The sequence below is a fragment of the Papio anubis genome, chromosome 14, assembly GCF_008728515.1.
Source record: "Papio anubis isolate 15944 chromosome 14, Panubis1.0, whole genome shotgun sequence".
Classification (NCBI taxonomy): Eukaryota; Metazoa; Chordata; class Mammalia; order Primates; family Cercopithecidae; genus Papio; species Papio anubis.
In genome coordinates this window covers 67,413,834-67,558,012 of record NC_044989.1, presented here as the reverse complement: position 1 = coordinate 67,558,012, position 144,179 = coordinate 67,413,834, and the positions used below count along the sequence as shown (strand labels likewise).

The following is a 144,179-nucleotide window of genomic DNA, read 5'->3' as shown; positions in this document are numbered from 1 at the left end:
AAAAACAAAGTAAACAGGAAGAAGCATAAGGAAAGAATCAATAAAAGAAAGAACAGAAATTAATGAAGTAGAACATAGTAAAACTGTAGATCAATTTAATAAACCAAAGTCCTGTTTCTTTGAGAAAAAGTATTTAAAATACACACACAAGCCACAATTTAATCAAGAAATAAGGAGAGAAAGCACAAATATACAAAATAAGAAATTACAAAGAATAAATAACTATTGATTCAGAGTAAATGTTTTTTTTAAAGTATAAGAAATTACTTTGCACTCCTCCACACAAGTAATTTGAAAATCTAGATGAAATGTATGATTTCCAAGCAAAATAGAGTTCACCAAAATAAACCCACTGAGAGATCTTTTACAAGTAAGAAGTTGACAGGGAACCACTCTACAAAAATGACTATCCCCAAATAGTTCATAATTATTTCAAGTACTTAGTAATTAGTTCAAATGCTATATAAAATGTTGGAAGCATAAAAATAAACATTGAAATTCTTTATATGAAGCTAGTACAACATTAATACATAGACTTGATGTTAATAGAAAAAAAGAAAATTACAAGCCAATACCACTCATCAACATTAACACAAAGATTCTAAATAAATATTAACAAATAGAAAAGTATCCAAAAAAAATAGGTCATGACAAAGTGTTATTTGTATCAAGAATGTAAATTTTGATAATAGAAAATCTGAATATCAAGCACCATTTTACTAAGTCTAAGGAAAAAAATTGTCTGTTTTCATAGAAGCTGAAAAAGCATTTGACAAATTCAACACCAATTCTTAATTTAAAAAGCCCTTAAGAAAGGATAAATGGCTACCTGATAAAAACATATGCTTCCATTATGAAGCCAGCATGTTACTTAACAGGAAAGCAGAAGAATTTCCACTGAGATCGGGAATAAGCCAATATGTCCACTCTGCCCACTACATTTAATGTTATCCTGAAATTGTTAGCCGTTGTAATTAGACAAGACTAAACAATTAGAGACACACAAATTGCTAAAAAAGTGAAACAGTCTTTATTTGCTGATGAAGTGATAGTATATATGCCTGCTGGAAAACCCTAAATAATCAATGGTGAAACTAACTTAAACAATAAAGTAATTCATCACTGTAGCAGGCCATAAATTAACAGGCAAAAATCATTAGTCTTCATATATACCAATTGGTGTGGTTTGGCTCTGTGTCCCCACCCAAATCCCATCTCGAATTGTAATTCCTACATGTGGAGGGAGTGCCTGGTGGGAGGTGATTTGATCATGGGGGAGGTTTCTCCCATGCTGTTCTTGCGATAGTAAAGGAGTTCTCACAAGATCTGATGGTTTAAATGTGGCAGTTTACCCTGAACTCTCTCTCTTCCTCTCTCTCTCTCTCTCACCACCTTGTGAAGAGGGTACTTGTTTCTCCTTCCGCCATGAGAGTAAGTTTCCTGAGGCCTCCCTGGCCATGCAGAACTGTGAGTCAATTAAACCTCTTTTCTTGATAAATTACTCAGTCTCAGGCAGTTCCTCATAGCAGTGTGAAAATTGACTAATACACTAATAATAACTAGTTTTAGAAGATACCATGGAAGAATAAAAACCTATTACGTTGTCAGCAACAATAAAAATGCTAAAGTATAAACTTAACAAAATAATGTGAAAAACATGAAGAAAATTATAAAACACACCTGAAAGACAGAAAAGTACACATTGCAAATGGAAAGAACGTCTCAACATCAGTAATATGTCACTTTCTCCCAATATATGAATCGAATGTGTTCTCAAACAAACAAGCTTTACTTCTAGAGCTAGAAAAATTGATGCTAAAGATTTTATGAAAAAGTGATGATACAAAAATATTGAGGAAAATAATAAAAATGAAAAGCTTTTTGAGGAAAGGGTAGGTGCTAGTCCTGACAAACATTAAAATGCATTACACAACCTCTATAATTGAAGCAGTGTGGTACTGATACCTGAATAGACAGATCAACAGACTAGAAGAGAACAACCAGAGATAGACCTAAGTTCATATGGAAATTTCATATATGATAAAGTGGTATCTCAAATCAGAAACAAAACTGCACTTTTTTCTTTATCTTTTATTCATAGGCATTAATGACGACACTATTATTTGGAAAGCATTTATTTTATCATGAAGGAAATGGGAATATCTGTATCAACATTTTAACTCTATCACTAATTTAATACAAGACAAAAGATCCTTGCAAACCATCAGAGATTGCTCTAACGAGGCCAGGTACTTCCTGAATACAAATAAGTGTTGTATTGAAACCAAGAATTTATTTAGAGAATAGGGATAAAATTATTAATAATTAACTACTTAAGACTTTCTCTTCTAGGGCAGCTATTGGGCCCAGTCTTTTGTTTCCTGGTTGGGATGTAGCAGAGAAAGCCTGATGAAAGTCTAGGTTGGTTAACACATTTTGAATGTCAAACTCATTTTTTTTTTCCATTAAGAAGGCCCATTTTATTAAAAATAAGAAAACAAAAACTGGACATTTTGATAAATGATTTTGGGACAACTAGATATTCACTTGGAAAAAATTAAAAGTAATAAACTAACTCCTGAAACCACAGAAAACAACAAACTCCAAATGGTTCAGAAATTTATATGTAAAAATGCATAAATATTAGATTAAAGCATCAGTAAGTGTCTTTATAACTTAGATTTAGGGTAAAGCTTTTGAACTATCATTCAAAAATGAGAAGCAATAAAAGACTGACACATTTTGCCACATAAAAATAATCAAACCATTTGTAAGTATTGGCCTAAAAACAAATGGCAAATTCAGAAACAGTATTCACAAGGTATCTTAAAGGGCTAATGTTTTAACAGGGAGGGAACTTTTTAATATGAAGGAAAAAAGGCTATGTTCAAAATGAGCAAAGTACCTAAACAGATAATATTTTTTAAATGTTAAAATGACCCTAAAATTTATTAAAAGTTGTTCATTTATAAAAGAGAAATTCAAGTTTAAGTGTACTGAATACTATTAAATTTAAATTTACATTAAAATATACTAAATATTAGGTCTCCCTGGTTAGATAGGCAAAAACGCAAAAGGTTAACAATATACTGTTGACACACCTGTTGGAAATGGACATTGTCTTTCACTGTTGGTGACAATCCAAAACGTGACTCTTTTAAAAGGGAATCTGACAATATCGAACAAAACTACAAACTCATTTGGCCCATAAATTCCACTTCTCGCAATTTAGCCTAAAGATACACCTCTAACAAGTATCACTTGTAATTAGAAACTATTGGCAATTACTAAATTTCCTAAGCAAGGAAGATTGAATAAATTATGGAACATACACATGGTAAAGTACTATGTAACTGTAAAGAGGAATGAGGAAAATTTCTATGAACTGATAGAAACTGATTTTCGATACATATTATTAAGGGGAGAAGACCAAAGTGCAAAGAAGTATGTACAGCATGCTACCCTTTTTGGGAGAAAGGAGAAATAAGAAAACATGGTTATTTTTATATAAAAAAGGATAAATCAGAAACTACTAAAACTAATTTTTTATGGAAAGGAGTTCATGGTGGAATTTATAGGGGAGAGCATAATTTTTTTCTAAGTACAGTGTTTTTGCGTAATTTTGACTTTTGTAATTACATAAATATTCTGCAGATTCAAAAAATAAAATAAAACTGACAAGGCTAGGGGTGGGGGGGAATCTAAAACTCAATGCAAAGATAAGCAAAAGAATTCAACTTATTTCAAACAGAATAGCTACACTTAAAGGAAAAAAATACAAGTGACTTGAATGCAGTTTTGACTACGTATCCTTGGTCTTCAAAAAAAGAAAAAAACAACTGCAGACAAATCTTTACCTCTTGGTAACAGGGATGTTTGTTGCAGTGGTATCTTAACCAAGGGATCAAAATTAACATCATTAGTAAAGGGCACACAGACATCATGTTCCTTCTGATATAATAATCAGGTATGAAAGCATTGCTTATGTAGTATTTCTGCTAAAATGCATAACCTGAACATAATAAGGAAACAGCAAAAAAAAAACACCCCAAATTATGATATTTCTTATAAAACATCAGCCTGTGTTTCTTTAATGATTTCAAAGATGTGAAATACAAAGTAAGTTGGATGAACTGTTCCAGATTAAAGGATACTAAAGAGATCCTAGATTGCATCTTGTACTGGGGGAATATTTTTATAAAGGATATTACTACAACAATTTATTTGAAATATACAGTGTAGAGTAGATAATAGCATTAAATCAGTGTTAAATATTCTGAATTTAAAACTTGTTTCTAGGAATAAACACTGAAGTGTTAGGGGTTAGAAGATAATATTGTATGCAGCTACTCCTGGGCAGTTCTGAAAAAAATATACAAATATCTATAGAAAGAATGATAAAGCCATGTTGTAAAGTGTTAACTTGGAATCTGGGTAAAGAATTTTCAGAAATTTCTTCTACTGTTCTTACAATTTTTCTGTGAGTTTGAAGTTATTTTGGAAAAATAGTTCAAAAAATGGAGCATAGAAAATTGTGTTTAGTAACACCTTCTGAGGAAATACTTTTTATTGTATCATTACAAGTGGTTAATATTAATACTGACTGGATGGAGAGAAGTATAAACTTTTCATGATCATCAAGAAAAAATGCCTCTCCTGCAATACAGGTGTTTTAAAACAATGGATTTCTACATGATCCTTTATCCTCTTTCCAGCTTAGTACTGTTTCCTGTGAAATGGAATTGTGCATAGTTCACCTATCAGTTATGCCGAGGTATTCTTTTGTAAATTTCCACATGTATAACATTAAGTTGTTAAATAATTTGAAAGGTATATTAAAAATTATGTATCTAGAAATCTCTCCACTTGCAATTTAAAACGCAAAAGATATTCTCTTAGAAAACCTTGAAAATATAGAAAAATATATAAAAAGGAAAGGAAAAATTATTGTGATAATCTAATGAAGGAGAAGAGAGTTAAAAGGTTTTGAGCTTTCTTGGATGAAGGATCAAAATCATTTGCAAAAAAAAAAAAAAATGGAAGGGAGGACAAGAGTAGATGAAAATGTTGATTTATTGATGAAAATAAATCCACTGCATTCTCAAAATAGTAAATTTGCATTGGAATTCACTACATTTTCCTTCCAGAAAGTGATCTCTCTTATAAAGAATGAAAAACAATTTGCTGATATTCAGTGTCATTAGGTAGATAAATCAATAACTACATAAAGCCTGAGTAGCTTGTTGGCACAAACTTGCATGACCTTATTTTCACTTAAATGTATCAAGATTTGTCCTGGCATTTAAAAAGAAACACTTTTAAGTTGTCAACAAAAAATCTATACAAACAAGTGAATAATTGAATTATTCACTTCTTATGCATACAGTGGTAGAAGGGTGGGGGAGAAAAGAAAAAAGATGGAAGAAAATAGACTAGAATTTTCCAGGGAACCTTCAAAGCTGAAGAAGAATGCGACTGAGAAAAAAACACAGCACTATGTAAAGATCTAAAATGTGCCTCATCTTAAATCAGGCCTCCAGCCAATTGTGGATTTAAGTGTGGGACAGCCGGGACACTTTCTCGTGAGTTCCTTTCCTGTCAGAATTTCTCCCTAGTGTTCATGCTTTTACTGCCATGAGCAGAATTGGAGGGGGACAGGCCTTCCCTGCCCAGGGCCTCCTAAGTGGTACATCTGTCACGGATCATGTTATAGAACAGGAATGTTTGTTTTTGCTCCTATTCATTTCAACTGGCAGGCAGTTATTATTAGAATGAAAAATTAAGCCATTACGCCACAGAAGTCTTGCTGGCTCTATCAAATTTATGGAGTTAATACAGTAAAATTATCTTTTATAGCTGATAAAAACAGCTGTATGTAGACTGCTGGCCTGTTCTTATATAGGAGAAACACAAAATGGCAGCCAACGTGGGATGCCCCACGCCAAGATGGAGGCATCAGTGGCCATTGCTGTCGGAGCAACACGTGGACACAGATGTCATAAGCAATAGTGGTCTATTCTGAGAGAGGGTTTTATTTTTGTTAGTCTTCCTGTAGGAAGGAAACAAAATTGTACCTTCAAGTTTTCTAAAAATAACTCTATACTCCTTAAGTAGCATTATTATTTATAGTCTTGCCTTTTTTCTGTTTTTTAGTGAATGTTTCAATTAACATTTTCGAGATAAAAATATTCATGTAGCAATTACAGCTCTTCAGAAACCAATGAATTGCAACTATGGCCACTTCCTATTTATAAACCACTCTTCTAATATCTTTAGGAGCTGCTCATCTCTTGTAAAAGATTTGAATCATAAAAAATGCAAAGCACAATAAGTACTGATGTGGTGCTTTTCATTCCAAGAGCATTGTAGTGATAACTCATTCAGGCCACCTCTGTAAAGGTCACATTAATGGTGGTACCCACTAGACCAGAACAGTATTGCATCCCTGGGGTGGTGGGGGGAAGGTTAGGTCTCCAGGGCATGCTTGACTGAACTAGGGCATTAACACCTGGGCATTTTTCAAACCAAATTCTTGAATCTTTTCTTACCACTTGTAATAATACCCAAAATGTCAACAAGAGTAATATTTTAATCCTATCCTAAAGACTTATGTTAAAAGTGTCACAGATTGTAATACCCATGTGTGTTTATACATACATACACATATATATATGAATATGTATATATACACACACACATATGAATGATTTTTATTATTTGTTGTGTTTATTGATTTTTTGGGATGTTTTATTTCCTTTCTAGGATCCAAAAGAATGATCTTATTTTAACATAGCTTCCTTTGTTTGACAGAAACTTGCTCAGCTTTTGGAGAGAGGATCTAATTTCTAATTTTGTCAAGTTGATGTATATAAATGGCAATTTTTGATCTTACTATTGATGTTAGAATTAAAGGGTAGATACATTAATGCAATTACTAAGACTAGATCCTGATGTAATATCTAACTGGTCTACCATTTTTTCTTCTTAAAGATATAGTAGGTTTGTCAAAAAATAACATTCCTGAGGTACAGACTCATGGGGAAGTGTAGAAGTTGTTTTGTTTTGCTTTTTTTTTTTTTCTTCAAAGATAAAACTTACCAGAGGAAATGAAGCAAATGCACTGGTATTAGTGGCAGCGAAAAGACCTTTTAATATGAGTAATAGCTATCAGTTATGAATGTTTCTTATGTGGCATGCTCCATTCTTCACATTCCACCCATACTGATTTATTTCATGCCCATTTCACAGATAAGGAAACTAAGGCATTTGTTAAATGAATTGCTTGAGGTCTTACAAATATTAAGTGACCAATGAAAATTCACATTCAAGCAGTCTGGCTCCAGAGACCTCATCCCTACACACTACATGAAATTGCTCTCCCACCACTAGAGAATGTTTGCAATTACAAACAACTTCTCCATTCGGTGTGGAAACACATTGTGGAATAAGTAGAAATTGGGGAGTCATTTATATGATTTCTGAAATTTTTACTTGGCCCAGAAAATTTCAATTAAGTGTTGTAATTTTGGTTTTAAAAAGTTGATATTTTTAAAACTGACATAACATTACTCATAAATAGGTAATTATTTTATTTCAAAGGAGGCATTATTTGATTTAATCTAACCTCTTTTTCATTGAGTATTGATTACCATGAATGAGAAAAATATGTCTCAACAAGATATTTGTATAAAATGAGAATGGCATGTTCACACTACATGATGATAGTAATAAATAGTAGATCTATTAATCTGTTTTTAAGTAAAATATAGAAGCAGTTAAAATGAAAGTGGCATAACTGTATTTAACTAACATTGTATGTGCTCCTGAAATGTGCTCATGCTAAAAACAATGAAAATATATAATCTGGAATAGACATGGTTTGTGTTTTCTAAGCAACTAATATGTAAATTCATAGATATGAGACTGCACGTCAATATAAATTGAAAATTAGATCAATACCCAAAATAACAACAACAAATTCAAGAACTTAGATTTATATAAAAATAGGTTGGAAGACCTAGAGAATGGGAGAAAACTGTTGCAATCTACTTATCTAACAAAGGGCTAATATCCAGAATCTACAAGGAACTTAAACAAATTTACAAGAAAAAAACAACCTCATCAAAAAGTGGGCAAAGTATATGAACAGACACTTCTGAAAAGAAGACATTTATGCAGCCAACAAACATATGAAAAAAAGCTCATCATCACTGGTCATTAGAGAAATGCAAATCAAAACCACAGTGAGATGCCATCTCACACCAGTTAGAATAGTGATCATTAAAAGTTAGGAAACAAAAGATGCTGAAAAGGATGTGGAGAAATAGGAATGCTTTTACACTGTTTGTGGAAGTATAAATTAGTTCAACCATTGTGGAAGACAGTGTGCTGATTACTCAAGGATCTAACACCAGAAATACCATTTGACCCAGCAATCCCATTACTAGGTATATACCCAAAGGATTATAAATTATTGTACTACAAAGACACATGCACATGTATGCTTATTGTGGCACTATTTACAATAGCAAAGACTTGGAACCAACCCAGATGCCCATCAATGATAGACTAGATAAAGAAAATGTGGCACATATACACTGTGGAATACTATGCAGCCATAAGAAAAGAAGGAGTTCATGTGCTTTGCAGGGACTTGGATGAAGCTGGAAATCATCATTCTCAGCAAACTAACACAGGAACAGAAAACCAAACACCACATGTTCTCACTCATAAGTAGGAGTTGAACAATGAGAACACATGGACCCAGGGAGGGGAACATCACACAGCAGGGCCTTTTGGGGGGTGGGGGGAAAGGGGAGGGAGAGCATTAGGACAAATGCCTAATGCATGCGGGGTTTAAAAATCTAAATGACGGGTTGATAGGTGCAGCAAAACACCATGACAGATGTATAGCTGTGTAACAAACCTGCATGTTCAGCACATGTATCCCAGAACTTAAAGTAAAATTAACAAAATAAATAAATAAAAGGGAAGGCTTACTCTCAGATACACACACACAAAATACGTTGGAAGAAGTGCCAAAACTTAAGCACTAAAAGGTGTATTGTACAAAATGGTTCTGTCTTCAAACACAAAAATCAACTCTCTGAATTTAGTTTGAAAGCCAATTCAATTTAGTTTAAAAAGCCAAACTTTTATTATTTATATGCTTCCAAGACTGAGACTTGGTGTGACCAAATTTTCTACTTGCGAATCTTATTTTACATTTATTCTGTATATATTCACAAGTATATATGTGTGTATATATACATATATATATGTATATATGTGTATATATATATGCATATCTGTGTATAGGCATGTGTACACAGAGCCACTGTTGTGGTCTGGACATTCATACCATCCAGTAATCTTTGCTAATACCCAGTATTAACAGAAAGTGATTTAAGCAAATGGGGGCTAATTTGAGAAAAGATCGTGCTTATAGGGAAATTTTAACACAGCTCTTTAGTTGCATTATGGAAATGCGTGGCTTTGTTTCCATGCGGACTGTACTGAAAGATCCCATATTGTCAGCAGCACTTGTATATACTTTGGAAGTTTTGTCCAAGTTTCATAAATCTTGTCATATATCAAGTTATTCTAAATATGGCCAAAGTAAATAATCTGCAGCCAGAAGAGTGAAAGGTCATTTGTGCCCTAATTGCAGAACAATGTCCTCTCTCAGTCAATGCCACAGCTCTCTTTTCATTAATCAGGCCTTTGGTGAGTAACATCTATTCATGTTAGAGTTTTCCCTGAACAAGTTTCAGAATATAAACCAGTCTGGAATTGAGATATTTAATTGTTTGGGTGATAGTCAAAATAACTCTCATGTAACTTTTTTTTTCTTTTTTAATAATTATAATATTGAGAAACAAGATAAACTTATGAGGAATGTCAATCTTAGCAATTTGGAAACCCTCATAAATCCTCTCACCCCTGTTACCCCTGGCTAAACATGATTCAGCTTCATTCTCTAGTTCGATGTTCTCCCCCACTCTCCATTTTCAGCTATTAATCTCATTGAGCTTCTCTGTCTTGACATAAAACTACTCAAAATTTAACAAAACATTAGTCAGACTCAAGAGACACGGATTCTTCATGTTTTTGTGTGAAAGTTGCTTTTATCTAGACATTTCCTTTACAAGCATGTAAAATCAAGATAGAATTGTGCCCTCCTGTTGGACAGCTTTAGGGGTCTGATGTTCAGCAATTCTTGTAGGGCCTCCACCCAAACACTGGTTTGGCGTTTCAACTTTACCTCCTTCTTGTGCCTGAGATATAATTAGTGTTACCTACAACCCAGGTAGGGCACTTGCCTTTTTCTCTGATGGCAGCAACCTTCTTATTACCCCCATCCAGAAATTTGTCTGAGGCCAGAACCTGTGTCTCCTTTTGCTATTTTCTGTTTCATTAATTCCCAAGGAGAGCTTGTGTGTTCCATATGGACCGTCTTACTGTATTTAAAAAAAATTCACTTAACTGATAAGTTACTGAGAATGAAGAAGACTGACGCAAAGCGTTGTCCTACTCTTGGCAAAGCAAACAAACAGATAAGCAGAAAACTAGACCTGAGGTTCTATACGTATCCATCCATCTATCCATCCATCCATCCATCCATCCATCCATCCATCCATCCATCCATCCGTCCGTCCATCTACCCAATAGGTATTGGGTGCCTACCATGCATCAGTACTGATATAGTGATGATTAGGACAGAATCCCTGTTTTCCTAGGGCTTACGTTCCAGTGGGGAATGACAGGTAGTACATATATACAAGTAACATAGTTTCTAATACTGAGAACCACAGACAAACTGGCAAGAGCATTGCCATTGAGAGAAAGGGTCTGGAGAGTAGCAGTTTAATATTAAATAGAATGCTTGGGAAGACCACCCTGAGAACATGATATTTGAGTTGAATCATAAGAAAGAGCTAGCTGTAGGAGGGCATGGGGACATTGTAGTCAGAGTGGGCATCTGGTGCAAAGACATGGAATCAGGAAATTGTTTGGAGTATCAGAGAAAATGGTCTAAAAGCCATATGCTCTTTGGAATGGCCAGTTTGGGCTTTTTATTAGTTGGGACCTTTGGAGGGGAACCTGTGGGCCTATCTGTGTTTTGAAAGAGACACCTGCATCCTTTGACCTCTAGCTCTGAATCTTAGGGTGGTCATGGCTCAGTGGAGTCAGGCGCCTGCACACTGAATTTTTCTGATTATTTCCCCTGCACCTCACTCAGGAACTGATCATCAAGAAAACTAAAATCAAAATTGAACATCTCCAAGATACAATCTAATCTGTGAGTTAGAGGTAAATGGCTCATTCATCTCACAGAGCGAAAGACCAATATAAATGATGGGGAGAAAGGCACCTGGTTTTCTGGTAACTCTTTTTGTTCCAGTCTTTTCCATTCCATTCCATTCCATTCCATCCTATCCCATCCTTTCCCCCAGTTCTCCGCCCTTGAATAATGTCTTTTTGTCGCAACCTGCTGCCTTATTTCTGATTAAATACTGCTTTTTATTTTAAACAGTTTCTACTTATATAAAATGGTTGAATTCATAAAATTATTATTTTCTGTTGGGGTCTCTGACACACCTAGATTTGTTCCTTAATTTGGGAATACATGCACTACTCCTATTGACTCAATCTTTGATAGAAATTGATGAAACATTGTGAGTTTTAAAAAATTATCATTGCTTTCTTCATCCTCTTGTTGGGGTGGTCTCCAGAATGTTGGATCCTAGGTTACACAGAGAGGAGTGAACACAGTGTGATCCCACTTTCGCAGCTCCCACAGTTTACGGGGGACAAAAACACAGATAGTAGCAGAAGGAGGCAGAAATGAAGTCCTAGGGTAACCAAAAGTCAATTCATTTGCTCTGGAAAAAGGGCAAGGCAAGTTAGGAAGAAGTTGGAGAGTGGCTCGAGTTAGGCCTATAGTCTCCAGCTCCCCTGACATTGCCAGTTCAGCACACTACGAGGAGGGCAACCGCAGATCCAATCTCACCTTTCCAGCTTCTGGGAAGAAGACACTACACTCTCAGGTATTTACCTTAAATCTTAATCAGTCACATAATTGCTGCTCCAGCTTTCTTGAACCATTGAGTGAGCTATGGCTGCAGTTGCTGAATTATTATTTTCAACAGAACCAGTCACAATGCTTTATAATTTCATTGTCCTTCAACATGAAGCCTAGCTCCAGATTATGACGCAAATTGATATTGCAAGTTTTATTATCTTTGCTTTCTCACTAATCAGTGAAGGTTAGGTGAGGAAAGATTCTCAAGATTTAGTTGATGTCTGTGATGGCAACTGAAACATAGGTGCTGGAAAATGAAGAGGCAATTACAGACAAGGTTTCTACAAGCCCAAGGTGTAGAAAATGCCAGGAATTTATACTTAAATCTTTCTCACTCAATCCTGTTTTCACCTGAAGGATGAGAGAAGATTTCATCTGGTTAATGTAGGCCGTGGTAATAATCTAAATATCACAGTGTTAATACTTCTGAACCAAGAGAATGAAGATAATGATATCAACACATTTGGGGTCTGTAGCTTTGTCACCTCCCCACACTTCACACACAAACAGATGAAAAAATATTATTTTTAAAGTGTTTTTCTTCCCAAATATTTTATTACATTCAATATATTAGTAGCTAGTACAAGTAGTCAATAACAAAAGCTGGGTTTTTTTTTTTTTTTGACAGAATTTCACTCTTGTCGCCCAGGCTGGAGTGTGATGATGCAATCTCGGCTCACTGGAACCTCGGTCTCCCGGGATTCAACTGATTCTCCTGCCTCAGCCTCCCAAGTACCTGGGATTACAGGTTTGCACCACCACACCCAGCTAATTTTGTATTTTTTAGTAGAGATGGGGTTTAGGCTGGAGTGCAATGGTGCAGTCTTGGCTCACTGCAACCTCTGGCTCCCGGGATTCAAATGATTCTCCTGCCTCAGCCTCCCAAGTACCTGGGGATTATAGGTGTGCACCACCACACCCAGCTAATTTTGTACTTTTAGTAGAGATGGGGTTTCACCATGCTGGTCAGGTTGGTCTTGAACACCTGATCTCAAGTGAAACACCCACCTTGGCCTCCCAAAGTGCCGGGATTACAGACGTGAGTCACTGCGCCCGGCCAGCCAAACCTGTTTTGTTGTATAGATGCAGCCACAGCAAGTAAACATCGTGGAATATTTGTAAATAAAATAGTAGACTAAAAAATATATTTGCAGTACATGTCTTTTTACTCAGGCATTCTAGTGAGCTACAAGAATGTACCCCTTAGCAAGGGGAATTGAGAGTATGTAGAATAGATTTAGCTATAAGTGCACTTATAGAAACACTATCAACAATAGGAAAAAATGAAAATCTAAATGATCAGTAAAAGGGGATTGGCTAATTAATTTCCATACAGCCACAAAATGGAAAATTATGAAATAATTGTAATAATTTAGAAAGATATTCATGATCTATATTGAAAGAAAAACCAAGCAGACTGAGGAAAAGCATGTATAGATTGAACTATATACAATTGTCTTTATAGGTCAAAAATGATTATCTGTAATTTATTACCAAACTAAGGTATCATCTCATTTTTGTAAATCATAAAAACAAAACACCTGTGTGAATATATGTGCTTGTGTGTACAATCTCTGAAAATATATTTGCTGAGGTTTGCAGTGGTTGTCTTCAAGATAATAGGCTTAAGAAGCCTATTAAGAAGTTTATTAATAATAGCAGTTGTTATTTTCATTATTATTATAATCTTTTACTCATCCATCTTTTCAGGCTTTTCTTTAAGAAGAATATAATCTTTTATAATGTGGAATACAAAATACACTTCATTTTGTAAAAAAGAAATGAGCAATTTGATCCACAAACTTGTGTGGATGCTATTTTCATTCAGTGGTGAAAGCTCCTTTGGCTGTTGTCCCTTATTCAGCCTTGATTCCTTTTTATTTTTTTGCTGTAGCGAAAGACCATTTCTCTCACCCTAGAATAGACATTCTAAAGAATAGCCAGCAACATATGAGCAAAAAAGAAAAGAGTGCATGGTTTTCCCCCCATTAACTGACTGACATCTTCAACTAAACAGAGCATTCTCTGTTCCCATGCAAAAGATGTCTACATCAGGAATTTGGTGAACACACACACACACACACACACACACACACACTCGCACCTACGTACATCAGTTAAGTTCATGTTTCGAGTCATTTTTAGGTAGTTGCTGCCTGGTATGGTGCACAGAAGTACACTCTCTGTTAGGAACAACAAACTGAAGACAAAAGATAATCTATTTCTATTTCAAATTAGTGCAGAACTGAGCTCAGTGGCCATGTGCCATAGTGCTCCTTGCTCTCATCTTCTTCTTCATTTTTTTCCATCTTCTTTTTTTCAGGTTAGTTCCATGACTTGACTAAATGGGGGCTTGGGTATCTTGACAGAGTCTCATTCCAGCCCTGTTCACATCCTCTGTGGTTGTGGAAATACAGACTCCAAGTAATTCAACACTTTTAGCACCTTCCTGAGACCATTTACTCTCTGCGAGTACTGTAGACATCAATACATATTTAGCCCAATCTCCTACTGTATTTACACCTACTGTTATCATCACTGACAAATGTAAAATGATGATCATCACAATTATGGCCTAGAGAAAGTGCAAGATCTTCAATCAGCAAAGAAAAATTAGATTATCTGCCCTTGACTGTTCTTCCTAACAAAATAATAAATTCATATTACAGAAAATTTTTCTTAAGCAACACATGAACTAAAATTGTCTTAGTGTAATTTAGATGACAATTCTCTTTCAATCACGTGGGCCATTTCGGCCTTGCATAAATTAGTCAGCAGAACTCAATTATTTTGCTGATTTCCATGAGAAATCCTTTCCCATCTAGCATTTCAAAACTAGAGTTGTCTTTACTGAAGATATATTCACATTGTACCAGTGTACCTCCCTATTTTCCCTGAATCCCACCTGACATCTCTGTTTTCCCTCTTCCAGTGGTTCTCAAGTTTTTGTGTATATTGCCTGTGACATCCATTACACTCAGATCAGGAAGCTTCATGTCTTGAGATTTTGATCTAATAGGTATGGGAGGAGGCTGAAGAACCTGGATTTTTATCAGGTACCCCAGAGATTTTGATGTATTGTCACACTAGGAAAATAATGCTTACAGTCATTTCTTTACCAAATGGCCAAATGGGTTTTTTCTTCCATCTTTTCCTCATCCTCCACCAAATGCCCAGCATTTCTGAGTCTTTTGAAACACCAGCTATCCCTCCACATACCTGATATTAAATTATTTATCATTTTATTATAAAGGGCAATTTCATGATCAACCCTGGTTATCTCAGAGTTTCCTTGGAACCTTAATCACTATTCCAAAAACTTTAAATCATAAACCCCTGCCCAAGAGAACAATTGAGCTTCTTATACAAAGATGAAACCTCAGTCAGAATATTAACAAATGCTCCAGTTCAATGAGTAATTAATGTATTTGGATTTTTTTAACCTCAAGAACTAATTTTAATGAGGTCCACTAATAACTGTGACTAGATCTAAGCCTTAGAGACCAGAGATTATTTTCAGTGTATACTTGTGTGTATCTATCTATGTATCTATCTATCTATCCACACATCAGTATTTAGTCCAAGAGACGAAAAGGTAATATCAGAAAGCTAAACTCACTAAGATTTTAAAAATGCAATTCAGGATATAATAGTTGTATCAATTTTTCTCCCTGAAACTACTGCTTAAAGAAGAATTTTGTTCTATGGGTACAAATGCAGAAAATGGAGTCTACCTGCTTCCACCTCAGAGATAAAGAACCTTCTCTTTGATCAAGCTGAGTTCCAGAGTTCCAAGTTTCCCAGGATTCAGAGATCCCTGGCCCAGCTGTGATATGCAGTCTCAAAACACAAAACATCTGGAGAGATGATATGAACAATTCATCTTTCCTTATTTATATTTGAAGGCTAAGGCAATGTTTATGGAATAAAGAATTTGTTTAAATGAATGTCTGAACATTATGAATTCCTTGTTACACTTTATCTGGCTTCACAATTGATGTAGTGAACCAAGATCTCTCTATTCATATACTCACATGCATACATATACACATAGGCATATAGTCATAAAGCTATATAGTCATATAGACATATATCTATATATCAAAAAAGAGATTGCTATTTTTCTTTATGCACCTAGGGAAATCTCTGAACCTATTAAGGCCACTATATTCATTTCTCTAAAGCCTAAAGGCAGACTGGAAGGACTGAATATGAGTATAACACAAAAGTAGTATTTTTCACTAAATCATGGCTATTAAGAACCTTATAGTCTTTGAGTGGAGTGTACAATTTGAAATTAAAGTTTCATAACCGAGTATCCTTCTTTTATAAAGAAAAATGTTCTCATAAATCTGTTATCCAAAATGGTTTTGAAAGAAAATTTACCATTTTCTTCAACTTTAAAATCATAATTGCAAGGGAAGCTCTGTGGAGAGACGTTTGGCATAAATATGAATGACAATATTTAAAAACTATTACAACATTACTAAAAAATGTTGGGCAGCTTTGACTTGATTTTTGCTTGAACTTTCTCAATCTGATTCGTCAAGTGAAGACAAGTAAAAGTTTTTTTACAAATTCTATCCTTAGCCTCTCAATTAATCTCAAGTATTTGTTCAGAGAAATAATTTAAAATTCTGACTGTATTCTGACTGAAATGTGGATCACTGGAGGCCTCAGAGCTTCAGTGTGTTTAGTTCCCTATGGTTTTTGATGCACATGCCCTATGTGAACCTTTTGGAGGACAGAAAAATTCATAACTGACTAGCAGTTGGCTAACTTAAGTTAAAAAGTGAAACACGTACTCTAGTGGTGCAAAAGATGTCTACAAAGGGCAAAATCTTTGGCTTTCAAAGGAATTCAGCAATGTCAATAGACTGGCACTTGAGAGTGACCTAAAATTTATTTGTATTACTTTTCACCCAATTTTAAAGAAGAATATTTCTAAGATAAAAACTTCTTAAAACTTTAATTAAAAACAACAACAACAACAACAACAACAACAACAACTAAACTCAGTACTCCTAAGCCTTCATAGATATATACTTCGGTATCATGCACGGCATCAAAAGCTCTAATAACCAAATTCTTTCCTGACTCCTAATCATGTGTCCTTGTTCCTCTGCTTAATTCTAAAGTAACATTTTGTCTATTTGTGTATATGCATGTGTACACATTTGTGTGAGTTCACAAATGATTACTATGATGGATGGTAATTTATATCAATCTAACCAAAATAAAATTGGAAAAATCTCATTTCGTTTTTTCATTTAAAGTTTTATTTTTAATATTAATATGAATATGTTTGTGCATTAACTTATTATAGGTTTGTGTTTAATTTTGTTTCAGTGATTTTTGCCACCTAAGGGCCTAGAACAACATTGTAGGCACTCAACATATTCATGTAATATAAATTAATTAGTATGAAAAAGTGAAGGCTACACTTTATAAAAATATTTTTATTTTACAAGTTTTGGTTTTGTTCTAGGAAACTGAATTAGGGTAACAATTTGATGTTTTAATGACTCTATTTATATCTACAAGTAAAAAAGTTTGTCTTGACAACAGAAGCGCAAATACTTTTACAAATATGTTACTGCTATGCTTTGTTAAGCACTTAAGTGGCTGTTAACATTATTAGATAACACTGCATTATTATATATTTACCCCAATTAATTATGACTTCTTAAGTTAAGCACTTAAAAATCTATGTTAATAATGACCAAATCTTACGTCTCTCACATTGCTTCATATAAGGCCTTACACACAATTGTCACTAAAGGAATATCTGTCGAGTTATTCCAATTAGGGCTAGAAAGATTACTCAGTGTCTTGGAGAATGTGTCAAGAATTCAAAAATGATAAGGTATAAAGATAAGACATTTACTACACAGCAGGAATTTTGCTCTCAGAATCATGGCCAGAAACAGAAGTCTCAAATCAGGTTTCCTCCTCAGCCACAGAAAACTCAGAGATTGACTTTCTCTTGGCTATTAGCAAGTCCATCCTGCCATGGTATCTCTCTGATGCCCTCAATGAGATATTTTTAGTACTTTTTCCCAGCATTTCCATTCTTCTACATGAGTTTTATAACTAGTCTATGATAGAGTAGCAGAGATTGGATCTACCTATCCCTCCAGAGCAATAAAACATGGTCAAAATAAATAGAATAGTTTCAAGATGTTGGATATCAGGAAAAAAGATCAATCACCCCCGAGTGATGAGAAACATACAAGGTGAGCCCTATAATTGCCCATCTAAATGCCTTGAGAGAGTTTCCAAGCTGTGATGCAGAAAAAAGAAACTGAGGCAGAACCTTATCACTGAGTTAAGGAGATAGAGCTGAGAGTCCAGGGAGAGGAGCTACAGTTCACAGAAGAAAATCCTGGGAAGGGGGAATCTATGAATAAAGAGAACTCCAGAGAGCTGCAAAGGACCCTCCTCAAGTATTCAGTTGAGTAATTATCAGCACATGTGTGAGGAAGCCCCCTAAGGCTGGCAAAAGAATATCTGGAAAGGGTTAAAATAACCAGTGCCTAACCTGGCACTGTTATTTTCACACACACAGGGCCAGGATTAGTAATTCTTCCCACCAGTAAGACTGGAAAAATTCATGGGTCGTTTGGAAGAGTGCTGAGAAAGGTCTTGTCTCAGTAGAGAAAAATAATTGTCTCTGTAACGATCACTGTCCTGTTTGTGCCTAACAAATCCTACATACAAATACTAAAAGGATCAAACTGTTTCTAAGTAACTTAAGTGTGCCCCAGAATAGAGCTCAAGAATATTTTTAAAGGTTCAAAATTATCCAACACCCAACAAGGCTTATACAATGGCTGGCATCCAATCAAAACTTTCCAGGCATAGAAAAAAGCAGGGAAATCCAACCTAATAAATGCGTAAATTAGAATAGAAAAAAAGGTCTGAAATCAATAGTCTCAATTTTAAAAAAAAGAAAGAAAGAAAAAAAACACAGAAAAACAAGGTCAAGCTCAACCCAACATAAGCAGGAAATGGGAACAGGAAATAGTAAAGGTTAGAGCAGGAGTCAATGAAATAGAAAACAGGAAAACAGATGGGAAAATTAATGAAACCCAAAGCTGGCTCTTTGAGAACATCAATAATATTGATAAATCTCTAGTCAGACTGATCAGGAGATAAGTTATAAATTAACAACATCCAGAATGAGAGAGGTGAGGTGACATCACTGCAAATATTACAGATACTGAAAGGGTAACAAGGACATGTTTTGAACAACTTTATGCCAATAAATGTGACATATAGATGAAATTGGAAAATTCTTTAAGGCCACAAACAATCAAAGATTTTCTAAGAAAAATAAATTGCCTTATTAATATATATCGTTAAAGAAATTGAATTTATAATATAAAACCTTCCCACAAAGAAAGTTTCAATTTCAGGTGGTTTCACAGGTGAAATCTACCAAATATTTAAGGAAGATATAATACCAATTCTTCATACATTCTTCCACAAAGTTAAAAAAATGAAATACTTTTCAACTCATTATAGGAGGCTACTTTTATCTTAGTATCACAGCTGTGAAAATACATTACAATTAAAAAAAAAACAGATATCACTTATGAACACAGATGCAAATATTCCAAACAAAATTATAGCAAATGAAATCCAATGATATACAAAATTATTATTTTTCTTTGTTTTCTTTAGAAAATTATTATTTTAGGTTCAATGGTACACGTGCAGTTTTGTTAGGTAGATAAACTCGTGTCTTAGAGGTTTATTGTACAGATTATTTTGTCACACAGGTACTAAACTTAGTACCCAATAGTTATTTTCTCTGCTACTCTCCCTCCTCCCACCTTCCATCCTCAAGTAAGCTTTAGTGTCTATTGTTCCCTCCTTTGTGTCCATGTGTACTCAATGTTTAGCTCCCACTTGTGAGTGAGAACATGTGGTATTTGGTTTTATGGTCCTGCATTAGTTCACCTATGGCCTCCAGCTCCTTCCATGCTGCTGCAAAGGACATGATCTCATTCTTTTTTATGACTGTGTAGTATTTCAGGGTGTATATGTGCCACGTTTTCTTTATCCAGTCTACCATTGATGGGCATTTAGGCTAATTCTGTGTCTTTGCTATTGTGAATAGTGCTGTGATGAACATATACATGCATGCATCTTTATGGTAGAAAAATTTATAGTTCTTTTGATATACACCCATTAATGAGATTGCTGGGTTCAATGATAGATCTGTTTTAACATCCTTGAGAAATTGCCAAACTGATTTCCATAATGGTTCAGCTAATTTACATTCCCACTAGCAGTGTATAGGCATTCCCTTTTCTCTGCAACTTTACCGGCATCTGCTATTTTTTGACATTTTAATAATAGCCATTCTGACTGGTGTGATACGGTACCTCATTGTGGTTTTGATTTGAATTTCTCTAATAATCAGTGATATTGAGTTTTTTTCCAAATGCTTATTGACTGCATGCATGTCTTCTTTTGAAAGGTGTCTTTTCATGTCCTTTGCTCACTTTTTAATGAGGTTGTTTGTTTTTTCTTGTTAATATGTTTAAGTTCCTTATGGATGTGGGATATTAGACCTTTGTCAGATGTAGAGTTTGGAAAAATTTTCTCCCATTCTGTAGATTGTCTGTTTACTCTGTTGATAGTTTCTTTGGCAGTTTTCTTTAGTTTAATTAGATTGCATTTGTCAATTTTGCTTTTGTTGCAATTGTTTTTGATGTCTCTGTCAGGAAATCTTCGCCAGTTCCTATGTCCAGAATGATACTGCCTAGGTTGTCTTCCAGGGTTTTTGTAGTTTTGGGTTTTACATTTAAGTCCTTAATTCATCTTGAGTTGATTTTTGTATGTGGTATAAGGAAAGGGTCCAGTTTCAATCTTCTTTATATGGCTAGCCAGTTATCCCAGCACCATTTATTGAATAGAGAGTAGTTTCCCCATTGTTTATTTCTGTCAACTTTGTTGAAGATCAGATGGCTGTAGGTATGCAGCATTATTTCTGAGTTCTTTAACTTGTTTCATTAGTCTGTGTGTCTGTTTTTGTACCAGTACCACGGTGTTTGGGTTACTGTAGTCCCTGAAGTATAGTTTGAAGTCTGGTAGCGTGATATTCTGCTTTGTTCTTTTTGCTTAGGACCACCTTTGCTGTTCAAGCTATTTTTTGGTTCCATATGAATTTTAAAATGGTTTTTCTAGTTCTGTGAAGAATGTCATTGGTAGTTTGATAGGAATAGAATTGCATCTATATATTGCTTTGGGCAGTATGGCCATTTTAATGACATTGATTCTATGAGCATGGAACGTTTTTCCATTTGAGTTATCTCTGATTTCTTTGAGCAGTGTTTTGTAGTTCTTTTTGTAGAGATCTTTCACCTCCCTGGTTAGCTATATTCCTAGGTATTGCATTCTTTCGGTGGCAATTGCGAATGGGATTGTGTTCCTGATTTAGCTCTCAGCCTGGCTGTTACTGGTGTATAGGAATGTTAATGATTACTGTACTATGATTTTGTATCCCAAAACTTTGTTGAAGTTATTTATCACCTGAAGGAGCTTTGAGGCCAAGATTATGGGGGTTTTCTAGATATGGAATCATGTAAGGGATAGTTTGACTTCCTCTCTTCCTATTTGGTTGCATTTTATATCTTTCTCTTGCTTCATTGCCCTGGCCAGGACTTCCAAAACTATGTTGAAGAGAAGTGGTGAGAGAGGGAATCCTTATCTTGTGCCAGCTTTCCAGGGGAATGCTTCCAGCTCCTGGTTATTCAGTATGATTTTGGCTGTGGGTTTGTCATAGATGGCTCTTATTATTTTGAGGTATGTTCCTAGTTGAGAATGTGTAATGTGAAGGGATGTTGAATTTCATCAAAACTCTTTTCTAATATACAAAATTATAATACATTATGACCAAGTATAATTTATTCTAGCATTTGAGAGTGGTTGTATATTGAAAACTTAGTCAATATAATTAAACAAACTAACAAAGTAAAATACAGGAATCAGCCATATACTTATCTCATTAGACAAAAAATAAATAAAACCATTGACAAAAAAACTAACATCCATTTCTGATAAAATTTCTTAGCAAAATAGAGATGAAATGAAACTTTCTTAACTTGATAAAAGATATCGCAATAAAAAGGCTATAGCAAACATCATCATGTGTAATAATTAAAAAACCTAAGTATTTTTGCCCTAATATTAAAAACAAGAGAACTACCATTGTCACCCCTATTGTTCAATATTGCACTAGAGTATTTGGCTTTTTTTTCGTATCTTAACAGTATTTTGAAAATATTCATTTCTTTAGTTCAGTTTATCAATTTGCTTTTTGTAGGTTGCAATTTATATGCCATGCCTTTAAAATTTTGCCTAAATCAAAGTCAGTATTTTCTTATTTTTCCCCAAAGCTATATAGTTTTAGTTTTTATATTTAAAAATATATGTCTATAATCCATTTTCAGTTCAATTTTGTTTGTAGTAAGAAGCAGGGATTGAGGTTAATTTTTCTTGCAAATATATATGCAATTGTCCTATCATAATCTGTTGAAAAGACTATCATATCACCATTTTGCACCTTTTAAAAATATGTGTGACTATGCTTCTAGACTTTATCCTGTTTCATTGTTGTCTATCTTGATGTCGATACTATGATTATCACGTAACTTCATAAATGAGTCTGTAAAATCGACTATTTCTTCTTTTTTTCAACATTTCTTTGGCTATTTTATCTCCTTTGCATTTCCACATGAATTTTAGAATCTACTTGTGAATTTTTCAAAACCCATGCTGAGAACTTGACTGAGATTGCATTGAAGATTTATTCAGAAATACTTGATATCACAATACTGAGTCTTTGTAACCATGAACATGGTATATCTCTACTGTTATTTAAGTCTTAAATAATTTCTGTCAGCAATATTTTATGGTTTTCAGTGTTCAGCTATTTCATACCTTTTATCAGTTGTATGCTTAAATATTTCATATTTTTATGCTGTTGTAGATGGCATTGTTTTTAATTTCAATTTCTGATTGTTTATTGGCAGTGCATAGAAATATAAGATAAACATACTTTTGTATACTGATCTTGTATTGTACAATGTGGGTAAACTCACTTATTTGTTCTGTTAGTCTTTTATTATATTTCATCAAGTTTTCCACATAAATGTTGTCTGCAAAGAAAATTTTATTTCTTCCTATCCAGTATGGATGTCCTTTATTTCTTCTCCTTGCCTTTCTACACTGTCTAGACTCTTCAGCTCTCCAGTACAACATTGAATAGAAGTGGCGAGCATTGATATCCTTGTGTTGTTCCTAATGTTAGAAGAAAAGTATTCAGTCTTTCACCACTAAATATGACATTAGCTAAAAGTCTTTCAAAGATTCATTTCTCAAGTTGAGGAAGTTCTCTTTTATTTCTATATATTGCAGATTTTTATCATGAAAGACATTGGATTTTGTCAAATGTTCTTCCTGCATCTATTGAGATGGTAATCTGGTTTTTTTCTTCTTTAGTTTTTTCTTTGTTTGTTTGTTTGAATCTGATAAATTCTAGTCAATGACTTTTGAATATTAGACAACCTTACATTCCTGAGATAAACTGTGTTTGGTCATGTTTGACAGTTTCTTAAAAAGTTAAACAAACAACTACCATACAATCTAGTGACTCCACTTTTCCATCTTTACCCAAGTGAAATGAATGTATATGTCAATACAAATCTTATTTCTGACAACAGACTTGTATCTAAACTATAATCAAAACTGCCAAATTCAATGGTAACAAAACAAACACCACCGAAAAACTAAGTAAAATATCTGAGTAGACACTTCACTGAAGAAGGTAAATAGATGGCAATAAAGTATGTGAAAAGATTCTTAACCATTAAGAAAGTGCAAATTAAAACCACAACAAGATTTTATTTGTATTAGTCCATTTTCACATTGCTGATAAAGACATACCTGAGGCTGGGAAGAAAAAGAGGTTTAATTGGACTTATAGTTCCACATGGCTGAGGAGACTTCAGAATCATGGCAGGAGGTGAAAGGCACTTCTTACATGGTGGTGGCAAGAGAAAATGAGGAAGAAGCAAAAGTGGAAACCCCTGGTAAACCCATCAGATCTTGTGAGACTTAAGCACTATCATGAGAATAGCATGGGAAATACCAGTCCCCATGATTCAATTACCTCTCCCTGGGTCCCTCACACAACATGTGGGAATTCTGGGAGATACAATTCAAGTTGGGATTTGGGTGGGGACACAACAAAACCATATCATTACTACACATTATTAGAATGGCAAAAAAAAAAAAAAAAGAGAGAGAAAGGAAAACATGCAATACCAAATGCTGAGGAGGATGTGAAGCCACAGAATATTTCATGCCTCACTGGTGGAAATATAAAATGTACAATCAGTAGGAAAAATAATCTGGCAAATTTTTAACAAAGTTATACCTACATTTATCATATTTCCTATTCATAATTATTTACCCAGGAGAAAAAATAACTTATATTCATGAAAACCTGAATGTGAATGCTTAGCAGTAATTGCCCCAAACTGAAAACAACTCATATATCTTTCAACTGGTGAACAAAGACACAGTATATCCATCCAATGGGATACTAACTACTCAGCAATACAGAAGAACAAAATGTTGTTTCACACAACTCTATGAATGTATTTCAAATTCATGCTGCTTAGTGAAATAACTGAAAACCAAAATGTTACATATTGTATAATGTAATTTATATGACATTCTGAAAAAGGCGATACTATTGTGAAATTACAGAGCAGTGGTGGCAGCAATTGGGTGTTGGAGGAGATGTTGATTTTAAAGGAGAAGCTGGAGAAATTCTGGGGGTGGCGGTGACAGAACGTTCTATATCATTGTGGTGGATACAACTTTATACATTTATCAAGCCTATAGGGTTGTCATGCCCGTTTCCAAATGGCTGCACCATTTTACGTTCCCACCAGCAGTGTGCGAGGCTTCCATTTTTCCACATCTTCACCAAGACTTCTTATCTTCTTTCTTGTTAATGAAGCATATTGCAGTTTATCAGTTATCAGTGCAATGTGCTTCAGCACATGTATTTGCGTGTCAAATGTATCATTTTAATATTTCCTTTCACATGCAACATACATGTCCTCACAAACTGTTGAGGCTGCCCCCATGCATTTCTACTATTTCTCTTTTCCTTTGTTTCTTCTCTGCTTCATCTACAGTGCTTTTATCTTCATATGCACTCTTCAATTTGACTGTAAAGAAGACTCTGTAAAGGGAGGGCAGTGTGCTGCACATTAGCTCTTGTACCTTCACAATGCTTGGCACATAACTTGTTATTATCTGACTTCTTGATCATCACCATCTTAGTGGGTGTGAAGTAATAGCTCATTGTAATTTTTATTTGCACTTTCTTGATGACTAATAACATTGAGAATCTTTCTATGTGCTTATTGGCCATTAGTACATAATGAGAGGTGTGTGTTCTTGAGTAACTAATAATAAAACTTACTCTTCTTTTTATAAATGTACTGTAACAACTCCCTATCATGGCATTAAGGTTCTAGTAAGAACACTAAATATTCCCTCTGATGGCCATGCTCTTTCAAAAAGTTATTGGGAGACATTCAAGATGAATGAATATATGGGGGAAATGATACATAAAAACTACAAATCACACCAACTTGGAAAAAGACTTCAAGTGACAGTATAGGGGATGGAGAAAACAAGATCCTTAGCATTCAGGACTTGTTATGTTAATAACCTGGGAAGGATTTCTTATTGAAGACACTTTATTCAAATGCTGATTATACCTCCTTGGAATAGTACTTACTTGCTTTATCAGTGTATATGCAATAGCTGGGCTCTCAATTTCTGCTGAGGTGTGAAGAGAATTATTATGCAGATAAAAGTTCACAGAAATGTGCTTTATTTTGACTAAAAGCTTATTTGCATGTCATGCATTTTCTAATAGTGTCTCCTCTTGAAGGTAGGTTTTACCTCAAGGCAGTATTTAGAAGCTATATCTTCAGCTTTTAATAGAGAGAAGAAATCAATAAGCCATTCAAATCATTTAATATTCTCAGACTTATCAATGCAGACCAAAAGACGGGAGGAAAATAACACTGACAATGTTTATGATCAACTTTTTTCACCTGAATGTAAACATAAAGTCTGAGACACATGGGGGGAAGTTCTAATATGGAGGTTCTAATATGCACAGGTTATGATATGTCTAATGTTATGACATGATTTTATCATTCAAATTTAAATACACTTTTAAATGTTATTATTTATTCTCAAACCCATACATTAGAAGTTCTTAATTTCCAAACATATGGGAATTTCAAGCTATCTATTTTATTTTATTATTACTATTTTTTCATGGAGAAGAGGTCTCACTATGTTGCCCAGGCTGGTCTCAAATTCCTGTGCTCAAGTGATTGTCCTGCCTTGGCCTCCCAAAGTGCTGGGATTACAGGCATAAGCCACTATGCTTGGCTTCAAGTTGTCTTTTTATTAATGATTTCTAGCATTATACCATATGTGGTGTCAAACCTCCGAAATGTATTAATTTTTACTTTATGGCGTAGTGTATGGTCTATTTTTGCAAATGTTTTATATGTACTTAAAAAGAATGTTTATTCCTCAGTTGTTGAGGGGAGTGGTTTTCTATATATCAATGTTTCTTAAACTATCTGCAGTAAAGGACCAGATATTTTTTAATTTTAAATTTATCATAGACAAAACATTTGTAAAATACAATGAAAATAAATTAATAAATAGAATGGAAAAAGTCATATAGGCTTAGATTTCTTATTAGATCCGAAAACATAGAATTGCTCTCATTAAATGTCTATTAAGGTTTCTTTGTGGATCCGCGCTAATCTGGTGTGTGAACAGCCCTTTGAACAGCATTACTCTGCATTTCTGTTCAGTCTGATTCGGTAATTGTGTTGTTCATATCAACTAGCTTCTCATTAATATTTTGTCATATTCTGTCAATTCCTGAAAGAGGTGTTTTAAAATCTTCTAATCCGATCAAGGGTATGTTTATAAACTCCTTTCATTCTGTACGATTGTGTATCATATAAGTTCCAGCTGTTCTTAGGTACATAAATATTTAGAATTGCTTCTATTTCTGATAAATTAAAATTTATCTTTACATAGTGAACCCTTTGTCTATAATAATGCTATTTCCTTTAAATCTACTTTGCCTGTTATTAATATATCTAGAGTAGCATTCTTTTGGTTAGCCTTTTATATATACATATATTTATATATATTATATAGTCTTACAACAAATACATATATATACCTATATATATAATGTGTGTGTGTTTCCCTTATGTTTTAGAAGTAAATTTTCTTAACTGCAAAAACCTATTTTTAATACAATGGAATCTATTACTCTATACTTTAACTTCAGCGTGTACTCCTCCTATGTCTAACATATGATGTGTTTTCTATTTGTCCTGCCATGTTTCTTTTTTCTCCTTTATTTCTTCCTTTGGATAAATTTTTATCTCCTTGTTTCCTCCTATTTATTTTCAAATCATATACTGTTTTAGTATTCTTTTAGTGGTTATCCCAGAAATTACATTGTGCATTAATAACATTAAACTCATTCCAGTCTAATTTTAATCAGTAAATTTACCCTTTTCCCAGACCAGGCAAAGAATTTAGAATAACGTAAGTTGCCACTTCTGCTAATATGATTATGCATTTTAATTATCTGTCTGTAACTCTTTTTCTCTCGGTAACTAGCTATCACAAGATACTGTTTGTGATATAGTTTGGCTCTGTGTCTCCAAGCAAATCTCATCTCGAACTGTAACCCCCACTTGTTGAGGGAGGGACCTGGTGGGAGGTGATGGGTTCATGGGGCAGTTTCCTCCATAGGGATCCATGACAGTGAGAGAGTTCTCACCAGATGGTTCAAAAGTTTGGCACTTCAAGTTTCCAGAAGCATCCCCAGCCATGTGGAACTGTGAGTTAATTAAAACTCTCTTCTTTATAAATTACCCAGTCTCAGGCAGTTCTTTACGGCAGTGTGAAAATGGACTAATACAGTTTGTAAAGTCAAAATAAGTTTTTTTGACTTTACTTATTTCATTTTCTCCTCATTCATGTCTGTATTTATGACCTTCCTTCTATTTCTCTCTAGCACAATTTTCCTTTTACTTGAAGAACACCCATTGGAATTTATTAATTGTAGGTCAGCAATAGTGAACTCAATTATTTGTGTGTGTTGGTGTGTGTGTGTGTCTGTATTTCATCTTCATGCTTGAAGACTAATACAAGTGTGCTTATTTTTTCCTTAACATATTGAAGATGATATTCTGCTGTTGTCATTTGACTTTTATTGCTGATGTTAAATTATCCATTGTTAATTTGGTTGGTGAACTTTTACAGATATATTTTTCTCCTCCTACTTGCTTTTAACATTTTCACTTTGGTTCTACTATTTTACTATGATGTATTTTTCTGTAAATTTTTTCTATTTGCCTTGAGATCCATTGGGATTCTTGAACTGTGAATTGATTTTTTTATAATCAGTTCTGGAAAGTTCTTAACCACGCTTTTTTCAATAGCCTTCTCTTTCATTCTCTTTTATGGTCTTATGGGAATTGGATCATACTTCACTGATCTTCTGTATTTTCCATTTATCTGTGTCTCTGTATTTTCATCTTGATATTTTATTTTCACCTCTTTAGTTCTATTTTTTTATTTAATAGCTTCTAATCTATTGAGGTTTTTAAGGTTTAATATTTATCTATGTTCCTTTTAAAAATACACTGTGTTGGCCGGGTTAGGTGGCTCATGCCTGTAATCCCAGCACTTTGGGAGGCCAAGGCAGGCAGATCACGAGGTCAGAAGTTTGAAACCAGCCTGACCAAAGTGGTGAAACCCCATCTATACTAAAAATACAAAAATTAGTCGGGTGTGGAGGCGTGCACCTATAATCCCAGCTATGCGTGAGGCTGAGGCAGGAGAATTGCTCGAACCCGGGAGGCGGCGGTTGCAGTGAGCCTAGATTGTGCCACTGCACTCCAGCCTGGGTGACAGGGCGAGACTCCATTTCAAAAACAAACACACAAACAAACAAAATACACTTCAGTAATTTCTGTTTTCAACACACACTTGTGGTAGAGCCAAGGCTAAAAATATTGGCCCTAAGTAGCTTTTTCTATTTCGCTTTATGTCTGAATCTTTGTTTCTGTCTCTGTGCCTGTGTGTATGTCTTTCTTTCCTTTTTTGCCCTTTTTTACAGTATTTATCATTTTTTTCCTTACTCAATTAAAAGCTAAGGCTTGGCTATTTCTTATTAATAAGAACTAAATAATTACTATGCACCCCTCCTCCCAGCTCAAACATTTGTGACAGCATACTGAGTCCTACGTAATACATTTCTTTTCTGCTGTCATTGTTTCTTTCTAACTTTCCTTATTTCTTTTCTTCCTTCCCTCCTTCATTAGAATTGTATTAGGCAGGCTCAAGATAGAAGAGAAGACAGCATGATGGCAACCAAGGTGCACAAGAGGAGGCCATTAAAGCTAGAAAGCACTCAGTACAATCAGAAGTTTGCCACATGACATCAAATATACTAGAAGTCAGGGTTCTCACTCAGAGATGAGAAATACAAAAATAAAAATGGGGAAAGCTACAATAAATCCTGTAGTTTCATAATAAAATTGAACAAGTTAGTATAAATATATAGGCTATATATGTATATTACATATAATTTATATATTAGTGTAATGTATATACATAGTATATATTTTAACTTCTTAGTTTTATGCTGGTCTCTCTATATATAATATTCATATATAATATATTATAAATTATATAAATACATAATTTATATATAAATATATATTTATCATATATATAATATGTATATTCGTTACTGTCCACTAAGAGAGAGTAAGAGCAGTGACATCCCAGTAGCAATAAACATGTGTATCATCCAGCTATTGGTTTCTATTTGATATTCTCCACTAAAGGAACCAGGGCTGCTTGGAAAATGGCAGATTTCAGGGCATCAGTGGGGAAAAACAAGATGGACTAAAATAATTTCCTGTGCCAGAAGGTAAGAAAGTGCTTAAAAAAATGAGCTTGTAGGACAAATCTGAGACAATTTGATAATTAAAAGAAATATTTATAGTAACATATTTGTAGTAACAGATTATAACCATGTTAATAAAATAGGAATCCACAAGTTTATACTCATATAAATGAATATATAATTCTACTTTAAAATAAAAAGTCAATTAATAAATGAGATCAATAGTATTATTTTAATTTTACAGCTGAGGAAACTGAAGCAAAATGAGGCTTGGAGAGGTTAATCGATTTTCCCACTGTCACAGAACTAGTAAGTGGTATATTCAGGACATCAACCCAAATCTACCTGACTGTAGAGTCCAAGTTCTTAACCACTACATTTAGTTCCTCATTTCTGATCTTCTGACTTTTAGACCAAGTCTAGACCTCCTGGCCTTATTATTATTATTATTATTATTATTATTATTATTATTATTATTTAAGGCAGAGTCTCTCTCTGTCGCCCAGGCTGGAGTGCAATGGCGTGATCTCGGCTCACTGCAACCTCCTTCTCCCAGGTTCAAGCGGTTCTCCTGCCTCAGCCTTCTGAGTAGCTGGGATTACAAGTGCCCACCACCAAGCCCAGCTAATTTTTGTATTTTTGGTAGAGACAGAGTTTCACCATGCTGGTCAGGCTGGTCTCAAACTCCTGACCTTGTGATTCACCTGCCTCAGCCTCCCAAAGTGTTGGGATTACAGGCGTGAGCCACTGTGACCGGCCCTCCTGGCCTTATTGTTGGCTTTCTTTGAGGGTTGGCAACCAGCCCAGTAGTTAAAATTACATAATGGAACTGTGAGTCCAGTGGCTATTATCATAAACGAATCTACCTTTCATCTTTTCCTTAAACCTTCCTTAGCATCCTACTCTGCCCCAGCTTCCCCGCTTCTAACAGAAATGCTGTAGATGAACATTCATACTCACAACTTTTCCCTGGTTTGGGTTTTGTTTTTGGGAATTGGAATTACTACTGATGTGATTTTGTTTTAAAGAGCTCAGCTAAACAAAACCTTCTTGTGAGAGGACCCAGTTAGCAGAAAGGAAATCCCTGTGCAACTCTCCCTTGGCTCTGAAAGAGTAAAACCAGCCAGCAGTTCAGACAACAGAGCATGTTTTGCAATAAACCCTAAGCTAGCTGTATATAGGACACCAGATGCCAGCCAAACTCAGCCTCTTCCCAGATCTCCCATGCTAGAACTTTCCTTTCTAATTACAGTAAAAGGTTTGCAGGCACAGTAAAATTCAAAATAAAATCAGACTTGTTCAAAAGAGGTTAGCTCTTGAAATAGGGCAAATTAGATATAGTCTGAATTTTTAATACCATTTGACCGACTGGCTAAGACTTGGCTTCCAAAGAGCATAATAGCCCTGAGATTTAAGAAAAGGGCATTTCAATTTGACCACACAATCCTTATAACCACCAATTGACACATGGCCACATGTCCTTCTTCATGCCACAACTTGGCAATAGTCTGTGTTTTATGCCCTGAAATACTGAAATTCTAAGTCAAATTCATGAGAGAATTAGTCATGGACTTTGCTTCGTTTTGACTTCACATGGCAAAGGTAAATCTGTGAATGTTTATAATCACAATTATGGGTTTGGCGTATAACATTAATGATGCAGTATCTTATGCCTAGTTTCATAACATTACCAGGTAGAGTTAGCCAACAGCCACTAGGACTAGATTAAGGACCTGTGGGGTACTGGGGCACGTAGTAATTTATCAACTTTCCCTTCCATTCCCCTGACATAATAGATTATCCTTGAGGAAAAAAAAATATTATTCATTGTGAAATCAAACATAACTACAATTCAAGTGTAAACCACAAATCAAATGTATGCTTCAAAGTCCAATTTGAACATGAGAGATAAATAAATTAGAATGTGGAGTTTCCTTATGGAGTAAATATAAGCCTTTTACTTTTAATCTGGACTTGAATATTAGAAAGTGGCTACTTTAAAGAAGTGTGATTGGTAAATTAAGGTGATATTCTTTCTTCAGTCCTGATGGGCAGGTTGCAGATAAGAGACCCAGATAATGATTTCTATCTCTTTTGTGTATGTTTATCTCCTGAGAGGATGCTATCATATACCAAGTAGGAATCCTTACTCTGCAAGTGTTTCTTATCTGTAACAACAGCAATGCTCTTCCTTAATTAGGTGTTTTAGCCCCACTTTCATCACAGCTGCCACCACGATCATCTTCATCATTATCATCAATTAATAGAGTGTTCATTGAATTTGATAAATACTAGGTTAAACAAAGGATACCACATGTGGAGGAAAGTCCAGCAAAAATTCAAACGTAATCTCAGAGAATCAGAATCAGAAAACTATGAGCTTTCAAGACCCTTCCTTTTCCCAAAACACCCTTTATGAAACCTGCGACCTAAATCTTTCTTGTTACAATTTGCTCGTGTCTTCATCTAGACCTCATTGGAAGTCTGACATTCCCCTGCCAATATATCTGAGGATTCTTAATGGAGGTCTGTACAAAGAAGGAATGCTTCCCCTTACCCTCTGAAGATTCCCTGAAAATGAACTAACAAAAGGTGGATTAATAGGAGAAGAAGGCATACAAATTTATTTTAATATGCATAGAACAGGGGAGTCCCAGAAGAATGGTTAACCTGTAACCCAGTGGGGTACTGATACTGATGTACCCTTCTTCACAGGCAGGAAAGGAGATGGGGGAAATGTGGTAACTTGAAAAATTGTAAACGATTTTTTTGGGGGAAATAAATGGGCCTAATGCTTAGACAATGGTTAGTAAATAATTTTCTTTAACAATTGAATAGGACAAAAAGCAGACAATGGTTTGGGACAAAGTCTGTCTGAGCTCTAGGTGTGGTGTATATTTTTCAGTCTCTTCATCTGTGATAAGCTTTAATCTTCTCTGGATAATGGAATTTCAGGGACGGCAATTATGTTCCTCTTTTGGAGGTGTAGTTTCTAAGCAGGTAAGTGAGCTTTATAGAATAGTTTCATCCTGTGCTTTGGGGGAGATAGAAGATTGAGAGAAGGGATATGGGGAAGGTCAGAGAGACCTTGGGGCTTCAAATGTCAAAGTGAAAATTTCAGGGTAATGTTTTCTGAGCACCAACAGGACTTATGTCTCCTAGTCATTTCTGGCTTGGATCCTTCTCACCTCCTGTGTACTGTCCCTTGTGTTGTATCGCATTGCACCTTGGTAGACCCTGCTCCAAGTTTAGATCTTTATTTCCTCCAAAATTCCTCAAGATCAAAACAGATTTTTATCAAGGGTAGAAGTTAGGTGAGCAGGGATGGGGAGTTAAGGAGATATTCAGCAATCAAAACAGAAAGTAACAAAAACTTAAAATTGAATATGATGAGACTTTCAAATCCTTAAAAGTCTCTTGACAATATCTTCCACAAGGAATGTCTTGTGTACCCTCTCTTCTCAGGTCCCAGTCCCCTGTATCTTCTGGTTTCCTACTCCTCTCTTAGCTCCCCTTATCTGACTTCTAACCCTTCCTTCTAACTGCCCCTTCCATCTCTGGCTGCCAAACATTCAAATTTTATATTGCCTCATACAAGTAAGTTATTTGTTATTCTCCTACACGTTCTGGACTATATGTTTTGGCATATTTTAAATAACCAGAAGACCAAGAGATGATGATTCTTCTAAGCAACAAAAGCTATTTGCACTAAGAGATAATTTTAATATGAGATTCTAATCATTGAATATAAATTTGTATGCACATCTACATAAACATACACACACACTTTCCCCAGCATGTGCACGTGCATGCACACACACATTTTCATTCCAAATGCAATAGGACCTCTTTAGATTGACCTGGCTCTCACTTAAAAACAACTGCTAAGTTTTACAAACCTCCCAAAAGACAGAAGAATCCATTATGCAAATCATGTATTTAAATACACATTTAAAAAATATAGAGAGAGTTTAAAGGATAGATGGAGGGGGTGGTTTGTATTTCATATCCAACACCAAACTTCCCCTCAGATTGTTTAAATAGTTTCCTCTCTCCCCAGCATCTTAATTCCTATGGCAGCTACCACTTCCTCTCTCTTTTGTCCTCGCAGCCTCTTCTGTCTTATTTCCCTTCAGGTTTCTTCTCCTTTCTATATCTGCTCTTCTTTTCTTCCCTTATCTAGGATCTTCTTTTCTAAGTCTTTCCATCCTTTTTATGCTGATCAGTAGAAAGTTTCTTCAATCTGATTCACCACAAATCACCTTGCTCAGCATAACAAAAGACCTGTATTTTTTTAAGCTACTGGCAAGGGGTTATACATTCTGGCAATACTTTTTAGATTTTACATTTATAATAACAATGCATTATAATTTCAAATGTTCATGCTATTTGATCTAGTATTTACTCTTAGTAATTTATCCTTAAATATACTTCACACAAGATGTTTGTGTAAAGTGATGTAATCACCCAGTGGATTCATTTTGCCCACTGCCCAGGTAGGGCTAATTGATCAAAACTGGGGAATTGCAATAGAGAAAGACTTTACTACAAGTACAGCCAGCTAAACAGGAGATCAAAGTTTTATTATTACTCAAATCAGCCTTCTCCAAAATACAGAAGCTAGGATTTTTCGAGGATAGTTTGGTGGGCAGGGGCTAGGGAAAGGGTGCTGCTGAGTGGTTGGGGCTATAATCATAGGGATGTGGAAATGATGCACTGAGTCCACTTCTGGGTGGAGGTCACAGAAGAGTTGCTGGTCTGGGTGGGACCATCTAATTGCCAGAAAGGCAAAAGCCTGAAAAGACATCTCAAAAGGCAAATCTTAGGTTCTGACAATTAGGGAAGTTGCAAATCTTGTGACCTCTGGAGTAATAGCTGGTGATCATTTAACTACACCTACATCTTAGCAGAATTCAGGCCCCTCTTATCCTCCTAGTGGTGGTCTTTCATTAATCTGACAAAGGCAGTTTAGTTTTGGAAAGGGATATTAGCAATTAAATTATGAACTAAGTTTCTCCCAAGGTTAGCTTGACCCCACCCAGGAATGACCAAGGGCAGTTTGGAGGTAAAGGCAAGATGCAGTTGGATAGGACATATCTCTTTCACTGTCATAATTTTCTCACTGTTGTAATTTTTGCAAAGATGGTTTTGGTTATTTATTATAGCATTATTTCTAGCAGATAAAGACGGGGGGGGAAACATGAAAGCCCATTAATAAGGGGCAGTTTAAATAAATAATGCAGAGTAAATAAAACATATTCTGGATGCCATGCAGATGTCATAAAAGTTTCAGGAAAAAAATTAGGCAAAAAATTTGGTATATAAATGAAAAGGTTTCCAAGGTATACCATTAAATAAGAAATCTAAGCACAAGAGAGTTTAAATAGCATACTGCCACTGAAAATGTATATATTAATTTTTTTCTTTATATACAAAAAATTTTTCTGGAAGAGTAAGCAAGAAATTACTAACAATTGGTTAATGATGTAAGTTTATTGGAACCTGTTTGGGGGGATCTAATTCGTATGTATTAAACTCCATGCCCTAAAAACAGAGAAAATACCTTTTAGTTTCCTCCATGGAAAAAATGGACTATAGGATAGCATTTGAGAATAGTAAAAATTAATACCTCTATACTATTTTTATGAAGCAAACATATCACATTAAAGCCTTAAAATGCATGAAAAGAACAGTGCAGATCAACCTCTCTTGGAAATATTAAAATAAATCCCAAGTAATATATAATTAGAAAGACTAACAGTTCATGCAGAGAATTCATCTTCTTGACCAAGTAGAGTTTATTCCAGTGATGCAACAATAGTGTTCCATATTAATAGATTAAAAGGGAAAATATCATCAAATCTCTGTAGGTGCTGACAAGGCAAAATTTTATATCAAGTCTTGATTTAGAAAATAAAATGAGATAAAAAAGAAATATACAAACGTCTTATATAAAATAGGAAAGATTAACATTTTGTAACAAAATGGAAATTGGTGTACATGTATTTCAATGAAGGTCAAGGCCATGTCATATTAGATGTATTACCAGTAAAATCCAGAACACCACCAAGATGTTAAATATCATCACCATTATTTATGACCATTCTGGAGGCACTAGCCATAGTAATAAAGCAGGAAAAAAATAGGTAAACATTATTCAAATGGGGAAATACAAGATAGAATTACCATTATTTTTAGATGTTATGATTGTTCACATGGAAAACCACAAAGACTTAACAGAATGATATATTCCAAACAATGAGATAATACAGAAATGTGGATGAGTAAAAAAAAAAAAAAAAAAAAAAAAAAATTCCAAATCTACCACCTTCCCATAGAGAAAAAACAAGAAATTACAAGATATGGAAGAAAACATATCCAAATCACAAAAAAAAGCCATAAAATTTTTAAGGAAATAACAAGACAAACAGAATTTATAATCTATAACAGAAAAATTTAAAATCATACTGTGGAGCAAAAGGAAGACTTGAACAAAAGGAACAAATACAATCTTTGGGAAGAGAAAGACAAATATCATAAAGACACAATTTCTCCTTAAACTAAAATTACACCTGTGATAAAATAAAAATAACTGATATTTAGAAGTAAATGCACTGAGTTTATTATCCATTTGGAAAAAGAAACAAGAATGAATAACCAAGAAATTTCAAAATTAAAAGGAATTAAGAGAACTAGCTCTAACAGATACATCATATTACAAATGCACACACACACACATACATATTTAAAAGAACAAATGTCCAACTAATAGAGGGACAGATTAATGGAATAGAATAGAGAGTGCAGACACAGACCTAGTACATGTTAAAATTAAGTATATATAAAAAAAGTTGTCATTAGTAGATCAGCAGAGAAAAGATGGATTTATTTAATAATTTATGTTAATGCCGCTGATAAGCCATATGGTAAAATTGGATCTCTAACTTATACCATATTCCAAAATAAATGCCAAATGGATCAAAGATTTTATCATGAAAATGAACAGAGAGCTAAACAAAAGAAATATGGAAGGTTTAAACATTTTTTCAAAGTGGAAAATGCCTTTAAAACTATGCCACAAAACCCAGAAACTACCAAAGGAAACCTAAGAAAATATACTTTCAAAATCTTATCTAAAAAAAGACACCATAATTAAGATCAAAAATCAAATGAAACTGGGAAAGTGCATTTAAAATACATGTCACAGAGAATATGATAAATTCTTATCAGTGTAAAGAGCTCCTATGATTCAGTTTTTAAAAACCAATAGAGAAACTAGGCAAGGAACATGAACAGATAGTTCTTAACAAAAGAGAAACAATTTTCAAAAATATGTAAAGAAAGTTCCTTCATAAACAGTGAAACATAAAATTTAAGCCCTCAGATGGCATTTATTTTTCACCCACAAGTTTGACAAAGATCAAACAAGCTGATTATACACTGTACCTATTTGGTGAAAGTGGTGTTCTCATACAAACTTGGTAGAAGTATATATTGGTACAATATCTATAGAAGACAATCTATCAGTATCTATCAAAATCAAAATCAAAAGTGTTTATTTGCTTGACCCTGTAATTTTACTTCTGGGAATTTACCCTGAAGATGCACACATATATAGGTACGATAATGTATGGATAAGAATGACTGGTGTTGCATTGTCATTGACAAAAATACAAAAAACAAAAAGTAAAAGAAACAATCAAAATCTCCACTAATAAAGGATTATCCATTAATAAAATTCGATTCGTAAAAGATTAATTAAGGTTATATACATTATGGCAAATTCATATGATACAAAACTCTTCAAGTACAAAATGGCATGAGTCAATTACATGCACTAAAATGAACAGATTTTCTTGAGAAACGAATAAGTGAAAAAAGGTACAAAAACTGAGTATGTTTATAAAATACAAAGCATGTTATATAAAAGTGTATATTTATACATTGAGAATGTGTGTGGAAATACATGAGAATCATTGGTAAGAGTTATGCCCCTGGAATGGAGAACCAGGAAACTCACTTTTCACTATTTTGGGTTCTTGGAATTACTTATCATTTGCATGTTTTACCTATCTTTAAGTACAATTAAAAAAATTACCAGATGGAAAAGTGAGTCAGCTGTGGCCTGACTAGGTTGTTGTAAAAGCAATCTACTCATGCCATTGTTGCCTCAGTTGAGTTATTTTGTATTTGGGAACATTTCATCCTTGTTTTAAATATATTTTTAAAATATTACATTACAATCTGACATTATACAATTTTACATATTATGATTATATACACAAACAAAAATTAGGCATAACTCAGTTATGATAATTAAAACTGTTAAAACTTGTAAAATCCTTTGAAGACCTCTAGAATATTCTAAAGTAGAGATTTTGGTGTCATTGATATAAATTTCATGAAGGACACTTGTGTAAGAACTCAGCAACTATTTGCCAAAAGCTTTTGCCTGATAATTCAAGCAAAGCTATTTATTTAACTTTCAGCATAAAACCAGAGTAGTTTTCAATATGCCTTGAAATCCCACTGAGTCAAAGGTGCTAAAGAGGTCAAGACTTCCAGGCTTTCACCCATGCCACATGCAGACACTGCTCACTGAAAGTGATGTTAAAGGTTATGAGGATTTATAATCCTTTGGGTATATACCCAGTAATGGGATGGCTGGGTCATATGGTACTTCTAGTTCTAGATCCTTGAGGAATTGCCATACTGTTTTCCCTAATGGTTGAAGTAGTTTACAATCCCACCAACAGTGTAAAAGTGTTCCTATTTCTCCACATCCTCTCCAGCACCTGTTGTTTCCTGACTTTTTAATGATTGCCATTCTAACTGGTGTGAGATGGTATCTCATTGTGGTTTTTGATTTGCATTTCTCTGATGGCCAGTGATGATGAGCATCTTTTCATGTATCTGTTGGCTGTATGAATGTCTTCTTTGGAGAACTGTCTGTTCATATCCTTTGCCCACTTTTTGATGGGGTTGTTTGTCTTTTTCTTGTAAATTTGTTTGAGTTCTTTGTAGGTTCTGGATTATAAATCATGCTGCTATAAAGACACATGCACACATGTGTTTATTGTGGCACTATTCACAATAGCAAAGACTTGAAATCAACCCAAATGTCCATCAGTGACAGACTGGATTAAGAAAATGTGGCACATATACACCATGGAATACTATGCAGCCATAAAAAAGGATGAGTTTGTGTCCTTTGTAGGGACATGGATGCAGCTGGAAACCATCATTCTCAGCAAACTATCGCAAGAACAGAAAACCAAACACCACATGTTCTCACTCATAGGTGGGAACTGAACAATGAGATCACTTGGACTCGGGAAGGGGAACATCACACACCGGGGCCTATCATGGGGAGGGGGGAGGGGGGAGGGATTGCATTGGGAGTTATACCTGATGTAAATGACGAGTTGATGGGTGCTGACGAGTTGATGGGTGCAGCACGCCAACATGGCACAAGTATACTTATGTAACAAACCTGCACGTTATCCACATGTACCCTAGAACTTAAAGTATAATTAAAAAAAAAAAAAAAAGATTATGAGGAAAAGTTAGACTCCAATTGAAACCATACTACTGAAGAATTGGTAATTAATTATTTGGAAAATATTTGCTATTGTGGGGTAAGTGTGTGACAGGGTTTGGATCCATGCTCCCACCCAAATCTCAGGTTGAATTATAATCCCAAATGTTGGAAGTGGGGCATGGTGGGAAGTGATTGAATCATTGAGGTGGTTTCTCATGAATAGTTTAGTACCATCCCCACTTGGTACTACATAGTGATAGAGTTCTCACAAGATCTGGTTGTTTAAAAGTGTATAGCACCTCCTCCCTCTGTCTCTTGTTGCTCTGGCCATGTGACCTGACTGCTTCCCCTTTGCCTTCTACCATGATTGATGGTTTCCTGAGGCCTCCCCAGAAGCTGAGCAGATGGGAGCATCATGTTTCCTGTACAGCCTGTGGAACTGTGAACCAAGTAAACCTCTTTTCTTTATTAATTACTCAGTCTCAGGTATTTCTTTATAGCAATGCAAAAACTGACTAATACCTCATTTGTTCAGGGTAGCTTTTATTGTACACTACACAAAAGTGTATTAGTGTGTTTTTTCTTCCAAATGTAGCTATTAATGATGTATCATGTATACATTTATTTCCAAGATTTAGTCTTTTCACAATGTATAAAAACTTCAAACCATCAGGTTGCCCATGGGAAATACACATAATCTTATCTGCGAATTTTTCACTCCCCAAAAGCCTGCACAAAGAAGGCAGTGCTCTCCCATGGGTAACTCCTGATCCACTTGTAAGTCTTTTTCTTCCGCTGAATGCAGGTTGCTGGGTTGCTATGCACCCCCTGTATCTTTGGGGAAGGACCATGATCTCTCTAATTCTCTGAGCAGACACTGGCCTTATCCACTTCATCATTGAATGAATCCTTTCTCTTCCTCCTTGCATTTTCTTATCACCTCCTGGACTCACCCCATCCTCTGACCCACACCCACTGCTCTCATGTCGCCTCAGAGGTGGAGAATAGACCTCAAAACCTTAATAAGTCAAATCTTCAGAAAACCAGAGTACACGCTCCAACGTTGTGAATAAAATGAAAAGGTGTTAGTGAGAGCGGTGCTACAGATGCAGTCAGACCAAGACGGTGCCAACCAGGAGCAAAAGTGAATATGAAGAGGACGAGAAATTGTGAAATACCTACACACATAGAGAAGGATTTCCCCTGTTTGTTTCTTTACTCAATAATAATGTACTATTGGGTATTATCTGCTATTTAACTCTTCTAGGAGTCCCGAAACTCATTCCCACTTCTAACAGAAACTTCTGGGAAAAGGATGTCAACTTAGATCAATTTTCCTTTATTTAGTTTCTGAATTTCTCCATTAAGTTCAACTACATTAAAAAAAAGTCAAGCATTTTTGCTTTGATTGATGCCAGAGGCCTCAAATTCCCTGTAACAGTAACTTCCTTTTTAATGGTGTTCAGTGTCCTAAGATAACAAATCCCTTTTTAAGTAAATACTTAATGCAAAGGTGTCCCATGTTACCAGGAATTAAGAATCTTTTAAAATATGTAATATTTATCTTCATTGAGACCTAACGATCATTTATTTCCAGTTTACAACGCCAAAGAAGAGAAATTTATAAGCCTAGACATTTCTCAATATCTCAATATTTGATATGATATAGACTAGCATAAAAACATTTGTCTAATGCGGTTTTAATTTGATTTTTGGACCCCATCTTTTTATGAAGATGCCCTAAGTGGTCCCTTGAAGGTAGACACAATTGATATGGTTAGTTACCTTTTCCACTCTAGAGTGGTTAAAGTCCGCAAAAGTGAAAACTGGAACGTCTCTCCTGAACTCCAGACCTGGCTATCCTTTTGTCTACAAGGTACTTCCACCTGGTTGTGCCCCCGGGACTGTGACTCCCCAGGCCTTCCTCTGAAGCAAGCTTCTTCTGTCACCTCCATTGCAAGATGTAGCAACCATCTTGTTACTTAGACCAGAAACTCTGGTCTCATTTTTGACTCTTTCCTCTCTTTTCTATTAAATAATAAAAAAAATCAGTCTTGTTTAAAACATTACAACATACACACATACAAACGTACACACACAAACACACACACATACACACACAACCCTCTGTCTCTTCCCAATGAGATGTTCATGATCAGATCATCAACTCTCAGCCCAATTAGCCATTTAGTTGCTCTCTCAAACTCTGGTCTTATCTTCTATAAATTATTTTTGTGTTTAATAGTTATCTTTCTTTTTGAATTCATGCTGGCAAATAAAATAAAATAAAATAATAACTTTTCTACATCCCGAATCAGATCATGTAATTTCCTCTCTCAAAATCTCTAATGCAACACGTTGGCTTCTAGAGCTAAGTCAAAATAATAGCAGGCTGAAGTCAAATGCTTCTATCTTCAGTCTCACATTTTATGCCTCTGAGTTCCAGTCACATTTTACTACTTTAAGTTCCTGAAATATTCCCAACGTTCTCCCCTGCCTCTGACGCTTTGCATATGCAGTTATTCATGTTTAACTGTTTGTTACTCAATGTTCAGGTCTTACCATCTCAGCATCAGGATCCCATGTCTTCCAAAAGGCTTTGCCAGCTCCTCTCCATTACCACACCTCTGAGAATACTGGGTCAATGGGGCAATGCTGTACTGATAGACTCCTGTAACCACCTATGTCACATGAAGTATCACCTGTACTTCAAATTTCCTCTTTCTTACTCTGAACCCCTCAGTAAATGAACAATTTGAACAGAGAATATAGCTCTGAACCCAACAGAATTCCCACCACAAAGTAGCTATACCATAAGTATTTGTTAGATGATTAAGTGAATAAGTGAATGAATGAATCTCAATGTCTCATAACCTCTAGTTGAAATCAATATCCTAAAACAAGCTCATGTCCCAGTCAAGGACCTGAATGCCCCAGCCAGTTAGAAGCCCAGAGGAATTACAACCTCCTTCTCAATGACAGCACCAATCTTGGCAGTCACCATACTGAGGAAAATATTTGTTCCCTGCTGCAAAGGAGTACATGGACAGTAAAAGCCAAGGACTAGAAAACTCCATAATGGAATCTTCCCCTAATATCTCTGGAAATGCAGTGCCACAAGTTTGTGTGCAGTGATGAAAAAGTGATAAGGACATTTCCCTACCAGAAGGACTGTTTGCAACAAAAGACATGAATGGATGAACGGGAATTCCTCCCTTCTTCCCTCCCTTCCTCCCTTCCTGGCTCAAACACACACATATAAACTCACAAACACACACTTACACATGACCATGTGCAGCCTCTGGTTATAGAGGAGTAGGACAAACACACAAACAGGCAATATTTACAAATACCTAAGGTGAGCTCTCAGTTCCATTAAATATTTATCAGCCGGTGCCTGTCCACTGAGTACTTTGCCATACTTATTTTTTTGTGTTATTATTATTATTTTTTTTTGTCTGGAGTTAAGCTGATGACCTTAGCCAAAGATAAAAAGGATTTATAATGCAGATATGTACCACACAGCGTCCTGGAAACACCTATCTTCAATTCACCCTACTGATGTCAGATTAGAAAGGTGCTGCTAGGCTCAGACACATTCTGAGTATCTGTCCGGTTCACTTGGCATCGCAGAAAAAAAGAAAAAGATAGGAATGGAAGATTTGGCAACTGTGATATAAATTATTTGGTCTTAAGGGCTGATTCACCCTTAAAGAGAAAAGGAATTAGCCCCAGGCCAGGCTGACTGGGGGAAGATCAAGTTTACTGACACTGCTCATTGGAGGAAGGACTGGGAAGGACATGGAGGGTGTGTGGCTCCTCGTTTTCTTAGGGCAGCTAACGCTCCTAAATGTGGCACTGATAATAAGATGATATATTGTCAATGATGTGTGTGGCTTTCCTTTCCCCAGTTATTAAAGCTGTATTCAGTTGGAGACACATAGTAATTTTTTGAAAATCATGATTTGCTAAGAAACTCTCACAAAACCCCAGGAGCCCATTATATTAGTAGAAGTGACAAGAAAATAAATGTTTTTGACAAGGGAGTGTTCCTATCTAGAAAAGATGGTTGCAACGTCGACGATTATTCAGGGAATCAAACTTATTTAAACACACTGTCTCTGATACTTAATAAATGTTATCGAGTGGCTTTTTGTGGCTAATAAAACTTGGTTTACATTCCACCCTGTGCCCACTCTGATTCACCTCCCTGGGCTCACTTAAAGTGCATTAAGAAGCAGCAAGCCAGATCAGGACGATTTGCTGCAAAACTTTTAAATAATTCATTTATGCACCACTGCTTTCAGACTGTGTTTTTACAAATGCTGTAATGAGACAAGCTGTGGACTGTTTTACATGGGGAAAAAGGCAGCAAAGTCACTGTAAGGCACTTCCCATGCCTCATTTCCCTGAGGTTCAAGACTAAACAACAGAAACCTTTGTGCTATTTATCTAGTCCCCATACATATGGCATCAACGAGGTCCCATTTATGCTTCCTCGTTAACTAGAACTAAAGGCATGCCATATTGGAGAGACTTAATTCCTGAGTTAATTTATAAAATTGATAGAAATCCAATCCAATTCCCAAAAAGCTATTTTGGGAGAGGAACTTCATAAAGTTATTTAAAAATTTCTCTGAATAAACAACTGAACAAAAATATCCACCAAATGTAAAATTTTTAAATGATGTGCACTTGAACTGTAAGATAATGAAGCATATTATAAAGCAATGACATTTAAGAGTGTGGCACTAACCACAGAACACATAGGCAATCAGTGAAACAGCCTGAAAAGTCTAGAAACAGGTGAAGAATATTTACATCTTCAAAACACAATAGAAGCGGAAGTGCAAACCAGTGAGGAAGAAATTTTTTTTTTAAAGATGATTCAACATTTGGTTACTTATCTGATAAAGAAATTGTATTCACAGAATTTGTCAATTTAAATTCAAAAGAGAGGCAGGGTGCAGTGGTTCACATCTGTAATCCCAGCACTTTGGGAGGCTGAGGCAGGCTATCACTTGAGGTCAGGAGTTCGAGACCAGCCTGAACAACATGGTGAAACCCCACCTCTACTAAAAATACAGAAATTAGCTAGATGTGGTGGCATGTACCTGTGGTCCCAGCTACTCAGGAGGCTGAGGCAGGAGAATCACTTGAACTGGGGAGGTAGAGGTTGCAGTGAGCCTAGATTATGCCACTGTACTCCAGCCTGGGCAACAGAGTGAGACTCATCTCAAAAAATAAATAAAAGAAATAAGTGAGTAAATAAATTCCAAACAGAGGAATGCCTTATGTCGTAAGCAAAATCATAAATGTTCTAAAAAAATTAAGTGAACATTCATGTAATCTTGGAGAGGGGAAGGTCATTCTAAGCGTAACAACAAAGAGATAAACCACAAATAAAGAGATTATTAAGAAATATAAAAACAAATACCTGTACATAAAAACAGTATCAACAAAATTAAAAGGTAAATAACAAGTTATTTATTATTAAAGGGTAAATAATTTTTAAAATATTTTGAAATTATAGAACAGGGTGTCTCATGGATTTCTTACACATCAAAAATAACATTTTTCTGAAATGAGTACAAGATATAATTAAGACAAGACAGAAAATTTCCCATATATAAAATGCCAAGATACTCTATTTTGTTTATTTGTTTAATTTTGCCTGTCCCAATAGCAAGGATAAAAAAAACTATATACTGCTAATATTGAGTAGGATGTGGAGAAAAAAATCACCTTCTTATACATTTTTGGTTTGTGAGACAGGGTCTCGCTATGTCACCCACGCTGGAGTGCTGTGGTGCAATTATGGCTCACTTCAGCCTTGACCTCCTGAGCTCAAGCAATCCTCCCACCTCAGATCCCTGGTAGCACGCCCAGCTAATGTGTCTTTTAGTTTTAAGTAGAGACAAGGCCTTACTACGTTGCTCAGGCTACCTTCTTACACTTCTGATGAAAGTATTAGCTTTTCTTTTTTTCTATAGGGAATATTCTCAAATGACTGTGTGCTCTAAATATTTTTTTAAATATTTAAATGGGAAAGTTTTATTCTATAAATTTATATAAGGAAGCAATCTGAGGAATTTGTAAATATGTATAAATAAAAAAGTTTATCATGTTATTCATAATAGTAAAAACTTAAGGAAAACAAACTTATCTGAAAGCTGGGTACATACATGGAATGGTATACTATATAGCTATTAATTTTTGGAAACATATTAATAAATGGAAATATTTGTGACATTTTAAAAATAAAAGGCTACACAATAGCATGTAAAATATGCTACTAATTTCATATAGATATATATGATATGCACACACATAAGAAACTGAGACACATTGAGTATATAAGGGCACAAAAAGGATGAAAGTACAATGTGGGGAAAATTATGCTAGAAAACTGGTAAGAAAAATGAATCTAATATAGTTATAATGTCAGACAAATTAGTCTTTAAAGGAAAAGCATCACTAGAGATTTAAAAAAAGAGTTACTACATCTTTCTTCTTTTTTTAGCCTTTATTCTGAAATACTTCTAAACTCACAGAAAACAGACAAGAATACTAAAAAGAATTTGAGGATACTCTTCACTCAGATTCACCCACTGATATCATTTGACCACATTTGCTTTATCATTATTTTTCTATAAATATGCATTAGTATTTTTTCTGAACCACCTGACAGTAAGTTACACACAAAATGCCCCCTTAACCTTAAACCCATCAACGTGAATTTCCTAACAACAAAAACATTCTTTCACATAACACAGTGCAATGATTAAAATCAGAAAACTTAGACTGAGGTAACATTATGATATAATCTATGGTGCATATTAAAGTTTTGCCAATTGCCTCATAATGTCCTTTGTAACTTTTTTTTTCCTTGGCCTAAGATCTAATCCAGGATCATGTATTGCATTTAGTTGTCAAGTCTTTTTAATTTCTTTTAATATGGGTACAGTTCCTTAGACTTACTTTGCCTTTTGTTATACTGACATTTTAAAAGAATACAGGCAGTTATTCTGTAGACTATTCTTAAATGTGGGTATGTCTGATGTGTATGCATTTTTGGCAGGAATATCACATAAGTGATGTTGTCTTCTTCTCAATGAAACACATCAGGAAGCCCATGAGCCAACATCGCTCATAATAGTGGCCCAGTATTCCACTCTTTGGTGAACCATTTAAACCAATTTCCTACTATAGTACATTTAGGTGGATCTCAACTTTTAAACATATGATAAACTATGCTGCAGTAAATATTATTGAACACACATATTTGCATGACTAATTTCCTTTGGGTAAACTCTACAGGTGAAACCACTGAGACAAAGGGTAAAGGGTAGACTTTTTTTTTTTTTTTTTTTTTTTCCTGACGGGCTATTCATCACCTTAAGCATTTATCACTTCTTTGTGTTACAAACTTTACAACTATAAAATTTTATTTTTAAATGTACAATAAATTATTATAGGCTATAATCACTCTATTGTGCTATGAAATAATAGCTCTCATTCATTCTAACTATATTTTTGTACCCATTTGCCCACTCCATCCCTACCCCTACCCCACTACCCTTCCCAGCTTCTGGTGACCATCATTCTATTCTCTATCTCCATGAGTTCAATTGTTTTTATTTTTAGCTCCCACAAATGAGTGAGAACATGCAAAGTTGATCTTTCTGTGCCTGACTTCTTTCATTTAACATAATGTCCTCCAGTTTCATCCATGTTGTTACAAGACAGGAGCTCAATCTTTCTATGGCTGATTAGTACTCCGTTGTGCATATGTACCATATTTTCTTTATCCATTCATCAGCGGCTGGACACTTCAGTTGCAATCTTGGCTATTGTGAATAGTGCTGCAATAAACATGATAGTACAGATACTTCTTTTATATACTGATTTCCTTTCTTTTGGATATATACCTAGCAGGGAGGTTGCTGGATCATATGATAGTTCTATTTTTAGTTTTTTGAGGAACTTCCATACTGTTCTTCATAGTGGTTATACTAATTTACACTCCCACCAACAGTGTACAAGGGTTCCCTTTATTCCATATCCCTGGCAGCATTTGTTATTACCTGACTTTTGGATACAAGCTATTTTAACTGGGTGAGAAGAAATCTGCCCAATGTCCTGGAGAGCTTCCCCGATATTTTATTGTAGTAGTTTCATGGTTTGGGATCTTAGATTTAAGTCTTTAATCCATTTTGATTTGATTTTTGTATATGGTGAGAAATAGAGATGTCTGTTTTTTTCCTTCTGCCTATGGATATCCAGTTTTCCCAGCATCATTTATCAAAGAGACTGTCCTTTCCCCAATGTATGTTCTCAGCACCTTTCTCGAAAATGAATTCATTGTAGATAATGGATTTGTTTCTCCACTCTTTCATTGGTCTGTGTGTCTGTTTTTATGCTAGTATCATGTTGTTTTGGTTACTATTGCTCTGTAATATAATTTGAAGTCAGGTAATGTGATTCCTCCAGTTTTGTTCTTGTTGCTCAGGATGGCTTTGGCTATTACGGTTCTTTTGTAGTTTTATATGTATTGTAGAATTATTTTTTCTATTTCTGTGAAGAAAGTTTTTGGTATTTTGATAGAGGTTGCATTGAATTTGTAGATTGCTTTGGATAATATGAACGTTTTAAACAATATTGATTCTAAAACGTATTACTACATCTTGATAATATCCAAGTGAGCAGGAAGCTAACAATTCTCAACTTGTTTTCCCTTAACACAACTTCAAAACAAATAAAAGAAAAATCAACAACACAAAGAGAAATTATAACTAAATTACTTGGTAAAATAAGATATATCAAAGAAGACAAAAAACAAACTCACAAAATATTTTAAAAGTATAATTAATAATCTTAATCTAATAGACACAAGTAAAAATATTCCCCTTCTCTCAACTACCGCTACTGGAGAATAATATAAATTCCAAGCATACTGTGACATTTATAAAAATTAAACACTTTATTGTCTTCAAAGCATGTCTAAATAATTTTTCAAGGACCGGTATCAGAAAAAACCCATTCCGTATCTGCAAATAGTGTAGTTTAGTCATTACCAATGAAAATATCTCTTTGGAATAACTATATACTTGCAAACTAAGAAAAAACCCTTTCACTGACTTTATCAGTAAAAGCCAAATTATAGAGGGAATCGAAAGTACTCATGATCAAATAATAAGAAAGTGCTCCTTATCGAAACCAATAGAATGAAGCTAAAACAATACTTAGAGGAAAATGTATAACATTAAATCAATGCATTGGAAAATAAGAAAGGCTTGGGAATATGGGAGCTAAATACTCAACTTAAAAAGCGAAAACCAAATAGAATTGACCCAAAGGAAATACAAAAGGGACAAACTATGAAGGCAGAAATGAATAAATTAGAAAACGAATTTATAATAGAAGAGTTAAATAAAGGTTTTTTAAAAAGACAAACCTCAAGAATGACTAAAAAAGATATAATAGAGATTTCAAAAGATAGTAAAGGCAATGGTAGAAACAACTATACATCAGTAAAATTTTACATGTAGTTAAATAAATTGGAAGAAAAATACCAATTATTAAAGCTATTAGTAAAGCAAGAAAAAATAACCTAAATTATCCTATAACCTCTAAAGGAACTGGTTCAATAGCTAAAAATCATCCCACGAATAAAACAGTGGATGTAGAGGGATTTTTAGGAACAGATAGTAGCGAATATTTGTTTTTATAAAGTCCTTCAGAAAACAAGGAAATGCTCCCCAACAACTTATATGAGGTTACTGTAACAAGCCTCAAATATCAGAATTATAGGCCAATTTCACTCATGACCACAAATGCAAAAATTCTAAATATTTTCAAACTCAATCTAGGAATGTGTAAAAACCATCAAGTTGGTTTAGCTCAGTTGTGCTAAAAAAAGGTGGGTTTGAAATTTAAAAGATCAATAGTATAATTAGCACATTCACAGATTAAAGGAGAAAATCCATATAATCAACTCAATATGAAGCAGGAATAGTGTTTTATAAAATACAACATTAATTCATGATTTTTAAAAACTCTCGAAAAATTAGAAATAGATAAGAATTTCTCTATCCTAATGAAAGATAGCTATAGAAGAAAAAGCATAGAAAACATCATTTTAGCGGTGAAAAATTAAAAGAGAACATCACACACCGGGGCCTATCATGGGGAGAGGGGAGAGGGGAGGGATTGCATTGGGAGTTATACCTGATGTAAATGACGAGTTGATGGGTGCTGACGAGTTGATGGGTGCAGCACACCAACATGGCACAAGTATACATATGTAACAAACCTGCACGTTATGCACGTGTACCCTAGAACTTAAAGTATAATAATAAATAAATAAATAAATAAATAAATAAATAAAGCAATTTTTAAAAAATCAGAAATACACAAAGAATACATACTATCATCACCTTTTTAGTTACCATCTTACGCAGGACAGTAAGACAAGGAAAAAACAAAATTATAATGATTGCAAAGAAAGAAAACTATCAATATTTGTAGGCAATAGGGTTCCTTATATGAAATCCCAAAAGAATGTATAGGAAAACTATTAGAAATAATAATGAAACACATCTATTAGGTAAAGATACAGAAGTCAATGGACTCATCAACTCAAATGTCCAACAACAGTAAAATAGACAAATTCTGTTATGTCGATATATAAAGAAGCACCATGCTCGGTCACTCCTCTACTGAACTGCATCTCCCATCAGTTGAGGATTTCCCCAGGGAGTATAAGCTTCCTTCCCCCACAGTATTGGGTTTTTTGGCCTGTGCTTGAGCCTTGGCCAAGCGTGTGGCTTCAGAGAAGACTGGGGTAGAAAGACAAGTGGTGCCTTCTGGTAAGGGATGTAGCCTATTTCAGGTAATACCTCCTGCTGAAATCAGAGTTGACCTGAAGGAATGAGATACTGGGCCTCAAAGGTGCCAGATACACTCATACTAAAGAACTTGAACTTTTCTTTTTTAGGCAATATACTCTATTAAAAAGTTTAATGAGTGAGTGTCTGCTTTGTATACCAACAAGAATTCTTGGTAAGAAATAGTTAAGGTAAAGAAGGTTGAGGGAAACAGATATGGGGTTTAGTTTGTAGCATTGTGATTTGAGTTTCTGTGAGACAACATCAAACTGCAGATTTTCATTTAGAAGTTTAAAATACTGTGTGCAACTCAGGGAAAGGCCCGGATCAAGAGGACTCCCAGGGGCGGCAGAAACTGTGGAAGAAAAGATCACCTGCGGAAGCATGTGAAACAAAAAGAGAAGGCCACAGAGCTCCCCAGAGCTCTAAAGTTTAAAGGGTGAGCAGAGGAAGAAGAACCAACAGAAGAGATGGGAAGAAATAATAAGGTAGAAAAATAACTGGGGAAAATAGGTCCGAGATCTGGGAGTAGACACTTTGATGAAAAGAGCAGACAACAACATCAAATGCTGAAGGGAGCCATGATAATGAGGTCTGAGAAGAATTAATTAGATTTCATATATAAGGGATAACAGGTGACTGTGATAACAATAATTTCAGGAGAAAGCTTAGGATAAAAGCCAATGGGAACTCAAGTGCAATATAAGTCTAAGTAGGGAAGCACTAGTCATAGTTGCATTGAGGCTGGGAGATAACTAGAAGGTTGTGGGGTATCCAGGCAATACATTAAGAAAACTTGGGCTAAGGCAGTGGCAGTGATGGTGAGAGAGCATGAACTGCAAGTTTTGAGGTATATATGTGAAGTATTTGGTGACTGAGTAGACTGTAGGGCATAGGGCTGAACACAGCCAAGAAGAGAGACATGTTGAAGGTGTCCTGGAGAATTCTATCTAGCTTGAGAGATTGAGGGATAGATGAGTCATTAAACATTCTTAGAGTACATGAGATGGAACAATTTGGGGGAAAACATGATTTCCATTTTGGACATGGGATGTGTGAGATGGCTAACACGTGATAGTCTATTAGAAATATCTAGAAAACTCTTGGACTTATGAAGCTTAAACTTAGAAGAATAGAGATGAAAACACAGATTTGTAATTTATCTACATATGGAAAGATAAAGTTACACAAATTAAATAGTATATATGGCTTTCCACACAGGGAAGACCTTAGAAGTAAAACAGAAGGGACTGTCCTACAAAGACTGAAGAATTCAGGCAAGAAACATGATGGCAAAGGACCTGGGAGAAGAAATATAACAGAAAAAATTACCCAATTCTTTACCAAAGAGATTCTTCTGTTTTTACATGGGTAAAGACCTGAAAGATTTCTGTCTTCTTTTAAACTAGGTGGAAAGATTTGCAAGAAAAATAGAAAAAGCCTGCCTTGAAAATTCTCCTACAGTTCCCAAATCTGTAGCTATAAATGAACTGCAAGAGAGGGCAGACTTCATTCTGTAAACAACAAATAGTTTGCAGACAAAAAAGACTTGCATTTGGCTCTAAAATGAACATTTATGGGGCTTGATAAATTACTTTTTTTTCTCCTTACTCCAAAGTATCTGGCTTTCTCTGCTTTTATACGTTGCCTCTGATTAGGGCTTTACATTAAATGTCTTTTATACCCCACCTCACCCATGCTACCTTTCTTGAGCTATTAGGTCGACTCTCTCTGTTTTTCATGAAGACAACTTGGAATGTGATTTTCTGCTTCTCTTCCTTCAAAGGAAGAAATGTAGATTTGATTAGTCTGTTTGAAGCAGATCCTAGATACATATTGATGGGTTTGTATTCATCTCCTCGGGCTACCAAAACGAAATACCATAGACTTAAACAACAGAAATTAATTTTCTCACAGTTCTGGAGGCTAGGAGTCCATGATCAAGGTCTGGCAGGGCTGGTCTCTGGTAAGGGCTGCCTTTCTGGCTTGTAGACTGTGGCCTTCTTGCTGAGACCTCACATGGCCTTTCCTCTGTGGCTCTCAGAGGGAGACAGAAAAGGAGAGGGAGACGGGAAGAGGGGAGGGGAGAGGGGGAGAGAAAGTCTCCTCTGGTGTTTCCTATAACAGACTAATTCTATTGGCTCAGGATCCCACCCTCGTGACTGCATTTAACCTTGATTACCTCTTAAAGGTCCTACCTCCAATACAGTTACATTGAGGGTTAAAGCTTCAACATATTAATTTTGGGTGAGCACAGTTCAGCCAAGGTGAGCAAGAGCTCGTCTTGCTGAGATAATTCAAGAGGCAGAAGAACCCAGCACCAAATGGCTGTGGGTCTTGAGTACCTGTTTAAGCTCTTAAGAGGATTTTGGAGAGTCTCCTAAGAACTTAAAAAGCTGCTCGTTGACTTTATTCTTTTTTTTTTTAACTTTATTCTTTTTTTTTTTTTTAAATAACACTTTAAAGTTACAACAATACCCCATTTTTTAAAGTTAATGTGAAAAAACATTTATTATTTACCACCATAAATAATTAATTTGTACTGTAACTTTATGCAGGGCTGAATGTCTCTCAATCACAGTGAACCCTCAAGAATAACATGGAACATCTGTAAGGAGTATTTACATTGAAAGGATGCAAGAACATCAGCTTAAACTATAAAATCATTGAAAACTCAGCACGTAAGAGGACAAAGAACTTTTTGAAAAGACTCTTCGAGCTTATGGCTACTTCCAGGGAAGAGTCCTGCAAACCATATAAGCACTCTCTGGACACCCTGTCTGGTGGGAAGATGGAGGCCATTGGACCCTAGTGGGAAGCTCAAATAAGAGGGCTGATATTGGCCACAGCTGTAACCCTGGGCTTGACCCTTGAATTCTGTCCCAGTGCAGCTCTTCAGCATTTGTGATTCACCCCAAGAAGAGGAGGAAAGCACAAAAAGCTGAAAGATGGAAACAATTAAAGGAGTGCTGGAAGAGTCTGAAAGCACACAGCTCTCTCATTTGTGCTTTAACAATAAAGAATAAAGCCGGTGGGAAGAGAATCCTCTCCTCACCTTCACGCAGCAGCTGCTGGAGCAGACCCAGCGAGATTATACCAGTGTGACTGAGGTCATGAGAGAAAAACGGGAATGTAGCTGCAGCCACTAGCATCAGGCAGTGGTGGAGGTCAGGAGTAATGAGAAGAGAGGAAAGCCCCAGGAAGCAGCTAAGGGAGTTCTGAAGAGGTCTTTGAGAGTACTTGGGAGAGATCCCAGAAACCCTTGGAGAAGCAGAACTGAAATGGTCAGAGGCATCAATATTTCCCCCAGTGGGCTATATGCCTGAGAGTGCTAGAGTTGTGGCACAGTGTGTTCAAGTTTCTTCCTTTGAGTGGTAAGGGCAGGGCTCTAAGGTGTGCAGTTGCTTGTAGGTTTTTAGAATGTCTGATTGCAATGTTGGTGCTAGTTCTAGAGCACGAATCTCAAGGAGGCAGGCCACATCCATTTAACTGTCTGTCTACTGTGCCTGAAAAGTGCACTACATAGGCACAACAGGATAATCACTGAAGATAATCTTTTTATAGCCCAAGCTAATCAATGCCAGCCAGGTTGCAACTCTTGAAGACCACAGAAGCTGAGAAGGATGTGATTCAACAGCTGGAGCATGAAGGATCTTGCTATTCATATGAATGCAATGGTCTCTTGCACACACACACACACACACAGAAGCGTGCACAAAGGTAAAGGTTCACTCTTCATTCCTGAACTGCATCTCCCTCCTACCCATTCCCCAACCCCCAACATACACACAAGCTGTGCTTTAGAGCATCTGTTCTTTTAAGCTTAACTTTTATTTTCACTTTAACCTTAGTTCACTTGGATGAAGATGTTGGGATAAGGAGAGATCCTTATATATATTGGGGAATGGTCAAGGAAGGAGCAGGTTGCGTCACAGTATGATGTGTCCCAGTCCCAACACCTCACTGCCCCCCACCCCCGGTCCCATCCCAGCAGAAGAATATGTCTTCATGCAGATAAAACATGGGCTAAACTTTCCAAGTCAGGATTCAGTTTGGTTTCCAGTGTGGGAAAGTATCCACAGTTAACCCCAGTGGATTTTTCCTGAGCAGGAGAGGGAAAATACAATAGAAAATAAATATATAGACATCTCTTAGTGCACTAGTCTAAAAATGACCGTGATTGGAGCCCAGCCTGCAAGCTGCATCAGCTGCTTTACCTCAACTTTTTGCCCTTTCCCAACATGCACATATTTATAACCTGGGCTTCCCAAACAGATTACTCTGTATTTCCGCCATCTGGTTTATGGGTTTTTTTTTTTTGTTTTTTTTTTTTGTTTTTTTTCTTTTTACATACTACAGGCAGCCAAACAGTAAAGCTAGTAGGATTTCTGTTTGAGCAAAAGCAACTCTGGCAGAGTGTTGTAAAATAACAGCACATTAGCTACTTGGAAGCAGTAGCACAGCTCCAGAGACTTCAAGAATGCTGGAAGACTTTAAGAGGGGTTAATTAGGGGATGAGACTGGACTCCATTGTAAGCTTTGGCAGAATGTTGAAAAACATTATGAAGACAAGAGTCTTCATAAGTATGGGGAGAATTTTACCAAAAGAAAAAGGCGAAATGCTTCAATTTTGCTTTCATTTTATGACTGCCTCCATTGAAGAGAAATGGCCGGGTTTCATTTGTGTACAGACCTAGTTATTGTATCTTTGTTGCTTCCATTTCTATCAGCAAATAGAATCAAGACAACATTAAAACAGGTGTCCCTCGTTTAGTGGAAGGTCCTGTTAAAGCTCATGTTGCAGCAACACTTTTGTTAAGGGAATCCTATGACACTGTTCCATTCCACTGTAAATGTCAGAGATTCAGTCTGTAGGAAGAGCATCTGGCCCTGAATAGAATGAAATCATAGGTCAGAATATTGAAAACATCCTCAAAACACTTACAGAAAAGAATAAATTATATCTGCCACAGAACATATTATTATTCAGTATATGATTAAAAGTATTCTACACTCAGATTATGATATACAAAATAGAAATACAGGCAGTGGGAAACTCTGGAAGCAGTCTCATCTTCCTCATCCTGAGATACAGGTTCAACTAATGCTAAGAAATCAGTTTCTAATGATCAGAATTCTTGGTTAGAATGTTTCAGTTTTTTCTAAACAGTTTCCAATTAACTTGGAGTTTCTTACCTGATATTCTAGGTAATTTTATAGGGTTTATGGGGATGAGGTACAGTGCACTTTTTCTAGACTTTTATGGTAATCCATCTGGATTTTTTTTTTTTTTTGTATCCTTATACTAGAGGATCAAAGAGGACAGTGTACAAAGCAATATTTAAAGCATGCATTCTCTCTTTCACTGGGGAGTTTGACTCTGGTGTTTGTAGAAACAACTGTCATTCAACAAATGGTTTTGAAGCATGGTTTGAGCAATGGATTATACATTTTGTGACTTTTCTTATCTTAACTCAAAGTTTGCTTCATTTAGCTGATAGTGTCTGTCTGCCTTAAGGCTACACAATGCACAATGCATAACTGACATGCCATGCTTATCTGTTGTGCATTGAACTTAAAAAAATATTGAACACTAACTAGATCAATTCATTCATTCACTCATTCATTCATTCATTTATTAATACAGAGATCAGATACAAGATTACTGCCCTAACGATGCCCTTAGTGCCAGAAAAAGTTCTGAGTCTCTTTAAAATGCTGAGCATGGCATGTACTCTCTGTCATTTAATCAACACTCCTCACAATACAGGACTTTTTATTATTTTTTTAACTTTTACGTTCAGGGGTACATGTGCAGGTTTTTTATATAGGTAAACTTGTGTCACGTGCATTTGTTATACAGATTATTTTGTCACCCAGATACTAAGCCTAGTACCCAATAGTTATATTTTCCGACCCTCTTCCTCTTCCCATCATCCACCCTCATGTAGGACCCAGTGTCTGTTGTTCCCTCCTTTGTGTCCATGTGTTCACATATTTAGCTCCTACTTATAAATAATAACAACAATGTAGGAGTTATTGTTCTCAATTTACAAGTGTAGAAAGTGAGATTCAGAGGTGATATACAGTTTGCCCAAGGTTATATATATTATCATTAAGTTGCAATCTGGATTTAAACTTAGGGTTCTCGGCCGGGCGCGGTGGCTCAAGCCTGTAATCCCAGCACTTTGGGAGGCCGAGGCAGACCCAGATCCGCGAGGTCAGGAGATCCCGAGACCATCTGGCAGAACACGGTGAGCTTGTCTCTACTAAAAAATACAAAACTAGCGGGCGGGTGGCGGGCACCTGTAGTCCCAGCTACTCCAGGAGGCTGAGGCAGGAGAATGGCGTGAGGAACCTGGGAGGCCGGAGCTTGCGGTAGCTGAGATCGGCCACTGCACTCCAGCCTGGGCGACAGAGCGAGACTCCCGTCTCAAAAAAAAAAATAAACTTAGGGTTCTCTGATGAAAAAAAAAATTACTTCTGCTTCAACACCATACTGACAGTGTTAAGAATGAGATAATCAAATTATGATGAAAGAAGAGGATTGGTAAGTATTGTAACCTTAAGAGTATGCTGTTCTCAGCATGAATATGTATCTTAATTCATGAGTTCCTTAAGTTTAGAAGTCTGGCAAGCAACTGTTCTATAAAGGAGGGAGAGCCCGGTACTATTTAACATAAATTTCTAGCAGTTAGCAACCCCTTGATAACATATTTACTGACAGTTGGAGATCTTGCTGACATTAGTTTTATGGGATAAAATCTATGTGGGATCCATCATGTCGCTGCCATCTGTACAAATTTGGAGAGCAAAGGAAGATGAGAGGGAGAAGGCCAACTTAAAATATCTCCCCGCAGCCAGTTTTAGAGTGCAGGTGAGGTACAGGAGAGAACAAAGAATTAGGAATGAAACACTTTAAGGTTTCTGTTTCTCTTCCCTTCCCTGGACCAGTTCTATCCCCCATACATGAGAGGGAGAAGAAAGAAATTCAGCAGACAAAGAGAAAGAAAATGAAGAGTGGTGAAGTGTTGGTAAGTGAAATTTAGGGTAGGAAAACTTACAGAAAATGCTTTCTACTCACTCAGAAATGGTGGAATAAAATGAAGCCCTCAGAAAATGCCTGGAATAATGTTTCTTAATTTTTGGATGAAGGTTAAAGTTTTGGATGGGTAAAATTTCCTCCTTGACATAAGTGACTGTAGGCAGAAAAGCACATAAAATACAGAGGCACTCCACTGAGTGAATATGTTGCACCCAAGATAGCTTCCAGGGTAATTGGAAGCAACATTCAAATATAGTTTTATGGTGTCCTGCCATCAACTTCTTTAGCTTATAATTCACTCTGGCTGAGTCCTCATGGGGTCCCTTAGAGGGGTAGCTCAGGTTCCTGGTTGGGCCTATGGTCTCTAGGGTCTAAAGGGGACTAAGGCACACTGTTTTCTTTTGGAAATCTATCATACCTTCTCAGTTATTCTCAGATAGGGAACCTAGATTTGACCTCTGTCATACTGATAAAAGACGTAGTGAGATAAACAGAGATTGTATGAGAAATTTTATAAGCAAACTTGGGAAACATTCAGCATACAGAGAGTGAATTTCCAGAAATATCATCTATGTGTTTTTATGATGATGATGAATATTGCTGAAAAGGAGTAAATGTATTAGTTTGTTTTAGTTTGGAGGTCATAGAGTACTCAGAGGTAATCTATGGAGATAGTTATTCGGTTGGAAATAAGGCTTTTGATGCAGTGAGAAGAGGAGAAGATTAAAAGCCAATTTAGCGATATTCCTGTAAATGATGGGTGATAACTATGATGATGTGTTGGTTTCTGTTTCAAGTCAACTGAAGTAGTCATCTGCTGTAAGTGAAAGTAAAGGTTAGAGCACAGTTCTAGGCATCAGCTGAGAGAGAAATATATCAGAGTAAGTTCCCTCCTTGCCCTTTTATCTTTACTTCTGAATCTTAACTCTGTGGAATACAAATTTGTGCCAAAATGAAAACACAGATAAGCACTAGGGAAGAATTAGAGGGAAATGAGGTGCAAAATGCAGATAACTCAGGGAAAAGTTTCTGTAGAGGAAAGGAAACTGAGATAGGGATAGCCACCTGTGCATAGTCTTCTTTCTTTCTGAGAACACAGCCACAACCATGCTTCCCAGCCTCCCTTGCAGCTACATTCACCATAGGACAGAGTCTAAGCGATGGCACCCAAGTGGAAGTAACCGAAACCACTTCCAGGCATGGTCTTTGAAAATCTTCCACACATGCTGCTCTAAGCCCTTCTGGGTGACTAGAATGAAAAAGAACTTGTGTTGAAGATGACAGAGCCCCAGTCACTCTGGTTAGTGAACCACCAAGTGTTTCTTCAGATGGAGGAAAATCACCACCATCAATGAGAAACATCTGCCTTGACTGTTATGTAAGCAAGAAATAATTTATTGTTTCAGTCACTCTGCAGTTCAAGTTCCATTTGTGTCAGCAACTGTATCCCTAAGAGTCACTAAAAACAGTTTTATGTTAATTTTTGGAAGAGGAGCTGTACATGAGAACATGTATATAATATTTAATTGCATTTTGTAAATTAAAGAAACTAAAGAAACTGCTAAAAACTCCTTCTTTGGAGGTCTCTAACATGTCTTTCCTGTGTCTGTACTTGTTGAAAGGGGACTTCTTAAAAGAGGACAGAAATGGGTGTACACACTGTTCCAGGTTCCCATAGCGCTACAATTTCATGATCCCGTGACAGTTTGGGCCATAGCATGAGCTGTTTTGATTTCTAAAAGAGCACTGGAAGATTTATGCCTTTCCTGTTGGGGAAATTCTCCTGATTTATGACCACTATGTTTGTAGGTACTAAATCATACTGAAGTATACTAAATATTTTGTTATTTAATTTTGGTTGAGCAAGGTGCTGGTCATCCAAGTTAATGACTGTTCATGGGTGGCATGAATTCTGAGAGGCATTTGTGGTGGGTGTGTGTTATTTGAATGGTAGAGGCATATTGATAGTTACTGCATCCTATGTGAGAGCCAGGCAGTCCAGCAACTGCCAGTGCACTGACTCTATGACCATAAACTTGAGTTGTTATGATTGTTGGTAACAGTTGTGCTTTAAGCCATGAAGAAGAGTTATTTTAAAATGATGATCCATGTTGTTCCCTAATCACTATTTTTAAAGGCCTTAATGCTTCTACAATATCATTGTTAGGGCTAACTCATGTCCATGTAACTTATGGAAATGTTTCCAGACCACATTAATATTTATCTACATAACCATCAGAGTAAATTTATTTATTATTTGAACAGCTTTGCTGTCAGCTAGGTAAAGCTAATTGTTTACTTTTCTTTTTGAAAAATATCATTCCATGGTTACCACTATATTGTTTTCACATGGGTAAAACATCCTCTGCAGTCAATCATTTATCAATTAAAATATTTTTAACCAGTTTAGCAGATTTTGTTTTACTCTCAGAATAATGTTAGGTACCAGAAGTGTAGGGAAGAAAGAAGGTGTATATGACACGGTTTCTACAATCCTAAGAGAGACATACTTTAATATGATAAGAAATATTGAACATGATAAGAAACATTCACAAACAGGGCAGTATTTCATATTTGATTTGCTCAAGAGGTCTCGGCATTCAACTACATTCCTGAGACTTTGTGGCTGTATAATACTGAACAAGTCACTTGACTCACGAGGGCTCATGTTCCCCAATTCTTCAAAACAATTATGATACTACAAGCCTCCCAAGACTGTTGTCAGATTAAGGAGCAGATCACCTAGTATGGTCATAACATCAGTTCTGGGAGAACTAGAAAGTGGTCCCCAGCTACCAGTCAGTTGAGCCAACATTGGATGAGGAGTCCCCATAGACAAGGAAAAGCTTAGAGAATAACAGGTTATCAAGGAGTAATTACAAAATACAAAGCCATCAGGACTCTGAATTCACAAGTGTAGGTGGTGGCCAAATAGGTCTAAGCAATAAGATCATGAAACTGGAAGTGTGGTGATTTGAACATGGTTCTACAGTATCTTGTTCTGTGTTTCTTCATGGTCTCCTATGAATCAGCTGTGGCCCTAGAACATGGGAGGTGTTCAACTCATATCTGGCTTAGGAGGACACTAGAAAACCTACCACTGACTGGTGATTTCTCTGAATTGAGTAATATTTTTTGGATCACTAGCTTTAATAATGTACTTATCACCTGATTTATTTATTTATTGTATATTGTCTTACTAGGTTTCAAGTTCCATGAGAATAGGAACTTTTTGGTTTTCACTGATAAATCCCTAGTGTTAAGAACTGTGACAGTATAGGTGTTTGATATTAATTTGCATAAATGAATAAATTAAATAAATAATTGAGTATCTACTATGGGCAAACCATAGTGTTTAGCCCTGAGTCACCTACAAAGATGATTAAGCCAAGGTCCCCACCAAGAGATGGGCTCTTTTCAGTCTAAACCAATTATCCAATGTTTCTGCTTGCAATTGATTGAGAGGTGGGCTGAATTAAGGTAACTTTGGCCAGTAAGTTAGTCTTCCAGTAGCATTTGAGAAAGAAAATTCTGCATTCTTAAAAGGAATCCAAGAGAAATCTCTGTCTATCTCTCTCCCTCTCCTTTTCCTCATCTTAGCCTTTGGTGGCAGTGATCATCTTAAGACCACAAGACAAAACCAACGCAGGGAGGAAGGCGGGAACTGAAAGAATAGAGGAGAATTGGAGAAAGAAGGCATTTCACCTGATGCCCAACCCAATTCTGGACTTTCAATTATGTGAGCCCTTGAAAATCCTCATTTAAGCTATGGGGAGTTGGTTTGTGCTACTTCAGCCACAGCATCATACTTATTAAAATTCTTTCCAGAGAGTTGAATAAAAAGCATATGTGGTCATAAACAAAGTACAAATTAGTCTTTCAAAAGATTCTATACCAAGAGACATTATCCAAGGCTTCCCCAGATAGAGGAAGACTGAACAAAGTCCAGATTGACTAAATTAAGAATAAAACCCAAATCTTTCTACTTTTGCCAAGAAGCTAAGAAAAAAAAAAAAACATACAGAAAACCTATTATATGGAACATCTTATACCCTTTGAGACTCTAAGTAACTGATGTGCATGTAGTAGTAGTACTAATATTTTGTATGCCCGATTATCAAGTCATTCTTTAAGAGGTGCTATGATGGTTAGTGAAATAGCTGACCTGGGCATCCAACAGCACAGCCTTCATCTTCTTGCCTCATTGGCCTTTCCATGGCTTTTCTATGTATGGGTAGAAAAGGGCACAAGAAGAAGATGAGTTTCAAATGGATCACTTCTAGTGCTAGATATTATCATGGATAAAAGGTTCACGAGGGAGGAATTTTGGTTAATGGAGAGTATCTAAAATTTAAATAATATACATGTTTTATATATTATTTATATTATATATTTATATTTTTATATATTATTAAGTAATATATATATGCTCATCAATTTACATAGCAGACAATCTCTGCACTACCACTACCACTCTCACCCCAGTGCTCTCTAGACACCTTCTCTGCTTATGTTCTTACTAGTATTTATTTTCTTAATATATATGCTTTAGTTATATCGTTGTTATTTTCTATATTCCTCCACTAAATTGTTAAGCTCTATGAGGACACGGATTGTTTTTGTCTGGTTTATTATTAACCTCTAGCACCTAGAACAGTGTCTGATATATAGAACTATATAACATTCATTTTAAAGATAAGTAAATTAATTCTTTATTTGCACAATTATAAGACAAGACATTTTATAAACTTGGTTTTAAATCAAAAATCGAAGCTTGAAAAAACATATTTTCTGGTATTTCCTTTTAGTAAATAATTTTTAAGCATAAATTTACTTATTTTAAAATGTGAATCCACTCTGAAAACATTTAACTAGGGAAAGAGTATATTAAGGAACGTGTAGATTCACTCAATCTGGGAGTGAGAAGAGAATTTGGAAATGTTTTTAGGCCACAGACTTACCCTAAACACCTTGAAATTATAAAGATGTATTGTTTTTAGATGCACTTTTAAGTATAGATGAAGCATCCTATATTAAATCTAGGATCACATATCAGTACGTTTTGAAAGTGCTGCATTCAAAAAATGGTCAGTGCTTTCAAATTTTTCCCGGAAGAAATATGAGACAAAAATATTCCGACTTCTAGGTTAATGCACAATGGACTGAAAGCATGCACTCATTTTTGTTCTTCTCCTTTGGGTGGTTACTTCCTTGCCTGCAAAAGTTGCATTCCTTTCCCTAGGCTGCAGCCACTTCCTTGGTTCCTTACCCCCTTATTTCAGTTATGGGAGAAGATGTTGTGGTCCAGTGATCTGCAGAATGCTAACAAGTGCTGAACAAGTGTGGAATCCATATGATTCCTTCAGTCCATTAGTTCTCCTAGAATGAAGTATCCAGTTTCTTTCAATAAATACCATCCGCTCCTTGTTCAAGGAGGTGCTCATGAGTAAAACTCTCTACTGCATGGCTCATGATCAAAGGGAGCTTGTTAAATAGGTCATCGAAGGGTTTTCCCAGCTAGGTGGCTGGAGTGCCATACTTACTCAGCAGAAGCTGGTAGTCAACCAGGGTGTTTATTCACTGAAGGTCAGGCTTTTGTATTATGAAACTTCTAGCAAATTTGATAAGCAGTAAATTGCAGATCTATCACTTCATCCCCCCAGAAAGTATGTGTGTATGAAATCAGCAGAATACTGCCTCTCTGTGATTTATGGCCCACTTTTGACCACCCCTTATCAGGTTCCCACAAGCACTTTTCTGATGCAGCTCATGTCTGAATGACAATAGACAAACCAGTGCCATTATGCACCAGAATCTCTCTCTGCATTCTAGACACCAAGATTACATCTGGGGTATTGATTTATTGCTGCCTTTTCCCCCAACAGGGACCAGTTTGTTCAGCCTGAACAAGATCGACTATTATTAAACGGAGCCAACAACTCTATGTGAACTTGGTAATAAAATAATCATTTACTCCCACCTTTCTAACAAACCGGGCATATAAGGAAATGCATGCGTTTAAATATTTAGGCTGTTTATTTGTCTCTGCTTGTCTCTTTTTTAAGTATGCAAAGTAAGATAAAACAGGCCTTTGGAGGTAGGGAATCTTTGCAGTGTCTTGGATGTTGAAACACAATGTGTTTCTTTTTATGAACCACACTGAAATGATTACAAATCTCTGCTTTGGTGTGTATTTCTGAAACACCTACTGTATCTGTAGCAATGAGGTTTTATGACAGCTTGAACAGTTTCTGCAAAATTTATATGTTCTACCACTACATCATTTTGGGGAGCGATATAAATTTTACAGCACATCAGAGTTTTATATTACCTACAAACGCCTGATGTAGGATTCACATTAGGTAGGCCCCACATCCACCCACAGTTTTCTATTCTTTAGGGTATTTATGTTTGCCAGGCAAAAGAGACTTCAACACTTTTCTCTTTACAAATGATCATTCCTCCTCCCTCGTTACCTTTCAGTTTAACATCATTCGCTCTGACTATTTGTCTATGGGAGATTCACCCACGCTCTCATCAATTTACATAGCAGACAATCTCGGCACAATTTCTGCTTTCTAGCTCCCACATATGGGGAGGGTGGTGTTTCCAGAGCCACCAAAGACTTGAGTGAGGTAAATGAAAATCAAAGAAGGGAATCTTTATGTCTCTCGCTTTCTGAACTCCCAGTTGATTTTTGTGTTCTGACAAGTGGCCCTGGAACACAATGCTTAAAATCACAAGTGGCCATGGAACACAATACGTAAAATCATAACTGCCTTAAGAAATCTCAGCATGTTTTTGCAAAGTCTGTGGGAAAATTCTGGGATCATGATTCCAAAGATTTAGATTCACTGAAATTAGGAAAAGGACAAGTTAATTCAGAATCAAAGTTGTAGCTGAACCTTTGTTGAAGATCTTAGCAGTAAGCCACCTTATGAAAAATGTCTGCCACACCTGTTCCCTGGCTCTGTAATCTCTGTCTTTAACATTTCCCAGTCCTATCATGGCTGAATTTTGGCAGTTTCTCATCTCATAATGAATGGGAAAGAAGTTGTGGGTTGGAAGGAATAGTGGGCTTATATAGTTTGTCTGTTTTACTGAAAAGCCATTCTTATTGCCTACCCCCACCCCTCACCTCACTCTCTCAAAAAAATTCTGCTCAATCTACTCAGTCAAATCTTGGTTTGAGTAGTACTGGGCTTGAAACCTCAACCTACAGCAGCAGATATGTGGCTTAAGTCTAGCCAATTGGATTTTCCTTGTGCCCATGGAATCATAATCTTTGCCAATCACATGGTTCAGGGCTGCCAGTGGCCATCTGGAGGCCACATAGGAAAAGCCTGTCTGAGACTGAAACCCGGAAGAGCCCAGAGATGGATACAAAGTGCTAAGACCTCCACTGAACCTCTGAATACAGCATGCCTAAAGCCTACTCCACTTTTTAGACTATTTATTTATGACATCCCAATAAATGTCCCCTCTTGACTTAAGCCAATGAATACGAGGAGCAGGGTAGATGCCAACACCTGAGGAGTGAATTCCCATAAACCACATTATACTTTGGACACCTCACGTGTATGCTTTTTACACAACACACAAGGTCATTTGTCTCTTTATAACCTGTGTTATGGCCATTCATAAGTTATGACATTGTGAAACAAGAAGTAAAAAAGCAAAGGATTCTACTAAAACAAAGTGTTGTTCCATCCTGATGGCAATTTCTGTTTTAGCCAGCCCAGGAGACCACCAGCCTAGAGTAAGATAAGACCAGAGGCATCTAGATTTAATCTCCAAGCAATAGGGAGCCAAGATAAGTATTTGAGCAAAAGCGTCACAATTGAAGATTTGCTTTTTTTTTTTTTTTGAGACGGAGTCTCGCTCTGTCCCCCAGGCTGGAGTGCAGTGGCCGTATCTCGGCTCACTGCAAGCTCCACCTCCCGGGTTCACGCCATTCTCCTGCCTCAGCCTCCCGAGTAGCTGGGACTACAGGCGTCCGCCACCTTGCCCGGCTAGTTTTTTGTATTTTTTAGTAGAGACGGGGTTTCACTGTGTTAGCCAGGATGGTCTCGATCTCCTGACCTCGTGATCTGCCCGTCTCAGCCTCCCAAAGTGCTGGGATTACATGAAGATTTGCTTTCTAAGAAGCTAAGACTGCAAGTCTGTAAAAGAGGCTTGACAATAGAAAGAGATTTGTGCAAGGGACAGTTGTCAAGCCAAGTAGAGAGATGATGCTGGCCTTAGCTGAGGCAGTGGCAAGAAAAGGGGACGAGAGAACCAGTTTTCAGAAAGTTTCAGAACTCAGTAATTAAATAAGTAGATGTGGGAATGGAGGTATCAGAATTTCTAGTAAAAAGACAGAAAGGTAGTGATGATATTAATCATCCCAAAAAAGAGGAGAAGCACGTATTAGGCAGGTGGAAGGAGGAAGGGATGGTAGTTTTCTAAGACAACTCACCTTTGATGATAAGTTTACTGTGTTTAGGAGAACCAGGTGATGATGTCCAGTGATCAGTTGGCAATATGGGTCTGGAAGTGTAAAGAGATATTATGGCTGATGACATTAATTGTAGGTGACATCAGCATGGAACGGCAGTTCAGTCATGGGGATGAATGCATTCACTCATAGAAAACTTGCATGGGGAACCATGGAGGGAAAAAGAGCAGGCACTGGGGAGCCACTGACATTTAAGGGGTGGATTCAATCTGAGGAGACAATGAAGGAGACCAAGCAGGAGCAATCAGAGACCAGGCAGGAGAACCAGGAGAAAGTAAGTCCTCAAGGATTAAAATGGAGAGCATATTCACAAAGAGGAGAGTAGTCTACGATCATTGAATTTACAAATGTGACAATATCACTGACTTTCTCAATTTACTTACAAATGAGTAAGATACAAACAACCCCAAAACACATCTGTTGGAGGGGCCATATGGGAAATGGCATTACTATAGAACTGGCTTTTTGGAGGGAAAACGTCCCTGCCCAGTGACAGTAACACAGCTGAAGATTTACTCAACATCAGCCAGCAAACTATATCATGCCCTTTCCACTTTAGAATGTTCTTTTTGCGTCCCATCCAAATGTGATCAACCCTTATGGGCCATGCTCTGCTTCTCACCACTCAATTCCTATTCTTCTCACGCCCACACACACGTCCTCTCTGCACCACTACCCCCACCTGTACATTACTGTGAACACTTGTTACATGCCACACACTCTTCCATGCACTTTGCATATATACCAGTTTATTTAATCCTCCCTAAGACTCTGTGATGGAGTCACTATTATTACTTTCATTTTGTACCTGAAGTCACTGAGATGCTGAGATGTTAAGCAGTTTTCCAAGCTCCCACAACTTGGAATGTCAGAGCCAGGGTTTAGCTCTTATTATACATTGATCTATTTTTGTGTGTGCATATGTTTGTGTTATGTTGTGTTATATGGGAACTTTCAGTGTAACTTGCAAACCCGTTGAAAATATTGCCAAAATCTTATACTTTAAAATCTTCTTTGCCTTCAGTAATAATAGCTAATGTTTATTAAGTACTTTCAAGGTTCACAAACTTATGCTAAGTACATGCATTCCATTTATTCTAGTCAACCCCAATGATGTGGATAGGGTTATTTTTATTTCTCTTTTACAAATGAGGGATTTGAAGTTTGGGGAAATTAAGTAACTTACTCAAGGTCACCAGTTAGTTGGTGGTCCACCTTGGATTTAGACTCACATCAGTGCTAACCTCTATATTATATTCCCTCATATACAGTTGCTTATATGCAGTAGTCTAAATAAATGAAGAACTTACTGATTGACTGTAACCATATATGTGACTGCAGGGGTGCAAACTCACTCCTTGAATGCAAAATTCATCCTGCTTGCCGGCCTGTCCCAGTTCCCTTCTACTTTCCATCTAGTGGGAAACTTCTGAGTATGGCTATCATCACATTTTAGATTCAAAACTACAGTGGAAGCTCAATTATCCAAACAAATCAGGGCTCAAAGGTACTCAAGCATGCAGTGGGTTTGACTAATACAGTTTGAAGATTTAAAAAAAGAAATAGAACAATGAAAAAAATGTTCAATTTCAGCATGTCGAGGCATAAAAGATAAAGGAAATTGGCTTTAGGGAGTCATTTGAATAATGGGACAGTTCAAATAAAGGATGTTCAGATTACTGAGTTTGCACTGTGTTTAATCTACCATAGAGAGAGCTGCACTCTAGAGCATTTGCATTGGCAGTAGGCACCCACTCTCAACATTCAGCTCAGCCATACTCTCTTCTCCAATTTCCTTATCTCATCTTTATACCATGGATGGTCTCAAATGCTTTTTGTCACTTTGCAGATGAGGAAATCCCTTAAGTTATGCTTTTTGTGGAATGCTGTTAATCAGTAGTCAAAAATAAAATCCATTCCACCTGATCTCCTTTTCCAGGTTGAGACCACATTGTTACTTTCTTTCAACAGAAGCCCTAGGAATAGTCACAGCAAGGATAGTAGGTGGTTTGCCAAGTGCCTTCTCAATACCTCAGTCTCCCATTGGATGATTTACCTGAAGCACTGTTCAGATGGTCGACCTGACCCAGGTCCATCATGGTGTGGTGGAAGAGAGTGAGGAAGGAGGTGCCTTGGCTTTCCCAATGTGGAAGGCAGAGGTTCTATTCATTCATGCCACATACTGCTCCACTTCTGAGGCATGGAATGCACCATACTTAGGGTAACAGAAGAAGAAAGTTGATCAAGGGGGAGTTTTACCAGCCCTCAATTGGAGGATTATTTGGACTATATAGGAAAGATGCTTTTAGCATAAAATCATTTGTTAGTGTGAAATGTCTGGTTGTCTAGTGAATATTCCAACTGCAGGATTTGAATAGTTCATCTCCTATCATCCAAATGAAATAGAATGGCTGAAACCTAGGAAATTAAAAAAAAAAAAAAAAAAAAAAGACCCTAGAAAAGAAAAAAAAGGAAAAATCTCAAAGATGAGCCAAAGAGTCAGGGGATGGCAGGTAGGTGGGGAAAGTCCAAACAAATTAGGATTATCCTCCATTCATCTCAGTAATGTTGGCTACATGGAGGTTCCTGGAAACTTTGGTCATAGAATTTGCCCAGGACACTGAAGAATGAGAGGAGTCATTTTTATGTCTCCACCTCCACCCTGCGTTTTGTAGATTCTACGGCTGAAAAGACATGACAGGAATTTGAAATAATAGTCTGTTTTATAAAACTATGGGGACTCCATAGGCATGCCACAATAGCAATAATAGGAATATTTAGTAATATAACCAGTATTTAATACAATGACAAATGTCAGCCCAACTTTCCTTTATCAAGATTTCATAGAGGCTTACATAGGAAAGTGCCATTCCACACCTACTTCTGTACAGAGAAACATGCTCAGTGCCTCCACTTCCAGCCCAACTCCCGACCTGAGCTCTACATACAATGACACAGGTTTCTGGAGTTAGCTATTACACTGCTAAAAGCTTTTTTTAAAAAAAATGAGAATGAGCATTGGCATTTTGTACAAGACTACCTTCATAATCTGAGCTGTGTTCCTTGGCTATTCTTTTTTTAACTTTTATTTTAGGTTTGAGGGTACATCTGAAGGTTTGTTACTTAGGCAAACACATGTCACAGTGGTTTGTTGTATATATTATTTAATCACCCAGGTATTAAGCCCGGTGTCCAATAGTTATCTTTTTCCCTCCTCCCATCCTCCCTCCTCATTAGACCCCAGTGTCTATTTTCCCTTCGTGTTCATAAATTCTTATCATTTAGCTCACACTTATAAGTAAAAACATGCAGTATTTTATTTTCTGTTCCTGTGTTAGTTTGCTAAGGATGATAACCTTCAGCTCCTTCCCTGTTCCTGCAAAAGATATGATCTTGTTCTTTTTATGGATGCATAGTATTCCATGGTGTATATGTATCACATTTTCTTTATCCAGTCTGTCACTGATGGGCATTTAGGTTGATTCTATGTCTTCCCTGTTGTGAATAGTGCTGCATGTGCATGTGTCATTATGGTAGAATAATTTGAATTCATCTGGGTATATACCCAGTAATGAGATTGCTGGGTCAAATGGTGCTTCTGTTTTTAGCTCTTTGAGGAATCACTATACTGCTTTCCACAATGGTTGAATGAATTTACACTTCTACCAACAGTGTATAAGTGTCCCCTTTTCTCTGCAACCTCACCAGCATCTGTTATTTTTTCCTTTAACAATAGCCATCTGACTGCTGTGTGATGATACCTCATTGTGGTTTTGATTTGCATTTCTCTAATGATCAGTGATATTAAGCTTTTTTAATGTTTGTCAGCCACATGTATGTCTTCTTTTGACAATTGTCTGTTCATGTCCTTTGCCCACTTTTTAATGGTGTTGTTTGTTTTTCTCTTGTAAATTTAAGTTTCTTATAGATGCTGGATATTAGATCTTTGTCAGATGCATAGTTTGCAAAAATTTTCTCCGATGCTGTAGGTTGCCTGTTTACTCTGTTGATAGTTTATTTTGCAGTGCAGAAGGCCTTTAGTTTAATTAGATCATATTTTTCAATTTTTGCTTTTGTTACAATTGCTTCTGGTGTCTTTGTTATGAAATCTTTGCCAGTTGCTTTGACCAGGATGGTATTGCCTAAGTTATTGTCCAGGGTTTTTATAGCTTTGGGTTTTACATTTAAGTCTTTAATCCATCTCGAGTTGACTTTTGTGTATGGTGTAAAGAAAGGGGTTCAGGTTCAATTTGCTGCATATGGCTAGCCAGTTATCCAGGCAACATTTATTGAATAGGAATTCTTTTCCTCATTGCTTGTTTTTGTCAACTTTGTTAAAAATCAGATTGTCATAGATGTAAGGTCTTATTTCTGGGCTCTCTATTCTGTTCCACTGATCTATGTGCCTGTTTTTGTACCAGAACCATGCTGTTTTGGTTACTGTAGCCTTGTAGTGTAGTTTGAAGTCAGGTAATGTGATGCTTCCAGCTTTGTTCTTGTTGCTTAATATTTCCTTGGCTATTTGGGCTCTTTTTTGGTTTCATGTGCATTTAAAAATATTTTCATATTTCTGTGAAGAATGTCCTTGGTAGTTTGATAGGAATAGTATTGAATCTATTAATTGCTTTGGGCAGTATAGCCATTTTAATGATATAGATACTTCCTATTCATGAGCATGGGATGTCTTTCCATTTGTTTGTGTCATGTTTGATTTCTTTGAGCAGTGTTTTGTAATTCTCATTGTAGAGATCTTGTATCTCCCTGATTAGCTGTATTCCTAGGTATTTTATCATCTTGATACCAAACCTGGCAGAGACACAAGAAGAAAAGAAAACTTCAGGCCAATATTCTTGATGAATATCAATGCAAAAATCCTCAAAAAACTTGCTGAGTCCAGCAGCACACCAAAAAGCTAATCCACCATGATCAAATAGGCTTCATCTCTGGTATGCAAGATTGGTTCAACATATGCAAATCAATAAATGTGATTCATCACAAAAACAGAACTAAAGACAAAAACTACATGATTATCTCAATAGTTGCAGAAAAAGTTTTTGAAAAAAGTCAACACCCCTTCATGTTAAAAACTCTCAGTAACTAGTTATTAAAGGAACATGCCTCAAAATAGTAAAAGCCACCTATGAAAAACCCACAGTCAACATTCTACTGAATGGGCAAAAGCTGGAAGCATTCCCAATGAAAACTGGCACAAGACAAGGTTGTCCTCTCTTCACCACTTCTATTCAACATAATACTGGAAGTCCTAGCCAGAGCAATCAGGCAAGAGAAAGAAATAAAGGGCATCCAAATAGGAAGAGATGAAGTTAAACTCTCTGTGTTTGCAGATGACATGATTCCATATCTAGAAAACCCCATAGTCTTGGCCAAAAAGGCCTCCAGCTAATAAACAATTCAGTAAAGTTGCAGGATACAAAATCAATGTACAAACATCACTAATATTCCTATACACCAACGACAGTCAGATAAAATCAGAAAGGCAATACCTTTCACAATTTTTACTCTCTATCCTACTTAATATTTCTTCACAGGAATGAAAAAGAGGAGAGGAGAGGAAAGGAAGGGAGAGAGAAGGGGAGGGGAGGGGGGCAGGAGAAGAGAGGGCAGTCGGGGAGAGGAGAGGAGAGGAGAGGAGAAGAGCAAAAAAATCTGACCATGGAGTTTGCTCTGCACAAAGCCAGAGGGCTGTGGCTTCATACTCAGACAGTCAGCTTTTCTGCTTTCTTTTCCATTTAGAGAGATTGACAGAATATTTGTTGTTAGATATTCAAAGCCCTTAGTGTATTCCAAGTCTTCTTTTGATTCTTTGTGTTATCATAGATGAGATTTTGAGCAGAGACTGCTCTTTTATTTAGGAAAGCATGTTAATGGTTGTTTTGGTTATGAAAAACTCTGCATAGCAAAAAAAAAAAAAAAAAAAAAAAACAACCAACCAACCAAACAAACAAACAAAAAACTCTGCATAAGAATTGACGAATGTTTTTCTGGAAAGCATAAGAGAAAAGAGATGGGGTTCTGTGGTCCCGGAGAAATGAGAAGAGTTAGAAATAAAGGTGAGCAGCCGCAGCAACATTGCAGTGTGTCAGACAGCTGATTCCTAGGAGAAATGGCCAGAAATAGAGAATGAACTTCAGGAATAGTAATATCTGCTGTTATCCTTCATGCCATGAATAAGCTCCCTTTGTTATTGAAAATTCATTTCTATAATAGGGCGTGTTACTGACACCTTGGGGAGTTAATAGATGGAATGTGCCTGCTATTGAGATAAGACCGGCAAGGAAATTGTGGCTTCCACAGGTCACACTCGCTTTGAGGCTAGCAGAATACCAGAAGCATCACTCTGGGGGAAAACAGCAGTCCTGAATTTCTAGGGGATTCCCAGCAGCCAAATTCTCTGAAACCCAATGTAATCAGGCAGTGAGAACAGGGTAGCATTCTTATGTAACCTGAGTCCAGGAGGAGATGCAAAACAAACTCCTTTTTCCCTAAATGTAAAGGAAGATGGGATGATGGAATGATGGAGCAGTAGGCTAGATGCTAATATATGTGGCTTCGGACAAACCAGATGGCAGATAATTGAGTTATAATTCATCCAATAAGTGTTTATTGAGCACCTGTTATGTGGTAGGCACTGTGCCAGGTGCTAGGGATATAAAATCCAATTACACAGACAGTATCCTCAACAAATGTACATGTAGAGAAGAAGACAAGCATGTGGATCAGCAATCACCTAATAGTGAGATGAATAGGATGATGAGGATGACGCTCATAAGAACTAGCACTTCTCAAATGCTTGCTGTATGCTTGGCACCAAGCTTAGTGCCTTTCATGTTCTATAACATTTACACTTCCAAAGAATTCTATATGAAAAATCTCTTCAGTAGCCCTGTCTTATGCACTTAATCTAACATTTTTGCCCAAGTTCATAATGCTTATATACTTCTTAATTATGGTATTGAAACCTTATAGTCTTATTCTGGGGTCTGTCCTTTTCGTGTGGAGTTATCAGAGTTTAGGGGAGGAGCTGGTGAATCAGTTGGTCATGATGGCTTTAAAGAAAGAGAACTGGTAATATCGAACTGATGTTAAAATATGAGTAATAGCTTCATAAAAGATGTTGGGGAATGGGAGTGAGGAAAGGATGTATATGCAAGTTGCAAGCAGTGGACTAATCTGTGCTGCTTCTGGAGATATTCACAGCATGTCTGGCTGAGAGTGCTTTAGTTTAGTTGAAGCATAAGGATGAAGGTGGGAGTGTGGCATGGGAGGGAAAGTGGAGACCTATCAGAGATGAGTCTGGAGAACTAAGCAGATTCTAATCATGATGGGCCTGGTGTGCCAAGCCAAGGAGTTTGAAATATAAAGGCTTGAAGTCCATGGAAACATCTTCAGGAGCAGGGTGACCTAATCAGAGTGTGTTAGAAGGGGTCACTCTGGCAGCATGGGAAAGATGGGAGTGGTTGGAGAATGAAAGTGAGAGAGTCCAGTTAGGAAGGTGATTTGATCCACTTGGTCACTCAAGAAATGAGACAGAAGGCTGTTGAAGAGAAAGCAAGAGAGTAAACCAAGAAAATTACAGACAGTTATTCACGGAGAGCCTCACAGTTCCTGCGTTCCTTTATGTCCTTCCTTTAAAACTCCGAAAACCAGATCAACAAGCTCCTAGGAAATTACAGTGTTGGATGTCATCCTTGAAGCACAACTTGGGACTTGGCTTCCCTCCTGGCATGTCTCTTTATTGTTCCAACAGACCCACTCTTGAGGCCAGTGATAGAAAATGACCTTGGCAACTGCAGTGCGGATGCTAAAAGTAAATACTTGGGATTGACTTCTTGCACTGAAATCCTATGCCTACTCCTCACTATCTGTGTACTTCTTCTTGGGCAGGTTTTTTGAAACATCCCTGTCCTTCAGTTTTCTTATCTATAAAATGGGGTTGATAACAGTACCCACTTAGTAAGATTGGTGAGGATTTCATGAACTAATAAATACAATTTATTACATTGAGAAGACTGCCCGGTAGATGGAAAAAAAAAGAGCAATTAGTTTCCAGGTAACCATGGACCTGATTTCTGCCAAGCAGAAAAGCTGACTGTCTGAATCTGAAGCCAAGGCCCTCTGGCATGAGAAAACACTTTCCAAGACTTCTTCAGCCTCTTCAGCCCTCTTGCTGAGCCCTCTGCACTCTTCTTTAGAAGAATAAGAAGTTATTCCATGGCCTCAGTGTGCTGGTGATTCAGATGCCTTCTCACCACTGATGAATCCCAGGCTCCTGAACCAAATCCACAGAGCCTCCTTTTTCCATTAAGCTGAATAGTCAGGCTAAATACAAACTCATTTTGATCAAAACGGGAAGACAAATTGAAGCCTGGTTCTACATGTGTCTTGGGCAATGGGAGATTCTCATTTGGGTTATGAAATTTCTTGCTGCCTTCCTTTGGCTAATAAACAGAATAAAGAAGGACCTCTAATTGGAAAGATCAATCCTATTTTGTGACATCCTAATTTATTTGACAATTTTGGACTTGGGCTCATCTACGGTTCAGAGAATCTTGGATTGAATAGGTGAAAAAAAGAGTTGAGTTTGGAATCCTGAAGGGAAAATATTGAGGACTTTTAGCTGTAAAGTCTCCAGGTGCAGGCAAGGAGTCCAGAGACCTGGAATGGAAATCCCTCAGTATCACTAAATCTATGCAGGGACATTTCAAGCCCATCAGGACTACTGTTTCTCTTCACCAACTAACAATCTTCTCAGGAGTGAGTCCAATCTCCAACTATGGCTGGGGCACCCTAACCCTTGAAGGTGCCAAACTTCCTCCAACCTAATCTTATACCCTTGAGATCTCTGACACCTCCATGGCTATTATTTCACTACAGTATTTAACAGGGACAACTTAGCTCTGTACCTATTTCTCCAGGAACTGGGATCTATCAGAAATCAATGACATTATTTGTCATTGACAAATAGTCAATGAAGTTTGAAGAGGCTATAACATGATCAGTGTCTACAAGTGGAAGTAGATATTCACTAGATATTTAAGGACATTTCAAGAAGAGAAAATGGCAGGAACAAAGATGCAGAAAACAGAAGAAGGAAGGTATATATTAGCTATGGAATAAAGTTAAGCTGTTTTGATGAAGAGACAACACTGGAGTGATTCAAACAAGATAGCAATGTATTTCTTTCTCTGTCTAGAAGTAGGTGGGCAATCGGAAGCCAGTAGATATTTCTGCTCTGTGTGGTCATCAGGGGTTCAGATTCCATCTGGCTTTGCTTGCTACTTGCCAGCAATCACCAGCTCTAGGGCTCTGACCCAGCCCACAGGTAGGGAGAGAGAGAAGTAGAACATAGGTGATTTTTTCTTTAAATGGCACATCTGAGAAACTGTTCACATCGCATCCATTCACATCCCATTTGCTGAATTAATCACACCAAATTTTATTGAAGGCTGAGAAACATAGTTGCTAAGCGGGCCACCACAGACAGTTAAAACTCAAGGGATTTTATTATGGAAAGGAGGAAGGAAAGTGTGTATTGTGAGGAACAATTACTATCTGCTGCAGTGTTGGAGGAAACCTGTGTAACTCTTGCCCAATGTATGGAGGAGTAGCAGGAAATGAAATTTTTTAGTTTATCTGGTCTCAACTAAGGACAGCACGTTCTGTAATCCAGGCAGAGGGAGCAGAATGCGCAAAAAGATAGAGGTGTACCAGTTAAAAATGAATACAAAAACTATTATTATTATGTTAGTCCTGTGAAAACTTCTGACACAGTGGCTTCACAGAAGTTAAGAAAAATTCACACTGGGACAAAGGACACCACGGTTCTATTTTAAGTAGAGTTGGCATAAAGAGATTGTCAGCTCTTTGCTCCTGTATTATATTCCATTAGAGGTAATTGGTTATAAAAGACACCTGATTAGAATAATTTATGTGAATTCCTGTTGGAGTAGAAGGAAAGTCCATTTCAGTAAAAAACAAAGGATGTGTTACATGACATGTGACATAATGTGTATCGGTCATTATATCACTAGAAAGCAAGACATGTTATTAATTATAGCACACAAATCTGTATTTAAATTATCATTTTGGTCAAAGTGGGCTGAGATAACTATACTATGGAGTTATAGAAGTGAAGCTGAAAGCAGGAGGAGATGGTAAGGTGGATGGGATGTGAATTGTATAATAGATGTGCTTTGTAATGTACTTTTTGTTTTTCCATAGCAAACATAGATTTTATACTTAATGCCACATTATATCAAGGTGTAAGCTAATTATCTAACCCTAGAAAATCCAACTCTTGTCAAAAAACCATGATTATGGTCTTTGGAAGTCTCCAGATTCTCTTGTTTAAGAAGACCATCACCTCTGAAGTTTCCCTAGTAATTAGATGGTACATCCTTGTAAAAGGAACTGCAATTAGAAAAAAACAGCTTGATGCTGTTGGTGATCATGGTGCCTCAATCAAGTGCACTGCTACAGTTGGGGTAACAGCCCTCTTGTTGACCAAAGACATTTCCTGGACATGGTGATGCTTGAGAATAATTTGAGTTTTCCTCCCCCAACCCCCACACTGCCTATCCTGTTAAGTAAGGGCCTACTGGAAGGTAAGCTAGCAAGTGAGAATTGGGAAGTACTAGTGACAGATTTTTAGCTTCATACCCAGAAGACCAGCTGCTCCATGGTGACCCTGCTTTGGCAAGCTCCACTGGCAGCTGGTTAAATGTGTTGCTTTTGGCAAGTACCCGCCAGCTGTTCCCACCTGTGGTCACATGCAGGATCTGTCACTTATGCTTATTAGATCTGTAAATCTGGTGGATAATCTGACCTGTTACAAAGAACCTCATGCATGGTGTATGAGTACCAAATATAGTGAATCTCCTTTCAGTGTGTGATTATTTTACACGCAGCTTTTTATTTGCTTTCTCTCATACCCACACAACCAGACAGTGCTTGATCAAGAGACTAATTAATTGGAGAAGTCATTCTGCTGCAGGATAGCAAATACATAAGACATCAGAACATGGTGCACCACTGAGAATGTGCCCCTGCTCAAAACCATTAATTCATGAACCCATTACATTTATTCCCTCATTGCTTACCTTATTTCTCTGCATGGCAGTTGAAGTCATATAACTTGCCATGTGAAAGAGTTACATAAGGCACAGAGCATGAAATACTCAGAGAAGTCATTGTATTAATTAGATTCTCACATCATAGGGTCGTAAAAATTAGAACTGTAGAGGATCTACAACATGAGGTCATTTGTGCCCATCTTCCTCCTCTCTGCCTTCTGCCCAGATGGGATTATTTTCTATTGTATTTACTAGTTCTTTGTCCACTTAAGCAGGAAATAGATTAAATATGGCGCTTTCTCAGTGGTCCATCCAGTGTTATCACAAAAGGTCCCAAAGTAATTGACACTACCTCCCTTGAACCTGTGTGATGAATCCTCACTCAGTGGCCTTTCCGCTATAAATACAGGACCTGTCCCAGCTGACATGCTTGTATTATTGGACAGACTTTAATCTTAGCATTATACAGGCCCACATTTTTCCTCCGCCAAACGCTATTTGCAGTTCTGTCCCAGATGTAACAACCTAATCAAAACAGAATTTCACAGAGCACTACACAGAGGATTGGTTTCTAGGGGATTGTGCAACAGGTATCTGTATGTTTACTGCCTTCTTTTATGAAATTTGATACAATGCAATTGGCAGAGTGCACGTTGAATACTGGAACTCAACTCATAAGTAATGAATTGTAAATGATAAGGTTTAGCGATAGCCAGAAACATTTTTATGCACTCAAATGCCAGTATTCTCCAACTGTAACATTGCTGATGTTAAATTAACACATTTCTACCTTTCTCCATTGTCTTTCTCAGAGATGTATATTATCAGCTGAATTGCATCCCTAAGAACAAATGCTGCCATGTTTAATATGCAAAAGAGAAAGCTTTCAATGGTCAACAGAAGCAGGAAATCCATTAAGAGCACTCTGCCACAGAAATGGTCAAAGAACAAAAAAGCCCATTAGAAATGACAGAAATTGAGAAATTTTGGGGTGAAATAGTTTTTGTAAACCATCTTCTTAGAAAACATGCATTAAGAACATACTTTATAAAAACAATGTTACCTAAAAGTAAAAAAAAAAAAAAAATGGACACATAAATATTTGGCCTATCACCGGCTGGTGGTATGAAAGCACATAGATAGCTTTGATTCTTCTGAGCCTCATTTTCTTCATTCATCAAATTAGGGTCTACAACATCTACAGGCATACTTTATTATCTTGCACTTCACTTTATCCTACTTCACAGGTGTTGCATTTTTTACAAATTGAAGGTTTGAGGCTCCCCTGCATCGGCAAGTCCACTGCTGCCATTTTTCCAACAGCTTGGCTCACTTTGTGCTTTTATGTCCCATTTTGGTAATTCTCACAATATGTCAAACTTTTTCATTATTATTACATCTGTTATTGTGATCTGTCATCAGTGATATGTGATGTTACTATTGTAATTGTTTTGAAGTGTCATGAACCACACTCATATAAGATGCCGAACTTAACTGATCAGTGTTATGTGTTCTGACTGCTCCACCAACTAGCCATTCCCATCTCTGTCCCTCCCCTTGGCCCTCTCTATACCCTGAGACACAAGAATATTGAAATTAAGCCAATTAATAATGATGGCCTGTACATGTTCAAGTGAAAGAGAGAGTTAGCTATCTCTCATTTCAAATCAAAAGTTAGAAATGATTAAGCTTAGTGAGGAAGAGATGCTGAAAGCTGAGATAGGCTGGAATCTAGGCCTCTTGTGCCATTTATCCAAGTTATGAATGCAAAGGAATAGTTCATGAAGGAAACTAAGTGTTACTCCAGTGAACACATAGGAAAGTGAAACAGCCTTATTGCTAACACAGAGAAAATTTTAGTGGTCTGTATAGAAGAACTAATCAGCCACATTTCCTTAAGTCAAGCCTAATCCAGACCAAGGCCCTAACTCTCTTCAATTCTATGAAGGCTGTGAGAGGTGAGGAAGCTGCAGAAGAAAAGTTTGAAGCAAGCAGATGTTGGTTCATGAGGTTTAAAGAAAGAAGTCACCTCTATAACATAAAAAGTGCAAGGTGGAGAAGCAAGTGCTGATGGAGAAGCTGCAAGTTATCCTGATCTAGCTATAGTCACTGATGGAGGTGGGTACACTAAACAAAAGATTTTCAGTGTAGACAAAACAACCTTCTAGTGGAAGATGATGCCATCTAGGAGTTTCATAACCAGACGGGAGAAGTCAATGCCTGGCTTCAAAGTTTCAAAGGACAAGCTGACTCTCTTGTTAGGAGCTTGTGCAGCTAGTGAATTTCAGTCAAACGCAATGCTCGTTTACCATTCTGAACATCCTAGGGTGCTTAAGAATTATGCTCAATTTACTCTGCCTGTACAGACTAAATTGTTTTTAAAAATGGAACAACAAAGCCTGGATGCCAGAACATCTCTTTATAGCATGGTTTATTGAATATTTTAAGCTCACTGTTGAGACCTACTGCTTAGAAAGAAAGATTCCTTTCAAAAGAGTCCTGTTCACTGACAATGCACCTGGTCACCCAAGAGCTCTGATGGAGATGTACAAGGAGGTGAATGTTGTTTTCATGCCTGCTAACACAACACCATTCTGCAGCCCACGGATCAAGGAGTAATTTTAACTTTCAAGTCTTATTATTTAGAAAATATGTGTTGGAAGGCTATAGCTGCAATAGTGATTCCTTTGATGAATCTGAGCAAAGTCAATTAAAAAGTTTCTGGAAAGAATTTACCATCCTAGATGTCATTAAGAACATCTATGATTGATTCATGGGAGGATATCAAAATATGAACATTAGCAGGAGTTTGGGAGAAGTTGATTCCAACCCTTGTGGATGACTTTGAGGGGTTCAAGATGTCAGTGGAGGAAGTTATTGCAGATGTGGAAATAGCAAGAGATTTAGCAATGAAGGCTGAAGATATAGCTGAATTACTGCATTCTCATGGTAAAACTTAAGTGGCTGAAAAATTGCTTCTTATGGATGAGCAAAGAAAGTGATTTCATGGGATTGAATTGACTCATGGTGAAGATTCTGTGAACGTTGTTCAAATGGCAATAAAACTTTAGAATATTACATATACTTAGTTGATAAAGCAACAGCAGAGTTTGAGAGGAATGACTCCAGTTTTGAAAGAAGTTTGATGGGGAGTAAGTACTGTCAAATAGCATTGCATTTAACAGAGAAACGTTTTGTGAAAGGAAGAGTCAATTGATGTAGAAAACTTAATTGTTCTCTTATTTTAAGAAGTTGCCACTGCCACCCAAGCCTTCAGCCACCAACACCTAAGTTCACAGTTATGCACCATAAAACAAAACCCTCCACCAGAAAGAAGTTTATGACTGTCTGAAAGGTCAGATGGTCATTAGCATTTTTTAGCAATTAAGTATTTTTAAATTAAGGTACATGCACTTTTCATATATTATATATTTAAAATGCTTATATGCATATGTGCATAATATACCTTTATTACAATATTTACTTTATAGTGGTGGTCTGAAATCAAACCTGCAAGGTGTGCCTGTACCATCAAACTCAAGGCATGCCTGTACCTTCAATTCCCATCTTTAAGATAGCATTTTAAAGAATCAAGTTTGATGCTGTAACAGCAAGAACTATTTAAATGGTAAAAAAAAAAGTAAATAAATATAAAGTATTATTAGCATTCTTATCATTAACAACATCTCATCCAACTTCTTCATTTTATAAATGTAGAAACTGAGGCTCAAATATAGTAGAACATTCATTCAGAGCACCAGATGCTACACACTAAAGCTAAGCCAATAAACAAAGTCTGTCATTGCCCACTGGGTGCACTTTCCTTTACATAACACAGAAGATTCACAATATTCAAATTTTCTTGAAGATAAGTGCATGGCAAAAGGGTGATACACTCTTCCAAAAAAAAAAAAAAATCTAACCTTGCTCTTGTACCCTGCTGCCTCTATCATTTTAGCATTTCTATAAAATATTATACTTGCAAACTGGTATATAACAATTAGTTAATTGAGTCTTTGTAGCAGATGGTGAAAGTTTATGAATTGAATCAATTAATGAATAAATACAAATAAACTGTTGCTCTCATTAGTGTCCCTAAAAATATGTAAATGGCACACATTTATTTTCATAGTTCACAGATGGAGGTACGGAGGCCCACAGAGACTCTGTTTGCTCCTGGGTAGGTGAGTAGTAGACAGACACTCAATCTAAAAAGAAATTTCAAAAGGCTATCATTAATTTTTCTTTTTCTTTCTTATCCAGATCAAAACTGAGTAGAGGCTGTTTACAATCTTTTCTTCCTGTCTCCTTATCTATCTACCATTTCATAATCCAATTTGGCCTTGGCACAGAACGAGTTGCACAAGCTGTGAGCAACCTGGATAACACTCAGTTCTCTGTCCTTCTCTTTCTGAAAGGTCTCACAATTAGAGGGCTAGAGGCAAAAAGAGACTGGGACTTTGGAACAAGTGCCTGGGAGGATAAAATGAAATCTTCCATTGTGCAAAACACAGGTAATAGATGGTCCCATTTTTGGTAGAGATTTTGTGCAGAAGGAAGAGGAGGGAGATCGTTGAGTTGTTTGTGGCTTGGCGTTACTTTCTTTCTTTCTTTTTTTAAATTATACTTTGCTATCCCTCCCCCAACCCCGCACCCCACGACAGGCCCTGGTGTGTGATGTTCCCCGCCCTGTGTCCAAGTATTCTCATTGTTCAATTCCCACCTATGAGTGTGGCTTGGCATTTCTAACAATCCTAACATCTGGAGAGGTTTGTTTCTGTCCCAGAGCAGCCCTGGAAACACCCCCACAGCTATGCCTGTCCTTTAGGCCACCCTGATGGTGTCAGTGTAGAGTCAGAACCTCCAAAACATCTTGTGAGACAGGCTCATGCTACGCCGTATTTCACTGATGGTTAGCACTGCGTTAAAATGTCATTTCAGGCAATTAATATTTTATTTATAAACACTTATAAATATTTATTATAAATGACTATTTAAATAGCAGCTCATGAGAAAACAAATCTATTACATTTGTATTAAAACATCTTTGGATGCTTAATTATAGGACTATTTAGACAAATCATTAAAAATTTATGCTAACTTTCTTGAAAAGTCTGTGACAAACCCCATTCTTCCCCCATTTAGTTGACAGTGCAAATTTGATAGGATAACACAAAAAAAATGAAAGAAAAATCCATCCCAAGTTCCCCTCTCTAGTAGTTAGATAGATTCTGTCTTCATACCAGGGAAGCCAAAAGGCATTTTAAAGTATTTTCTTAAAAATTGTCAGAAAAGGGCCAGGTGAGGTGGCTCATGCCTGTAATCCCAGCATTTTGGGAGGCCGAGGAGGGTGGATCACAAGGTCAGGAGATCGAGACCATCCTGGCTAACACGGTGAAACCCTGTCTCTACTAAAAATAAAAAAAAGATTAGACGGGCGTGGTTTTGGGTGCCTGTAGTCCCAGTTACTCAGGAGGCTGAGGCAGGAGAATGGCGTGACCCCGGGAGGCGGAGCTTGCAGTGAGCCAAAATCATGTCACTGCCCTCCAGCCTGGGCGACAGAGTGAGGCTCTGTCTCAAAAAAAAAAAAAAAAATTGTCAGAAAAGAACAGGTGTGGGGGCCCCCACCTGTAGTCCCAGCTACTGCAGTCCCAGCTACTGCAGTCCCAGCTACTGAGGTGGGCAGATCCTTTGAGCCCAGGCGGTTGAGACCACGGTGACTATGATCCTACCACTGCACTCTAACCTGGGAAATAGAATGAGAATTTGTCTCTAAAAAGAAAAAAAAAAAAAATGTCAGAACAGATGGACTCATTTTGGATAAATGTTCCAGGCTTACCTGGAATCAAAATTTGTCATGTCTCTAAATGTATCTGATTAAGAATCTTCGGCTTCTACAGCTATTTTAATCAGTTCCCAAACATGTGATCCACATCCTACTTTTCAGCCAGGAAGAAAAATGGTTATTGCCTGCATTGATTTGCTGTAGGGCATATCACCTTACCCCACTCTAGTCTGAAAATAGAATTAAAACATTCTATTTTGAGAGTGGTAGTTCACCAATGTATAAGAATCTAAGTGTACATTTTCCTCTTTTATGAATCTTAAGTTTAGGGAGAAAAGAAACTATATGGGACTAAATCTCTTTACCTGGCTGTAACTGATTTCTTTCTGTTGAGAAGCATGGCAATTTCCATAAAGCACATATTTTCACCTCAATTACTACACTGTTTAATTGAACTTTATTTAACCTTCTTCTAGTATTTGTATTATAACTGGCACAAATACCCTGTAAGACTTGCATACATATGGAGCTTTTGCAATGACCAATTTGAAAGGAAAGTTGCAATCCCTTCATATGTTTCAAAGAATTGCTCTTTGAACATTCTGTTGTGGTTGCAACATGTCTCTCAGTTATACTTAGTTTAATTGCTGTTGGCTTTTAGTACAAGACAAGTTCACTCCACTACATTACGGAGTGGTTTGAAACAGCATCATAATCCATAAGGGTTAATCTTATAAATTTTAAGACCATCCAACCCCGTTAGCTGTTTTAATGATCTGAAATATGTTTTTGAAAACTGGCATTATTATTTGTAGTGGAAAATATCATATAATGTAAAAAAGATGGCCTGGATGTTTTGCGTAATCAAATCAAGATATAGAGATGGGCGAGCATTGTGGAATAGAAATGGGAAATCTGGAAAGATACGCTGGATAGTGATCTCTGATGGGCAGAGCTTTGAAATAAAATCCTAATAACCTGAGGAAATCATTTTAAAGACTTTCAGAAAAAAAAAAAAAAAAAGACATACAAGAACAGCCAGTTCTTTGCCTGGCGTCTTTCCCCCCTAAAGCCCCAGTAAACAATCTCAAGTGCAGTTAAGATGTTAACAACATTGTTTTGAAATATTTGCCATAAGGTAGTACACTATGGTGAATCATACCCTAGAAGTGAGCAATAAGATATTATTAAAAGACATAGCCTTTACATATCTAATTCCAGTTAACCACTTGTAACCTGGTTACAAATGCAAATTTGAACCACTGGTCCAGTTTTCCTTCTTTCTTATACAAACAAAATCACCATCCAGTATTGATATAATTCTCCAAGCAGTGAGACCTATTGACCTATTCCAGAAACATCTAAGCGTCATTCCGTGAAAATTGTGATGTTTAGTTTGTTTCTCTGGTTGGGGGTCTGCTTTTTATTTTGTTTTATCTCAGAAGCAGTGGCTACTTTTGGAATTTAGCTTTTGATTCTTCCTTTAATCCCACCCAGAATGCAGGGCTTGTAAACTGTACCAGTGTGTCACCTATCCTCTATTTATTACATCTTATGCTTTAAATATCACCTCTGACAAACAAAAGAAAAGCAAATGTCCCTAAATTTCCTGAAGGGCTGAAACATCAAGCCCGGATTATTATTGTTTATGTCTCAGCTTTAGCAGCTCCAGTGTCTCCATGGTCTGCTGTGTGCTGGGCTGGCAATGATGGATGGCCATTACGGCAGCTTATTGGAAATGGCTTGATTTATAACCTGTTCTCCTGCTTCAGTCTAATGGCTTCATTTCTTTCCTCCAGTGCGTGATGCCACAGCCAAGGTCATTGCGCCAATGGCCTTTTGTTGTTAGTCTGCTGATGACCAGTGTGCCCAGGAGTCAGCATGGGGAGGGGTGAAGGGGGATAGGACACAGGAGGGGGTGAGAAGCCTGGGGGTGGGGAATCGCCAACCTTTACATTTTAATTTTTTTTTTTTATCTCAGCCCCCGATTACTGCAGTAGAACAGTAGATTAAATGCTGTCTTCTATTTGCTTCCCGTGCTTGCCAGACAAGGAGCTGCTTTATGATCCTCAGTGGGGAAGTCTATTACTCACCTCTACTTTAAATGACCAACATCAAATATATACAGCTCCCATTAAAGCTGAGATCAATAAAAATGCCATTAAGATAGTAAAAGTTGCTGATATTAGTGAAGCCCCCAAACAAAATATTTGATTTTCTTTCAGGTTGTTAGTGAGATGGAATACGAACATATAAGTGAAAGGAGAACTGGCCATGCCTATGGTCAATAATTTATCTCAGAGATTCATTCAGCCTCTCACCCAATATTTCCCTCCTGTCTATTGATTCCCCATCATTATTTGTCATAAGCTGTCCTAACTCAAGGAGAAAATATGCCTTGCTGGTCCAAGGGGAGTCATACCTGGAGAAATAGAAAGGAATTTCATTAAAAGCGAGAAAGAACTGCTGTGGCTTTGAGAAACTCCAAGAGCAAGTTGCCAAGACTTTTGTTAGAGTCCTAAAGCAAAGTTGTAAGCAGCTCAGCAACATTGCACATGGATGTCAGGAAAGCTGGACTGAGGTTCTGATTGTGGTTCAAAGGAAATCAAAGACCTTTTCTGCGTGAAATTTGAACTTCCAAAAAGTGTGCATGTGGTGGGGCGGGGTGGGGGAACGGGGAGTGTTTTCTTTCATATTTTCTCTTCCCCTGTAATGTTTCAGTTGATGTTCCCAATGAGGCTCTTACGAGTACTAGAGGGAAGTCAAGGGCTGTACCTTAGTAAAGAGTACACGAGTTTATGCCAATATCATTAAGTCAAACTGGAACCTTAATGGTATAAACATAACTTTGGAAATGAATTAATTTTTAAAGTCATGGATATTTGCTTAAGGGCAGTTTTTTAAAAAATGGGCTATATTTTATTTTGATAGGAAACATATTTCTGATGTAGCATTCAATGGTAATATTTGAAATTGGTTTTGAACAATGGCTTGCAAGCTTGATAACTCTCCAAAGGTCAATGATAAAGAAATTGTCCAAGTTAAATCTACCTGGAGTTGGCTAATTCTTGACAACAGATGGTCTTATTAAAATTTTCTCAAATCTTAAGTCAGTTTTGTCTGGAACATGAATTCATAGCATTTTAAAACTGAAAGAGATCTTGAGGAATACCTAGTCCCATTTCTCTATTTAATAATAAGAACACTACTGCTACTGCTAATAATATTAATCTAATACTTACTCTGTGGCAGGCATTAGTTTAAGCTACTTACATCCTCATAACACCTGTATTAAGTGGGTGGAAGTCCCATTTTATAGAAGCATAAAAAGGCTAAATAACCTGCCCAAGATCATACAGCACATAGTGGTGGCATGAAGACTCACACCCAGCTCTGTTAGATTTCACAGCTAATCCTAAATGAACTATTTAAAATCAACCAGGTGAGCCTGACCAACTCACCTAATCTCAATAATGGGATGCCCTAAATTGGAGAGTACCAAGAAAGCTGTGGTGATGATTCTGAAAATACTTTTATTGGCTGGGCATGGTGGCTCATACCTGTAATCCCAGCACTTTGGGAGGCCAACACTGGATGGAGGGATAGCTTGAGCCCAGGAGTTTGCAGCCAGCCTGGGCAACATAGTGGGACCTTGCCTATATATGTATGTGTGTGGGGGTGTGTGCGTGTGTGTGTGTGTGTGTGTGTATAATTCCAGCTGTGGTAGTGTGTCCCTGTAGTCTCAGCTGCTGGGAAGTAGTCCTAGCTGCTGGGAAGACTGAAGTGGAAGGATCACTTGAGCCCAGGAGTTCAAGGCTGCACAGAATTGTGAAAATGCCACTGCACTCCAGCCTGTGTGACAGAGTGAGTGAGACTCTGTGTCCAAAAAACAACAATAAACAAACAAACAAACAAAAAACCTTTCATCAAGAGATTCAATAATGAGCCTTTTTACTTTGAATTACCCATAAAAATGAAAAACCCAGAATCACATATTAGTTCTAAAAATGTTTCCCTTTTACTTCCTTGTAAATAAATAAAAAAAAATCAGTAACTATAACTCGAAATGTCAGAGCCTACACTATACCTAGGTGCATTAACTGCTATTAATAGAGATGAAAATTATAATTTACTTAGATATTTGCTAACTTCTACATTTGATTTACATTTTAGTTAATAAATGAAAAATTATATATGATGTCTATTCCTTTCAATATTTAATTTGCAATCCATGGGGCTATATTGTTTTCTGTAACTTCAAATAGAAACTTTGAAAAAACCCCTCAAATCTCCCTTTAAATTCTTGATCAAAATTTATTTCTGTAGTAATAATAAATATGAGCTTGTTTGAATTTATATCATCAGGAAATGAGGCTATCTCAGGGGCAAGAGGCAGAAAGGCTTATGCAACATACACAGAACCAGTTTTACCATTCATTCTTAACAAGCTTAGGAGTTTTTAACTATCTACCTAACCAATTAGTTACAGAGTACTTACCTAAATTTATCAGGTAACAAGTATTAGTGATCTCTCAATTTAGTCATATTGTCCCTGTGACTGAATTGAGTAATTAATAAACTATTGTCAAAAAATCACTCTGGGCCAGAGGGGCTGATGACCAGGTACAGAAACCTACGTGCCCCAGGTTCATTCAATATGACGTTTAATGTATGACATAGGTACTGTGTCCATTATGATATTGTGTGGATAGGAAGACCATTTTGGAGATGAATGTCATTTAGTTTCAAAATGTTTACAGAAGAAAGGAAAGATAAAAAGAGATATAGCAAAGAAGAAAGGGGTGAGCAAAAAGCAAAGAAGGAAGTGGAGAAGGAAGGAAGGAAGGAAGGAAGGAAGGAAGGAAGGAAGGAAGGAAGGAAGGAAGAAAAGAAGGAAGGAAGGAAGGAAAGAAGGGAGGGAGGGAAGGAAGGAAGTAGAGGAGGGAGGGAGGGGAGAAGGGAGAGAAGGAATATAAGGAAATTATTCTGATATGACTATAATAAATTCAAGTTTTCAGCTTTGAGTTTCACATAGTGAGTCAGCTTTTCACAGATGAAAACTGTCTTCCATGAGAAGGAAGAAATGATATGCTTCTAAGTTAATGCTGCTCTTTCCCCTCCTGGAAACTCAAAATCCATCATTTGTTCCCGTAACAGAGGGATAAAAACTTTGTTGAAGCCACCAGTAATGGGAGAAAATTAGTACTTAAATCTTAGTGTGATCTGCTCCTTGCTTCACCTTCTCATGAAAGACAATTCTGCCAGGTGACCTGCTGAAGCTCAGAATTTCCAGTCTTTGGGATTTGTCAGCCATTTCTAGTGTTTGAGAAGCTCCCTCCTCAAATTCATTTCCTACACTTGAGAGCACTTTACAATTTATAAAACATTTTCATATTTATGACTTTAGTTTTTATTTTTATAGCTATCTTGTCCAAGGTAGGCAGGGAAAATGTAATTATTCTGATCTGATGGATGAGGACATGTTGCCCAGGAGTTGTTAGGGTCACATGGACAGCAGAGGACCAGGATCACTGTTTTTCTATATAAAGTCCTTTAAATTGTATCTTTCAGAGGATGCTGTTCCTGCATGGAACTTCCAGCTGGTCTTTATATTATTCCTGCAATGCCTCTCCCTCCTCTACTGTAAGAGCACCCCTTGTTTCTATTATTTTCCTCCATTTGCCTAAGCTATAATCAGCTCACACTTGGTCTGGGCAGTGGCTGTTGCTTCCACCATGATTGCTGGGTGACACATCACTAAAGGAGCTATTTCTCCAGCTCTTAGGAGGGCTCTTCACTGACAGGTCTCTGCTGGCAGCTGTCGGGGAACCACTTCTGCTAAACGGCAGAGCTAACTGGCCTGCTTCTATGACCTCATCGCTACAGCCACAGGCTTCACTTTCCTACAAAATCTTGAAGAGTCTTGGCTCCTAAAATCAAGGCTTTTCTCCACAGTTCTTGTTGTTTACCATCTGAGTCATTTTTAAATGAACAGTTCAGTAGTGTGAAGTATATTCACATTGTTGTGCAACAGATGTCCAGAACTTTGTCATCTTATAAAACTGAAACTCTGTACCCATTAAACAATAACTCCTTCTCACTCCAGCCCCTGGTAACCACCATTCTATTTTGTTTCCATGAATTTGACAACTTCAGTTATCTTGTATAAGTGGAATCATACAAGATTTGTCCTTTTGTGACTGGCTTATTTTACTTAGCATAATGGCCTCAAGGTTCATCCATGTTGTAGCTTGTGACAGGATTTTCTTATTAAAGCTGAATAATGTTCCATTTTGTGTATGTGTGTGTATATGTGTGTGTGTGTGTATATTATATATATGTATAACATTTTGTTTATTATTTATCTGCTATTGTTACAGAATTTGGGTTGCTTTTCCTCTTGGCCACTGTGAATAAGGCTGCTATAAACATGGGTGTACAGATATCTTTTCCAGGCTCTGTTTTCAACTCTTTCTTATGCATACACAGAAGGGTAATTGTTGGAGCATACGGTAGTTCTATTTTTAATTTTTTGAGAAACTGTTATGCTGTTTTCCATAGGATCACTTTACAATCCCACTAATAGTGCACAAGCGTTCCAATTTCTCCACATCTTTGCCAACACTTTTGCTTTCCTTTCTTTTTTTTTTTTTCTTTTTTTTTTACCGGAGCCATTCTGAAGGTGTGAAGTGTTACCTCACTGTGGTTTTAATTTGAATTTCTCTAATTATTAGTGATGTTGAGCATCTTTTCATATGCTGTTGGCAATTTGTATTATCATTGTTGAAGAAATGTTTATTCAATTCCTTTGTTCAGTTTTAATTAGGTTGTTTGTTGTTGTTGTTGTAGAATTATAGAAGTTCTTTATGTATGCTGGATATTAACCCCTTTCAGATATATGATTTGCATATATTTTCTCCCATTCCATAATTTGCCTTTTTACTCTGTTAATTGTGTCTTTTGGTGCACAGCAGTTTTAAAGTTTTATATAGTCTCACTTGCCTATTTTTGTTTTGTTGCCTGTGCTATTGGTGTCATATCCAATAAATTATTGTTATATCCAATATTGTAAAGCTCTTCTTCTATGTTTTCTTCTAGGAATTTTATAGTTTTTTAATTTTAATGTTTAGGTCTTTAATCCATTTAGAGTTAATATTGTGCTTATAGTGTAAGGTAAAGGTCTAATTTCACTTGTTTGCATATGGATGTCCAGTTTTCCCAGGACCATTTGTTGCAGATTGTCCTCTCACCCATTCTTTCTCACCTTTAACGCTGCTGTGAATGGCCTTTATTCTCTACCTCACACCATGTGGCTCTCTCCTTCCTAGGAAAAAACCTTTCTCAATCCCACTTAAACTCATTTACTGGATTGCGTTGGTCTGGATTATCACATGTCTCTATAATTAGGTTGGCTGTGCCAATAAATATCTTGAATTTGTTTTGTATAAGGAAGAAATAGGCAGATGACATTGTTAGTGGATCGGTGAGAAATTTGCAATAAAACTCAAATGTGCAAGACATGCCACATTTGTTTTTCATTTCCTCAAATTACAAATATTGGATTTGCCCTCCTTCTTTCATAATTTCTGGCAAATTCAAACTCCAGATTATTTGAGGTGGGGACTCTGCTTCTCTAAAATTCTGGAGACTGACATGGTTCTCAGATAAAGTGAAAAGGACTGTCTTGTCTCCAGTCCAAATGGTAGCCACAATATCTTTCCTATTCAAGTGCATGAGAGGCCTTGAAGGCAAGAGCCTCTGTTGATTTTATGCTAAACTTGATCATGGAGCTATTTATTGGTTTTGAAAATAAAAAATACAAGTTAATATTTCTGGAGGACTCACTATGTGCCAGGCAATGTCCTAAATATCTTCCATGAATTCCCTCATTTAATTCACCCATGTACTCTATGAGATTTTTAAAAATTATTGCTACCATACGCATAACTAAACCAAGGCATAAAGAATTAAGTGGTGTCCAGTGGTCCCACAATGGTGAGTTGGGATTGGAACCAAGGCAGACTGGCTTCAGAGTCTATACTGTTCATCATAGAACTTGATGTTCTTCATTCCAACACTTCATTTCCTCCCAAGAAAAGTCTAGAGACCACCTGTAGGTGGCTCTACTGAGGAATGGGGCAGAAGTCTCACTTCTCAAAAAACGTATCTGCTTCACAACCAGAGTGGAGATAGGGGTAGAATCTTCTCCATCTTTCTCTCCTGATCTTCAGTTCTCCCTTTCCCTTGCTTTTGTCATCTTTGGTTTTCTACACGCCACGAGGAGTTCAGGCACGTAGAAAACCAAAGGCAACAAAAAAATTTTCTTACAGCAACTTCTCTCTGATGGCAATAAAAATTCCCCCCAATCAGCAGAGCAGAAAGGCCTACTTACCTACTTGGGAAAGGAGCAAGGGAGAATATACAGGGCTGAGTCTCAAACTAACAGCTCCATGTATTTTCCACTCAACTCATTATAAATCCTTCCCACCAAGGACTTTTGCTGATGTTCTGGCAGTATTGGGACTGGTCCCTTATGTTTGTTTATTCCTAAAAGACAACATATAATTCTTCTCAGCCAGAGACTTCTCCTTGAAGCATTCCATGGAATGAACAGTATTGGAGTTTTCCCACGGTTTTCAAATCACTAATGGAAGGAGCAGTCCTGGCTGGGTCACGTCCGAGTGGAGCGCCGACTCCAACAGTGAGAGGCTGGATGCTGCCATGTGTCATCAGAACAATGGTTGTCAGTGTGCACTGCTTTACCTGTTGACCACATGATTTCTGTTGGCTTTTGTGAAATATAGGCAGTGTAGACTGAAAGAAAGTAGCAGGGAGGCCCCATACAACATCATGGAGTCAAGAAATGTACGTCTGGGGGGTTGAGAAATAGGGGCTGTCAGGGCCAAAACAAGCTTGGTCTCTGTTTTCCCTGTTTTCTCTCCCTACATCCCTCTCCATTAATCATCCACACATTCATCAAACTGGTTAAAAATACCTCCCGAAAATTTAAACCAAATTCTTAACCCTAATGAGTTAACATAACATTTATTAAGGTGGCATAAAAACCTTTCAAATAAAAGGCCAGAATTTGGCTGACTGGAGAGATTTAAACAAAATTGTTCAGCCTTCCAATTGAGATTGTCACCTTATAGGTGGGATAAGTAGAATTTTAACAGTAAATGCAGGATAAAGATCTGTGGTGTGTGTGGCTTTTGTAACTCTCTACTTGCCACCAGCTTATCAATGACAATGACATATCTTGCCATTTTATGGTAAATACAAACTTGATGAGGTAATGCACACATTTAATTCATGATGCTATAATGAATAAAGCATTGGCAATGGTAGGGTAGAAGGAAAATGGGTTTGAAATAACAAGTACAAACCATTTACTAAGCTAGGATTTGAGAAGTCGATATAGCAAATTTTCAGAGCATAAATGCATTACCACTGATGCAATTACCCAGAAAAATTAAGCCAAACAAAAGCTTCTGTTTTGAGAGGCATAGAATCTTAAAGAGCCAGCAATCCATTCAATAAGGTGCAAGGAGTCCTGAACAAAGAACAAGTGACTGTTGTCATTTTGGATTCGCTACCTTGGATATACTTTTTCCTTTACATAGAACTCAACACAATTTGAGAAGTAAGTGTGGTCTTTGACAGCACCTTATAAAGCCAAATGTCTTAGCCTTTTACATACTGGTTTTGATTAGGAAGTTACAGTTACTAGTTTTATGTTCTTTCTGGTTGGCAAATGAAAGGAAATCCCTGTAGAAGAATAATGCATTCAAGATCTCTAGACACTTGGCAAACACCAACTCCATAATCTTTACAGCACCTGTAGCATAAAAAGCATTTGAGGCCTTAGGAAGTGAGTCATCAAACATTAAATGGGGATGATAAACCTAGTTCAGCGACCTCGTTCAGCACAGAATGAGAGCAAAGTCATCCTCCTCTCACACAGGTTGTTAAAAATGTTCTCTGGGTGAAAGAAAGTTAGACACCCCACCTCCACCCCAAGACAGAAACAACATTAAAGAGGGTCTCACAGTTCCTAACCTTTTGGAAGGAGGTACAGACATGTGTGACCTGACGTAAAGCCTTCCAGTGATCTTGGCAACTGGAAATGCAAAATCTTCTACTTACCCATCAGCAATCAAAGACCACGAGGATGCTGGTTGTATCTTAAGTGACTTGGTAGAACATTGGATATTAGAAGACATTATAATTCTGTAACATAAAGAATGGTGGTTGAGAACTTACTCTCTATAGACAGGATTTAAATCCTGATTCTTGTCCTTGATAACTGCCTGAACTCAGGCAAATATTTAATCGCTTTATGCCTCAGTTTCCTCATCTGTGAAAAAGGGCCTTCCTCTTAAGGCAGTGGTTCTCAATGGAGGCAAATTTTTCCTCCAAAGGATTTTGACAATATCTAGACACACTTTGGGTTTTCGCAACTGGAGGTGGGGATGAGGAGGATACTGGCATCCAGTGGATAGAGGCCAGAGATGCTTCTAGATATCCTACAGTGCACAGGTCAGCCTCCACAACAGATAATCATCAGTCCCCAAATGTGTGCCAAGGCTGAAAAGCCCTGCCTTAGGGTTGTTTTAATAATTTAACACATAATCCACGTACAAGCTGTTTAAAAAGTACCAGTAACATAATAAGTCTTCTATTCATATTACAGATTTACTTTCATAAGACACTACATAGTCTATGTATATATGTGTGTGTGTGTAAAAATATATATAATTTACACACACACACATGATTGGCTGTATTTGAAGGTTTCACATATGCAAATACTATGCATTTTATGTAAGGAACTTGAGCATCCACAGATATTGGTAACTCTGTCCGTGTGTGTGTGTGTGTATGCATATATGTTTCCTGGAATCAATTCCCTGTGGATACCGAGGGATGACTAATTTGTTAGCAACATAAATAATTTGCACTCTAGATTCACTACTTGTTGTGCATACACTAATCTCAGGATGCCGCTCTGAGGAACAAAATGGTACTCAAGCTGCAGTAGTCCTAACGTGAGCAACGCTGGGGAAAGCCTGCAGAATCCAAGGCTGCATTTCCTACTAGAGATGATTTTCAGAATAAGTGGTGAAAGAAGCAGCAGGAGTATTCATGCTGCGACCCATTCATTCTGTCCTCTGGGTGCTTCCCAGCGAAGATAGAGTGCTGGTCTCTTAGGCTGCAGCTTAACTGGCCTATTTCATGGCTGGACAAACATAGTCTCCTCAGCCTCTTTTATATCCTTGACTAAACTGTAAGTATTCAACAGTGTGACATAAAGCAAAGGTGGAGTGCTGCTTCCAGTGCAGTGTTTAGAAAGAGGACTGCCTTCCAGCCCAGGTGGCTCAGCCCCTAGGGAGGGCAACAGTGGAGCCAGGAGCCTCCCCTGGCCCATAGAGCCCTGCTGTTGAGAGGAGCATTTCTCTGGTTCTATTTTCCACCAGACTTCATCCCCAGGCCTTGGTGAGACCTAATTCTGGGCAGCAGTATTGTCAGGCTCAATAAATGTTGCTAGTGAAGGGGGCATTTCTGCGGAGCCACAGTTCCCCCAATAGCCTTTCCAGTCCTTGACGGAGCCTAAAGTCCTGCAAATCTCCTCAAGTGCAGAGAGTGCTGCTGTTGAGGGAGGCATTTGTGTGAAGCCTCCAAGATTCCCTTCCCAGCCATAGTGGGGGCCTCAAGGCAAACACTCAGTCTCTGAAGGTTCTCAGAGACTGCAGATCTCTGAAGAGATGACTGCTATTGTGGGGTGCCTTATCCTTGGTGAAAAATAAATTCCAACAAATCTCCTCAGGTCCAAAGAGTGTTGCTGTCTGTCATGGGGTACATTTCAGTAAAGATGCTGCCTCCCAAGGCTCCTTTCCAGTCTTTTATGAGGTTCAGAGGATGGCAAATCTCAAGTTTGGGTGCATTTGTGCACCTCCAAACTGACTTTAATTCATCTTTCCAAATCTTGTTGGAGGCCTCATGTCCAGCACCAAGTCTTCTCACATTTTGAAGAAGAGATTCCTTAGAAGCTGCTTCCTCTGAGATATTCTTTTCAGTCATTTGGGGAGGCCTGAAGACAAGCAAGAAGTCTCCTCAGGTTTAGAGAGTGCTTGTGAAAAGTACAGTGGGGTCAAGGAGCAGCTGACTCCCAGACATTTTGTTCAGGTCTTGAGGAAGCCTGGACATCAGCCAAAATCACCTTAGTATCAGAAAGCTCTTCTGAAGATGAAAGAGTTCTGAAGAGTGGCTGCCTCCCTGACCCTCTTACCAGACCTCAGAAAACCCTGAAGATTGGCAACAGGTCTCGTCAAGTCCTGTAAGTACTATGCTGAGGGAAGCAGGTTTGAAAACAATCCTGGCAGCTGGTCCCCTCCAAGAGGCCCAGCTTCTCTAAATAAAGCCAAGAAACCCAGCCAGGTGAAGGCTCCCAAGACTTCATTAACGGTATGTTAATACTTGCTACAAAACCTGTGAAGTTTACCATTTCTTCTGCCTGGAAAAAAAAAATCCATTTCTAAGTTCTCTAAGGAGGAGCTCCACAGAAGAAGTTGCCCAATACTCATTAAGCCAGAATTGCTTGACCAAAGAGAATGCCATGGAAGATGTTAGTCCGAGTTAACCCAACCAAAGAACCCCGAAGTTCTTCAAAGTGATGATCAAAATAACAACAGCTATTTGAGCTCACGCACCAATGGGCCTCATGTTGAAAGCCTTTTCAGAGTCTTACTGAAAAGAATCCCTTCCTTGCAGAAGTACAAAAGGGAGAAATGAAATGATTTTATTAAGCTGTCTTCAAGCCTCTTGTACCCAATGTTATCATCCTTAGCTAGAGAAGGATGAGTCAAAAGAAAGATTGTCCATGGGGGCTCCTACATGCCCCAGATAAGTTCACCACAATATCTTATTTGGCAGAGAAGCAACTAGTCTGTGCCAAATCTGAAGGTATGCTCAAGAAACAACCCATGTAGACGATCCCAGAAAAGCCTCCTAAACTCCGGGCAAATAATGCCATCTCGGTCAGTGGTTGGGCATGGTAGGTAAGGCAGCCCTTGGGTTTCAATACTCTTGTGTCAGGCCAAGCTCCTTCTAACAAGTGCCTTACATACCCTACTCATGACTCTCTCCCTGCCTTGGATGGGTAACAGCTGATGGGGAGTGATTTTCTCACTTTTTTCATCCTATCCAATTTGTACCAAGTATATCTCAAGTTCTTCTTCCTCCAGGGGTACTTACCAGATATTTAAGTCAGCATTTCTTAATATTTTAGCATGCATCAGAATCATCCGGAAGACTTGCTAAAATATATATTGCTGGACCTCACTCCTAGAGTTTATGATTTATCAGGTCTGGGATAACGCCAAGAATTTAAACACTTCTCAAAACCAAAAAACATTTTTTTCAAAAGAATAAAAGGCCAAGCCCGGTGGCTCATGCTTGTAATCCTAGCAATTTTGGAGACCAACACAGGAGGATAACTTGAGCCCAGGAGTTCAAGAACAGCCTGGACAACAACATACTGAGACCCTGTATCAAAAAAAAAAAAAAAAAAAAAAAAGAAGGAAAAAATACTTTGAATATTTCTTATAAGTACCAAGTGGATACTTGCACTACTGATTCAGAGACCACACTTTGAGAACCAGTGCTTTAAGCCAACACTGGACTCACCACTTCCTGGCTAATAATTTTGATTATTACAGTTGTGTCCCTTAATACATGGTCTATGAAACATCTGCAGCAGAATCATATGCACTTTTTGAAAAACAGGCAAGCACATTTCTGCTCTCTACTAAGACCTCCTGAATTAAGCTCCTACTATACTTTTAGCAGGCTTTCCTCAGTGATTTTGATGCACTGTGAAATCTGAAAATTACTGATATGTGCCTTAAGTATTGGCACAAAATGTATTGTTTTTATGTGGTTAGTTCATGTAATATATACTTTATCAGATTTGGAACTTTATTAAGTCCTTCCCAGTATAAGACAGTGTATTTGAAAACATGTTTAAACTTTAAATTAATAAGCTTGTATTATTATTATTGTTAATATATCTTTCCAAAGAAAAGGTAATCACCTTGAGGTCAGTTTCTTTGTATATTTTTGTTGCCTCCACGATCTAGCAGAAAACTGATAACAAACTCAGCAAACGCTTGTTCACAGGAAATAAATACATGTGTGCTTATGTGTGACATAAAAGAAATTCACTGCAAAGAAGCGAAATTCGGAAGCAGTAATAAGTTCATGGAACTGTCCAAAGAACCCAGATTTCCATGCGCCTAGGAGAAGCAGTTTTTTTGAGCAAGAAACAGTTTTCTTTGCAGTTTCCTAGGAGAAAATCTCTTTCCAAAAGTCTTGTGGAGAGGGCTGTTTACCGAGCCAAAGCTACATGCTCAGAAGCCCTTGCACAAAAGGCAAATTGCTCACAAACAGTTTAGGAAATCGATGTTTGAGGTGAAAGATGTTCTCTTACCTGAAATTCTATCCAAAAACATGTTGAGTAGGTATGTAGTTTTGCAGAGATCCAAAGGAAAGTGAGCACCATTGAATCCATCTCTTTCCTATGTAGTTCAAAGTTTTGCATCAGTTTGGGAGCTTTCAGTCACAGGTAATAGATCAAGAATGCTTAAACAGAAAAAGGAACTATTGTTTCACAAAATAAGAAATCTAAAGTCAAATCAGTTCCAAGGAAAATTTAGTAGCTTGACAATCCTCAACAACACAGATGTTTTCCTTGTCTGCTTTGCCATGTTCAGGGTATTGGGGAGCTCTCCTTTCCTGGTAACAAGTTGACTGTGGTAGTTTCAAGAATTACACTTTGATGTGGTCCCATCCAGTGCAGAAGAGGATGTTTTCCCATGCACATATTTTTATTACCAAGAAAAAAATATTTTCCAGAAGCCCCTCAGCATACCTCAGGTCCCACTGGTGAGGGAGGGGTCACAAATCCATGCATAAACCAATCACATGATAACAAGTCCTTGCTTGCGTTGGGAAACAGACCATTTCCCAGCACACACATGTGGCTGGGCAGAGGCACTTTCTAAAACTGAAGCTCTTCCAGCAAGGAAGAGATGAAGCAAGGGGAATGGCAATTGGGCAAATGACTAACAGTGTCTGCCAAATTGGTCTTCAAGTGATGCAGGTCTAAGATATTGAATTTAAACATTGCATTTGACATTTGCAGTAGAGTCTCAGAAACTATCCCTTGAATATTTAGCAGCATCATCACTAAGTAAACATCAACAACTAATTTCAGCTCTCTAGGCATGTTCTTGTCTTAAAAAATGACAACAAACCTAAGAGCAGCAACCCCAACCACACTAGCTGACATTTAATGCCACTTTAATGAGCCCATACTATGTGCTAGGGACTGTGAATTGTCATTTAGTCCTCTCCACAGGACTATGAGATAGTAACTGTTGAAACCCTCATTTTACAGACAAGGAAAGTGACCTTTAGAGAGATTACAATACTTACCCAAAGTTGCACAGCCAGCCTTCAGTCTAGAAACCACAAATAAGTGCTCCTGAGGGGCTCTTTAGGGTCATCTCTGCCTCGGGACAGGTTTGGAAACACTGGGAAAATAGGTTATAGTTTGTTTAGCTGAAATCTGAAATAATAGAGGTTAAAGGAAAAAAACAGATGAAAGAGTCATGGAATTAGGAGATAAATGGAAAAGATGTAGACATTTGTGATCGGATTAGGTTTTCCAGATAAAATACAGGGCATCCAGTGAAATTTGAATGTAAAATAAACAGTGAATGATATTTCAGAAAAAGTGTGTCCTAAATATTGCATGGGACTTATACTAAAGTATTATTTGTTGTTTATCTGAATTGAAATTTCACTGGGTGTCCTGATTTTCTTAAAGTTGACAATCCTAAATGGGATGGATGATGACTAGTGGGTGGATAGGTGGGAGGATAGGAGATGAATGGGATGAATAGGTAAGGGGTGTGTGTGTGTGTGTGTGTGTGTGTGTGTGTGTGTGTATCTTTCTTGGATATAGACCGACAGGGGAAGGCAATGGCATATGATGAGAGTTTAGAGAAGATAGTCTAACCTAGAGAACAAAACATTTGCTGCCAAGGAGATGAGAACCTGAACATTTGCTTTGTGATTACAGCAATGACTCACTGTGTGACCTTTGATAAATTACAACTTCTTTGTTATACAGGGTTCTGTATTAATACAGGTGAGATAACAGTATCTGCCTTATTTCCACAGGACATGAAAACAAGGTCACTTGAGCATTGCTTAAAATCCCAGGATTGAAGGAGGTCCAGGGGATTGTATTTTTGTTATATTAGGTCCATGAGAAGGAAGAATCCAGAAAGCTCTGTTAAACTTGGAAATCTTTTCTAATTTCTTTGGGAAATTCTCACTAAATAATGATTCCAAGTCAATGCTGGATGCACTGATTACAACCTACACTTTGTTTTCAAGCCTTAATTCACATACCTGGATAGTTCCCTCGTTAGCTGAGCACATTGCCCTCTAACTGAATCAGCAGAAATTAGCAAATTTGGACATCAGCTATTTCTTCCCTGTGTTTAACAGGAAGCCTAATGCAACCTAGTTTTCCCAGGATTTATTTTTTTCACAAGTGCCAGAGCAGCACAACACCACAGGGATCTGAGCTGTGAGCATGTGCTGATAAAAGCTGGTTTCCTTTTGTGGTTGCCTTTTCACTGAATTGGCAAATAAATGGGCCTCTAATTATCTTTGGAGGTAGAAGTCTATTACATTTCACTAGGCCTGGGTATTTTGCTAATAAAATGAATACAACCCAAGAAATAAGAACTGTGGAGGGTGACAGGGTTAGCACTTTCACTGATATTCTCAGAGACCTTGGAAGCATCCTCCTACAGTAATCACATGGCCAGGGCCAAAGCAAAAGCACGGTGCCAATGGATGAAAACAGGGGACAGTCCCCACAGAGGGCACAAGTTGAGAACATTCTTCCAGGTGGCAAAGGAGGGCAGGAAAGGAGGTGAATTTCATGACCCTAGATTGTAGACAGGGAACCCCAGACCACCCCCTAATGCAGGAGAACCTTATGATCAGTGGACTAAAAATTATGAAATAATTATGTCTTCATGATCATTTGCAAAAGATTTCCTTAAACGATAGCTCATTTTGTATTTATTGCAATGATAAGGAAATTGAAGCTCATAGAGGTGAAATGATTTACTCTAATGTGTATACGAGGCAATGTTCGAAATCAGGTCTACTGAAAGCAAGGCCAGGAATTCTTCCACCATGCCCAACAGTATTTGCCATGTGGTGTAAATTAATACCTGCCAAAATGTGACCTTCCTCCTCATATGTACAGCTGTTGAAATTCCCACCACAGTGGGAATTTCCACTTTGTGGGTTAGAGAAGGAAGGAAGGAAAATTATATATTGTATAAACCACGTTAGGTAGTGACCGAGAAAGAAAATAAGGAAAAATTCTTTCTGGATATTTCATCCCGGTTGTCAAACTTGGAAAGCCAAGTTGGGAAGCACAATTTATTGGTATTCCTTCCTTCCTTCATTCATTCATTCATTCCTTCATTCATTCATTCATTCAACAAGTGTAAATTAAGCCTCTATATGCCAGACACTGTGTAAGGCCTTGTGTATTCAGTGGTGTGTGAAAGAGCCATGCCATGGGTGAGCAACATGGTGAGGAAAAAGAAGAAAGTGAAAGCATGAGTATCTCATCACTGATTGTGGAAAGTGCTGTGGAAGACAATGACAGGACTTGAAATTATCCCAACAGATAGAAATGATAAACACTGGAGGTAAGGATGCCGTAAATATCCCACTTGATCATTACACATTCTATGCGTGTAACAAAATATCACACGTACCCCATGGATTGTACAAATATTATGTATCAATAAAAAACAAATTTAGCAGGAATAAAACACAGAGATGGCTTCTCCAATTTAGAGCATACCATTCTAAGGCAGTGATCTGAAAAATGAGAAGGAACCCTGCAGGGGAATACTGGGCAGAAAGCATATGAGGCTCTGATGGTGTGGGAGCACCATTCCTTCCAGGAGCTGAAAGAAGGCCCCTGAGGTTGAAATGAGGTGAAGGGGAATGAGAGGGCAGTAAAGGGTGCAGAAGCAGGCAGGAGCCTGAAGGACTGCCCTGGAATGTTCTGTGTGCTCAACAGCAACTGGCAGGCCTGGCCTCTGGGCGAACCAGGAGGGCAGGAGACACCAAAAAGATTGAGGTGAACTTCAGCTTGCCCAGTTCTCAGGTGTGCAATTCCAGGTGTATGTGGTGGGTCTGCCACTTCCATAGGTAAGTTATTCCCCCATGTTAAATTCTGTTTCTGCCACTAACCCTACCCACAGTGCCTAATACCACCACCATACTCACCTTAGTAAATGGACTTCAGTTCCACATGGGAACAGGGGAGAAGGAAACCTAAGCTGCCAACTAGGTTCACAGAAAATATTTCCCCAAGCTCCAACAGAGACTGTGCAATAAACTGAAGGGTTTCTGGCCAAGTCCTGGCCACCTCTGAAAGCCGTTATCGGGTGCAAATCCCACTTTCTCCCATTGTCCTGTTTGCTGTTTGTGGCTGAGTAAGCACCCAATCTGGGCAGCAGATCATTAGGAGTAACTGATTAACAGCCGCTGCTGTAGAACTTGAGAGTTTTGTTTTCCACAACCTGAAAGGGTGCTTGCTTTATGATTTTTTAATTACAGTGTAAATATTGCAGCCCCATAAACCTCTTGATTTATAGCTGACAGGTGTGAAAGTTTGCACTTGCTGTAAAAGGCCCCAAGTCTTCTGTTCTCCGCAGCCCCTGTTTCCCACCCCTTTCTCAGGCTATCTTGGCAGCTGGCTGTTTGGAGGCACTTACTTTACCTGCTGTCAGACAAGGGCAGTAAATGGCAAAATCTCTAAATGGAGAGCTTATTCTCTGATTTCCTCCCAACCTCTCTTTTGGGGCCGCTTTTTCTCTGTTCCTTCTTTCTCTTCTATTTCCCCAAACCACTGTGTGACCTCAGCCTGGTTAAGAACTTTCCACTGTGACTCCCCCGTCCCGAGTCACACCTCGTGTTCTGATTTTCCTTCTGAATGTATTAACAAGCTCTGTGCTCCAAGTGCCTTAAACTGCTAAGAAAGAAGAATTCATTTAAATATTTATTTGTGTCTTCATTTATTCTACATATATGATTGAGTGTGGCTATGTTACGCATATTGGTCCAAGCGCCAGAGAGGCAGCAGTAAACACACCAAAGTCATTGCTGATATGAAGTACATTCTAGAAGGGAGAGATACAAAATACACACATGGTCAAATAAGTTAAAAATTTCATTTCGGCCGTGCGTGGTGGCTCACGTCTGTAATCCCAGCATTTTGGGAGGCCGAGACGGGTGGATCATGAGGTCAGGAGATCAAGACCATCCTGGCTAACACAGTGAAACCCCGTCTCTACTAAAAATACAAAAAATTAGCTGGGCATGGTGGTGGACGCCTGTAGTCCCAGCTACTCGGGAGGTTGAGGCAGGAGAACAGCGTGAACCTGGGAGGTGGAGTTTGCAGCGGGCCGAGATCTCGCCACTGCACTCCAGCCTGGGCAACAGAGCGAAACTCCGTCTCAAAAAAACAACAACAAAATATACATTTCAGGCCAGGCCCGGTGGCTCACATCTGTAATCCCAGCACTCTGAGAGGCCGAGGCTGAGGCAGGCAAATTGCCTGAGGTCAGGAGTTCTAGACCAGCTTGGCCAGCATGGTGAAACCCCATCTCAACTAATGATACAAAAAAATTAGCCGGGTGTGGTGGTGCAGGCCCGTAATCCCAGCTACTGAGGAAGGTTGAGGCAGGACAATCATCTGAACTCAGGAGGCAGAGGATGCAGTGAGCCGAGATGGTGCCATTGTACTCCAACCTGGGCAACAAGAACAAAACTCCATCTCAAAAAAAAAAAAAAAAAAAATTCATTTCAAACTCTGATGGGTGCTATGGAGAAGATAAAATTAGGAGATGTGGAAAAGAGTGATTGGAAGTGGCTTTGGCCAGAAGGACAGGAGATTAGGTTATTTTCTCCAACTTCCCGGCACATGGCCCCTCACTTGTGTTTCTTTTGGAAGACTGGCTTCATTTTTTTTGTTCTCATGCCATGTTGACTACTATCCACATGACCGTAAATGACCACCCCATCTCTGTCTTTACATTGACTCAGGATAAGCAGTCAACAAAAACTAATTGCCCTCCCCGGGTCCTATTCTTAGAAAATAGAATCTAGCTGATGCAGCATGGGTTAGGTTCCATCTTGGTAAAAATCAGCCTTGAGCAACCAGCTGTGTCACCTGAGTACAGCCTAGATCTTCAGTGCTACCGGCAGAGGAGTGTTTAGCCTAGAGAGAGGAAGAGTACAGGCTACAAAATACATGCCAATCTGTCCCTGCCATAGCAAGATTCTGTGTTAGTTATGGGAAAGCAGAAAAGAAAAGAGAAAATAAACATGAGATTTGGTCCTTGTTTTCAAATAACTTGCAGTCTAATGGAGATATTATGATATACATACACAAAAATATTGCTCAAATATAATGCAATAATAAATGGTGCTTCTAATGAACATCAAGGACATTAAGTGTTACAAGAACCCAGAAAAGAAGACAGTGAATGTTACAATAAATTAGTGGGGAGGTCAGATAATGCTTTGGATGAAAAGTAGATTCTACAAACCTAAGCTTAAAAGTGGGGGAAAACCCACAAGCAGGTTTCTTTATGGTTTTCTCAGAGACATTAAGAAGAACCAGAGGAAATTCGTAGTAGTCATTAGAAAAGTAACTAACCAGTAATCTTGCTTACAGATAGCTGGTGTTTTGTAGACCTAGTCAGGGAAGAAATGAATGAGTCTTAAACTAAAGAGAATTGCTAAAAAGAAATAATGAGATTTTTAGGTTCAACATGTGCTAATAAGCTGAACTAAATAAAGTAACTATCCTTGTAAGCTCAGAATTTAAAACCTGGTCATCTAGAGAAAACACCTGAAATAAAATTCCATAGCTATTTAATGTACTCTCACAGGCCTCCAGAGAACAAAGCAATTTTGCTTTCCAAAGTATTTTGAATTTTAAGATTTTTCAATTCCTGTAGTCATTTCTAGTCACTTCACGTCCAGGGAAATTGCTTCTAGGTTGGTAACAACACCCATTGAATAGATGCATTTTACACCTGTGGCAATTATTAATAATGACCTCTTTTACTCAAATTGATGTTCCAGTTTGGATGATTAATCGAAGATTATCTTATTCCTAGGCCAAGTTGGATAAAAGAAATTATGTTTACTATTATTTCAATTTCTTGTATCTTTCAATGAAGAGATGAGAAAGCACAATTTTAAAAACTGTCTGAGTTAAAAGTTTCTAGGTGACTTGGAAGTTTAGAGATTAAATCACTTGGAAGGTTCTAGGAAACCACAGCAAGTCCATATAGACTTTTTAAGGCATTACAAAACTCTTCGCGTGTTATTATGCTCTCTCTGATTCTAACTCTGTCAGGCAAACAACCCAATCTTAATTCTTAAGTTTATATTTCCATGACAAAAAAAAAGAGGGGGACATTTTTTGCATTATGGCTTTTTGGTAAAATGAACAGTTATTATTATCCTTGGCTGGAAGAAACGTATTTTTTTGACAGCAAACCAAAGATTGGACAAGGTATTTTCAGCTTTTCAAACACTAAACTGAGAAAATAAATGAGTAGAGGATTTGTGTGTCATTCGACAGAGTTTTAGTGTCAACCATAACAGTTCTTAGTGGAAAAATGTTTAATACCTTCTACTTAATCAAAACTAAATTCCTCATAAATGACTATTTGATAAAAAGAAATGCCTATGAGTAACTTATCTTACAATGTGAAATTGCCCTCCTAACCCCCAAACCCTAAAAAATGAAGCAGAGCTGATTGAGAATATTCTGAGTGTGGTATTAGAGTTTTGATAAACACAATAAAATCTCAAATCTCAAATTGCTCAGCCAGAAAGACAACTGGATAACCTTGGACAAGTTGATCCTCACCGATTATTTTTCCCTAGAAGCTTAAGTGTGAATAAAATGTTCTGGCATTTCACTCTCTCATCAGTTTTACATACTGGGGTTTTCAAGTTTCTCATATCCTTCTATTCTATTATTATCCTCCTTTATCTTTCTTAGAGTCTATGCCGGGAATTACTCATGCATAAAGATTATGTGAAAAGACTTCATCTCTAGTGCTTTTTTCTAATTGTCAAATTTACAGTAAAAGGGATAATAACTATTGAGTACTGATTGATCTATGTTTTCATAAATGCCATGTTTTCAAAAATGCAATTTCTTACCAGGAGCAATCATAATGTAGGTTGCAGTAGTTTACTGCCTTGATTATCAGCCAGATATTTTCCAAACTTTCCCCCCAAAATATAAAATCTTAGCAGATATAATTCCCTTAATTTTGATAATGGAGGGCAGAAAAAACTGTGCCTCATTGAAAATGCAAAGCTAGCATTCAATTGAGATAATTTCTTTATTCTCTTTATTGATTTAAACTCTGTCTGCCTCTTTGTGGCATAGGCCAATCCTTAGGTTAGAGGTGACAGTGTAGCATAATGGTTAGGAGTATATAGTTAGAGTCACACTGTCTAGGTTTTAAATCCCAACTCTGCTCTTGCTAGCTGAGTAAATCAGGATAGGTTTTTTTGTTTTGGTTTTGGTTTTAACATCTCTTGGTCCCAATTCTTCTCACTTGTAAAACAGTATCAATAACACCCCTCCCAGTGGGTTAAATACACAGTAAACATCAGCACAGAGCCTGACATAGAATAAAACCTTAGTGAAATGTTATCCTATTACATGAAAAATATAACTAGAGGATAAACAGAGAGCTTAGATAATCGGCCCGTTAATAATCATAGGCTATGCATTTCTCCTCCAGCAGATCTTGGTATCTGCTGACATCCTCTTTTTAATTCCTGACACATTCTTCAGTTACAAGCTTAAAGTTCTCTATCTTTTTGGCACAGACCGAACACCATTCCCTGAGGAGGCTGTTAATTCATTCAGGCCAATAGAAGGCAATCATTACAAGCAATTCAAAGTTCCCTTTGGACTTCCTCTGAGATGAGGATACAACCACTTCTTTATTATTTCCTAGAGAAAGGGTGACATTAACCTGGGTAACATATTAAGATTGACCCCAAATCAGTAGGAAATGTTTTCACTGAGTTACATTTCTGACCATTACAGTCATTACAGAAAGATGTCAGATACGGTTCCTGATTGTTTACTTTATCATGTATCTACCAGATAATACTGGTTCATGGTACAAAGGTTCTTCAATTTCCACATTCCAGGATTTCACTTTGCAAGGCGTATTTTTTGATCCATTGACATTCATTTGCTAACTCCGTTATCCACAGATAACCACTTTTATCTACCAATCAAGTAGAATGGCCAACAAATCTGAATCTATTAACACTGAAACTCAATCTGGCAAATTCCTTCCCAACATGTTACTGGCAGAATTCTGATTTCTACAAGCATTTCAAGGCTTAAGTCAGTTTTATACTTAGATTTCTTAAAATGTTGCTCCAATTACCAAGAAGACCAGTCACTGTTCTGAGCATATATTCTTTTATAGATACAACATCTATTGAAAATTAAGAGAAATCCATGTTTTAATTTATGAAATAACAGTGGGTAGTTTTGGCAAACAACATTTTCTCCCAGCTGTTGAGAATACTCCCTTATTACAACTGCTCATCTCTATAATCTCTTTGGATGCCTCTCTGAGCAGCCAAATCTTCACATCCCTCTTAGATAAAAGCTGGTTTTCTAGATAATCCAGGTAAGGCCTTGGTGAGAACTGCCCTCCACAAACTGAAGTGGTCACAGTGTCCATTTGCCATCATTTTTGCACAAGACCTATTGCAACTTCCTTCAAAATCATGCTTTATTCTATTTTGAAAATAGGTCTCTTTCCTAAGGGATTTTCAAAGAGACTCTAGCTGTTAAAAATATGAATGCTATTTTTCTCCTACCCTTCTGAGTCCTATTCAAAAGAATCAAGAGTTTGGGCTGAAATATAAATTAATATGTCTAAAAAGATTAGTTACGAGATTCCCTATGTGAGTATGAATCACATGTTTGGGATCATTGAGACAGTATGTAGAGATACTATTTTCAACATGTCTTTATTTCATTAAGAAAGGAGATGGTTGTAAAGTGATCAAGTATTCCTATTCAACTTTCATGAAATTATTGGTAAAAAGAGACAGAATACATTTAATCAAGCACCTTGGGATTTTCTATTTCTAAGTGAAAAGAAAGTGTTTTATTAGTTTTTTAAAATCTTGCTGCTGGCTGCCAGAAAAGTCACTTGATACGATACAATTGCTACCAGTAATAAGATGGTGCATGAGAAACCTCATTTTTGGCATTACACTAGAGATGAAAAGTAGAGCAAGAAAAAAAAATCACCTTTGTCAGACAGAAGGTTAGATGTATTAAAATAAAATCTTAATGGAACCAAAGTGAAAACCTGTATCATGTCCAAGGTTTCTGGTGGGAAAGTTTCAGCAGTGATGAATTATCTCCCAAATGATGTAATTAATGGGGAATGCAGCATTTCACAATAGAAACAATGAAGTTTTGACAGACCCAGAAAAACAGGAATATTCGTCACATCAACTCAAAGTGGTCAAGGTTTGTATTTGTTTGTTTGCTTTAAATACTTAATTTACTCCATCGATCTGGGAACATCCCAGGAAGAAAACAATGCAGGGTTTAAATAGTTAACTGAATGAAATAAATGGGATCACCTCAATCTCCTGAATTGAATTTATTAGATGAAATGACCTTTCCTTTTGTTACATCAGTACATACATGAAAAACAACCCAATTCAATACATTGTTTCTCTGAATTTCACTGAGATAAATCCAAAACACTTGCTACTTCTACTTCATTACTTTCCATTCACCGCACAAATCTTTTGCATTTATTTTCAATCCCCAACTCTGGTTGGAAATTCCTTCTGTCAATGTTATTAATTTCTTCCATGTGGCCAAAGATAGTGATAATCTTTCATTCTCATCATATTCTACATCTCAGTTGCATTCAACACATTTGATCATTTCTTTTTTCTGGAAGCATATGTTCTTTTGTCTTGTCTGACTTGTTTCTCTTGGTTTCATTTATATTTATTAAGTTGCTGTAACTCAAGCTCCTTTTCTCACCCCTTCTTCTCCTTCTCTATGCTGTTCTAAGTGCTCGTCGATCCAGGATCAGTATCAGCTCCCATATCTTCATTTATGCAAAGTCTCTATGTAAATTCGTCCAGTTCCATGACTTTATCTGTATGCTATCGACTCTCAACGTTAGTTTCCAGTCCTGATTACTCCTTTGAATTCCAGGCTCATGTATCCAGCTTCCTTCTTGATATATCCAGTTGCATGTTAATAAGGACTGTGACATTTTCAAAGCAAATCTTGATTTCCACACAATCCCTGCCCAGTTACCTCTTAAAATGCCCACTCATACTCTACATTCTCAAATGTGTTTCTGTCCTTAGTGTTTCTACATTCTCAAATGTGTTTCTGTACAGTCCAGTGAAGATTGTACCATCTATTCAGTAGCTTAAGCCAAAGCCTTGAAAGTAATACTTCTATCACATCCTCCTCACTGATTTGGCCCACCGTGATCCTAATGCAAACCATCATCACACCTTTTCTAATCCACTGCAATAGCTTGTTAGATGATGTTCCTGTTTTTAATTTTAACATCCCTAGAGCGTCCAAAATGCTCTATTTTAATATAAGTTACATAGTTACTCCTCTGCTTAAAAGTCTTTGTGAGCTCATTATTAATGCTGTTTTCTAATGTACTTAACCCACTTTACTCCCCTGTCCTTATTGTCTTCATAGCATTATCATTACCAGAAATTACTGTGATTATTTTTAGAAGACTGTATGACCTTAAGGCAGAGAAGGTACAATTCTGTCTTACTGACCAGTATATCTAAGTATCTGGTACATGATAGACACTGAATACATTTTGAAAATTTTTCAAAAAGATGATTTTTATAGTATGAAGAATATAGTTTGGAAATGTTCATAAAGCAAAAATTATTTCAAAGCACATAGGGATTTAACCAGAGTAAGATGCAACCACTCCTTTTCAAAAATTAACAGATCAAGAGAACAAAAGTAATATACAGGTAATGTCAATAAAAATAAAATTAAGACTGCATATTTTAAAACACTCATGATAAATTATAAAAATTGACAATATTGTAGGCTACAATGGAAATCCCAAAGGATTCCAATCAGCAGAAACAATATAAGGTACATTTTAACAAAAAAATAAATTGCTAATACCAAAAAAAAAACCCAAACTGCTGAGATTTTTAAAATACTATTTTATTTAATATTGGGGTTAAAAAATAAAAAATAAACATAATGTAAAGGCTACTTAGATGTGAATGACAATGAGAGCACTGCATAGAAAAACTGATGAGTTATATCCAAAGCAGTAATCAAAAGAAAATTAATAGCCATAGTGCATTTATTAGAAAATGCTTGGAACCAGAAATAAAGAGGGAGCATAATAAAACAGGAGAGAATGAGTCTGAAATCAAAATTCAGATCAATACAATTGATACGTAAAACCAAGATCTAGTTCTAATAAACGATGAACAAAATAGCCACCCTCTGTCAAAGCTTATAAAAATATAGAAAAAATATAAATAAAAACTATTAGAACCAAAAAAGGCGCCATAGATATAGATAGAAAGGATAATTTAAAATTATAAGATATTATGTATAATTTTATATAAGAAATTCTATATGAAATACATAATTTTATAGGAAAATGTGAATTTTTTAAATTAAAGTAAAAGATACATGAATAGATCGATAATTTTATGAGACATTTGCCTGCAAAGGAAAGAGATCAGATGCAGATGGTTTTATATATAACTTAATCAAACATTCAAGCAACAGAAAATAACTGTTATTTATATTTTCCTATAACATTGTAAAAGAAGAAAACTAATTGCCTAAGACAAGGCAAATATAGCGTTGATACTACAATTTAAAAAAAACAGAGCACAAACAATATGCACACAAAAACTTTAAATAAGATAAAAATTCGTAGTCATCTATTAGAAAGAAGAATGTATCATGATCAAGTAATGTTTAGTAATATAAGAATAGTTCAGCACTAGGAAATCCATGCACGTAATAAATCTGTTAATATATTTTAGAAATAAATATATGATTATTTTAATAATTTAGAAAAGGCATTGTTCAACTACCATTCTTAATTTTAAAAGACTTATAATAAACTCAATTGCCATTAGATGTTTACTCAGCATCATGGTAGAGGGCTGAATGTATGCAGCAAGAAGGAAAGAAAAGCAATATGACATGTGTATATATTAGAAGAGAACAAACTGTCATTGTCATCTACTTAGAAAATCTAAAAGTGTTTAAAAATAAATCAAATAATTCACTATCTAAAGAGAATAAATGGGAAACAATTCCCATGATTATTTTAGTAAATATAGAAAGAGCATTTGGCAAGATTCAACAGGTGTTTATGCCAACATCCTTAGAAAATTCAAGATATCTGATAAAAGTCACTATGAAAATTCTACAGATAATTTCTTGTTTGATGGTAAGATATTAAATGCTTTCTCTCTAAGATTGGTAATAAAGAAGAATATCTACTTACAACTTCTATTCAAATGGATATTCTACTGCTTCTTGGCCTTTTCGCTAAAATCAAGTGCAAATAGAAGTTCTAGCCATTGCAATAATGCAAATAAAAAATATGACAAAAGCTATAAAAATTTAAAAGAAAGAATATCGTTTCTATTTGCAGATGGTATGATTGTTTTTGTAGAAAATCCTTAATATACAAAACAACTTCATAAATAATAAGTGAATTTCATTAGTTTATACTATACAAGGTAAATATACAATATTCAATAGAATTTTTATATAGCTTTAGCCAACCGTTGAAAAATTAAATTTAAAAATTCATTTACAATAGTGTTTAAATTATAAAATACTTGGGAATCAATATGACAAAATATGTGCATTATCTCTACAAGGAAAACTACAAAACAACATGGAAAGAAATTAAAGTAGACTTAATAAGTGAAGAGATACACCATGTTCATAAAGTAAAAAATTAAATGTTATTATGATGCCAATTCTTCCCAAATTTATCTATAGATTCAGTGAAATTTCAAGTGTAAACCTAGTAGCCTTTTCTGTAGACATTGAACTGATTTTAAATTTTATACTGAACTGGAAAGGACCTAACCTATCCAAAACAATTTTGAAAACTAATTTAGTTGTAGGATTTACATGACTTGATTTCAAAACTTTCTACAAAATCACAATAATTAAAACAGTGACTGGCATAAGGATCAACACATAAATAAATGGAATGGAACAGGAGACCCAGAATATGTTCGCACATACCTTGTCATTCGATTTGTGACAAAGTTATGCAATGAGAAAACTAATTTCATCAAATCATGCTGGAATAACTAAATATCGATATTGTTTTGAAAAAGGAACTTGATACCTACTTCGTGTAATACACAAAAATTAATTCGAGATGAATATATATCTAAAAATAAAAGCTAAACTTATAAATCTTTGGGAGTAAAGCAAAGAATAATATCTTCATGACTTGGGGCTACTAAAAGTTTTCATAAACAAATAACAGAAAATATTAATACAATAGAAAAAAGTAACATAATAGACTTTATCAAAATTAACAATGTCTGTTTATCAAAAGATATAAATACATAAATATGCGACTACAGCCTGGGAGGAGAAATATTTGCAAAATGTATATAAAAAATGTGTGGAATCTATGATATACAAGGAACTCTTACAACCAAATAGTAAAAAGCAAAATTCAGTTTGATTCTTTAAATGCAAAATATTTGAACAGGCACTTTACAAAAGATGGTACATAAATAGTCAAAAACACAGGAAAAAGTGCTTCAATTTTATCACTAAACAGACAATAAGTGAAATAATATTTACACAAAAATTAGATAGCGTGTAATACCACTCATAAAATTTTTAGAATAGGATAAGTTAACTGATGGAGGAAAAATTCAGAATAGTGGTTGTCTTTGAGAAGGTGAGAGCACAGATTGACTAAAAAAGGGAATAAGGGAATTTTCTGGCTAATGGGCTTTAGTTGCCAGGTTTGTGCATTTCCCAAAACTCAGTAAAGACTCACTTAAGATTTGTGCATTTCATTGTAAGTAAATTACTTTTAAAATAAAAATATACAAAAATATAAAGCTCTAGTTAATACTGTGAATGCTGAAGCATGTAGAAAATGTATTGATGTCTATGGTTTACTTAGAAATGTTTCAAAAAGTGTTTTATTAGATGAAAAACACTGATATATGAATAAATATGTGACAAGCAATTATAGTACAATGTCAATGGTAGAATCTAGATATTTTGTATCTAGATGGTAGCTGTACAATTCACCTTGGCTATCTACTTGAAAATTTTATAATAAAAATATACATAAAATATATAATATGTAATAAAAATTATTTTAAAATAGCTAAAAAGAATACATTGAAAATGATTATATCTGATAACCCAGAAGGTGGCTGAATAAAACATAAATACACAAAAAATAGTTTTCTAGTAAATGTAATAGAAAACTATGACTTAATTCATAATAACAAAGCTATAAGACTCAACTTATAATAGGAACAAAATCTATAAGACTCAATTAATACTAGTAACAAAAGATAAAATGTAATAGAAGCATATTTGACAAGAAATGTGTGAAAATGATATGACAAAAATTATAATGCTTTCGGGAACTGGAAAATTTCTGACCTGACTGCAAAGAGATATCCCATACACCTGTGTGTAAAATGAATTCATATAGATATTATAGGATAAAAATTTTACTGAAACTAATATAATTCAATGCAATCCCGATGAAAAAAATCTAATGAAATATGAAAAAGTGACTCTAAAATATAGTTGGAAGAGCAAAAGGATTGAAATAATAAAGCAAATTTGGAATAAGAAAGAAAAATCTAAGGGAAAACACTTTGGCATGTTAAATTATAACATGTCAGAATTTAAAAACATGTTGATTTGTCAAATAAATTATTGAGACCAAATAGGGAGCCAAGAAATAAACTTTTATAAATATGACAATATAATAGAAATAATTTTAAATTAGGAGGCATAGAATTTAGTAAAATTCTTGTCACAATTACGTATCTATTGAGACTGTAACAGTGTTCAGCCCCTATAATACATGCTGAATTGACGAAGTTTCTGATAGACATAATGCAAAATGATAAACTTGGAAGAAGAAGATAAAGGAGAATATTTTATATTATTTTGGTAGGTTATATCTTCAAGAAAATATAAAGATCATAAGCCATAAAAGATAAAATTGACAATATTGATTGTGCATAAAGTAAAAATATCTTTAAATAAATATACATCCTAAACAAAGATAAAAACAAAGGATAGAGCAAGAGAATTATCTATGGCATAGATAATGTAAATAGGGTACAGATAGATGAGGCACAGGAGTAAAGCTATTTATTAGTATATGTAGCCAGTTTATTTGTTTGTTTGTTTGTTTGACACGGAGTTTTGCTCTTGTCGCCCAGGCTGAAGTGCAATGGCATGATATCGGCTCACTGCAACCTCTGTCTCCTGGGTTCAAGTGATTCTCCTGCCCCAGCCTCCCGAGTGGCTGGGATTACAGGCACCTGCCACCAAGTCCAGCTAATTTTTTTTTTTTTAGTTGAGGTGGGGTTTCACCACGTTGGCCAGGCTGGTCTCGAACTCTTGACCTCAGGTGATTCACCCACCTTGACCTTCCAAAGTGCTGGGTTTATAAGCATGAGCCACCACGCCTGGCCATGTAGCCAGTTTTTACCCTTAATATTTAAGAGGTTCTTTCTAATTAATGAGAAGACAAATAAACCAATAGAAAAAAATAAGTGAAAGCTATCAATTAGAAATTCATAAAAGAAAAAATACAAATAAGTAATAAACAGGAAAAGATGCTAAATATTATTTTACGTAAATAATAAAATCATAAAATACACATCATAAAAATACACATTGGAATGACAACAGAATATTTTTAGTCTGTAAAAATGAAAATAATATTTCAAATAGATTTTATAATGACTAATGTTAGGCAGAGAATGAAGAAATGATATCTTCCATACACTGGTGGTATAAGTAAACAGAAGCTCTGGAGGGAGATTTTGTAGATCTATCAAATTTTAAAATATTCTTTAATCATCAGCACCAGGTCTAGGCATACATCCTTACATATACAAGTAAATAAAGAGTAATGTGCAAGTGTGTTTATTGCAGAGTTTTTGATAATATCAAAAAATGGAAAAAATCCTATATTTGCAACTATTAGAAATGGTTAAATCAATGGTATATTCACAATATGAAATACTATGTACAAATTAAAAGTTTATATGCTTACATGAAAAGAGATCCATTACTCATTGTTGATTAGAAAACAAATAACTTGTAAAAATGATAAGTATCTGATTATTTTCCCTTTTTTAAGAAAGTATATACTTTCAAACTGTGTTGAAAATGGTCCAGGAATATAAAAGCTAAGGTCTTAATAGTAATTTTCTGTGGGGAAAATATTTATTTGAGAAGTTTAAAGAGAGGTAATACTTTCATGTTTTCATATGTCTTTCTGTAGGCTTATACATTCCTCCCCTCCAACACACACACATTCTAAGAGACAGCATGCTATGTATTTCTTGAAAAAAAATTGTTTTAAAACAGAAAGTGCAATGAAATAAAAAGGAAGCAATGAAATGGAGAGGGAGAAAGAAAGTAAAAAAAGGAGGAAAAGAAAGATGGATGGAGAGAAGGAAGACCATATTGCAGAGACGAAGAGAGCTAATGGAAATTAGAAGTATTTAGAGAATGAAAGATAGGCTGTGGAGACAACTGAATAATGAGTTGTGAGGAGGGACAAATCTTCCCAGCCAGTAAGCTTAGAAGCTGAAAAGGGGGTTGATGCTTTAGAGGGCCCAGATATCACAAATACACACATATGCAGTATGCTCAAGACCTCATGGGTATTCCCTCACTCAGGATCTAATATCCATTATTGGCCGTGCCAGCATGACACTAAACTTCCACTGTTGTAACACTGTTTAATCCCCAGGGGGAAGTGCTTTTCCATATTTATTTCCTACATCTTTGAACTAAATGGCAGCTGCATTTGAATCCTGATTTTTGTGGGTATACAGTTTATTTCATTATCCAGGTAATAAGCATAGTACCCAATAAGTAGCCTTTCTGTCGTTACCTCCTCCCACCCTCCACCCTCAAGTAGGCCCTGGTGTCTGTTGTTCCCTTCTTTGTGTCCATGTGTATTTAGTGTTCAGCTCCCAATTGTAAGTGAGAACATGTGATATTTAGTTTTACGTTCCTGCATTAGTTTGCTTAGGATAATGGCCTCCAGCTGCATCCACATTGCTAAAAAGTACATGATCTCATTCTTTTATATGGCTACATAGTATTCTATGGTGTGTATGTACCACATTTTCTTTATCCAATCTACCACCAATGGGCATTTAGGCTGATTCCATGTCTCTGCTATTGCGAATAATGCTGCAATAAACATATGTGTGCACGTGTCTTTATGGTAAAATGATTTCTATTCCTTTGGACATATACCCAACAATGGGATTACTGGGTAAAATGGTAGTTCTAAGCTCCCTAAGAAATTACCAAACATATTTCCATAATGGCTGAGCTAAATTACATTCCCACTAGCGGTGTATAAGTATTCCCTTTTCTCCACAATGTCACCAGCACCTGTTGCTTTTTGACTGTTTAATAATAGCCATTCTGGCTGATGTGAGATAGTATCTTATTGTGGTTTTCATTTGCATTTCTCTAATAGTGATGTTGAGCATTTTTTATATCATTTTTGGCTGCATGCATATCTTTTTTTGAAAATCATCTGTTCATGTCTTTTGCCCATTTTTTAATGGGGTTGTTTGACATTTTCTTGTAAATTTGTTTAAGTTCCATATAGATTCTGGATATTAGACCTTTGTCAAATGCACAGTTTGCAAATAATTTCTCCTATTCTGTAGGTTGTCTGCTTATTCTATTCTTTTGCTGTGCAGAAGCTCTTTAATTATGTCCCATTTATCAATTTTTGTTTTCTTACAATTGCCTTTGGCATCTTTGTTATGAAATCTTTGTGAGGGCCTACGTTCACAATGCTATTTCTGAGATTATTTTCCAGAGATTTTGTCATTTTCAGTTTTACATTTAAGTCTTTAATTCATCTAGAGCTAATTTTTGCATATTGTGTAAGGAAGTCCGGTTTCAATCCTCTGCATAGGGCTAGCCAGTTATCACTGCACCATTTAGTGAATGAGGAGTCCTTTCCTCATTTCTTGCTTTTGTCAACTTTTTCGAAGTTCAGATGGTTGTAGGTGAGTGGCTTTATTTCTGGGTTCTCTATTCAGTTCCGTTGGACTGTGTGTCTGTTTTTGTACCAGTAGCATGCTTTTGGGTTACTATAGCCTTGTAGTACACTTTGGAGTCAGGTAATATGATGTCTCCAGCGTTTTTCTTTTTGCCTAATATTGCTTTGCATATTCAGGCTCTTTTTTGTTTCAGATGAATTTTAAAATAGTTTTTTCTAATTCTGTGAAGAATGTCATTGGTAGTTTGATAAGAACATCATTGAATCTGTACATTTCTTTGGGCAATATAGTTATTTTAACAATATTGATTCTTCCAATCCATGAGTATGAAATGTTTTTCCGTTTGTTTGTGTTTTCTCTGATTTCTTGAGCAGTGTTTTGTTGTTCTCATTGTAGACATCTTTCACCTCCCTGGTTGGCTGTATTCCTAAGTATTTTATTCCCTTTGTAGCTATTGTGAATGGGATTGTGTTCTTGATTTTGTTCTCAGCTTGGATGTTGTTGGTGTGGAAGACTGCTACTGATTTTTGTACACTTAATTTTGTATCCTGAAACTTTGCTAACGTTGTTTATCAGATTTAGGATTTATTGGGCAGAGATTAAGGAATTTTCCAGGTATAGAATCATATAATCTACAAACGGAAATAGTTTGACTTCCCCTCTTCCTATTTGGATGTTCTGTATTTCTTACTCTTGTCTGATTGCTCTGGTTAGGACTTCCAGTACTGTGTTGAATAGGAGTGGCAAGAGTGGGCATTTTTATCTTGTTTTGGTTCTGAAGGGGGATGCTTCCAGCTTTTACCCATTCAGTATGATGCTGGCTGTGTGTTTGTCACAGATGGCTTTTATTGTTTTGAGATATGTTCTTCCAATGCCTAGTTTTGAGTGTTTTTTACATGAAGGGATGTTAAATTTTATCAAAACTTTTTTTCTGCTTCTATTGAGATGATCATGTGGGGATTTTTTTTTGTTTGTTTGTTTATGTAATGAATCACATTTGTTGATTTACATTTGTTGAACCGACCTGGCATCCCAGGAATAAAGCCTACTTGATTGTGGTGGATTAGCTTTGACGTGCTGCTGGATTTGGTTTGCTAGCATTTTGTTGAGGAGATTTGCATTGATGTTCTTCAAGGATATTGGCCTGAAGTTTTCTTTTTTTGTTGTGTCTCTGCCAGGTTTTGGTATTAAGATGATGCTGGCCTCATAGAATGAGTTGGGGAGGAGTCCCTCCTCCTCCATTGTTTTTGGAATAGTTTCAGTAGAAATAGTACCAGCTTTTCTTTATACATCTGGTAGAATTTGAGTGTGAATCCATCTAGTCCTGGGCTTTTCTGGTTGGAAGGTCTTTTAATACTGATTCAATTTCAGAACTCATTATTGGTCTGTTCAGGGATTTATTTTTTTCCTGGTTTTGTCTTGGGAAGGTGTATGTTTCCAGAAAAATCTATCTGTTTCTTCTAGGCTTTCTAGTTTGTGTTCATAGAGGTGTTCATAGTATCTCTGAAGGCTTCTTTTTGTATTTCTGTGGGGTCAGTGGTAACGTCCCCTTTTCATTTCTGATTTTGTTTATCTGGATATTCTCTTTTTTCTTTATTGGTTTAACTAGTGTTCTGTCAATCTTACTTATTCTTTCAAATGACCAATTCCTGAATTTGTTGATGTTTTGTACTTTTTTGCGTCTCAATTTTATTCAGGTCAGCTCTGATTTTGGTAATTTCTTGTCTTCTGCTAGCTTTGGGGTTGGTTTACTCTTGTTTTTCTAGTTTCTCTAGTTGCAATGTTAGGTTGTTAATTTGATAGTTTTCTAACTTTTTGATGTGGGTGTTTATTGCCATAAACTTTCTTCTTAATATTGCTTTAGTGTGTACCAGAGATTCTGGTATGTTGTATATGAGTTCTCATTAGTTTCATAGAATTTCTTGATTTCTGCCTTAATTTCATTATTTACCCCAAAGTCATTTAGGAACACATTATTTAACTTCTATATAATTGTATGACTTTGTATGATCTTCTTAGTATTAATATCTATTTTTATTGTGCTGTGGTCCAAGAATGTGGTTGGTGTTATTTCGTTTTTTTGTTTTTTTGTTTTTTTGTTTTTAATTTGCTGAGAATTGTTTTATGGCCCATTGTGTGGCCAATTTTATAATATGTGCTAAGTGCAGATGAGAAGATTGTATATTGTGTTATTTTGGGGTGGAGAGTTATATGGATATCTGCTAAGTCCATTTGGTCAAGTGTGAGTTCAGTTCCCAGATGTCTTTGTTAGTTTTCTGCCTTAATGATCTGTCCAATGCTGCCGGTGGAATGTTGAAGTCTTCCAATATTATTGTGTGGTTATATGAGTCTCTTCATAGGTCTTTAAGAACTTGTTTTATACATCTGGCTGCTCCTGTAATGGGTGCATATATGTTTAGGATAGTTAGGTCTTCTTGCTGAATCGAACCTTTTAGCATTATGTAATGTCTTTTTTTTGTCTTTTTTGATCATTATTGCTTTAACATTTGTTTTATCTGAAATTAGAATACCAAACCCTGCTTTTTTCTTTTCTCCATTTGTTTGGTAGATTTTTATCCATTCCTTTACTTTGAGACTATGGATGTCATTGCATGTGAGATGGGTCTGTTGAAGACAACATTTGGTTGGGTCTTGCTTCTTTATCCACTTGTAACCCTCTGCCTTTTAATAAAGGCATTTTGCCTATTTACATTTAAAGTTAATATTGATATTTGCAGATTTGATCCTGTCATGTTGTTAGTTGGCTATTATTCTGACTTGATTGTGTAGTTGTTTCATAGTGTCGATCGTCTGTGTAATGAGGTGTACTTTTGTGGTGACTGGTAACAGTCTTTTTTTTCCACATTTACCATCCTCTTAAGTACTTCTTGTAAGACAGGCCTAGTGATGACAAATTCTCTTAGTATTTGCTTGTCTGAAAAGGATCTTATTTCTCCTTCACTTAGGAAGTTTAGTTTGGCTGGATATGAAATTCTTGGTTGAAATTTCTTTTCTTTAAGTATGCTGAATATAGGCGTCCAATCTTTTCTGGTTTGCAGGGTTTCTACTGAAATGTCTGCCATTAGCCTGATGGGGTTCCCTTTGTAGGTATCCTGCCACTTTAGCTAAAGCTGCCTTTAGCATTCTTTTTTTTCATTTCTACTTTGGAGAATCTGATAACTATGTGTCTTGGGGAATGATTGTTTAGTGTCTCTCAGGGGTTCTCTGCATTTCCTCAATTTGAATGATGACTCTCTAGTAAGATTGTTGAAATTTCCATGAATGATATCCTCAAATATGTTTTCCAAATTGTTTGCTTCCTTTTTCTCCTTCTCTTTCAGGGACTTAATTGAGTCGTATACATGGTCTATTTACATAATCCTATATTTCTTGGAGGTTTTGTTTACTCTTTTTATCTTTTCTTTATTTTTGTCTAAGCAATTTAATTCAGAGAAACAGTCTTTGAGCTCTGAGATTTTTTCTTCAGCTTGGTCAATTCTGCTGTTAATATTTGTGATTGTATTTTGAAATTCTTGAAGTATGTCTTTCAGCTCCATCACATCCATTTCTTTCTTCAAATGGTCATTTTGTCTTTAAGCTCCTATATTTGTTTTACTGTATTCCTTAGATTCCTTGGGTTGGTTTTGACTTTCCCCATAATCTCAATTATCTTTATTCCTATCTAGATTCCGAATTCTATGTCTGACATTTCAGCCATTTCTTCCTAGTTAAGAATCATTTATGTGAAACTAGTGCAGTTGTTTGGGAGCAAGAAGACATTCTGGCTTTTTGAGTTGCCACAATTCTTGCACTGGTTCTTTCTCATCTGTGTAGGCTGATGTTCTTTCCATCTTTGAAGTTGTCATCCTTTGGATGGTTTTTATCTTTATTTATTTATTTATTTATTTATTTATTTATTGTTTTTATCTTCTTTGATGCCCTTTGGGGTTTCATTATGGTACAAGGGGGGTTCAGTCAACTACCTTCATTTCTGGAAGATTTTTGGGGACCAAGGCTCAGATCAGCACTTCTAGGCTGCATGCTCTAACTCTGAGGGCTGGTATCAGTCCCCTTGCTTTATTCTCTGTCCCCTTGAGGTTAGGAACCTGCTGCACTGGAGTGGCCAAGGTGTTCCTGGTCTACTTGCCACAACACTCCAGTGGGTGGTATCATCCAAAGCGCTTTGTCATGGCTGTGGCTGCAAGATTCTTACTTGCTGATGCATGCCAGCAGCTTCAGTAGCATAGTGGGATGCATGTGTGTTGCTGGGGCAGGGGACCGGCAGCAGCAGGTTATTAGTGATTCTCAGCAGTTTTCCCAGCACTTTGTAATTTTGGTGTAGAGATGATTCCATCTTGGTTTCTCATTTCTTGTTCTAGCTGGAGAGTATTCTGGTATTTTTCAGCGTCAGAAACTGGATCCCCTAGAACAAAATCATATTTCTTGGTGGTAACCTGGCTCAACCTTCCCTCTCATGGTGACTACAATGGGAGTACGCATACCCATGCATGTAGCAATGTATATATCCACCTGCCTGCCTTACAGGGCATCTGGGAGAGCCATGATTTCCTTACATTTGTGTGTGTGTGTGTGTCCACACGTAACAATCATGAAGTACAATACCAATTCCTACTATTAATGTATAAATCTAGATACTAGTTAAGAAGTGGTAAAATTGAAATATAAATATTAACAACTTGTATGAAAAAAATAAAATAGTCTACAATTTTTGATAATGATAATTTATCATAAGCAACCATGTAAGTGTTTAAACATGATAAAAATTTTAATTTAATTTCTAAATCTAAGTGTATTTAAGAACCTTAAAAATTTAAGTTGCTACTGCCACAGTAGACTGAAGTTTCTAAAACTAAAATTAATAAAGTACTTCCAAATAATTACAATAAGTCATGAAAGGCTGTCAAATTTGGCATTATTGTCAGTAGTGTATAAATTATACAAAACTCTTGATTATAGTGATTAACAGTGATTTTGCTTAAATACAGATGATATATATTTTATGAAAAATATGTGATAATTTATGAATTATTTGTCTTAAGGTTATTACTTATCCAACAGCACTGGTCCATCAGTAGAATACTCAGATATGTGCAATATAATTGAATGACTGATTCTTTCGTATTTTGCCAAATTTCAATATTATAAAAATTTAGCTTTATATTTTTCTAATTTGTTGTTATAAATGAACATATATCAAGGTTTGAGAATGAGATATATTTATTTAACAGATTGGCAAATTGTTTTAGATCCTTTGAATATTTACTCAGAGTGCATATGGTCCTCCAGTCCGGGCAGATTTTATGCACTGACCTATTGCTAGTTTCTTCACAGTTTAAGTCCTTTATCCAGCTCCTCCCTTTTCCTTGCCATTCTTCACGTGGGAAACATTCACGAAGTCAACCAATCTGTTAATCTATCTGTATGGAGCTTCTCTCTCTTTTTAGTTAATTTAGATACTGAACAAACTCCTTTGCTTTTTCTGTGGTTTTAGCCTCCCACTCTCTTTTGTATAGAATCCTACATGAAGAATTCAGTCCTCTTCATCATCTGTGAGATTCTTCATCCCCCCTGAAGGCACTTGATATGTTTTCATTTCCCATGCATACTATCTCCTGCCATGATGGGAATACAGAGAGGCTCATGCTTGGAGAAAAAGAATGGGGGTGTAATGGTGGAGCTTCTTTTTCTTTACCATCTATGAATACATACCACTTTTGTTGTGCTGGAATAAGCACTGAATTTGGAGCCAGAATCCATATTAAATAGGTTCAAGCACTAGTTTTATTCTACTTGCTATCACCCCTAGAAATACATGTCTCGGGCTTTTCCTTTGCAAAGCAAAGAGCAACAGAGAGGGAAATGGATGGTGATATGGTTTGGATCTGTGTTCCCACTCAAATCTCATGTCAAATTGTAATCCCCATGTGTTAGTGGAGGGGCTTGGTAGGAGGTGATTGCATCATGGAGGTGGGTTTCCCCCATGCTGTTCTCATGATAGTGAGTGAATTCTCATGAGAACTGATGGTTTAAAAGTGTGGCACTTCCTCCCCTCACTCTCTCTCTCTCCTGCCACCATGAGGAGAAGGTGCTTGCTTTCCCTTCGCCTTCCACCATGGTTGTAAGTTTCCTGAGGTCTCTCCAACCATGCTTCCTGTTAAGCCTGTGGAACTGTGAGTCAATTAAACCTCTTTTCTTCATTAATTACCCAGTGTCAGGTAGTTCTTTGTAGCACTGTGAGAACAAACTAATACAGATAGTTTCTTCCTAACCCAAATCTTATTATGGAATAATAAGTGAATTCTCCACCTCTGCCAGGAAGGAATGAAGAGAGAGAGAAAACGAACCTCAATCACTACCACTGAAAAAATGGTGTGGTGAAAGTAGGCATTTGGGAGACACTGAGCTGGAAGATCTACAATTCTAGCTCCTAAGATCACCATGTTAACTCCTATAACGTGTAGGCATGGCAAGATAGTGGCATCTCAGCAGATTAAATTATTTTAAAAAATAATGAGCTTCTTTTATAGACTACAGATTTACTATAAAATAATTTGAGCTATTTTCCTCCTTGGCTCCCCAAGGAGATAAATAAGAATTTGTTTTCTGGATATTTGGGATTTTTCTGCAAGGAAGTTAGGCTATTGTATTCAAGGTCAATCATCCGTTAAATAAATTTAAAAAATATATTTTGCTAAAGTAGCAACATATTCTGCACTCTTTTGGAATGTGACTGAACTCTAGAATACAGTGTAAGTGGCACTATGCCAATTTCACAGGTAGCCTGGGGTGGTTTGGTCTGGCTCCCCACTTCCTGTCTGCCCCACAGTTTTGTCAAAGGCACAGCTTACAGAGTGAGAAAGGCCAATGTCCAAAATGGATTAAAAAAAAAAAAAAAGAGAGAGAGAGAGAGAGTTCTTCAGACAGGAATGTACCTAAAGCTTGCCACTCAATGATAATTAGACTTGGGTAGGAGGAATGAAAGGAAGATTCGTTATCAGACAGCTGTGTTTTTTTCACTAGAATTTGGTTTAGGGGAGAAATGTGAAGTTCATAACTAATATCAATCATGCTGGTATCTCTTTCAAATACATAAATACCAAAACTGAGGGAGAAACCCCAGGATAGAAAGCTACATGCCATGCCATTTGGGATTATTTCCTTTCTATTTGTAAGAGATCAGACATGATTAATATCTGCCCTAACTCAAAAGGAAACACTGTTAGCTTAAAGAAAAGCTCTTCTAATTCTCCTCATCTTACCTGAACTGAACAGCTTCTCTGATGGACATTGATACCCTCCAAATAACATTTCTTTGGAATGTGCACCATCTTTTCTCATAGCTAAAATAGTGTATGAAATATGGCAGCATAAGTGGAAGAACAGCATATCCTTTAAGATGATGACAACATTAGGTTTATGTTAGGACATCACACTCTTGCCTCAGGGGAAGAAAGGGAAGAGAGAGATGATAATGAGAAATTTATCTGATTATACTGAGACCTTGCCTAAAAATTCAATTCTTCAGATTTTTTAATATGTGCTCACTTTTGTCCTTCAGATATTAGAAGGTACTCAATATTGTATGAACATTCTTCAGTGGTTCATGAAATCATGGTGACTTGGGTCTGGGCCCAATCTCAATTCATTTGCAAGGTAAGCATCAATGTTGCCAGTGTTGCACTTTATTGGGAAAATGTTCTCTCACTTTTGTTATTATCATGCCTATATATTTTTTATGAATGAGAGAATTTTATTTTATCATTCCCCTCCCAATACATACACATTCACATGCACACACATAGAGTCAACTCTGGTAGGGTTTATGGGATATATAAAAAGCTGTATGTGAAAGCAAGAATCTTTGGAAAGAAATGTCCTACAGGGTATGAATGTGAACAGCAATATGAGACGGTATTGAAAATAGGTGCAAAAATAAGTAACTCTCTTTACCCTGTCTTTCTGCAGTGTCATATCAATCTTGCATAGTGATTTATACTAGTTGTGTCTAATTGACTCCTACAATTTACCATCAAAGCTAGGTTGAATAGCTTAAATCTGTTCAATTGAGTCAATTGCTCAATTTGAATAGGCCATACCCTTTGTTCTGGGAGTAAGTATATAACATGTGCACTTTTAAAGAAAGGGACTAGCAATTTCTAGAGAAGTATTATTTATCTAAAAGTAATAAAAACTCTTAAATATATGAGGAAGTTATCTACATAGGACCTATTTTATAATACATTATACCACAATCTATGGAATGCAGATGCTGGAAACAGATTGACTGTGTTTAAATCCCATATTGGGCAAGATACTTAGCCTCTCAGTGTCTTCATTATTTTCAAAGTGGATAATAATGACAGTACTAACCTTGTGGGAATGTTGTGTGGTTAAAATGATTAATAAATGTTAAGTGTTTAGAACTGTGTCTGGCATATAGGAAGTTCTATGGAAGTTTTTTTTAACATAAAAATTTTATCTTCCATATAGGATTAGATAGTGTGATGATTAATACTGAGTGTCAACTTGGTTGGATTGAAGGATGCAAACTATTGAACTTGGGTGTGTCTGTGAGGGTGTTGCCAAAGGAGATTAACATTTGAGTCAGTGGGCTGGGAAAGGCAGACCCACCCTTAATCTGGGTGGACATCATCTAATCAGCTGCCAGAGTGGCCAGAATATAAAGAAAGCAGAAAAACATGACAAGACTAGACTGGCTTAGCCTCCCAGCATACATGCTTCTCCCATGCTGGATGCTTCCCGCCTTTGAACATGGAACTCCAGGTTCTTCAGCTTTGGGGCTCAGACTGGCTTCCTTGCCATTCAGCTTGCAGACGGTCTACTGTGGGACCTTGTGATCATGTGAGTTAATACCCCTTAATAAACCCCATACACATATATACACACACACACATATATGTGTGTTTTTCACAATGCCCTCCACTTTTTCTCCTAGTCTTTTACCTTCATCCTCTTCCAGTCCATCTGCCCTTTACTCCAGGTTCAGTGTTCACTCATTTGCCCACATTTACTACTGCACCCTGCTCTTTGTGTGTGTGTGCATATATATATACACACACACATCTATACACACACACACACATATATGTGTGTGTATATATATACCTTATTCGTTCTGTTGCTCTAGAGAACCCTGACTAGTACAGATAAGTAAACTCTTCTAAAGCACTAAGAATAGCACCTGGCATATACATAATTACTACATGCATTCCCTAGTATTACACAAATTGGAAATTATTTACACTTTCCATTAATCAGTCATTATATTGGTACTGATAAAGGGATATAACAATTGGATAAAGACAAAAAGTAGCCTTTATTTAGCACCAACTTTGTGTCCGTCACCCCATTAGCCATCAGCATTAAATTTTCTCTGCTAATTTTCACTAAAACCAAGTACAACTGCCACAATTTAAGCAAGAGGTATAAAACCCAGAAAGGTGAACCAAGAGACAAACCATAAAAACATGAAGCAAATGAGTCCTGGAGAACTTAGACTTGCCAGACACCAAAATCCAAGCTCATTCTGCTAGATTTCATAGTTTGTGTTTTCAAGGAGCTAACAACTTAGTGAGTAGATACATACACACAAATAATTATGGGCATACCAGATATTGACAAACATCTAAACAAAGATATAAGGAGTATGTGAACACAGCAAAGGGAGAGGCATCAGATTGGAGAGGATAGAGGAAGCGCTTTAGAAAAAGGATGGCATTTGTTCTCAATGCCAGAGAAAAGTATTCCTTCAAAAACAATGATCACTGGCTGCAGAACTTGTTTTGCATTGGGTACAATATTCAACGAAGAGCAGGGTGCAGTGGTAAATGTGGGCAAATGAGTGAACACTGAACCTGGAGTAAAGGGTGGATGGACTGGAAGAGGGTAAAGGAAAAAGACTAGGAGAAAAAGTGGAGGGCATTGTGAAAAACATCCACAAAAACTCATGCCTTGGGACACTTGAAACCTTGGAGAGCCATGCTGAACACAAACCTGTGTGCTTTCTCAGACTGAACTGCCTGTTTATCTACAAAGGTTACACGTGCCTCTTGGGCAACTATGCCCATGCTCATGCTATCTTTGCATAGCTCCCCAGCAGCTGTAGTCTGAACTGAAGTCACGGAAATGCAGAACCTTGCCTCCCTCATGCCAAGCCCTCTCAGTGCTAAGGTATCTCTCCACTTCCTAACTTGGAACAAACACCCTATAGAGAAGTTTGGGGTCTGATTCTGGGCACAGCTGCCAAGAGGTTAAAGGATGCAAGCTTGGGGAGTTATCTCTGTGTGGAGTAAACTTGGATCAATGAACAAAAAGAGGTGGCAGGGTGTGAGGAAGGTGAGTTCCCTTTCATTTCTTCCTTCTCTGGGCTATTCTGAGGTGCAGTTTCCGCTGAGTGCCTAGCACACACACGGGCTGAGAAACCCACTATGCCCCATTACAGTTCACTGTGTAGCAAATGCCAGCTAGATTGCTAAGAGCATCGCATCGCTTTGCATCTAGCCTTGCTTTGCATCTACCCTTGCTTTGTTTCTTTTTCTTTTCTTTTCTTCTTTTTTTCCTACCTTACCATGGGCTTCTGCCTCTCAAATTAAAAACAAAACAAAACAAAACAAAAACAGAACTTTCATCCTTGCCTCAGGCTCTGCTTCCTGGCAGACTAGAACTAAGGGAAGAACAATGTGTTTCCCTATTTATCTGTACAATTGTCTATCCCTAATTTTCTAGCACTTCTTATGAACCCTTTAAAAGTTCTGAAAAGTTTCATAAAGAGAGTGAATTAAACCATGCATGGTGATGCATGCCTGTAATCCAGCTACTCAGTAGACTGAGGAGGATCACTTGAACCCAGGAGTTCAAGGCTTCAGGGAGCTATGATCACAACATTGCACTCCAGCCTAGGCAACAAAACGGTGAGATCCCATGTCTAAAAGTAAAATAAAATAAAATAATAAATAAAAGAGAGAGAAAAAAAAACTAAAATTCAACACTATAGGCCAAACCATAGAGTTCTATGGAGCTTTCATACATTATTTTATTGGAAGCTCTGATTAATGAAATAGAATTCATATCTTAAGATGCTAGTGCCATTATCAAACACCATAGTTAAACACTCTCTTACTAGTTTTGTTAGTGCTTCTAGTAGTTGCCTTCTGGATAATGCAAACAGATTCACCTGTATTCACTCATTTATTTAATGAGTCAATAATTGACTAAATTCTTAGCTCTAGTAACTGTCGTAAGTATTGAGATAGAGAGGTGTGTGTGTGCGCACACGTGTGTGTGTGTGTGTGTGTGTGCGCGCGTGCGCGCTTGGTCATATAACATTCCTAGGAATTTTACAATGAGACATCAATTAAAAATAACATCACATTCAGAATCCACACATATACTATGTAGTATCAATTTTCTTATTACAAACTTAGCTTGTACTTTTGCTCTAAGAGTGGCAAAAGGAGACATCAGTGACACTGCAGTTACATCTCTACCTTTGTAACACCAATATTGTCAACTAAAAGGGAAAGGCTTCTATCAATGGCAGTTAAAGCACATATATTATCATTTTAGTTTTGTATTAGCCAGTGAGTTTCAACTTTTGCAGAGTCTTTTTTGATATATATATTTAAAGGTTTCCTTTCTATTTCCATCCTTTTAGGAAAGTAAAACTCAATCCCATTGCCTTGCCTCTCTTTATTGTCACTGTATCTTTTCAGGAATTGACAAAATCAGATTATTTGCTTTATTTTTTCTTGGTATTTTTAGCATCCTAGCTTTGAGTAACCTGGAATACCCTGATAACACCATTGGTCAGGTTATTATTACATTTAAAGCAGGTTTGCTAGAGGAGGAAAATACTTATGTTTCTGATGAGAAAATAAAATGAAAAGGTCTAGCTCTGATTTTGTGGGGGTGAGATGTAGGTTTTAAATTAGCAGAAAGGTAAAATCACAAGTCTATCTTCTACACAAAGTTATCTTGTCCATTTCAGATTATACTTCTTTTTTTTTTTTTTTTTTTTTTTTTCTGTTTGTGCCTCCCTCATTTCTGAAGGAAAGGGTTGGGCTTATCAAGAGGCAAAAGAAGCATTAAAACATGTCAGTCATCTATAAAAAAACAACAAAATATGAACCTAGAACTACTTGAGAAAATATGCCACTGTCTGTTGCAATGCCTCTCATAGTGTGTCCATGAACTGCTCTTTGGCAGGTGTTCTTAGTTAAGGAGATTGTGCCAGAAAATAAATCAACTGTCACTAAGTACCATGTTCAGTTCAGTTGACCACTTTTTCATGGCAAGACTTTCTTAAACTGAGTAGAGTGCTGATTTACATTCAGGCACCAGCATCTTATTTTATTGCAGGAAGGTGGTTTGAGTAGCACTGACCTACTGCATTAGTAAAGACAGTCCTTGTTATGCTGCAGCAACAAGCAACCCCCAAATTTCAATGGCTTAACCCAACCCAAATGATATGGCTTGGCTCTGTCTCCCCAGCCAAATCTCATCTCAAATTGTAATCCCCACAGTCAAGTGAGGGACCTGTAATCCCCAGGTGTTGAGGGAAGGAGATGATTAGATCATGGGGGTGGTTTCCCTCATGCTGTTCTCATGCTAGTGAGTGAGTTCGCAAGAGATCTGATGGTTTTATAAGTGCTTGTAAGTTCCTCCTTCACACCTTCTCTCTCCTGCCACCTTGTGAAGAAGGTGTGTGCTTTCCCATCCACCATGATTGTAGGTTTCCTGAGGCTTCCCAGTCATGTGGAACTGTGAGTCAATTAAACCTCTTTCCTTTACAAATTACCCAATCTCAGGGAAGTTCTTTATAGCAGTGTGAAAATGGACTAACACACCAACTCTAATTTATCAGTCATGTTACTCATCTCATACAGGTTGGTGGGGGCTCAGCTGCAGTCATAGGGATGGGCTGTGGGAGGTTTCACCCTCTAGTAGTTCAACCTCTTGTACTGTGTGTCCTCTTCATTTACTATCACAGGAGAAGAAAGACGGACAAGCAAAAGCCTGTATGCTTCTGTCACATAAGTAACACCTGCCACTTCACACACATGTCATTGGCAAGACCTAACCACAAGGCCCCACTCGACTTCAAGGAGGATAGCAAATGGTGACAGCAAGTAGAGTATTTCATAAGCACCACGGTCACTGCCATATCCACCATGCCAAACTCTATGACACTAAATTAATAAAGTTATAAATCATAACTTTAACTTCATGTATTTGAACATGACTTAACATGATTAGAGAGGCATCTAACATTTAACATTTTCTCAATCTTTTCTCTCTTTTTTTTTTTTTTTTTTTTTTGAGAGTCTTTCTCTGTCACCCAGGCTAGAATGCCGTGGCATGATCTTGGCTCACTGTAACCTCCACCTCCCAGGTTCAAACAATTCTCCTGCCTCAGCCTCCCAGGTGGCTGGAACTGCAGGCATATGCCACTACGCCTGGTTCATTTTTGTATTTTTTTTTTTAGTAGAGTCGGGGTTTCCCCATGTTAACCAGGTTGGTCTCAAACTCCTGACCTTAAGTGATGTGGCCACCCTGGCCTCTCAAAGTGCTGGGATTACAGGCGTGAGCCACCGTGCCCGGCCTCCTTCCTTCTTTATGACCTTTAACTGGTAGTGTTACATTTTGCAATCCTAAAAAAAAAAACTGCTGTAAATGGAAGAATGCCTTATGTTGAAATCTGAATCAGCAAGAGCACAATATTGTCTTCTGATGTAACCACATTCCTAAAGAGAAAAAGTCCTCCTTGATCTGTGCTCTTGCTCTGAACCTCAGCTACATCAAGGAAACACCTTGGGTCCTGGAGGGGCAGCTCCTTCCTTGGTGGACTCACCTCCTCTAATACAGCTTTGATAGGCCTAGCATCGCTGGGCAAGTCACCCGCCACCTCTGCCTTGTGCAGAATTTGCATTATCTAAAGATCACTTTGTAAGCTATGGTCCATTCGCCTTGGCAAATACTGTTTAAATATAGCATCCATAAATAAATGTTAAATAATTCATGAACATAATTTTGTAAATTCTGCTAGGCCACACCTCTCTGGGGGCATATTTATGAACATGCATCAGCCCGGAATCAATGTGTCTGCCAAGCTCCTTGCCTCTGAGGCAGAATTCCCACATCTAGCCCAAAATGCTGCAAACCGCTCCAATTCCCCTTTAGTAGTCATCCATCATACTGTCACTTTAATTCAGATGCTGCTACTTGTTTTAATAACATACATCTTACACAAAGAATATTGCTAACACAAGAATCTTGGGGTAGATTTTTACAACCTCATAAAATGGTATTAACCCCCTGATCCCTGATGTTCTTTTCATGCAGCAGGGGCCTCTGAATGCTTTCCCTGCCCCCTCCACGCCCTCCAATCTTCCTGATGCTTATCAATAACCTTTGTTCATGGGCTATATAGCACCAGGACCTGACATCAATCACTGCAGTAAAAATATTATTCCTCCAGCATTCCCCTGAAGAATTATGGAAAGAATAAAAGTGTTATTGCAGGAATTATTTAGCAAACAATAGATGGATAAAATGTATTACGGTAAGTGTTAAATTATATCACCTCATTATGGAGAGCCAACTTCAGATACCATGAAGGTGGCTCCTGCCTTTTCTAAGTAGTTCAGAAGAACAATGGCAAAGACCACAAAAGATTTCAAAAGAAAACACCAGACTATCACAACTAGGATATATTCAACTGAGGAGACATTTGTTTGGGGGAATAATTTAGAAGAATGCCTCCTCCTGCCCATTTTGAATAGTAAGTTGGAATTCACAGATGAACAATGGGGATTTTATATTTAGTTGTTGACTATAGAATGCTATTCTAGGAAAGAGAGATTCTTAAGAAAATAGACGTGTGGTCTAATTGCCCCCACTACCACTTAGCCACTCCTCACACTTTCTGCACACTCCTCTAAGCAGGAGTTGGGGGGACCATTTTCATTGGTGAGAGAAATATACATCTATTACAATTGGGTATTAGTTGGTTATAGAAAAGTGGACCATACCAATATTCGTAGCCTCTGCCAGTGTTGGAAAATAATGTTCTCAAAATGTCAGATTAAGCCAATTACTAAAATCAGGCCTGCATTTTAAATACCATTAAGGATACCTAAACAAGGTTGGAAACCATGTTGGGTTTTTTTTTTTTTTTTTGACCAAGTAGTGTTTTATCAGTTAATGCAGATTTCTTTCCTTTTCTATCTTTTTTTTCTTTCTTTTTTTTTTTTTTTTTTTTTTTTTTTTTTTAGGCATAATGTTACACTAGGCTCCTGGGATTCATTTGATCAACATGATTAAATTATTTCCTTACTCAGCTAGAAGGAAATTACTAGTTACCAGACATTATGTGTCTGTTAATTATGTGCAATAAGGCTCTCTCCTATCACACCAGCTCCTGCATTCATGTTCTGTGCATTTTAAAGGCATTATCTTAAAAAATTTTAAATATTGAAAAGGGACAGCTATAATTTTGTTTCATCTATTTAATAAATAAGTAATCTGTGAAATCAATGGTACAAAGTATTTCTTTGCTCTTTGTGTCAGCATAGACATTCTTAGGAAGAACATACTAAAAGATCTTTTCACTTCTGTTTTCACAAAAGAATGTTTCTCTGTCAGCTTTCTAGGGCAACAGCCAGGTCTTCTGTTACCGAACAGAGTGAATATGAGCATTGCCAAAAATACAAAAACAAAACCCTGTGATTGCGTGGCTCCTCAATGTGTTCTGCTCACCTGGGGTGGGTGATGGTGCCAAATTTACATTCCCTCTTGTAGCTCAATCTACAATAGGAGCTTTCAAAAGAGATTTTTTTCTTTTTTCTTTTCTTGCAAAGGAAGAGACAACATATGGTAGCTGAGAGGCCTTATTTTGCCTCCTAATGAAATGATGTGCTTCTGTTTCATATTAAAGTGTTAATCGGTCTGAAATTAGGTCTTACCAAAAAAATAGTGCTTTTAAAATACTTAATATGATTCATTTTCTGCAGTCAAAGCCAGATGACTTTTATTTTTGTATCAAAAAGAGAAAGTGGAAAGCTAGCTCTTCCTCTCCTGATGCCCCCACACTTCCCCATCTGTCTGCGCTTGGGACCTAGATCCAATAACCGGTTTATAGAACAGAAAGCTCTTTAGAGTCAGAGCTTGCGCCAAAGCCTAGAAGGTTTTGTTTGAGTTTGAGAATCTTCATAGGTTTATGAAATCTCAACAAATATTTCAAAGAAGGAAGTTTCACATTTGAAGTAGGTGATCCTATTAGGCGCTGAGAGACAGCGCCTTTGTTGTGGGCCCAGGCAGCATTTTATGTAAGATAGAGCCGTGCCCCATTAATATGCCAAGACATCACTTTCATGCCAGAAACAGATAGGGCTGAACTTGTTTCATGCACTTTGGCTTTCATTGTTAATAATGAATGACGAAAGTTCAGAGGAGAGGAACTAAGTGGATACTCGGCTTTAAAAGAATGAATTTTAACAAGCAACATGCCAAACTAGTCAGACACACCACTTAGATGGTCAGCAAAGAATGCACAAAGAGAGAACTCATCCTGCAACTCAGTCCACAGTCAGCAGTTCACAGGGAACCCACTGTGGGGACACTGGTTATCCTGTGAGCCAGGAGAAGCAGGAGGTGACTCCCCTTCAAGATAGATTTGAGCTGCTTCAGGTCAAGTGAAATGTGCTTCTCCTATCCCCACCTCACTCCCAAGGCCTGAGGGTGGTAGGAGGACCCAGGAGTCACAAAATTGGAAGCTCTTGTCCTGGTTTCACAGAGTGGGAAAGAGATGGACATTGAAACAGGAACAAGAAATTAATTTTAAATCTTAATGGATAAAAATATTGATTAAATGAATTAGAGCTGCTTCTAAGTAAAGCCAATACTTGAAAATTCACAATTTCTTTTAATTTATTCCTTCCTTTCTTCTTCCTTCCTACCTTTTCCTTAGTTCCTCCTTCCTATACGCCTCCCTTTCTTCATTTTTTCCTCCTTCCTGTTCTTCCTTTTGCCTTCTTTTTCTTTTCTCCTTCCTTCCTTCATCCTTCCCTCCCACCTTATATTTCTTCCTTCCTTCCTTCCTCCCTTCCTTCCTTCCTCCCCTTCTTCCTTCCTCCTTCCTTCCTCTCTCCCTCTCTCACTCCCTCCCTTCCTTCCTTAATTTCTTTCTCTTTCTTTTTCTTTATTTTACTTTATAAGTTGACTTTCTGGAGAAGGAAGTAAAGAACAAAAAACACACTTTGAAGATCACTTACATAGTATTTATTCATTCAACCAATATTCATTAAGTGCTTACTTCATGCTAGATATCTGGTAGGTATCCAGGATAGAAGACTGAACAAAACACACCAAGCCCCTTCTCTCAAGAGCTCAGAATTTAAGCTGCTGGGCTCAATACAATTTCAGCTCAGTCTCCTACACTATCTACAGTCACAACTTTGGAGGATTATAACTGATCATCTGTTCCATCAGTTTAATCATCAAAGATTCCAGTTCATTCATTCAACTTGACATCTAGAACAATAAAACAGACATTTTAGCAACTGATAGTTTAAAAAAGATTTTCCACAATAAGGAATAAAACCACACAATTTGGGAATTTCAGTGGAGATTTGAATGATCTGGAATGTCAAATTATCTGAACAACACATTTGAGGCTGTCTTAAATATGTTGTAAGAGAGTGGGTGGGTAAGGAGAAAAGGACCCTGCACTGGTAGCCAGGACATGGTAATTGTAGCCTGTCATCCCATAGTCTAAGGGTGACCTCCAGCACAGCCCTTCATGATTCTTAGCAGCCTGATCCATTATAGTAGTGTTTTACTGTCTGCCTTCTATACCTCACTGAATTGATGTGAAGATCAATACAAATGCTATACAAATAGAATGAATTACACCAATATCTTTTGATAGTCAAAAGCCCTGTAAATTTAAATTCTGGGCCTTCAAAGCCAAATTTTAGAAAAGAATTGCTTGATATTTAATGCCATACAAATGAGCACATTCTCATACTGTCAGTTTAGCAGAGTGCCCTAATTTTAGGCACTTCTCTGAGATGCTGAGGCTCTTGTCCTAGCATTTAAATCAAAGCATTCTTTATAGATAATCTATAGGAATATTTCACTTTAGGTGTCAGAATTTGCTTTAGAGTATCTTCCTAGCCACATCTAGACCATGGCAGACCAGCCTTAGGGATAGATGCAATATCATTGCTTATAAAACTGAAGTAAGATATTGACTTGCTCTTTTTCCACCTTAGAAAGTCAGGCTGATACAGATGGATCATGAACTGATTACTAGCTTGTATTTTTGCAAGGCTATAAAATATGGAAACTCAGTTTTGCTTATTTTTCTATTAGTTGAAACCACCAGTTGTCTCAGTGCCACAACTGTAGATGTGCCCTGTAAGCCTCGTCAGCTGTGCCTTTGACTTGTAAATCCACTGCTATTTGCAGTTTGATGACTGAATGTCTTTCCACATCAGCAGGATTGGGTGCACACATTCGTGTTGCTTTGTACAGAATTGTTCCTTTGTCTTATACAAGTTGCCTCCCAGCTACCCTCATCTTATGCATCTTAGCAACCAATCCTAGAATGTCTTTCTCCCTGGAACACACATTTTTCTTCTGTGGTTTGAATTTTGGATGCCCTGGTCCTTGTCTCTTGTCTGGAGACTGGCCTTGGGTATCTAATTGAAATATCCCTTTATTTTCCTTGCTTGGATCATACTCAGATTCCTGTTTTCTTTAGATTATTCCTCCAAATTTGGAACCTAGCTATAGCCTTTGGACTTTTGCTTTACAATCTCTTGAAAGATAAACTCTTCCCTGATAAGAAACATTATTGATATTTCTTTTACATCCCTTCTGCTTTTTTGTACTTCAAGTATTTAGAAATGTACAACATTTACAAAACAACATTGTCTATAATAGCAAAAATGAGACTTACCTGTTCATCAATAAATTAGTGAAATAAAATGTGCTATATTAGCATGACAGAATATTAAGCAACATTAATGACATGTATGCAGATGAATATTTACTGACACTGAATATATATATGATATATTAAGTAAAGATAGCAAAGCACTCCTCTACAACCAATTAGTCAATTTACTTACTATCTATCTACTTGTCTACATGATCTTGACCTATCTTTCTATCTAGTTCATTAGAGCAAATAATTGTTTACTTATGGATGGTAGGAGTATGGGCATATTTTATTTTCTCCTTTATGCATAGATATACTTTTCAATTTTCTAAAATAAATATTTATTGCCTTTGAAATAATTTAAAAAGCAACAAAGATTAAAGCAAAATAATAAGACTCCTGGCTAGTGCAAGCCTCATGGACACATTGGGAGATTACACCACGTCTTGACTCAGCACTGATTATGAGTTCTCCTAATTCCCACCATTAGCCTCTCAGGAATCAGGTACTCTATGTACAATATATGCCTTTAGCTTTTGCTCAGTAAGTTATATGAAGTAGGTATTCCATGAATGGTTGATGAATTTAAATAAACCAAAATCTTTCTCTAGTGCACTCTGTATCTCTGTGCCCTGTAAATGCTAAGAATAAAGAATGCATTGTTAAGTGAATGGTATAACTTAGGTTCTTCATACCTACGGTAAGTTTGACGGTGACTCCCACTTATTCACGACTCCTGAATTCACATCCTCTGCCATGTGACTGTACACTGTCTCCCCCAAAAGGCAGAGTACACTTCTCCGCCCATTAACTTTAGGCTTGACTACATGTCCTGCCTATGGGATATTAGCAAACATACAAGCAGAGGATTGAAATGTGCTTGCACACTTCTTCCTTGAGCTTCTATCATCATCATGAGAAGATAATGCCTAGGCTAGTTTACTAATATGAGGAGGATGGGAAACATATAGACAAGATTTGAACCTGATGTATAATGTGGAACCGTGCTTAGTTGAACCAAGCCTGTTTCAGCATACAAACCACCTTCTCACTGCCAGCCCAACAGCAGATGCATGAATGAGAATAAATTATTATTGCTTTAATCCAGTATGTTTATGATGACTTGTTACTTAGCACCATTATGGAATTAGCTGATCAATACATATCCTGGATGTTAAATTTTATTATATCAGTAGTTGCATATAAGATATGAGTAAAACTTGATAAAAACTACATAATTCCAGATATAACAATGATCACAACATAGTCTTCAATTACTATGTATTTCCGCAAAATGGACAAGACAGGTCTAAAGTTTAAGAGTATAAAGGAATTGAGAAGCCTCTTAGAAGTCAATTCAGGTAAAGTGAGCCACTCAAAACAACACTTGAGTTTTGACTGTTAGACAGGAACACCAATTTCAAATGCGGCATAGTGTAAACATGTACACCATCTAGTCCTACAGACTCAGATTTGGGTCCTTGAGAGAGAAGGAGGTAGAAGCCACAGCAGTGCATGATGACAGATTGAGTGGAACACAGAGGAAGCTCAAGTAATGACCGATAATAACTGACCATACTTGTGTGGGAGCAGATATGAGACACAGTTTAGGCTTTTCCCAAATTCTAAGACACAACATATTGAAGAAGATATGCTTCATAAAAATAATGGCAAGAGCCAGGGTAAAATGTGTTTTGTTACTGTTTTACAAGACTTCATTAAGATGAGCCCATTTGTTCTCACAGCCTAGTGAGGCATCAGGAAACTCAAGTTGAAAGAATGCTGTTTCACATCAACAAGCAGAGGTGGGATCTCCTCATGTTGCTGCCAAACTGGGATATTGCACTTGAGTTCACCACTAGTTCAAAACACCCAAATGTGCATCCAGGAAGTTTGTGAAGTCACGTGAAATCCTCTTTTAATGTTTTTGCAACTTTTGCATGAAAATTGCTGCTCACAAGGCCATAGTGACTCAAGAAATGAGGTGTAGCATGGGTTGCCAAAGAGAAAAATCAAAGCATCACTAAAGGTGTTCTACATCTGAGAAACATCAACTTAGATATGGAAGAAAATAACTATTACTTAATTTTATAAATTAAAAACAGTCAGAGCTGCTCTTTTTATTTTGAAACTTTTTAAATAAAATAGTGGCCGTAGACAGATTTTATATGCTCTCGTGGTTTCTACTGAACTCGTACTTTCAAAAAAATGTTCTGTTTGCTTTTGGTAAGATTTGAATTGGTCATCAGTATGTGGACACCAAAAATTAAAATGCTACTTAAACTTTTACCAACTGTTTAATATACATCAAACAACCTGCATGAATCCTTTTATAGTCTTTTTGACCTACCCTGTCTGCATCTTAATCATTTTCTTGTTGTGCCAATATTGTTTGCATAAGAGTAGGTTTATAATTTATGTTTTTTATTAAAAGGTGTCTGTAGAAAAGAGATTTACCATGGCTCTTCAGAAAATTATATTTTTAATCAGCTGTAGAAATTCATGGTACTTTCTACATATGGGGCACCTATTACAATGATCCAAACAGACCAAAGCCAACAAATAATCGTGTCTGTCTATTGTTAATTCTTAGAAGAACAAACATATGTTTTGAATGTCGTTACTGCTAAATTAGCAGGAGCAATCAGGCATTCTAGGAGAATAAAATAAAAATGCAGAGTACTATAGTATAATTACTATTTGCATTTAAATTGTGTGCAATACTTTTCTAATTCCATGTAGTAATAGTAATGTCTAACATTTACTGAGATCTTTGTGTGTGTCAATAAATAAGAGGATTACCTCAGTTAATCTTCACAACAATCACATGATATAGATACTATTATACCCATTTTGCATATGAGGGAAGAAACTGAGGTTTGGAGAGATAGAATCTCTTGTCCAAAGTTGCAGAGCTACTCAGCAGACGCAAAGATTCAAGCTTGGCAGGTTTGACTCTATTGCTTATGCTATATGGTAGGCTTTCATTATTAATCTGCTATGCTAATGTTTGGTTTAGATACTAATTTTGACATAACAGTATTTAATTTTATCAGTAACAGAGAAAGTTCTATCATTTTGAAGGAAATAACTCTTCAGTACCTACTTCCAGACTGGATTGTGATGGGAGAAACAAAGGATTTATCTGAAACAAAATACATTGTTTATATTTCTTACCAAAATAATGATCATGGATATGCCTAATGGTACCCAAAGATTACTCTTTCTTTAGTGATTTAAAAAGACAAACTGTGTAAAAGGCAACTCTTATAGCTTATTAGTGTTCAAATTTTTAGAAAATGAAGTGCTTGATTGACATGCAAAATTTATGGAATAAGGATAGAGGTACAAACTGGAAGTCACATGCTGTGGTCACAAACCCTGAAACGCATTTATTTATTCATTCGCTTGATGGGTAATTATTGAGCACCTACAATGTGCATTGTTGTAAGTATGAAGAATCAACAATGAACAGGTCAGACAAAACTACATCTTCATGGAGCTTACATTCTAGTTGGCAGAGGAACAAATAAAAAAGTTTAAGTTCTTATAGTAATAAGTAATATGATTTAAAATAATGGAGGTGACGGCAGAGATGGAGAAAACAAGGCTGCATGTTTGTTAGGTGAAAAAGGCTGTAATATCACAGCTTCTAATTACATTAATGTAAAAAGAGGAGTGTAACATTCTGTCTTGATACTACCTTTACGCAAGGTGATGTAGATGCCTTAGTTGATTAGTGAATCACATCACTAACTGATTTCTTACTGTGAATGAATATGTGTAACTACTAATAAAATTCAAAAGTCTTGCTCATGTGGAGCTTATTAACAAATCAGAAGAAATATAATACACACGTACTAAAGTAAAAGAGAGGAGGAAGGAGCATGTCTCTTGTACCCATCCTGAAGTGGAGTTCAATCAGCAATTCAGAAGAGAAAAATCCTAGAGGCTGGAATGAGGATGGGGGTAGGACAGGTTCCTTAGGGGAGGAAAAAAATCAAGTTTGGAATTTAAAAATAGGTGGATGGGTTATCTTTCTGATGTGCTGCTGGACTTGGTTTGCTAGCATTTCGTTGAGGATTTTTATGACTGGGTTCATCAGGGATATCAGCCTGTAGTTTCTCTGTTGTTGTTGTGCCTTGCCAGATTTTGGTATCAGGATGACACTGCTTTTGTTGAACAACTTAGGGAGGAAATCCTTCTCCTTTATTTTTTGGAATAGTTTCAGTAAGATTCATACCAGCTATTCTCTATATATCTGGTAGAATTCAGCTGTGAATCTGTTTGGTCCAGGGCCTTTTTTGGTTGGTAGATTTTTATTACTAATTTACCTTCATAACTCATTATTGGTCTGTTCAGGATTTTATCACAATCAAGGGGGCTTTTTTCTGGGATGCAAGGATGGTTCAACATATGCAAATCAATAAATGTGAATTACCACATAAACGGAATTAAAAACAAAACCCATATCATCATCTCACTAAGCACAGAAAAAGCATTTAATAAAATCCAACATCCCTTCATGATAAAAACCCCTCAATAAACTAGGCATCAAAGGAACATACCTCTAAATAGTAAGAGCCATCTATGTGAAACCCTCCACCAACATCATACTGAATGAGAAAAAGTTGAAAACATTTCCCTTAAGAACTGGAACAAGACAAAGATGTCCACTCTTTCCACTCCGATTCAACATAGTACTGGAAGTCCTAACCAGAGCAACTAGGCCAGAGAAAGAAATAAAAGGCATCCACACAGGAAGGGAGGAAGTCAAATTACCTCTGTCTATCAAAAACATAATTCTATACCTAGAAAACCCTAAAGATTCTTCCAAAAGACTCCTAGACCTGATAAATTACTTCAGTAAACTTTCAGGATACAAAATCAATATACAAAAATTAGCAGTATTTTTATACACCAATAACATTCAAGTCAAGAACCAAATCAATAACTTGATTTACAGTGGATGCACACACACACACACACACTCACACCACAAATACCTAGGAATATGTTTAACCAAAAGGGTGAAAGATTTCTATATGGAGAACTACAAAACACTGATGAAATAAATCATAGGTGACACAAACAAATGGAAAAATATTCCATGCTCATGGATTGAAAGAATCAGTATCATTAAAATGACTATACTGCTCAAAGCAATCTACAGATTCAATGCAATTTCTGTTAAATCATCAAAGTCATTTTTCACAGAATTAGAAAAAAAATTCTGAAATTCGTATGAAACCAAAAGGAGCCTGAATAGCCAAATCAATTGTGACCAAAAAGAACAAAGCTAAATCCCTTACATTACCTGACTTCAAACTATACTACAAGGCTGTAGCAACCAAAACAGCATGGTACTAGTATAAAAATAGACATGTGGACCTTATAGAATAGAGAACACAGAAATAAAGATACATACTTACAACCAACTGATCTTTGATAAAGTTAACAAAAATAAGCAATGGGGAAAGGACACCCTGCATAATAAACAGCCCTAGGATAGCTGGCTAGCCATATATACACAGAAGAATGAAACTAGACTCCTACAGTTCGCCATATACAAAAATTAACTCAAAACAGATTAAAGACTTAAATATAAGATTTCAAACTATAGAAATCCTAGAAGAAAACCTGGGAAAAATTATTCTGGACATTTGCTTAGGCAAAGAATTTATGACTAAGACCTCAAAGCAAATGCAATAAAAACAAAACTTGACAAATAATTAAACTAAAGAGCTTCTGCACAGCAAAATAAACAATCAATAAACAGACAACCTACAGAATGGAAGAAAATATTTGCAAGTTATGCATTTGACAAAGGACTGATATCCAGAATCTATAAGGAATTTAAACAAATCAACAAGAAAAAGAAACAAATAACCTTTTTAAAAAGTGGCAAAGGACATAAACAGACACTTCTCAAAAGAAGACATACAAGCAGCCAACAATCGTGAAAAAATGCTCAACATCACTAATCATCAAAGAAATGCAAATTAAAACCACAATGAGGTACCATCTCACACCAGTCAGAAAGGCTATTATTAAAAAGGGCAAAAATAACAGATGTTGGTGAGGATGCAGAGACAAGGGAACACTGATACATTGTTGGTGGGAATAAAAATTAATTCAACTCCTGTGGAAAACAGTATACAAATTTCTCAAAAAAATGAAAAATGGAACAACCAGTCAATGCAGCAATCCAATTACTGGGTATATACCCAAAGGAAAATAAATCATTTTATCAAAAAAACTCCTGTACTCAAATCTGTATTGCAGCATTATTCACAATAGCAAGTCACAGAATCAACCTAAGTATCCATCAACAGCAGGTTGGATAAAGAAAATATACACATATACAGCATGGAATACTAGGCGACACAAAAAAAGGATTAAATCATGTCCTTCACATCAACATAGATGTTTCTGGAGGCCATTATCCTAAGTGGATTAACACAGGGACAGAAAAAAAATACTGCATGTTCTCACTTATAAGTGCGACCTAAGCAATGGGTACCATGGGCATAAAGATAGAGACAATTGACAATGGGGACTCAAAAATAGGGGAGGGAGAGAAGGGGGCAAGGATTGAAAAACTACCTATTGGTTACTATGCTCACTATATGGGTGATGGGTGAATAGAAGCCCAAACCCCAGCATTGGACAATATACTCATGTAACAAACCTACATATGTACCTTCTGAATCTAAAATGAAAATAAAAATAGGTAGAGTTTGATTAGGCAGAGACATGTCAGTCTGTCCTGGAAGATTTTTGAAAAGAGAGTCTATGTCTGTCCTCTTACCCCTCTCCGTTCATATCTCTATTGCAGCAATTATTTTCTCCTGGTGAACCACACATAACCATTTCCGGAGCTCTTATGGCAGGCAGAAGTATAAGAAACGTGATGACACAGAGTCTTGGACTAAGAGGTGAACTGTGGGGTTGGGGGGTTTTCCAGCCATGTGATCTTGGCCATGTCACCTAACCTCTCCGGGCCTCGGTTTTCTCACTTGAAGAAATGGCACAACAATAATTTCTCTGTCCCCTTCTCAGGACTACATGGAGCTTAAATGAGAAAAAGTGATGATGTGGAAATGCTCTCCCTGGACCATAAAGTACTATACAGCCATTAGGGCCTGGCAGGCACTCCTCTCTAAAAGTAGGCAACACAAGAGACGTGTCTTATAGAGATTTTAGAAATTACCTTACCCAATCCTTAAATTTTGCAGATTAGGGAAACCAAGGATCACGGTAGTTAATGAACATCTATGAGAACACACTACTAGAGTGTGGCAGAACCTACTTCCCTAGTTTCTAGACTCTCAGTGTTCTTTCTACCATGCACTATTGGTTGAACCATGGCATTGCATCAGTACTAAAGGAAAACTGCATTAAAGGGAAGAACCCTGAAAAAAATTAAAAAAGCCTCTCAGTTTAACTTCAGATGTGCAATTAGTGCCTTGGTCCCAGCTGATGCCTTGATTTTGTTTGCTCTGGAAATAGTATTTTAGCCAGCACCTGTGAGGTGTCACTACCTCCCACCCCAAGCACTTTCCATGTGGCAAGACAGTAAGACTTATAGCAGACTAAACTGAGAGAGTGTTACCTACTTAAACTGTTTTTCTGACTTAATAAGAATTTTTCATCTACAGCAAGCCATTTTAAAATATTGTCTATACACAAACAGTCACTCTGAATAATAGGTCTGCACACAGTAAATGTCACCTCTCTAAATCACAGGAGACCTCGGCAGCACAGCACAGGAGGCTCCATAACAGTTTAAACTTCAGCCTCCCATTTATTATGGATGTGTTTATAAATCTCAGAGGGCACTCTTCTGCCTCCTGGGAAATCCAAAAACGGTGCCGCTGTTTGTCAGGGTGACTTGTCCTGGATGTTGAAGTCCTGGCCATGCTTCTTACACCCAGATCCCATTTGGCTCCAAAGTGGGTCAGCCAAGGTTGTTGTCAAAGATGCCATTTTCTCATCTTTAATGACCAAAAAACTCTGTTCCAGCAAAAGTATATGGGACTTTGAAAACTGAGGGGTTTTCAGAATAGATGTGGGAGCTTTCTTTCTTTACTTTTTTTTTCCCCTTTACCTTGAATAAATGATCTTCTCTACAAAAGTGCTTTGAGTTTCTCACATGAGGGAAGCAAAAGACAGCTTACACAGCAATGGCATTGAAAAACTCCTTAGCCATTCCCATCTGTCTTGGTTAGTATGAATACTTTAGCATTAAGTGGAGAAAAGGAGAATCCATCAATAGTTAATAACTGACCTTAAGATGGGAATTCAAAGTTCACCACAATTATACCCAAGTGTCAGGGAACACACATGGGACACTATCAATATGTTTGAGTACAAGAGCCTGGGATGGCAAATTTAAATACCATCAGAGAAAGAACTGGGCATTATTTCATGAGAAAATATTGTTACTATGTCCGCCAGCCCATGCTCAGATACTCAGGACCAAAATTCTCAGTTAGGAATAATTGTGAGAGGTAAGCATAATCTAAAAGAGCAAGTAAGAATCAAGCTGAAATTCCATCATGGGGTGAGGTTGTAAACAAAATGTTTCTTAGATTCAAAGGCAGATTGCATTTTAAAGGTGGAAATAAGATTCAGTAAAAGATTAAAAGAAAA

General features: G+C 36.8%; 1 long non-coding RNA gene across 2 annotated transcripts; it reads right to left on the bottom strand.

Moving 5' to 3' along the window:
• Nucleotides 1–53,877: 53,877 nt before the first annotated feature.
• Nucleotides 53,878–102,404, bottom strand: LOC116270291. 2 transcript variants are annotated; one of them, XR_004178298.1, is made up of 4 exons: nucleotides 97,494–102,404; nucleotides 93,152–93,235; nucleotides 61,796–61,854; nucleotides 53,878–55,475 (listed from the first exon to the last, which is right to left on the bottom strand). It is a non-coding gene; the product is annotated as an uncharacterized LOC116270291 (long non-coding RNA). The 2 variants fall into 2 exon arrangements; XR_004178297.1 differs by lacking the exon at nucleotides 97,494–102,404 and having other exon boundaries at nucleotides 93,152–96,496.
• Nucleotides 102,405–144,179: the final 41,775 nt, after the last annotated feature.